The 133,146-nt window shown below is 47.5% G+C and overlaps 23 protein-coding genes and 3 pseudogenes across 29 annotated transcripts; 15 read left to right on the top strand and 11 right to left on the bottom strand.

Moving 5' to 3' along the window:
- Positions 1–18,832: 18,832 nt before the first annotated feature.
- LOC112895891 (protein OSB4, chloroplastic-like) lies at positions 18,833–23,086 on the bottom strand. Its single transcript, XM_025963891.1, has 8 exons — positions 22,575–23,086; positions 22,071–22,209; positions 21,684–21,837; positions 20,397–20,497; positions 20,173–20,317; positions 20,019–20,093; positions 19,366–19,427; positions 18,833–19,276 (listed from the first exon to the last, which is right to left on the bottom strand). Exons 1-8 carry the CDS (start codon positions 22,973–22,975, stop codon positions 19,121–19,123), a joined length of 1,233 nt encoding a protein of 410 aa, XP_025819676.1. The 5' UTR covers positions 22,976–23,086; the 3' UTR covers positions 18,833–19,120.
- A 6,291-nt stretch (positions 23,087–29,377) lies between these two features.
- Positions 29,378–30,452, top strand: LOC112895859 (probable calcium-binding protein CML35). Its single transcript, XM_025963856.1, has one exon. It carries the CDS (start codon positions 29,531–29,533, stop codon positions 30,101–30,103), a length of 573 nt encoding a protein of 190 aa, XP_025819641.1. The 5' UTR covers positions 29,378–29,530; the 3' UTR covers positions 30,104–30,452.
- A 2,612-nt stretch (positions 30,453–33,064) lies between these two features.
- On the bottom strand, positions 33,065–36,528 carry LOC112893571 (phytochromobilin:ferredoxin oxidoreductase, chloroplastic). Of its 3 annotated transcripts, none has more exons than XM_025960973.1 (9): positions 36,212–36,528; positions 35,462–35,581; positions 34,894–34,988; positions 34,692–34,785; positions 34,457–34,588; positions 34,272–34,376; positions 34,047–34,097; positions 33,764–33,951; positions 33,065–33,516 (listed from the first exon to the last, which is right to left on the bottom strand). In XM_025960973.1, exons 1-9 carry the CDS (start codon positions 36,326–36,328, stop codon positions 33,432–33,434), a joined length of 987 nt encoding a protein of 328 aa, XP_025816758.1. In that variant the 5' UTR covers positions 36,329–36,528; the 3' UTR covers positions 33,065–33,431. The 3 variants fall into 3 exon arrangements, with proteins under 3 accessions (XP_025816758.1, XP_025816760.1, XP_025816759.1); XM_025960975.1 differs by having other exon boundaries at positions 33,065–33,559; positions 36,212–36,526; XM_025960974.1 differs by having other exon boundaries at positions 33,065–33,524; positions 36,212–36,523.
- Positions 36,529–39,085: 2,557 nt separating this feature from the next.
- On the bottom strand, positions 39,086–40,064 carry LOC112893573 (probable calcium-binding protein CML10). Its single transcript, XM_025960976.1, has one exon. It carries the CDS (start codon positions 39,969–39,971, stop codon positions 39,405–39,407), a length of 567 nt encoding a protein of 188 aa, XP_025816761.1. The 5' UTR covers positions 39,972–40,064; the 3' UTR covers positions 39,086–39,404.
- A 15,938-nt stretch (positions 40,065–56,002) lies between these two features.
- On the top strand, positions 56,003–57,050 carry LOC112892225 (probable glutathione S-transferase). The gene is made up of 2 exons (XM_025959359.1): positions 56,003–56,364; positions 56,472–57,050. Exons 1-2 carry the CDS (start codon positions 56,047–56,049, stop codon positions 56,844–56,846), a joined length of 693 nt encoding a protein of 230 aa, XP_025815144.1. The 5' UTR covers positions 56,003–56,046; the 3' UTR covers positions 56,847–57,050.
- Positions 57,051–57,181: 131 nt separating this feature from the next.
- LOC112892226 (probable glutathione S-transferase) lies at positions 57,182–58,292 on the top strand. Its single transcript, XM_025959360.1, has 2 exons — positions 57,182–57,717; positions 57,808–58,292. Exons 1-2 carry the CDS (start codon positions 57,403–57,405, stop codon positions 58,180–58,182), a joined length of 690 nt encoding a protein of 229 aa, XP_025815145.1. The 5' UTR covers positions 57,182–57,402; the 3' UTR covers positions 58,183–58,292.
- On the bottom strand, positions 58,241–64,764 carry LOC112895756 (annotated as a pseudogene).
- Positions 59,769–60,916, top strand: LOC112892229 (probable glutathione S-transferase). Its single transcript, XM_025959362.1, has 2 exons — positions 59,769–60,350; positions 60,432–60,916. Exons 1-2 carry the CDS (start codon positions 60,039–60,041, stop codon positions 60,795–60,797), a joined length of 678 nt encoding a protein of 225 aa, XP_025815147.1. The 5' UTR covers positions 59,769–60,038; the 3' UTR covers positions 60,798–60,916.
- On the top strand, positions 61,194–63,451 carry LOC112892228 (glutathione transferase GST 23-like). Its single transcript, XM_025959361.1, has 3 exons — positions 61,194–61,356; positions 62,316–62,864; positions 62,937–63,451. The coding sequence occupies exons 2-3, from the start codon at positions 62,553–62,555 to the stop codon at positions 63,306–63,308; spliced, it is 684 nt and encodes a 227-aa protein (XP_025815146.1). The 5' UTR covers positions 61,194–61,356; positions 62,316–62,552; the 3' UTR covers positions 63,309–63,451.
- Positions 64,765–64,926: 162 nt separating the features above from the next.
- Positions 64,927–66,223, bottom strand: LOC112892224 (glutathione S-transferase U8-like). The gene is made up of 2 exons (XM_025959358.1): positions 65,663–66,223; positions 64,927–65,564 (listed from the first exon to the last, which is right to left on the bottom strand). The coding sequence occupies exons 1-2, from the start codon at positions 65,978–65,980 to the stop codon at positions 65,190–65,192; spliced, it is 693 nt and encodes a 230-aa protein (XP_025815143.1). The 5' UTR covers positions 65,981–66,223; the 3' UTR covers positions 64,927–65,189.
- Positions 66,224–66,769: 546 nt separating this feature from the next.
- LOC112892223 (probable glutathione S-transferase) lies at positions 66,770–67,994 on the top strand. The gene is made up of 2 exons (XM_025959357.1): positions 66,770–67,283; positions 67,388–67,994. The coding sequence occupies exons 1-2, from the start codon at positions 66,963–66,965 to the stop codon at positions 67,757–67,759; spliced, it is 693 nt and encodes a 230-aa protein (XP_025815142.1). The 5' UTR covers positions 66,770–66,962; the 3' UTR covers positions 67,760–67,994.
- Positions 67,995–69,669: 1,675 nt separating this feature from the next.
- On the top strand, positions 69,670–70,443 carry LOC112892230 (annotated as a pseudogene).
- Positions 70,444–71,801: 1,358 nt separating this feature from the next.
- LOC112895752 lies at positions 71,802–73,894 on the top strand (annotated as a pseudogene).
- Positions 73,895–74,072: 178 nt separating this feature from the next.
- Positions 74,073–75,222, top strand: LOC112893355 (probable glutathione S-transferase). The gene is made up of 2 exons (XM_025960636.1): positions 74,073–74,597; positions 74,674–75,222. Exons 1-2 carry the CDS (start codon positions 74,283–74,285, stop codon positions 75,043–75,045), a joined length of 687 nt encoding a protein of 228 aa, XP_025816421.1. The 5' UTR covers positions 74,073–74,282; the 3' UTR covers positions 75,046–75,222.
- A 2,383-nt stretch (positions 75,223–77,605) lies between these two features.
- Positions 77,606–79,672, top strand: LOC112893353 (calmodulin binding protein PICBP). 2 transcript variants are annotated; one of them, XM_025960634.1, is made up of 3 exons: positions 77,606–78,688; positions 78,791–79,274; positions 79,371–79,672. In XM_025960634.1, exons 1-2 carry the CDS (start codon positions 77,839–77,841, stop codon positions 79,261–79,263), a joined length of 1,323 nt encoding a protein of 440 aa, XP_025816419.1. In that variant the 5' UTR covers positions 77,606–77,838; the 3' UTR covers positions 79,264–79,274; positions 79,371–79,672. The 2 variants fall into 2 exon arrangements, with proteins under 2 accessions (XP_025816419.1, XP_025816418.1); XM_025960633.1 differs by having other exon boundaries at positions 77,606–79,274.
- A 1,313-nt stretch (positions 79,673–80,985) lies between these two features.
- LOC112893356 lies at positions 80,986–82,924 on the bottom strand. 4 transcript variants are annotated; one of them, XM_025960639.1, is made up of 6 exons: positions 82,648–82,924; positions 82,484–82,512; positions 82,162–82,274; positions 81,827–81,948; positions 81,596–81,717; positions 80,986–81,509 (listed from the first exon to the last, which is right to left on the bottom strand). In XM_025960639.1, exons 3-6 carry the CDS (start codon positions 82,271–82,273, stop codon positions 81,218–81,220), a joined length of 648 nt encoding a protein of 215 aa, XP_025816424.1. In that variant the 5' UTR covers position 82,274; positions 82,484–82,512; positions 82,648–82,924; the 3' UTR covers positions 80,986–81,217. The 4 variants fall into 4 exon arrangements, with proteins under 4 accessions (XP_025816424.1, XP_025816422.1, XP_025816425.1 ...); XM_025960637.1 differs by lacking the exon at positions 82,484–82,512 and having other exon boundaries at positions 82,648–82,922; XM_025960640.1 differs by lacking the exon at positions 82,484–82,512 and having other exon boundaries at positions 80,986–81,506; positions 82,648–82,914.
- Positions 82,925–83,074: 150 nt separating this feature from the next.
- Positions 83,075–85,370, bottom strand: LOC112893354 (pyridoxal phosphate homeostasis protein-like). The gene is made up of 7 exons (XM_025960635.1): positions 85,075–85,370; positions 84,914–84,980; positions 84,387–84,433; positions 84,097–84,184; positions 83,663–83,796; positions 83,473–83,571; positions 83,075–83,356 (listed from the first exon to the last, which is right to left on the bottom strand). Exons 1-7 carry the CDS (start codon positions 85,303–85,305, stop codon positions 83,276–83,278), a joined length of 747 nt encoding a protein of 248 aa, XP_025816420.1. The 5' UTR covers positions 85,306–85,370; the 3' UTR covers positions 83,075–83,275.
- A 214-nt stretch (positions 85,371–85,584) lies between these two features.
- Positions 85,585–89,630, top strand: LOC112895165 (CSC1-like protein At3g54510). The gene is made up of 10 exons (XM_025963071.1): positions 85,585–86,045; positions 86,192–86,335; positions 86,621–86,684; positions 86,792–87,001; positions 87,401–87,586; positions 87,690–87,988; positions 88,084–88,363; positions 88,475–88,747; positions 88,982–89,215; positions 89,355–89,630. Exons 1-10 carry the CDS (start codon positions 85,756–85,758, stop codon positions 89,490–89,492), a joined length of 2,118 nt encoding a protein of 705 aa, XP_025818856.1. The 5' UTR covers positions 85,585–85,755; the 3' UTR covers positions 89,493–89,630.
- Positions 89,631–90,034: 404 nt separating this feature from the next.
- LOC112894151 (flowering time control protein FY) lies at positions 90,035–96,300 on the bottom strand. The gene is made up of 18 exons (XM_025961773.1): positions 95,952–96,300; positions 95,621–95,712; positions 95,398–95,466; positions 94,918–95,022; positions 94,631–94,726; positions 94,469–94,551; positions 94,302–94,373; positions 94,124–94,221; positions 93,795–93,854; positions 93,664–93,724; positions 93,503–93,590; positions 93,221–93,284; positions 92,917–92,995; positions 92,660–92,749; positions 92,361–92,449; positions 91,687–92,135; positions 90,616–90,876; positions 90,035–90,482 (listed from the first exon to the last, which is right to left on the bottom strand). The coding sequence occupies exons 1-18, from the start codon at positions 96,148–96,150 to the stop codon at positions 90,405–90,407; spliced, it is 2,133 nt and encodes a 710-aa protein (XP_025817558.1). The 5' UTR covers positions 96,151–96,300; the 3' UTR covers positions 90,035–90,404.
- Positions 96,301–97,473: 1,173 nt separating this feature from the next.
- LOC112895743 (probable ADP-ribosylation factor GTPase-activating protein AGD11) lies at positions 97,474–101,511 on the top strand. Its single transcript, XM_025963736.1, has 9 exons — positions 97,474–97,532; positions 97,605–98,173; positions 98,251–98,344; positions 98,759–98,834; positions 99,853–100,016; positions 100,161–100,341; positions 100,432–100,554; positions 100,647–100,742; positions 100,857–101,511. The coding sequence occupies exons 1-9, from the start codon at positions 97,474–97,476 to the stop codon at positions 101,136–101,138; spliced, it is 1,644 nt and encodes a 547-aa protein (XP_025819521.1). The 3' UTR covers positions 101,139–101,511.
- Positions 101,512–102,181: 670 nt separating this feature from the next.
- Positions 102,182–105,802, top strand: LOC112895515 (uridine 5'-monophosphate synthase). The gene is made up of 6 exons (XM_025963467.1): positions 102,182–103,102; positions 103,606–103,689; positions 104,571–104,653; positions 104,728–104,815; positions 104,905–105,159; positions 105,520–105,802. The coding sequence occupies exons 1-6, from the start codon at positions 102,314–102,316 to the stop codon at positions 105,646–105,648; spliced, it is 1,428 nt and encodes a 475-aa protein (XP_025819252.1). The 5' UTR covers positions 102,182–102,313; the 3' UTR covers positions 105,649–105,802.
- Positions 105,803–107,008: 1,206 nt separating this feature from the next.
- Positions 107,009–110,440, top strand: LOC112895899 (uridine 5'-monophosphate synthase-like). Its single transcript, XM_025963899.1, has 6 exons — positions 107,009–107,838; positions 108,482–108,565; positions 108,675–108,757; positions 108,844–108,931; positions 109,053–109,307; positions 110,145–110,440. Exons 1-6 carry the CDS (start codon positions 107,038–107,040, stop codon positions 110,271–110,273), a joined length of 1,440 nt encoding a protein of 479 aa, XP_025819684.1. The 5' UTR covers positions 107,009–107,037; the 3' UTR covers positions 110,274–110,440.
- Positions 110,441–117,493: 7,053 nt separating this feature from the next.
- LOC112893492 (villin-2-like) lies at positions 117,494–127,045 on the top strand. The gene is made up of 24 exons (XM_025960858.1): positions 117,494–117,952; positions 119,899–120,010; positions 120,146–120,245; positions 120,341–120,409; positions 120,487–120,723; positions 120,800–120,977; positions 121,061–121,193; positions 121,892–122,051; positions 122,185–122,341; positions 122,415–122,518; positions 122,621–122,779; positions 123,098–123,166; positions 123,247–123,315; positions 123,458–123,595; positions 123,773–123,901; positions 124,062–124,212; positions 124,373–124,383; positions 124,468–124,608; positions 124,705–124,830; positions 124,981–125,037; positions 125,267–125,365; positions 125,480–125,723; positions 125,992–126,236; positions 126,540–127,045. Exons 2-24 carry the CDS (start codon positions 119,958–119,960, stop codon positions 126,651–126,653), a joined length of 2,943 nt encoding a protein of 980 aa, XP_025816643.1. The 5' UTR covers positions 117,494–117,952; positions 119,899–119,957; the 3' UTR covers positions 126,654–127,045.
- Positions 127,046–127,735: 690 nt separating this feature from the next.
- LOC112895731 lies at positions 127,736–128,584 on the bottom strand. Its single transcript, XM_025963727.1, has 2 exons — positions 128,232–128,584; positions 127,736–128,066 (listed from the first exon to the last, which is right to left on the bottom strand). Exons 1-2 carry the CDS (start codon positions 128,582–128,584, stop codon positions 127,736–127,738), a joined length of 684 nt encoding a protein of 227 aa, XP_025819512.1.
- A 637-nt stretch (positions 128,585–129,221) lies between these two features.
- Positions 129,222–130,523, bottom strand: LOC112895726. The gene has a single exon (XM_025963723.1). The coding sequence runs from the start codon at positions 130,521–130,523 to the stop codon at positions 129,222–129,224; it is 1,302 nt and encodes a 433-aa protein (XP_025819508.1).
- Positions 130,524–131,182: 659 nt separating this feature from the next.
- LOC112894531 (mitochondrial fission 1 protein A-like) lies at positions 131,183–132,522 on the bottom strand. The gene is made up of 5 exons (XM_025962281.1): positions 132,355–132,522; positions 132,037–132,166; positions 131,804–131,928; positions 131,485–131,548; positions 131,183–131,265 (listed from the first exon to the last, which is right to left on the bottom strand). The coding sequence occupies exons 1-5, from the start codon at positions 132,451–132,453 to the stop codon at positions 131,183–131,185; spliced, it is 501 nt and encodes a 166-aa protein (XP_025818066.1). The 5' UTR covers positions 132,454–132,522.
- Between the last annotated feature and the right edge of the window lie 624 nt (positions 132,523–133,146).

Genomic DNA, 133,146 nt, shown 5'->3' with positions numbered 1-133,146 from the left:
TGTGATCATGATTTTCAAAACTATACACATTAAGGGTAGGATAACCAAATTATTAGATTAACTAACATTACCCACCTAGGTCAGCTTAAAGTCTTAAATAGGTTCCGCCATTAGAGAGTAGTCTTGCTAGCCAGGCCCTATTTGTTACGTGTGATTCGTTTATTTGAAGTATTCCTGCTGTATTTGAACTGAATACTTCCTGTGAAAAATTCTTGCGTTTCAAAACCAAACAGGGCGGCCAGTGGAAAATAAAGACAGTGGCTCTCACCTAGGGTGCTGTGCATCAACGTCATCTCGACCTAATTATTCCCACTCAAACTGTCTTGTCAGATCACCAACTACTTGGAGAAGCATCCTGATGAATAATATAGGAAATGGCGCAAACTATTTGCACATGATTTATAGCTAATAAGCTCTGCCACAAATTAGTTGGAATTAATAATAATTAGATTGAATTAGTCAACCATGAAACTAGAAGGAACTGGCACCTAACAGTCCTAGGCTCCTAGCTAGCTACTCGAGGCGCCTTTGCTTGCAAAACCAAATGCAGCGCGGGGGAGGGGGGGAGGGGGGCAGGCACAGTACTGCACGCTGCGACAACTACAACGCAAGCGTGCGAGAGATGGGCGATGCTTGCACGCAAGAAAGATGACCTTCAACTGCAAGTGAGGCACTGGAGTCAACACAGCTTAGCAGAGCCAGCAAAAAAGGTTGTCTCCGTTCGCAGTTTCTTGTAGTCATCTCATCCGGGCCGGCCGGCCGGCCGCGCGCTGAACCAGCAAAAAGGTACTATGTAGTTTTGTTTTTATCTCCCTTCTTCATTAGACCAAAAAAAGTCATTCTACGTACGGGCGGGAAGCAGCATTCAGAATGAGAAAAGTCCCTTACCAGCCGTGCATGGATCAAAAAAGTCAATTCAAGTCATCTCAGATCGATGAGCCTGTTATGGACCGATCGAAAAAGTCTCCTGTATGTGCGTAACACAAATATACAGAAGATTTTGGTTTAACCTATACATTGGATATTTAATACGCACTCGTATTTCAGTCCATCACATATTTGTATACACCTGAGCATTTTGTGGGTCGGGCTAGGCTAACAAAACCTTCGCTTTATTTTGCACCTAAAATTAAAGTCTACTCCAATGTAACTCCTAAGGTCATAATTTTGTATTGTTTTTTACTATTAGCCTAGCAACCCGTGCTCCTGCATGGGCTAATTAGAATTAATATAAAAATAAGCCTTATAGCTAATAATTATAATTATATATCTCACGCGCTCTTTCATCTATTAAATATTCTAACATATACTCTAAATATATATTTATTATTATATAGTTCCAATAGACTTCATTTTGCATCACACCTTCACGGGTGTTTGATATATATTTAATTGAACCATTTGTTTGTGAATTGGTATTCTTATCTCTTCCATCATACATGAATACATGGTGACACATATCGTGGGTAGTATTTTTATATAAATAATAACATAAATAATATATAAATAATGATAGAAATAGTACTTTAGAATTTTATATTGGTGCACTTTAATATTTTGTTGTAATTATATAATTTAGATTCAAATTTAGGGGTTACTTTAATTTTTATAATGACATAATTGGATAATTTATATGCAAATTTAGGGGTTTGTTTGCATTATGTTTATAATGGCATGGGTGGGTAATTTACCCGATGATTAGAAGGTTACTTTAGATTTTTTATAATGGCAGAAGTGGGTAATTTAGATACATGTTTAGGGTGTTACTTTAGTCTATTTTCAGAGGTGAGTAATTTATTAGGAAAGATAATACATCCAGTGACTATTATAATTAGAGTTATTGGATTGATGGCTGGATGTTTCTAATTTTTATAAGAATTTTTAGGATTTCTCTATTTTTTAAGCATATCTAGGATTCTAGATGGCTTCACGCAGAGACTTCAGAATGAGCCTTCAATTAGTAATAGTAAGATATCAATAGAAACACGCACGGGTCATGCGATTTTGTTAAGGAAAATCATTCATGTGGATCGGGTTTGGATTGAAGCAAGGTAGCCACATAATAGCCTTACATCATATATATATAAGGCGTTGTGTGGTAGGAAAATTTTGGAAACAAGTTCTCTAACGTCCGTACCTCTAACTTTGGATCACTGATGTGTAGGTCCGGATCCGTGCGTCGGTGTCTATGGAGGACGCTAGAGAAGACTCGTCCGAGAAACTAGCACCACTTAACAGTAAGATTGCGAATTTAGCATGGCGCCGACCGTAAGTACGGTATATGGTCCAGAAAGCAACATTGTCCAACGCAACAAGCCAACGATGCTTACATTCCACTTTTTGAAGAAAAGAAAGGAAGACAGGGTCCTTAGAATTAACTCCTGGCACATGATGGACCTGCAGGCTAGCTAGCTCTCCATGCACGCACCGCCAGTAGGCACCAGCAGAAAACATTACGCGGGTACGTGACCATGATTAACGCAGTCAGATTCATTCGGTCCTGCACCGGCCTGTGAAGAACGAAAACCATTATTAATTACCCATTCCATATCTCTAGAAGTTATACTTTTTTTAATTTCGTCTAATCTAAAATTATGTATGTAAAAGGTCAAGTCGGTAAGAGGAGAGGGCGGTCGGTGGCTGATGGAGCAGGTCGTGTTTCCGTGCCAACAAGCTGCTTGGACCCTGACAACCGTGTGACGCGCGTGCAGGATCGACGAGAGAGTTGGCACCGTCACGTCGACACGACACGATCTCATCGGATCCGCGCGTATGTATCACCAGTTGAGTTCACCGCGCTGGCCCTTGGATCGACGATGGGTCCGGAAGGTGTGCGCATCGCCGCCTTTGGATGGATCCGATCGATCCGATCCTACGCGCCCGCGTGCACGGACCAAACATTTGATCGATTCCGACGCGGTCGGCGTCGTCCCCGGCCCCGCCGGCGAGCCGCTCCAAGCGCCCCAACAGTTGCATCGGTCGGGGCGGGCACATGTCGCTTGTCCCGTTGCCTTCCTCGCCGGCCGGGGACGCCGCGGCGTGGCCCGATTCAGACCGCTCGATCGACTGCATGCACCAATGGCCAGCCGGCCGGCCGGCGGGCGTCATCGTCGTCATCTACTCATCACCTTGGCTGTCAATCGATCTCTAACTCTAAGCAGGTTGCAAGCAAGCTTTGATTACTTTGGAGTATGCTGGCTTATGATCGGGTTACTAAACATGCAAATTAAATATGACCACTTAATTAGACAGATAGCTAAGATTCAAATTCTATAATTGCACTTTTTATAAGATTCTTTTAAACGCGAGGTTGCACTTTCTATGAAACAGAAGGAGGGCTGTCTGATTGCAAAGTATGCCGTGCCTTTGGTTGAAAATGATGGACGGATCAGGCGCGCGATTCTGGCGAGGACCACATGGGTCGCCTCGTCAAGTTGCGCGCCCTGCTCACTGATCGATCCCATCGGACACAGATACTAACAAGCAGCTTCTTCCACCTCCCAGAGCTCTCTATCTCTCTCTCGCACCACTACACAAGGTCGAAGAAGGCGATATATAGCAGCCAGCTAACTCCGACGCCCATGCTTGATCTACAGTACGATCCATCGCTCGATCTGTATAACGTACAAGTGCTGCCGATGATCGTTCGGATACTAATAGTAGCGTAGATGATGAGGCATGCAGGTATCCGGCGGCCGGGCTTCTCCATCTGAAAGCTTCATTCCGGCTTGCTTGTCTCCATCTGTCGCTGTCCATAGCATGGCCGCCTGTCCTGGCACTTGCGGTTGCAGCCAGCAGCGCCGCCATTAAGATACTTCGGTCCGGAGACATTAGGCACTGTGCGCAATTACTTGGCCCTAAATGAGCTGAGCAGGCAGTCAGATCCTGTAGACGCCACAGCTATGCCATGTTTATCCCGTGCAGCTACCTATCAGCTACCAGCTGCTATGAGCTGCTACTAGTAGGTCTGACAAGGTTCGCGGGCCGCGCCGGAGCCCGGAGGAGAGGAGAGACCTGCCCGGCCCCGGCCGGCACGCCCGTTCCCCCCGTGCGCGCGCTCCCCTTTCTTGCACGATTTCCATGGGAATGCTGCCGAGCTTTGATACGCGCGCCCACTCTACCATATACGGATCCATTATCATCCAGTATGGTCAGTCACTACCACACACCTGCTGGAGAGCATGGCGCCACTACTCAAGGTCATATGGTCCCATGCATGCATAGTCCGTCTGGCCAGCAGGTCTCCGACATGCGTTGTTCATTTTTGTCAAGCTAGCTAGCACAGCGCACAGCGTCGTCGATCGGATTGGTGTGGCCATGGAGGATGGGGTCGTCGGGCGCGGCGCGCGCCAGAAAAAGAAAAGGAGAAAAGGTTGTGGTCTTGTGGACGACGGAGGCATGCAGCATAAACATGATAATCTCCCACCGACTGCGAATGGATCCGCCGGCCAGCATCTGATGCGCAGCGTCTTGTCCGTGTCTTCACCGTCTGTCTGCCTGTCTGCCCGCCCGCCCGCCGGAGATCAGATCCGTCCATCCTCCAACCTTGACATGGGAACTTGCATCGATCTCGGGCCAGGGCATCAGACAAATGTTTGTTTGTTTGCTTGTAATGGTCACCCACCACCAGCACAAATAAAAAGCCATTGGTCAAACCAACTGTTTTAATTTCATTCCTGCAGCTTTATTTATTTCCGGCATCACCAACAACCGTGGATCAACAACCTTAGATAGGAGCGGTATGACGATTAAGCTAAGCAGGCGCGGTGGGACTGCAGCGAGGTGCGCTACATCCCCGGCCGGCCCGCCCAGAGACAGAGCCACCACATTTATGGGCGGCGAGATGCGATGGGCGATGGCAACGCGCGCGGGCATCCTCCGCGGCAGCAGCGCGCATGTGAGAGTTCCCCCGATTCACTCGCCATGTCCGCGCGCTCGCATCGCAACGTCCCTTTCCGGCCGCTCCGCCTCCTAGCAGCTAGCTAGCTAGCTGCAGCTGCGCGGATCCCCCTGCTTGACGGGTCTTGGCTGGCAAGCGACAGCGACTCCCAGCCGTGAGCCGTCTCCGCACCCGGCGCGCGCGAGGCCAGGCGAGCTCTCCTGAAAGTGAAAGCAGGGACGCCCCACACACACACATACACACCCCCCAGTGCCTCCTATCACGTTACAGTATCATCGGATCCGGCCTGGCAGATCGATCGAGCCCATTCGTGTGGCCGCCGTACTTGGTACTGCGTACGTACGTGTGCAGTATGCATGCATGTATGAGGGAATTGGAAATTAATGGAAGCGTAGCGACTGCATGCCTCGTCTACTATTTGAGCTTCAGCGAGCACAGTATAGTAATGGCGATATGTATGTATGTATGCAAGCATGCATGCATGCACAGGGGCCGAGCCAGGAATTAAACTTAAGGGGGGCTAAGCCAAACCAAGTCAAACTAATACGTAAAGTTATGACATTAGCACCCGTAAAAAGCTAAGTTATGACATATTTTTCTTAATAGATGTCTACATAGTGCTTAAGATGCGGGCTCCGAACATGAGAAGCTATGGAGCGCTTCCATGCACGCTCATGCAGAAAGCGCTGCCTCGTGACATGTTTCCAAATAGACCAAATAATAGTTACAGTAGAAGTATATATATAGTATGATAATATCTATCTGTATTTTATTATAGCATAAATAACTATATTTCACCGATGTCAATAGACGGTAAAAAATTAAATTGAGTATTTTTGCCATTTTGGCATAATGCTTATTCCCTCTATTCAAAATTACAGATCATTTTAGCTTATAAATACATAGAATTGATTAGAAAAGCTATAACTGTAGATCTGTTTTAGCTGAATGTATAATATGTCTAGTATCTAGCAAAAAATATATATCTAGAAAAGCCAAACAACCTTGAAAAGGAGATAATAGTTTATCCGTAGAAATAAGAACTTATGTGTACAGTAAATATGATATTTAGATCAACCAAACTCGATCTAAATGATGAGAAGTCCTGATCACTAGACAAATAAGACCTAAATGATCATTGATTAACTTAAATAACTAGTAATTAAGTAAATTAGATTCTATTTGTATGAATCATTAGGGGGCCATGGCCCCTACCAGCACCCCTTGCTCCGCCGGTGTGTATGCATTGCTGAATCCAGCTAAGTAAAAAGGGACTTATCTTCTCTTTTTCTTGCTTCCTTTTCTTCTTTTCATCATCTCTTCTTGTTCATTCTTTGTTCGCAAAAATAGAGAAGGACTAAGAAGGGTATCGATTGATCTTGGGAAGGTAGAGGGGCTCGATCCCCCTAACCCCTTAGATCTGCTCCTATACGTATGTACGTGTCGGAGGAAATCTCCAGCCAGGTGGCGGAATGCACCCGCCTAATCCTAGTTTAGAATGAGTTTAGGGGAGACCTAGGGACACTTGATCAAAGGGTCGATGAATACGGAAAAGACACAAGGATTTAGAGTGGTTCGGGCCGTCGGAGCGTAATACTCTACGTCCACCTGTGTGTTGTATTGCTTGAGAAAGCTTGGGAAATTGTTGGACCATGTGAACCTTATGGACTTGTTCACATGTGTTCTAACGAGCGCACTCTCCTTTTATAGACTAAGGGAGGTGCATACACTGAGCGGGACCCCGACAGGTGGGCCCGGCGACTAGAGCCTGTAATATGAGAGATATGTGATCTTCTTCTCCAGCTCGTTCCTGTAGTCCTCTCGATAGAAAAGTTGATATGATGTCACTGTTGGGTCAGTACCCTCTGACAGGCGAAGGGGTAGCGCTGACCCGCCGCGCCGTCGCCTCCGCGCACACTGTGGCAGCGCGCACCTCGACTCTTTTGTAGCAGATCATCATCACTCCTAGCTCACGCACACGACGCTATGAGGTGACTGTGCGGCGCCTGCCCGCGCACAGTGCACAGTGATGCGAGGCGCCGCCTTGGAAATAGGCGGGCTTACCGTGACGTCAGCATACCTGCCCAGTGTGACAGTGGACAGGCCATGCCCTGTCTTGGGCACGCGCAACCCACCTACCCGCATTTAAATATGGTAGTTGGGCTGGCGTCCCACGGAGGGCCTTCTGCCATAGGCACGTGGCAGGGTTGGCCCCGCGGTCGCCTCATTGATAGCTTAAGGCGGCACGTGGTGGCACCGGACTCCTTCCCGGGGGGAAAGGGAGGTCTGGGCCCCCACAGCCAGTCCGGATGGACCGGCCCGTAGGGGTCTGGCCCGCACACGTGGCGGCGCGGACCCCCCTGGGGGGTCCGGGCCCGTGGAGACCATACCGGAGCACCCTGCCCTTGTGGGTACGTGGAGACGCCGGGCCTATAAGGGTACGGATGGAGGTCCGAAGACCATGCTCCCAGCTATCAGGCCCGGCCCGTACGCCTTGTCTCCCAGAGGATAAGGGCATGGTCACGGATAACCTTGTGCCCATCAGGTTGGACACAACGTCAGACGACTTATTGACAGGCGAGGCCCGTGGAGAGGCAGATCTCCTCACAGTGGACTACTACGACCTTCTGGTCGTTGAGCGGCTCCTTGGCGATGATCGAGGAAAGGCGGCCGAGCATGTGGTGGTGCACGTCCACCACGATGCGCTTTCCGCACACGCCGGAGCCAGACACCATCGCGCCCTTACCAGTGAGGCGGCAACGGCGCTCAAAGGGTTTGGAGGTGGTAGAGGCGGATCGCGCGCCCATCACGATGCGCTTGGCGCACACGCCAGAGCTGGACACGCTAATAGGAGGTACCACTGTCCGTATGTACCGATCGGTAGGTATCTAAAGTGTCCACGCATATGGCGTGCGTGCGTGCATTCGGACGGACGCATGCAGGGGCTGTACGGTGACTCCGTCTACTGTGGTGCTGCTTCTGTATGCGGCCGGGGTACGGCATCCGTATTGCTGTACGACACGACGTGGGTGCAGGGGCAGGCATATGAATGCCCAAAATCCAGTCACTTTTGCACTGTGATATGAGTAGCATGGAAATCTTTAAAAGGTCACAGGGCACATACAGAGAGGCCGTGTAATGTAAGCAGTCGAACAACGTTTGGTCCACCGCACAATCGAACCAGCAGAACACAGATCGGGAAGAGCTGACGGCCGGGACACTCACACCTCCAATGATCGGTCATCGTGGACTGGCTAGCCAGCTGACAAATGTTCGTAGTTTTTTTTCTGCGAGATCCATGTTCGTAGTTTTATTCACCTTGTACGGCATCTCCACATGAGTGGTGTGTTTAACTAAACCCTTAGTTTGAGCAATGAAATTAATATTAAAATCGTTATTCTCATTGCCTACTGATTGATGGCCGGCTGTTTTTAATTTTTTGTGCGAAATTCTAAAAAGGATCTAAAGCATCTCGTCATGGAGGCTATACAAAAGGAGCCTCAGATTACTAACAGAAAAGTTATTATACATGAACGAAAGTACGTACACGTAGACCAGAGAGACAAGTCTAGGGCTCTGTATAATCCAAACAGATCCCTCAGCTAACTTTTACTATAGTATTTTATTAGCTGGTTGAACCCAGCTAATCCTAGCTAATTGTGTGTAAAGTCCTTTTTATCCCTCGTCCACTCTTGGCGCAAAAAAATATAGAGGTAGCGTGATCCATTCATGTTAAAAAATAGCAATTGCTTGTGGATCCAAACAAACCCAACTAATGATTAGCTAGCTATTTTTAGCTAACTGATAGTAGTTATTATCAGTTACCTAGCTAATTATTAGTTGGGAAGGATCCAGCTAATGCAAATGTTGCGAGGTGCAAGGTCGTCGTTGGTCCCCCACTGGACACCGAGCTAGAGAAACGACAGGCATTGTCGCGTTGGTTATGCCCAAATCGCTGGAGCCGCACCTGGCCATGCATGCGTCCGGCCGGGTAAGCAGAGCTGAAGAGCCTCATCGCTGCTCGTCTGCTCCAGACGGAGATCTCTCTCTGCGCTGCGCCGGGCAGGGCAGGCCAGAAGGCGGCCCAGGCAAAGGCATGCCCGCCTCGCTCCATTCCTGCACGTCACTGTGCGTGCGTACGTACGGGTAAGGCGCACGGTGGCTTCTGTTCCTCTGGCACGTACGAGCCAGGATCGCCGCGACGTCGAGCGCGCGCGGAGTGGAGGACGACGTGTGCTGGCTGGGTGCTCCGATCCCTGGGGAGTGGCGCCGCGCCGTGCGGGAAACGAACGGGGGTGGTGCGGGCGGCCCCGCGCACGCTGGCCTGCCCGCCGGGGAGCCGACCTGCTACCTAAAGGAAATTAAAGGCCCGGCGCGTGGCGGGGCCCCCGCCGCGGACACCCTGCATGCGCCCGCGTACTTTGCTGCCATCTCGACGCGCGCTGGTCGTCGCCGGGAGGATCCAAAGGGATCGCGTCGCGCCCTCTCGCCTGCTGCCGTTGCCTGCCCTGGTTCCTGCACGCGCGCCGGCCGGCCCACTGCTGCCGAGGTCGACTGATCTCCGTGTCCGCCTCGCCGATTCTTCGACGTCCATTTCAGCTTTGGCACGATGGTGATACGCAAGATCGGTGCCCATCCAGTAGCTCGACGCCACGGTCATGAGCAACAACAGGGTTGGTTTTGAAGAGGAAGGAGAAAAAAAAGAGGGTCTGAAAAGGTGGCGCAGGCGGACTGGCAGTGGTAGTTATTGGGGCATGACGACGGACGGACGGCCCGGCCGGTACTGCTCCCCGGACGTTGGGTGCAGTGCGGCGCAGCGCAGTGTGGTGGGCGCCACGGTAAAATTAATCCGAGGGCGCGGAATTTTAGGGCGCGGGGCCCGGCCCTGCACCGCACGGCGGCCAGTCACAAGACAATCGGCGAGGCGAGGCCCCTCCTGTGATGGAGTGCCGGTGGTGGTGACAGGATCACCAGTGTACGTCACTGTAGTTTGTGGCAACTCATGATTCGTACATCCAATCGATCGTGCCAGCCAACCAGCGCCCGGGTGGGGGTTAGAAACATAACCTGAACGGAGATTAATTAATTACACTGCTGCTGATGGCAAATGCATGCATGCTGCGCGTACCCCGGCCGGCGGCGTTTACGGGAACGCGCGCGGCGCTGACCACATTTCTTCTCCCTCGCGTGGCGGCATCATCCATGCACGGATCCACACGTACTAGCTTCACATCGAAAATTAGTGATCGCAAGGGCAGCCCTCACCCATCAGATTTATCTTTTAGATTAAGTTAGATCCGAGGCTTTGATTGTTGTGGGCTCCGATGAATCTGGATCTGATAGGATGCTGGCTCGTGGGTATAATAACGGGGTGGGGCCAAAATCCGCTGCACACATACAAGTCAACAATGGCAGCTGCACGCAGGGGCTATGTAGCTCAACAACTAACGATAGAGATTTGATGTTCCCGTGCCAACGACTGAAAACTTTATTAGTGGATCCACATACATGATGCGCAAGCAAATACCTACTTAGATCGTCTCCTACGTGAGTTCAAGTATACTCCCTCCGTTTCTTCCTAAGTATCGTCCGGGAAACGTGCATGTGCCTCACGGACACGCTTCCTAGTACTGAGGGAGTAGATGCTCAGATTGTTGTTTTTTTGAAGCACACATGTTGGACTATTCCTGAGGCTATTTGCTAGACAGCGATTGGAGTTTTTTTTCTTCTTTTTTTGCAGATTATTTCGCGTGAGCCCTCCCAAATGGTTTTGAATACTGCCTGGTTCTGAGCGAGCATTTCCCCGTGGAGTCGCAGGCGCCATCTCTGATCTCTGGGTGTGGCTGCCGGTCAGGACGAGGCGCATGCATGGTTCGTCCGGATGTTGTGCCCGGCCGGCCGGCGATCCATGCGAAAGTGGCGGATCCCACTGATTGACGCGTCACTGTCCGTCTTATGATTTGCGGCCGAGGATGTGACGCTTGACTGCTCCGCCGGGCCGGGGCCTCGCATCTCGATCCCTGACTGACAACCACCCTGCCGCGCTGCTGTTTCTTCTCGACACACGCAACGCAGCCTCATGCACACGCGCGCTAGCTAGCTAGCTCCCCAGCGCCAGAGACGCAGACGGAACCAGACGACCGACCCTGCCTGCTCTCTCTCGCTCATCTCACTGCTGCCGCGCGCACGCCTCCCGAATCCCGAACTCCGGCGCGGCCGCGGCCACGGCGTATCCCACACATCACGTCGATCGCTGGCTCCGGGCTCCCCGATCCATCACTCGCTATTGCTATCCATCGAGCTGCGCTTTTCCCCATGTCCTCGGCGGCCGTACGCCCACCACCCCTGTATGTCAGTACTACACTACTACGTGCGTGCGCACGTCGTGTACGTACAGAGCCATGAGCCATCAAGGATGACCGACCCTTCTTCCCTTGACACGGACGTAGCCGACCATTCCTTCCTTTTGCCACAAGGATGACCCCCCTCTCTCTCTCTCTCTCTCTCTCTCTGACTCCCTCTGGCGTCGACTGGAGCCAAACGTCTCGTCGTCGCCCCAATAATTGTTGCACGCAACGCAGGCACAATGTTTGTATAGATACTATACATATAAGTAAGGAAGGTTGTGAAGCACTCAAAACTTCAAATGTAATCAGACCCAATCACAAGGAGCGGCTATGATTGTCGCCAGGATCGGATTCAGGACCAATCATGGATGCATCAACAGGCAGCTAGAGTAGAAGAAATGAAAAAAAAAACACAGAGAGAGAGAGAGAGAGGCAGGAAGCACGGGAAGAAGCATGCAGGACGCCGGCCTGTGTGCCCCAGCTTTTTACGCGAGGAACATATAGTCACATGCGGCCAGGCCGGCGAGCACAGTCGGCACCGCACTGGGCGCGAAGTACAGTCGAACCAGAGGCTTGGGCAGAGGCAGTCTCCCCATCTTTTATGACACATCTCTTCCCCTTTCCTAGTTTCACGTCCTGTCAGCCTGTAGCACGGGAAAAGTTGTTGCCTGCCTGCCCTGCCAAGGACCCCCTCTTGCTCTTGGACTCTTCAACCAACCTCCTGCGTTGCGTTGCGTCTTGCCAAGGCCGACCGCTGCCTGCGCCACTGCCGCAGCCCATATGCCCGTGCTTGGGATGGTAGCAATCGTATTCTTCCAAGGCTCCGTACGTCCAATGCTTAGGCCGGACCAATGATCTTGCCCCGCATGTCAGGGACGGACGTGATGAACCGTCATGCTTCGTCGAGGCCGGCCGTCCGCTTGCACGCTGCAACAGTGACGGGGCGTCCAATGTGCACGGCTTGTAACCGGATGGCGCACACAGTGCCGGCCGGCAGCAGGTGTACGGGCATGAGCCGACGGGACACCAGGCCAGCCATCTCCGGCGACCGTACCCGCGGCGCCATGCCGGCCGAGCAGCTTTCCGGAGCCTTTGGCGTTGCGTGCTCGATCCGGGATCGGAGGTGCACTTGAAGGAGAGGATCGGAGGTGCCCAATCACCTATGGTGCAGCTGGCCGGGCTGGGCTGGTCGCTCATGTATGACGCCCGTTTGCTGGTGGGGCCTCCTGGCTCTCATTGTCAAGTCACTTGTGCTGACTTCCGGTCGAAGGCAGTCAGGCAGGCAGGCCTGTGGCTGGTGAGCTGCTGAGCTCCGACGATGCTCACTCCATTGTCCATTCCATCACCATCGCCGTGTCGAGCCCCGGCCGTGCGGCACTGCATGTGGGTGCGCCCGCTAATTCCGATCCATCTCCATCGAGGACAGCCACTACAGCTACTCGATCGGTAATGATTTGGCTACCAGCAGAAGCTAGTAGCTCCAAGTCAAGATTTGCATCATGATGGAGTTCAGGGATGCATGGCGCAAAAGGCTCTGATGGTAAGATAGGTTTAGAGCGGCGACTGTTACACCGTACCAAACATGCATCACCAAACCTCAGTATGTAATGTAATCGCAGGTGTACAACCACACACATCTTTGTCCACCGACCTCATCACATAATGATCCGATCCCCTCGAGATGGAATGATGGATCATGGAGCGGAGCACGAGTGCACGACAGGTAGGGCACGGGCATGATGGGGCCGCACATGCACACGGGGGAATCACATCCATCCCCAGTGCAGGGCAGGGCCGGTGACCAAGCTAGGTGCACGATGGACGACGTCACACTAGTCGTTCGTCTTCCGCCCCCAACAACATGGCAACAACCCACACCAATGCTACCTGGTACACGCAATGACGACGCGACATGAATGACTCCGCGTCAGTCGCACGCACGCGTACATAAATACCACGACGAGGACACGGACCTCTAGAAGGATATCGGCACTACACGCACGTACACACGAGATGACATTGACACGAGTGGTTGCTGCCAGCCAGCCGGTGAGCCGGTGGTGCGGTGTAAATACGCAGGGCCGGCGGCGTGTAGGAGGAAGGAGAGCAATGGAAAGGAAAGTGATGGGTCGATCTGTCGAGTTGACGGGGAAGTGGCCGGGGAGCAACAGTGCGGTGCGGTGGATAAGAGAGAACCAGGGTACCTCGCTCCTCCTGCAGCTACTGCCGCCATGTACGGAAGCACTACGCCAACAAGCAAGCTACTCCTATGCCATTGCCATTGCTATGTTGGAGCGCGACTGAGTGAGCGAGAGGCCGGGAAGGAAAAAGGAGCAGCCAATGGAGCAATGACAAGGCAGGCGCTCTCTGACACCGGCGACATGTCGGCGTCCGATGTTGCATTGCACGTGTCGACCGCACCATGCGCTCCCACGTGCGCGGGCGTACTGCACGCCCAGTGCCTACGAGTAGCAGCTAACTGCCAGTTCCAGCCGGGCCCATTCCCGCGCTCGTCCAAGAGCTTGCGTACGTACTCCGCCTGTGCTTGTGCTAGTATCTTTATTTCTCGTGCAAGGTAAAGCTGTTCATGTGAAACTAAGCTAAGCTTTCTCATGACTCTTTAGCATACCTAAACCCATTGGTTTCGGTTGCAGCCATGCCAATTAAGGTTTCCTTCGGAACCGAGGAAAAGCATATATAGGAATTTTGGGTGAATTAAATGCTTCCCAACAATTCCTTTGAAATTCCTATGGACGGAACTTTTCGAATTGAATTTTGGGAAAAATAAAACATGAGCTTCGATCCAACCTCATAGTCTGGGTTCCAACCGTTTCCCTGCGTTTCTTCTAAAGGTTTCTCTTTGAACGTAACATTCCAGCATTTTAGGGCATTTCAATTCTATTTTTGAGAATCCGGTGTTCCAATCGAGAGCCCTAATATATAACTGCTTTCAGATACGGCATAACAGCGCTATATGACAACATGCCCCTCCGAAAAAAGTGAATGGATAAAAGTCCTGTACTGTTCCAACAGTGCTCTGTTACTACTACTAGTACCTTGCTTGACCAGTCGTGACAATATTTTATGTCAACCACGCACTGTGCAGCTAGATTTTATGTTACCACTACAGTAGCAGGAGACAGAGCCATGCTGGAGAAATTCCCAGACTGTTGGCAACGTAGGACGTGCGTCTGGCGGCCCCCAGACGATAAGCACTAACAGCAACTGCTCATTTCTCCAGCCATTTGCAGGCAGAGAAAACAGAAATCCACGCACGGATATTATTATCTTTTTTTTCCTCTTAGAAAAGGATCGTCCCTGTACATGTTGTGTTTACTTGGGCAGGGCAGGTCGGTTCTGATGACAAGTCCCATCAAGTAGCGCCCATTCCACGCCCTGACGCGCGTTGCTGATGAATCGATTTCCTTTAGTTTGTCAGCGAGAGGAGGGGGCCCTCGCTTCTGCCCTGCATGTCTCCGCTCTCTCCCTCTCTAGCTAGCTGCTCACCGCTGTAGCTGCTGTTCAACCTTTTGGCTTTTGTTGCCTACTTGGCTTTATTTATTTGCGTTCCCTTGCTTTGCGCTTGCGCCTTTGCCGCTTCATCTCCAATAACATCTATGTCTATGATCAATCATGCATCTACCTCTTCCCCTAACGGCCAACAAGATGTACACATATACTAATTGGTATGGAATCTCCGTTGGTCCTTGGCCTGATCATGGATTATTAATTTGAGGCTTTGAAGAAAAGAGAACCATTTTCCCGTTATATATATATAGTCAAATATTAAATGAAGATATGGACGGTCTCTCTCACAAAGAAAGGGGGTTCTCTTTTGATCCCCGATGTGTGTTAGGTGCAAAAGGGACACCATCTTTAATTTACTTAATTTGCTCTAAATTCTACTTTGTCCAGCTTTGATTTGAGTCGTACTTTGGAACCGATCGGTAACAGTTTCGGTTGTTGCTAGGGGCTTTAAATCTCACCAATTAAATCTATTTCCTTACAAGTTTTCATGGATTAAATTATAGTGTAGAAAATATTAAGTACATGCAACTTTTAGTGTGCATTGACCTTCACGGGAAAGAGCACAGAGCCACAGAGGTGTAGCTTGTCAAAATAATCCTTGGTATTATGCTTCGGCGCACAGAATCCTAGAGCTCTTAGATCGCTGTGCTCACAGTGAGCGCAGCAAATGATTGCTTTGGCGCCACATAACTGTCTGCGTGGTTGCTGGAGAGACAGGTCGATCGAGATGCATGCAAGCTGGGATTAGCTAGAATAGATTAGCCTCCATTGATCACCTTTTCTTTATCGATAAGGTGATAGATTAAGCTGATGTAATCATGCGATAGCACTGTTTAGTAGGAGCTTAACTTTTGCCATTATATGTACAGAACCAGTTTGTTTCGATCCGCTAGTTTCCATTTCTGGAAATAAACCAGCTGCTGAGCTCTTGTCGTGTGTCGGCGGCGGCGGTGCTCGGGACGTTATTTATAGCACGTGCGACTAGCCGTTATATCATCGCACATATCCATTGCAGATAACAATATTTTATAATAAAATAAAATATTTAAGAATAAGATAGGAACATTTTGGACATTGTTATACCTAGTCTTTTATTTTATTCTAAAATATTATTATCTCCAGCGGAGGACATGTGCGATAATACGGCGGCTACTCGTAACTGCTACGAATAACAGTCCTCCGTCCGGCATGTTATAGTGTTTAGTGGATACTAGGATACTGTGATAGTTGCTGCGTGGACCATATATACCTAATGGAGCGGTCCATATTTTTTAGGAAAGGGAAATAGCTCCAATCATTGCACACTATTTTCTCTTCACATTTCACAGAGAACAACTCTAGCTAACCATAAATTCTCCCCTCCAAGAAAAAAAAAAGAGAACACACTGAGACAGACGATGACCAAGTGTGCGACAAAGAGGCGTAGATCGAGTTGAGGTTATAAGAGCTAGCTATATATCTGGCTAATAAGCTAGGGATTGAAAAGGATGGATCAGGTGTTGCACAAGGCATCCAGATCGATAATTTTATCAGTTTGTTCAGACGTTCCATCAAGGGTATGAACTCGTGAACTCGATCGGTGGCTGCCGCTGCGCCTTCTTTGGTGATCATGCCCCGGATCGGACCAGGACAACCGCCGCTTTATTATCTGTTTGTTTGAGAGATCTATGGATAGGTGACAACCTGGTTGTGTCCTTTCCAGGATATGGACTCGTATCCTCCAAACGCAAATTGATCGATCCAGCGTTGCTGTCACACACTGCAAGCTGCCAAGCTAGTGTGAGTAAAGCAGCTTAGCCCACGCACGCAGGAGCGAGCAGCTGGAGATCGAAATGCCGGCATGACGGTGACACGGCGCGGAGCAAAGATCCAAGGCGGTTTTTATGATGATTTGACACTGTCAGGCTTAGAGATGGTACGCCAGATCAATTGCAGCCGCACAGCTGGTTGTTGAGACGTATAGGTCATTCATCATCTCTACCTGCCATTAAGATGACACGGACGCCGGCCGCCTTCCTCTTCGATCTCTTCCGGGCCTTCATCGTCAGAGACTAGAAAATTCTTGCTTTTTTTTGATAGGAGAGACTAGAAAATTCACTTGCATGCTTCACAAAGCTCCAGAACTACTGGTAATACAAAGCTAGTGGTTGTCCGAGCAAGCAAACAGAAACAGCATGCGCCTAGCTAGTTTGTAGTCGAGGATTCACCGGCATGGGGCACTTTTGCTGGCGGGTAGCATGGCAAGCAAGTTGGCGCAAATGGAAGGCCCAAACTGGCAACGCCAAGATGAGCCCAACATGTCACACCGGGCATCACATCTATCCTTCACCGCCTTTCTTTCTCGTGGAAATAGTTTTACCCACATGATGGGCTCATTGACGGCGGCAGGGCTAGCCCCGGCACCTTGTTAGATATCAACTCCCTCGGTTGCGCAACCAGATCGATCGAGAAAATTAGGTCTCTTTCCCATACACGGAAAAGAAATAAAGACGACCTGATGGGATGGGTAGAAGAGACGCAAGAGATCGATGGATCCACGAGCCCCAATTCCAAAGATCACGAGTGCTTCTTCGTCCCCATCATCAATCCCTTCGTTCCCAAAAGGATGGCCGCCCAACCGGTATGCACCAACACAAAACCCACGCCACCAAAAATATTGTGCTTAATAAGCAGTCCTTCGGTCAAAATTAGAGTGGTGTTTGCTTAGTTAATTGTGCTTTTTTCCCATCACGGGGTATACATGATGATATTGAAATTTACCATTATGTGGGAAAAGGGAAGCAGAGAGGTTACAAATAGGGCCATCATGTGTGACACTTGTGAAATGGAGGTGCTTAATTATGTGCAAATAAAGCCAGCGCCAATGCTGCATCTTTTCCCATCAAAGAAGGCTATCCGTATATCCCTCACCAGATCAGAGAAACTGGAATCCTCGAAAAGGGAAGCAAGGAGAAGCAGGACCATGAGGTGAGGAAAGGCCATCTAAGGGATAATAAAATGGGGGCAAATAAAGATATCGCATTTGGAGGCCGCCGTCGTCTTTGGATTGATGAGATGAGAGATGGAGAGGTGCTCGATCGATGAACCGGCCGTGATGGGAGGAGAAAGACGGCTTTGGGTTGGGGGTCAACGGCGCGGCAGCACTGAGAGCAAGTGGGCGCGCATAGCTAGGGAGGGGCCGGGATGGCCTTGGAAAGCATTGGAGAGGGATGCATTTCTGGTCCGGTCTTTTCAGGATGCTCTCCTCAACTACTACTACTACTACTACTACTACTCATCTTTGGGCTGGGGTTCCTTGCTTCTCCTTGGTGTGCTAGCTAGCTTGTCCTGGGAATATTGCATCGGGTCATCTTCAGAGATAAGATTGTTGGCACACCAATAGGTGATGGTTGCGCTTGAAAGGTGCTTTGCTTTTGTCTCGGAAATTGACCTAGGGCCGGCGTAGAGGCGCACTGGTAGCTCCCTTTCCCGGACATCAGAATACGGCTCCAGGAACACGGTTATGATGACTCCCGAGTACAGTAGCATTTTCGAAGGCATCAGCACGAGCATCAAAGGATACACGAGATCTTTGGGAATCAAGAGTTAGGACGAACAATCATGGGAGTTGTCACCTAGTGCCCAATCATTACTCTGATGATAAGGTCATTGATAATTCGGAGCACCGACGCAACGTGAGCGGACAGATTGTCATGACTGACGAACAGTAAGTAACACAGGTTGAACAGGTGAAGAAAAGACAGTAATTCAGTATAACCCTATCAAACTATTGGTACACTCAGCATATAGTTTGACCTTAAGAAGCTCAGCATAACTCAATCAAAGATTTAAGCAAAATCAAAGAAAACAACTACTCCAAAAGGTTACCAACGTAGCTATGGCCATAAGGCCATATGGGCAGGCCCGGGATCACGTAACGTTCCTATGGGCCAAGGTTGGACCCACCCACCCAAACAGGCTCTTAATGGGCCTATAGGGCCATACCCATGAATCTCGCAGACTGCAGCGGGCCCCCAAAATACCCCAAGATAATTTTGCGGCAACAAACGTGAGCAAATAGCAAAGGGGTACAATATCCAAAACGGGGCCTTGAAAGGTATATGAATTAAGCCGACAGGATGAGACAGTAACAGCATCAGTTTGGAAACTATTTACATCCTGATCCTGACACGACAATGGCTCAACATGAATTTTGTTTAGTACTCTACCTGAATCAGGTGTTAGCATGTATAATTATAAGATAATTGCCACACGCCTTTACGCAAAGACAGCCCCAGTATTTAGTAATGGAGATGTGCATATAGCACAGGCAAGGGCTTACACCAAGGCCAAGCTCTTATATCCATCATGACAGCAAGGTCTCTTGCTTTCTTGCACCCTTGTTGCCTCCCTTAAATTTCAAGGGAGGAAGCGCATCTACAGCCCATTGAGGTGACCTGGTTCCTATCCACAGAGCTTTGCCTGAGTCCTTGTGCTTGAAATCAGGATAGTTTGGTGTGGGCTGCATGTCCAAACCAGACAACTCAATGTTTTGCACAGATCCGACCATGAAAATAAAATTGAAATGTGTTTTCTACCCTTTATGCACACCTTGTCTGTTCTGTTGTCCCACCAATTCGCTGGATTGTCCAGTAGGTCTCGCCACAACTCCTCTGAAAGCAAAATGATGTGACATCAGTGAAACAGGTTCAAACTAGCTATTTCTGTGCCAAGAAAAAGGGAATGTTTAGCTTAAGAAATTATCAGACGTTACTGGAGAAAGTGTAATTTATCAAGTTGGATGAATGGGGAAAAGAGATACTGCAGTTGTAAAAGTAAACCTACAGCTCTGATACCAGCTGTGGCAGAACCGTCTGAATTATTCCAGCTCAAGTGCGCTAGTCATCGTTATACAGCCGATACTAACTCAACGCACTTTAAACAGAACAACCTATTGTTGATGCCAGAAAGCAAGAGACCTTGCTGTCATGATGGATATAAGAGCTTGGCCTTGGTGTAAGCCCTTGCCTGTGCTATATGCACATCTCCATTCCTAAACCCTATAGCCATCAACATGCAATACAATCTATATGTGCAAACACATAGCAATGGAGAACATATCACTTGCCAAAAAAAAAGCACTATGCATGGTAAGGGAACCAAAAGAATACCCAGAGGCTCTCAAGATAGATTTTAAACAATTGAACATGCAGATATGCATTGTAAGGGATGTAATAGCAGGGAACAAAGAACAGATTTCATACCCTCTCCAGGTTTTAGTTTTGACACAGCAGAAGCATCTGGGCTCTTCCTAAATTTCGACCAGTTTGTACCGGTACCTGCAAACACAAAAAAAAAACACAGATAAACAAAGGAAGGTGAAAAAAGGGTTAAATTTTCCCTTTTGCGTGCCATTACGGTAAGGTTTATCTTCTTTGCTTGCAGCATAACCACTACCGAAGACCAAATCCTCCAGCTTTCCAAGCACTGCCGTTGGTGCACTGTCGAGCCAGAGTGCCTCTTTTGAAACCTTGTTCTTAAAATCAGGATATTTTGCACTTATCTGAGTTTATCAGAGTATTAGTAGCTTACAAACTGTATTTTTTTTTAAGGGAATGAACTTCTATAAGTAGTATGCTCACAGATCCATTCTTCTTTTGTGGCCGGTTATCAGTCCAATCTTGTGGTCTCGTTATAACATCATTCCAGAGCTTATTGAACTTATCCCGCATGCTTTTGTAACCTGAGAATCCAATATCATGTCATCATCAGAATTTGCAGAAGTTATCTATAATTTACAACTGAAATCACATTACAGGAACTAGTTATGAGAAAAAGAGAGAATATTTTCGGCATCTTTGGATGAGGTGAAACATTTGGAACTTTTTTACAAAAAATAATTTGAAATTGAACAAAATCCTTAAGATTCAAAATTCCTCTTATCCAAACAGTATCCTAATAAAGTTGCATACCCCTGTAATGTACTTTGCAAGTGCAACAAACATACACGATATCCTAAAAATATATGGCCTATATTGGCATATCAGTTATGTGTATTGCAATGATCCTAGGACAGCTAACTGCTTGCCCACCTTATATGTAGGTGTAAATGAAACCGTGCATCAGTAATCATGACCAATAAGTGCAGTGAAAGTGTACCGATAGATGCTTCCAGTGTTAGAGCATGAGCAATAGTAGAGTGGCTAACTTCTTTCCTTTCACCTCAATGTCACACAGAGGCTATCAGGCTAGTTTCTAAAATTAGCTCTAAAACATGGTCCCACTAACAATAATAAAAAAATTATTCTCTCCAACCATGTGACCCGCCCTCTCTCCGTCCTCTCTAGCTCTCGCCAGCATCTTCCTCTTTTATTCAAAAGGCTTACAGCAGGTGGGCCCATGGCAATAGAGCTTCAACTCGCTCCGACTCAAGGAAAATGTAGCTAGCATCTGATGCAGCTGGGGCCTGGACTCTAGTCCAAATGCCAAAAACATCTCTTACCTCCTCTTTCTTGTATTCATTCCACACACCCTTACATCATAGTAATTAGTTCAGGAATCAAGATGGCTCTGAGAGTCATAACCCATTAGCAAATCTCTTCCAGCAAAGGACATTGTAGATCAACAAAATAGTAATCACATTTAGACAAACAAATTCATCAATTAGAGACTAAAAGCAATGCACACGCCAACAGAAGTGCCAGAAAGGTATCTCATGTTATTAATGCCCATCATGGACAACCAACAAAGTGTCATGAAAAATATCGAAGATGCATAACCAACTGCTTGAATGGTTCAGTTTTATTGATTTCAGCTATTATTACAGGTGTGAAAATCCCTTAAGAGGATCTAAACAAAGTGAACCTATCATATTGGAGCAGGGCTCAGGGTGTACAGGTGGGTGTGGTTAAGATAAATATATATAGTACCTGAAACTGTGCCCGGTGGATATTTAGAGCTGACTCTTTTTTCTTCAACCTTCTTTTCAGCCTTGACGACTTCCATAAATCCTTCTTCCTCATTGATTACGACATCCGTTTCGACAACTTTACTATCAACAAATGACAGTAAGTGCGCTAAAACCTAGAGCAGATTACCATGTAGTCAGTTTTACTGTTGGCTCCATTCATTAATCACGGGGAGAGAGAGAGTTAAAATTGCTCAATTTTTCTTTATTGTGAAATGCAGAGCAGAGTATAATAGCTAAAATCCAACCATAGGTCCTAATATATGAGCAGAGCATCTGATTACTCCTTCATGCTATTTTACAAAGAACAGACTAACGTAAAAAAAGGTTGTGTGAAAGAAGTACATGCCTGAATGTTTGCTTGGCCATCATCAAGCTTGAGAGGTGGAACATCACAAGTTAATTGCCCAGACACATAGACAAGATCATTTTCTTTCAAGTGGGAAGCAGCTACTTGTGCCAAGTCGTCTTTGAAAACTATGGGAACCCTGAAGAAGAAAACAACTGTGACATCAGAATACATAAATGCAAAGGAAAATGAAAATCTATGCATAGGAATATTCTAGAAAATGAGACAATCGTACAGATAGAGCATCAATTCGTGATATTGTTGCAGTCAAACAGGTCGATTCACCTCGCAATTGTACAGATAAAGCATCAATCCATTTAGTTAAGTCATTTCCACACAATCAAAACCAAAACCTGTGATATGGGAGCACCCCAGGTGATGAAATGACTCTCACGTCGGAACATTTACGCCCTCCCTCCAGTTACAAGCACTACCTAACTGTACTAACCGATGACCGGCAGGCAGTACAGAAAAGCAACAAGGGAAGGGAAGCAATCGTCGCACCAGAAACTGGGGAAGTCGACGCGGCGGTCCTGCACGAGCACGGAGACCGCGGAGAAGCGGCCGTCGGCCGTCCGCTGCAAGTGCACCGGCGCGCCGACGGTGCCGACGAGGCGCACGGTGTTGGCCACTTTGGGCTGGAACGGGATGGTCGGCGGCCGCGGCAGCTCGCCCGGGAGCTTCTCCCTCTGCCACGCGGCCTTCGCCTCCGCCTCCGCCGCCGCTTCGGCTACAGGAGAGACGGCCGCCGCATCTTCCCCGGTGCTCGCCGGCGCGGGCTCCGCTGGCGGCGGCTTGGCCCGGCGTGCGTAGGTTTTCTTGGAGGACGTGGAGAAGGCCGCGGCGGAGGCGGCGGGGAGGAGGAGGAGGCGGTGCCTGAGGAGGCGCGACAGGTGGTGGTGCATGGTGGTCGCAAACCCCTAAACCCTAGCAGGTGGCCGGCAGGAGGGGAGGCGAGGAGGAAACGGAAATGGCACAGGGTGGGTGGAATGGGGGGAGGGAACACAGTGTCCAGGTGAAAGGGAGGGCGTGGAGCCGTGGACTGCTGCGAGAGGAGGCGGGTTTGATAGTGGGCCGGTGCAGTGGGCCCCGCTGGGCTCTTGGACGGTTGAACAACCTCGTCATCGGCGAGAGAGGATGTGATAAGCGACCATTTCTTTCTGAAATTCAAGAGAACTCTGCAACCAAAAGATCCCACCTACACAGGCAAGTTGTTCGTCTCCAACTCGCCCTTGGATCAGACAAAAAAGAGAGAAACTGGACTCTTGCATGGAAAACATTGACTTGCGTCTTGAGCAAAAAGGTGTCACAATTGGCGGACCAACATATTGGGCCGGGCCAGAACCTGAACTGATTTCGGGCCCAAAGCAAGACAGCCCGAGCGAACTTGAGTGTGGTGCAATCCATCCATGTTCGAGTAAGTAGGAGTCGTGGTGAGAAACAAAGAAAGCACGTGTTGGCTTGCGTGTTCTTGTAGTAGTAGTAGCAGTGCGTGGCGTGCGAGCTGCGACCTTTGCTCCGGCCGGACATTGTAGTCTGGATGGGAGCTCGCCGGCCTGAAGCACCAAGGAAGCGGCCGGGCAGACGGAGTAGAAGCGTGCTTTGTCGTGCTACCCACCTCATGAATCATGAGCTAGTAGCTAGCAAGTGGCGCCCAGCCCGCCGCCGCCGGCGACCGCGCGCGGACTCCCGGCTGCTGCTGCTGCTGGGCGCCGGCGATCCATTTGATGCGCGTGGCACACGACAGGCGACCTGCTACTACTAGCTGCTGCTTGCGAGTTGCGACAAGCGCATGAGTACAGCGGCTACGTCAGGGTTGAGTCGATGCGCGCACGCACGAACGCACGAGCCACCAATCCCCTATAGGAAATTGTTGCACGGCCCGGGCGGTTCCACAGCTGCGAGCGAGACAAATAAACATGCGCCGCGCTCGGGTGCACAGTTCGTCGCCCCGCGCTAACGGCGTATGCAAGCGACGTGGCCCCGTCAGTGTATGATTATAATTTTAGTGATGGTGTGGTAATACGGTTAATGGGATTAACGAGTTCGTGAGTTTAAATTTGTAGAATTTTTAGATTTTATAGATGGAGTTCAATCTATATATAAGATGGTCGAATTTGCTGTCAAAATATCCAAGGTATAGTCAAAATATCCAAATGATCGCAGCGACAAATCGGACAAATGCCAGCTAGAATCAGTCGACCGGTTAAACCGACGGCATGAACTTATATAAATCGGTGTTTCGGTGAGTTGATATGACGATCAAATGAAGAAATCAGAGTAACACCGATTGAACCGACGCTCTAAGAATGGAGGCGTCGTATAAGAAAAGAGGCGTCGGTGCAACGAGGAGATGACACGCCAAATAAGTGAAAAAATGACAGAGGTATTGGTTAAACCGACGGTGCGAAAGAAGGTGTCGGTGCAAGCGTGCTGTGGTTACTTAGTACGCATATTTTGGCCCCACAAGGATTCCCAAGCAAAGTCTTCACAACCAGTCGGTGAAATGACATCAGCAGATGATGCCAGTTGGAGTTCAACGGCCAGTAGTCAGGCTGAGTACCATCGGTTTAACCGACGCTTTATGCTTTTCTAGGTAAAAGCAATCAACGGCTATGAGCTGCCCTCTAATATATATAAAATCTCACCTCGGATAATTTGAGGTTGTTGGAATTTATGAGAAGTTACCCACACTCTGAAGAAATTCTCCAAGCCAACCAAATAGTTATGAGCTGCCCTCTAGTATATATAAAGTCTCACTTCGGATCATTTGAGATTGTTGGAGTTTGTGAGAAGTTATCCACAGAAGTTCTTCAAGCCAATCAAAGAGCTTATCGATCACATCTTTAGGTTTAACATAAGTTTTGAGAGTGTTAGTGCTAGGATTAGTTCTAGAGAGAGTGAGTGAGCAAGACGTTGCTGCCTTGTGTACTGGTTCTTAAGTGAAGCACAAGTTGTATCTCAGAGAGCCGGTCCCTTGGAGTCTTGGTGGCTCGCCGGCAAGTTCTTGACCCTCCGGCATGGTGTGGAGCGGCGCTGACGGCTTTGTGTGGAGGATGTGGAGACCCCATCCTTTATGAAGAAGCTCCTTAGTTGAAAGCGGCATCAAGGTGACTGCGACTTGACAGGAGTCTTGGTGGCTAAGCTCTCGTGGCAAGTCAAGAAGAGTTCTGGAACAAACTTGGTGATCGGGAAATAATACTCTTCAACAATATGGACTAGAGGTGGCTTTGTACCTACCGATACCAAAGGATAAATCACGCGTCAAGAGTTTGCTTCCTCTCGCCCCTTGACATTTCCGCGCTTCATATTGCAACTTGTGTGTCTTTACATTCTTAGCGTAGTATCTTGATAGGATTGGTTATAGATTGCAAAACTCTTTAGAATGAGATTTTCACACTAGTTGAACTGTAATTGCATATCGATTATATGTATTAGTTTATGTTTTATGTTAATAGTTTGAGCTATAGGTTAAGATTTTTAAAATTATCTAATTCACCCCTCCTCCTTGGGCTGCGAGCACCGGTTTCTTTCAGCTTAACGCCACAAAAACTTATAATTACTTGAACTCGACCAATCACCTTCTCGTTAGCTCGCATACTTGTCTAGTAATTTGGTGCCGCAAGCAACAGCGCGCACTCCTCCACTGCAATAAGCTGCGGCCATTTTGTTCAGAATTATTATTTCTGCACGGCCGGCCTACCAGGTGTGAGACGCTGCACCTGCACGGTAAATGTAAATTGGCAAAAAGAAGAAGAAAGAAATAGTTTCGTGGAGGCCTAGATCCGCGACGTTCAATGATGATCAGTGCTCTGTCTCGTTCATGATTGCAATCATAATGCATATGCTCGCACTGAACCACTGGTAGCTCGCACTGGCCACCCACCAAACCAGCTCTCCCTCCCAACGGCAGCTCACATGGGTGGGTGGCTAGCTTCATGTATCCAGTTAGTATCGATCCATCCATCCATCCATTTAATCTGTCTATATACTAGCGACACATGCTCCCAACAAAGCTGCTGCTGGTGCCTCTAATTAATTCCTTGTCCCGCACCGCGTCCTGTACACGCAGCTCCCGCAACCCTAGCTAGCTGCTGCAGTAGTATTATGCTGCTCAACATTTTCATAAGACCATCACCATACATGATCGAAAAGGTTGATGCTGCGCATATATTTCTTTCGAAGAAGAAAGGTTGCTGATGCGACATTTGTCGATCTATCGTCACCTGCTCGGTCACCTGACTGCATACTGTGTTCGTCAGAAAACTGGACCAGCAATCATTGATTCAAAATTTCAGAGACGAACAGCATATATATAGTTGGTACAGGATAATTTAGCTTTCTTTATGTAAAGAAAGAAAGAAAGAAGAAGAAAAAGGTTCTGTTGCAGTTGCTTGGAAATGCAACTGAGAAAGATAAGCAGTGCTTGGGCTGACCTGACTGCTATCTCATGTATATATGATCAATCCACCGCAGCCACGCCAATCGTGCCTGCCAAGGTACTAGTAATACACTGCTACCACACAAAACCACAGCTAATTGAGCAACTAATCAAGAAGGAAGGACGCGTAGGTGCAGAAGCTAGCGTGTAGTGCGCCTGAGCCAGATCATCACCGCGACCTCCACCAAGCAAGTCGGTTTCAGGTTTCAACACGGTTTTGGGAAGTGCGTGGTGGTGGAGGCCTACGACTAGCCGTGTCAAAACTCCCAGAGCCTGATCGAGCTGAACCAGCTGAGATAACCGCTCGATCTTCGCTGCCCTCCTGTCGTTTGCTGTACGTAGCTGTCTGTGCGCAGTGGCCAGGATTGCGCCAACCTTGCTTGTCGATCGTGTGGAGAATTGGAGATGATCGAGACGACCTCGATCGAGCATGAGGATCGTCGGAGGGCCAGACCATGACCGCCGCCGGAAGCTTCCTGGAAACTCCCTACCTCATCCAGCTCCGATCCTACTGCTGCATGCCGGCCAAACAAACCGAGCGGTAGTGCAACGACATGTGTATCTATCTCTATCTATACCAGGGGGCTCAATTTATTGCCCTGCAGCACACCATCTTCTTAACTACTCGGATCCACAGCAAAGACACACGACATAGAGATGCTTTGTACATACAAGTACACATGCATGTAATCCCTCCGTTTGAAATGTAGATCATTTTATTTTTTTCCAGATTCATAGATTTTGATATGCATCTGCACATATATTATATTTAGATACATAGTAAATAGAAAATGTTTTTTAAAAAAAACTAAAACGAACTATATTTTGAAATAGATGGAATCATATACAGATCGGGTATCTTTTTTTCATGAAGCATGAACAGTCGTGGTCTGCACATCAGCTGCTCCAAAATGAGATGATTCTCTCTTTTTTTCAAAGAAAAAGAGATGATCTAATGGCTAGTATATACATAATATTAAATTTTTAAGAAAATCTAGATACATAATATTAATTTTAAGAAAATAAGATAGATTCGTTTTGACAAATCTAAATACATAATATTAAATTTTTAATATGTATCGAGATATGGTGTATATCTAGATACATATTAAAATCTATATATATATTTGCTAAAATAACCTACAATTTGAATATACTTTAAAATGGAGGGAGTAGCCGAGATTCAGTAGTATCTGAAACTGGCCACTAATCTATTCCAAGTCGTCGGCTGTTGCTTCAAAATCTGAACTCCCTACCTTACCAACGTATAAAAGTCACCGCATGCACCGTCAGTTACCAACCAATCACAACCCTGATCACCCATGCTAATTGGGTCAACAACAAAATCATCAACTCTAGTAAACAAACGTACCTACTACTACCATGCATGCAAGTGTGTGTATGTATACACACACACTCCATAGAGAGAGAGGGGGAGGGAGGGAGAGAGTTATTTTATAGCATAAAAAAGATATATTTATAGAGATAGCAGTTTTTTTCATTTAGGGTGCAACCGATGTACGATGATGCGGTTAACAGTGCTTTTGAGCAAACCGGCTATCTTTCCCCTAGAGGTCTCTAAAAAAACTTTAGAGCGCTCGCTCCCTTTAAAGAATCGCGGTCTATAAAGGAAGGACACTCGCGTGATTAGAGGCCGAATTAGAGGTCGGTTCGGTGCCGAATCTCTAAACTTTAGATGTTTCGGGTTTTAGACCCGAAAATGAAGGGACCCTTAATCTGCACCTTTTGGTCCTAGCACCGCCAGCTATAAACCGGAACATCTTGAAGCTAAACAGGCTTCTCAGCGACAGCTAAAAACGAAAGGCCAGCAGAGTATCAGAATTTTATAAGGGCACAAGCTAAATTGAAACTAGCAAGACTTTTGTTCCTTTCATTTTTTATCCCCACCTTGACATGAATAAACAAACCAAACGCACAGGAGGGCAGGAGGCTATAGAATAAACGATGGTGGAGTGGGGCCCCACATACTCCTACGAGGACCTACCTTGTCCATCCCAAAATGATAGTCAAGATCCTCTGTGCCCACGACGCACGATACTGCAAGTTCCATTTTAGTAGTACTTGCTATCAGAAGATAAGTCCACAATAACACACACAAGAACTGCATGTAATATGAAAACTCGTTGTACGTAATATGACACTTTCATTCGAACCGTAGGATAAAAATCGTAACCTCTAGTCATGACTCATACAAGTAACAGTGAAATTTTGATAAAAAAAAGAATTGAAGAGATGAGTGTATCAACTTTACTTGAGATCGATCATATCAACAGTGAATTGGAAAAAAAATGGTCCACTCATACTTGTTCCAGGAAAGTTGGTTTTCCTTTAGCCGTGTAAAGACATATTTCTAGATTTTTTCTTTCTCACAACGCAACGCACGTGGAAATTAGAGAGTAAATGCTCATATTCTTTGTCAAAGCGAAGAGATTGCTACTCCTGTAGCCTCCTTAGACACTCTGTGGAACCACCGAACCACCGCTCCATGCCAGGTGTCGATGTTGAGACCGACTGGCGTCCCGATTTGTAGCGTTAGGCCTAACCTAATCCTTGCGCTCCATCTAAGATAGCACATGTACATCACGCCTCAGCTATTTTTGGCAACACCGTCACCATCTGCCCCTGCCAACTCGATGAACAAGGTGGCTGCCACCTCTCTTTTCGTTTTTAGCCCTAAAAAGGCAGAGGCCACAGGCGTTGCAACAGCCTCCAGCTCGCGCAGGCGATCCGGGTGGCGCGCAAACGAAGAAGATAAATCCGCCCGCAGCAGTCCCCAGGAGGGAGAGAATAGTAATAACTAACCGGAGCCGGAGGGGACGGGACGAAGCCGAAAAATCGGCGCCCCACGAAGCTTCCGCGAAGCTCACTCCCTCCCCTCCCGCCCCCGCCCCCGCCCCTGCCTTTTTATCTCCCACCTCTCGCTCGTCGTCCCTCCATTCCCACCACCACCGCCTCCCTCTCATCCCCACCGGCAGCGGCGAAGCAGCAGCGCAAGAAGATGAAGCTCTCCGTCCAGTCTCTGGCCAGGAAGCTCTCCCTCCCGTCCCCGAAGCGGTCGTGGAGCGGCAGCAGGAAGGACGGCAGCGGGAAGCGCTCCCTGTCGCGCAGCGAGGCGCCGTCGTTCGCGTCGGCGTCCTCGTCCTCCTCCGACGACACGCTGGCGCGGTCCTCCACGCCGCGGTCCGTGCTGTCGCTGTCCCCCGCGGAGATCCCGCGGCGGGAGCTGGAGGCCGTGCTGCGGCGCCTCGGCCACGGGGAGCCCTCCGACGACGAGCTGGACGCCGTGGCCGCCATGGCCGCGCAGCCGCCCGCACCCGGCGGGGAGGACGAGCTCATGGAGGCGTTCCGGGTGTTCGACGCCGACGGCGACGGCCGCATCACCGCCGAGGAGCTCCGCGCCGTCATGGAGGCCATCCTCGGCGGCGGCGCCGAGGGCTGCAGCCTCGACGACTGCCGCCGCATGATCGGCGGCGTCGACGCCGACGGCGACGGATTTGTCGGATTCCAGGACTTTGCGCGCATGATGATGAACGCCACCACCACGGCCGCCCCAACACCAACCTTCTTGTGATCCCCTCGCTCGTCACCTGACCAAACAAAAGATTGGGATGGCCCCGGCCCTGATGCGCGCACAGAGACGAAGCCGCTGGCGATGGCGAGATCATTTTCCTTTTGGGCGCGCAGGATGATAGGCTGCTGCTACCAACCACCTACTAGTAGGACGGAGCACTCCATTAAAAATTTAAAAGCGCTTGTTGGCTGGGCTGCTAATCCATGCGCGATTAGCGAAAGCCCCGTGCACGCAAATGCAAGCTCGTTGTAAAATTATTTGTCGCGAGAGAGTGAGTATAACGGCAAGGCGAATGCTTGGTTCTTTCAATTTTTTCTTTATATTTAAATCCTACTAATTCCTACCAGTAGCCGGAGGTGCATGTTCTACTGTATGTCGAGATTGTATTTGTTGCCAACGGCTTGCGGCGTCGAGATTTGGAGGAAATTCGGCTGTTTGCGTCGGATGAATGATTGGAGATTCGAATTTGCGTGCCACCACGTTCCACCCCGGGCTCCCCGCGGACGTGTGGTTCGGATGGCAACGTGGCGAGCCCGCGCCCGTGCTGCTGACTGGGCAAAGTGGTTTTGTCTGTTCCTCTCCATCATCTAGCTAGCATGTTACTTCTGGCCAGCTTCCTTATCATTTGCCAGCACTGTTCAGTTAGCTAGTTCAGATGTGATTTCTTGGATCATCAAGAATACAGTAGATGGTTGCCGTCTTTGTTTTCCCCCCCCTTCCCAGACAGAAAACTGTGTGCTCTAATCTTAAATCTAGCCCTGCCGTTTCTACTGCCGTTCAAAGGGGCCGTCAGCTTCCAGAAAGAGAATTGCAAGGCAAGTTTCCGTTCACAAGTTGCAGTCAGTATTATACTATTCTCCAAGCGTGCGGTGCCGCCTTTTCGTCTCTTTTTTGTGCTTGAAGCAAACATCTTATCAGTTGCAGCGAACCATCATCAGAGGAGAAGCAGGCATGCAGATGATAGCAAAGTTGCCCGGCAACTTTTCCATCCCTGAAGATTCACTTGTAAACTGCCTTGGAATTTCTTCGAAGAACCCCGAGGCGCTGACAGCATCTCCTTTGACCGGCTTAAGAGCATTCCAGCCTTCGGGTCCTACTTGCATTTGGGGCGGGGGAAATTGCACATCGATTGCGTGCATGTTGGTCCGGTGATGCATTGTTGCCGACATGCGAGCATTGTAGCTGGTGACATACAGCTGCTCTGAAACCTCTCAACTTTCTGGCTAATCCGTGCGCTCGCCCACCAGATCACTGCTATTTTACAGTGACACGTCCTTGGATGACTAGCACATGATGCATGGGGTCCGGTCAAAGCAGAGTAGCCTGCCAGTGGTGCAGTATTTGACCGAATAAACCCAAGGGAATATTTGTTCCATTCGTACCTACACGGGAGTGGCAGGTCCTTTGTACTGTATTATACCTTGGCATGGTCATTAGCGCAATGGTCGCGACTCCCCATGGGATTAGCCTGCAGCTTCCATTGTTTATGCTGTCCTTTTTCTGTTTCTCAGGAAACTCCCCCAGGTAATTTAAGTGAAGCTTCTTGCTGGTTTCCATGCAGCTTTTGCGGCCGGTTCCGTGGAGGCGATGACAGCAACAGCAGAGCTCGCAGCAGTCACATGCGAGGTGAGGTCCCCATCCGTCCTCGTGAGCCGTGAGGATGGTCCCAGCACTCACACCTACTGCTCCCCCTTGCGGTGTCGCGGAGCTGGAGCAGAGCTCTCACATGGTACATGGAGTGGAGATGGAGCTCGTAGCTAGCCAGCTGCTTTCTCTGGCTCTGGCCTGGTGAATCTCTGCAGCTCCAAGCAGATGGGGCCTGGCCTGCATGCCTGCATGTGTAGGGAGCTTGGCTGCTTGCCAATGCGCTAGAGACATGTTTAGTTTAGGGTTGGGCGTGGGGTGGTGGATTGGTCAGGAACTACAAACAAAGCAAGTGGGTTTAGGAAGAGCCCTCTCCAAATCTCAAGGAAAGCATGAGACCTCCTCCAATGATTACTGTTCAGCTAGCTCATAGAATATTTTTTTATATTTTAATAGAAGAGAGAAGAGCTGTCTTTTAATCTTAATCCAGAGATAATCTTATACATATACTTCAAGATTACGTGAGGATGACGTGTGGAACTATTTATATTACGGGCTATGTGCTAAGAGCCAGATTATTGGAAGGATTCTCTCCTACAGTGCTTAGAGCTATGTACTAGCTCATAGCTCATAGGCCTAATGGCTGGTTAGGCGCTGGTTTCACACCTAAGCCAAGTTTGTCTTGTTCACTTGCATTGCTGGGGTGTGCCTCTTTCAAGTTGTTGAATCACGGTGAATTGAACGGGAAGAGAGCAGCGAGAGACCTTTACTTAAGCACTTTTGCAGAGTACAATCGTCTTTTGCTGGTGCCTCTCCCTGTCCGCGGGTGCGCGTGCGCATGCACATGGATCTTCTTTCCTTTTGACAGGCGTCGCTGTGTAACCTGTGCTGACTGGTGGGGGGGGGGGGGGGGGGGGCGGTAAAAGGATTCGAGGCATGGTTTGTTCGGTTGTTTCAGGCTTTCAGCGAGGCCTAGGTTCGCATGGACATGGCAGCTTCCCGGTTGCTTCCGGCTCCGCAGCAAGCGTTGATGAGTGCACGACCATGGAGATGCCTCTCCTTGTATCGCCCTATGGGATGGGAATATGTGAACCTTGCCCAGTTGCCTCTAAGTAGACCTAGTTTCAACTCTACGAGGCCACGGAGAAGTGATTCTACGATTGAAAGTGATTATATTTTAATTCTCTAGCAAAAACTCTTAAAATTAGGATGGAGAATCACTTTATAGATCAGAAGAAGCTATTTTTTTCAGCTTCCAGTCTCTTTGATCATTTCATAGAATCACCTCGTAGAATCAGTAGAGAATCACGTCTTTCTAAAAAACTGTTTGACAAATCTCCTGCTGAAATCTCCCGCTAGATTCAACAGAGAATCACATCTCTCTAAAAAAATTATTTATCTTTGAAAAACTGTTTGACATGTCTCACGCTGAATTCAGTGGAGAATCAGTTCCACGCACCCTTATTAACGGTTGCGTGGGATTCTCCCGTTGGGCCGCGAACAAGGGCCACGGCCCACGAATGTACAACCGCTCCTGTACGAACCAATCCATTCTGCTTCCGCGTGGCCTCTTCTTCTCTGCTGTGCCGCTCGCCCGATCAACGTTCCAGACGCCGAGCGCCTCCATCAAAGGCCTGCTCACCACTACCCCGCCGGTAGGGCCCCTTGGTGCACTGCAGTTCATGCAGACGGCGTCCATGGCAAGAGTCGGTGGCGCTGTGCGTCCATTGCTGCGGTTAGGCGGTTAGGCCGACACGAGAGCCGTGAGCACTAGTTTCCTTAGCCTCCACGCGTTCCATCCCTGTCTCTCTTCCCAACGAAAGCTGTAGCTGCCAAACTACAACTACAAGTCATACGAGTGGAATTGCAGGTCTGTACAACACACAAGAATTAATCTTTTTTTTAAAATAAAAGAATTAATCTGGCATGCGACGAAAAAGCTTGGAGACGAAAATCAATGCGTACAGAAATGTGCATTTGTGCAGAAGCAAAACCGCTATCAAGAACAACAAGGAGAAATAAGCGCGGCTGTTGTAGCTAAATGAAGTAGAATAGCTTAGCTGCTATCCATCATACTCCGATGTTGTAGCATCGCCGATGAACCGTCCATGAGCATCCCAAGGCCGAGATTCAAATGACTTCCCAATCATACTCCGCTTCTTGTTTACCGTCCCATCTTTCTGTGCATATTCGGGGAAATACTGCAGGAATGGCTTTGTCCCAAGCGAATCGACTCCTTCAAACAGAAACTCTCTCACCAAATCCTGTATATGGAGGTAACAATAAACTCCAAAGAACGCCTTAAAAATAATAGAAAGTAACTACACTTATGCTGTCACGGTGAAGACAAGAAAGCAACCTTGGCAGCACATTCACCAATCAACTTTTTTAACAGTGGATAACCAGGATCCTGAAAATTAAACAGAACAACAGGGTGATGAGTGGTCGGTGTATTACATACAAGAAAGTTGGACACCAGCTAAGCTGCAGCGGTAGTTCAATACGGTTGATACTCTTAAGTATATAAACCCAATTGATACAATCTTTTATGAACATAATGGTTTCAGCGGACAATCAATCAAACCTTCTCAGCTCTCCATGTGAGATATTTATGTTGTGCTTCTCTATTTCTATCAATTTTTTCCACGCTTATTTCTTGAACTGCTTCATCCATTAATTCGAGCCACACCTGAATGCCCATAATAATGAGAACTACTGGCAGCACAAAGAAACCAAAGAAAACAGAAAACATAAACGCTGTGCGCGCACCTTGTAGTAATCCATGAAGGCTGAGTATAGAACTTGGTGGTTGGCCTCAGTTGGCTCAAGTATTGTCCAGATAACAATAGGAGAGAAGAATCTCAGAGACTCGCCTGTAATTTTGCCACCCCAGGGCAGAAGCTGCATTTCATCTATTAAAGACATCGAGCTACACATAAAGTAAATACACGAAGGCTTCGAGTTTCTGAAGTATTATGCTGGATGAAGGACAAGATCAAAATACCTCACTGTACTTGTGTATATGAGGCATCAAATTCCTGTAGTATTTTTCCCTGTAATCCTCGTGTTCAGTGGTGTCGTACAAAGGATTCAGATCCCTGAAAGTAGTCTAAATTATTCATTCAGGGTATACTTAAATTCATGCATAGGCACTGCATGATGAAAGGACAATTTTTCTTGCAATGGCAATCATTTCTGGCACTTACAAGACAATAATACTACGTGCAGGAGATGTAAAAGCATTGGCACAAAATATAGGAAGGTCATATTCAGGTTCTGAGAAGGCAGCAAAGTCAAGAACCTGCACCGGCATATATGCGCATCATAAGCACTCCAAGATGAGACCATCAACAGTAAGCAAAATGGTAAAATGAGAAACCGAGAAGTCTAAACATGGTGGGCTATCATTTGCTACATTGTTAAAATATATGTTCCAAGGAAGATTCAAGAAAAATGCTAATACACTAGAACCTGAAATTAGGATAGATTAACATAATTGGAGAAATGAAACTGCAACGTGAAGCAGTCAGAAGCACTTTTGGATTTCACAAATTAACAAACCCTTGTTAGGAAAAAAGCAGACATATATACCGGAGAAGCACAAAGGTAATTTCTTTTTTTTTTTTTGAAGAAGAAGAAGAAGAAGAAAGGAAAAAACACTTCTTGCAATAAGAAGATAGAACAGATGCCCAACTCTGAACTTGTATTTCAGTTATGTGTCACTTCACACAAACTTTCCAAATGGAGGATATCAACCCAGAAGAGACCGAATACCTGAACCGAGTTTTTCTGCTCAATTGCCAGGCTCCGAAGCAGTCTAATCTTGGGGGCGCTGAATGAGAGAGCATTCAAAACAGTGTTATCCTCATTGGTTTTTATGAACTTGAACTTTTCCTGGAAGCATGATGAGATAAAATGTCAAATTTCGCACGGTGAAGAGAATGACAAAACTGATTTACGCCAACTAATATTTTAGAACATATAATTTCTATGGTATTCAAGATTGATGATGCAGGAAGAACTGATTCTAGCTCAGTTGATCGAGGGCATGGACCAGCCAACTAGCCAAGTTCAAGTTCTCGTAGAGACGAATTTGGCTGCTTATTTTTTTTCTTGATTAAAAAGCCACCTAGTTCCTCGGTTCCTCCTAGGTTGGTCAAATTGTTTTTCAGATTAAAGATGCAGGATAGATATTTCTGCAGCCAGCTTGCTTCTTCAGCAAACACGAGCATTACGAGTGCGTGTGGCCTCACTAATTAATACCAAACGTATAGTCCAATGACAGCATCAAATCACAGATTGTAGGGCTCCATGTAGCCTACTGGTTCAGAGTTGGGATTGACGTTGACTAAGACCAGCATACACAAATTTTTTGACGGATATATAGTTGCCACGGTAGGTTGATACGGTTGTTAGAGTAGTGCAGCTATGGAGGCAAAATATAAGTAGCAAGAAGCAGAGTAGTACAGTAGAAGGAGCTCAAGAACGGGCATCCCAGGAGATGAGGCAGGGAAGCGAAAGAACCTGGGATGGGTGGGGGGCGAGGGCGGTGCGGAGGCGGGTCTGCTCCAGCGCGACGTGGACGAACTTCTGGTACGAGAAGCCGGCGCCCAATCCGCCTCCGCCGCCGCCGCCGCTCATTTCAGCTCCGAGGTGTTACGGTGGGAGATCTCGTACGGTGGGGTGGGGATGTGCGAGCAAGGAGATGGAGCTGGGACGGGAACGGAAGAGATGAGAGAGAAAGGGAAGAGTGGGGAAAAGGCGAAAAGCTTCACGCACACGGGGAAGGGACCTTTCCGTTTCCATCCTAGAAAATTCGCCCTGACGCCCCGGTTACATCACCTAGTATTTCCCCAAAACTACAAGCAAGGGGAAAAAAAAACTATTCTGCTTTTGCAGAGAGCAGCCCAACCCGGCCGGCGTTCTATTCTGCCGGCCCGTGGCTTTGGGCTCAGCGTGAACCTGACTAGCAGCGAACGCTCTGCCCTTGGCCGTTCCATTCCATTTACATCCAACTGAAGTCTCTTAGCAACCTATAAGCTGACTGGCTTTAAATAGAGCAATTAAATATAAGTTAATAATAAAACTAATTGCATAAAGAAAAAAATCTCCTCCTTTAATTTTGGGATGAATACGTGTTTCCTCTCTAGACAATAAAACTATCCGTCTGGACTCCTTACCTGCGATACTGGACATATGACCTTCCTGCTTGGTTTCTCTCGGTGATTTTACTCTTTTTATTTTATATTTATTTTAGTTGAATCTTTGAAAAATTATAGTAAATAAAAAAATAATAAAGTGAGGAATCCAATTTTATTGGACTCCACATAAGTAGATTTATACAGTAAAAATATGATATGTTGTTGTACTCTTAGATATATATATATAATTTTTACAATTAATTTATAGCTACAGTTTTGATGATCCAATTATGATGAAAGCTTATGGTGGACTAATCATTATATGATTGAGCTATAGTAAAAATTTCATACTCATTTGATCATATATGCTCGAGCAACTAAATTCCAAGCTATATCAAAGACTCTTCAGTTGCTCAAGCATACATGATCCAATGAGCATAAAATTTTTATTACAGCTCAATCATTATTAGCTCATAATAAATTGAATAACAAAACTGTAGCTATGAATTAATTATAAAAAAGTATATATCTAAAAATACCATAATTTTTTTACTAAATTATATCATATCATATGTTCACTTTATAGATCTACTTATGAGGAGTTCAATAAAATTGGATTTTTCATTTTGTTATTTTTTATGATTTACTATATTCAGCCAAAATAAACATATAACGAAAAGAGCAAAACTATTGAGAAAAACCAGCCAGAGAGATCATGTGTCCGGTATCGCGAGTCAAAAAATCCAAACGGATGGTTGTATTGTACGGGGGAGGAAACACGGACTCGTCCCAAAGTTCAGGGAGATAAAGATAATTTTTTTCCTTGTATAAATAGAGGTGATTTTATAGATGAATCTATTAAGTCTAATTAATTTATCATTACCACATAATTTCTGTAGCATAATATTAATTAGACTCAATAGATTCGTCTCGCAGATTAGACTCCATTTATACAATTAGTTTTGTAATTAGACTATATACTAATATCAATAATAAAACTAAAGTTTAGTGCCGACTAACCAACCAGCCCCAAATCCACCATGCTGCGATTTTTCTGAGCCACGATGAAGATGCGACGCAGCTCCGAGCCGAGGCATGCCAGCCACACCTTTCTTCTAGCAGTGATGACGCTGAAACTGACGAGCTCGGATGGACACTCGCACCCCAGGTGGCGCAGATTGGCACCGCGTAAACTGCACATGGCCACATCTTTCGTCTTGTGGGCGGACAGGGTGTCGGATATTCTTTCTGGTTCAGTAAGGCTCGCAATCTTTTACCTCACGACTACACGGGCTCGCACGTGAGGGCTCGTATTTTCTTTTCTTTCTTGTGGCCGACATAAGTAATCTGCTCCAGTTTCTAATCTTTGCAGACTAGTATAAACATCAGCAGCAACGGCCGTTTTAGTTACTTCTGACAGAGTTTCATATGACCGTGTGTGTGTGTGTGTCACTCGGTGCCGGCTGCAGTATACTCCAGCAGGTAGATCATGGACTGAATGTCTGGAACCAGATCTTATCGTCTGTTGTATTCAGGATCAGAGGATAAACAAATGGAGATCGATTCGCACTTCCATTCCATCTTGCCATGATGCCAATGATAGCTACGCAACAACAATCCCTCAGTTCCGTCCACCTTCGCAAGAATATTCCCAGCTCTCCTCCTCACTTCGTGGTCACTGGCCAGTCCATGTTCCATTTTCTGATAGTACAATCTTGAAGTATTTTTCTGCTCCCCGAAATTAACAAATGTTGACAAGGTATATATGTTGGTGATTAGTAGGTACAAACCTACCACTGCCCTGTCCTGCCTAAGGTTAGTAATCATTCAGAAATACTATACTTTGGAAACACCTGGGGAAGTTTTGGTTTCCCCCAGCCCCAGAGATTCCAGATTTCTGACTGAACTGCAAGTCAATTTGCCCTGCATCACAACACTGCTTATTTATCAATCAGTTCGTCTGAATTAGTACGCAACTAGGTCGACTTATACTCCAGTCAGCTATACTTGCCTCCATATGCAGGAATTCTAAGCAAAAAGTTTGCAAACTAAGATGATCAGAAGATAACTTAGCTAAATCCAGATAAGCAAAATTGAGGGTTCCATTTTCCTCATCGAATATCCAGCTAACCAAAAGTGCACATCTTCTGTGATTCACATTGGATCCAACCAATATCAAACAAGAACTCTGCAGAATGCAGCACCTGACGAAACAGTCTTTAGATGAAGTTGAGGATATGGAGCAGATTCCGAACAATGGAAGGAAACACGAATTTGATAGATATCCATAGGTTCCAATCATCCGCTCTTCATAAACTGAAGGAACAATAAGCGGATCAGAGACATGAAGAGAAATTACTAGCTCTGAACCACTGCTTTGCAGCCTCCAACTCCCAACCAATATAGGCACTAGAAATTCGCGATTCCCAATTATTATTAGTAGAGAAAAGAATCTAACGCTAGTAATAATCGTTGCTTCTATATACACTTAATTAACCCGCACACGGCACGCTCGGATAGTCAAGGGGGGAACAAAAAAAAGGGGAAGAACCGGCTGAGCGGATTCGACGGAGAACCTATGCGATCTTGGCGAAGCATCCGCCCCCGGCCATCATGACCTTGAACTCCTCGAAGGAGATGAGGCCGTCGCCGTTCTGGTCGACGCCCTCGATCATGCGCCTGCACTGGGCGACGGAGGCGGACTCGCCGAGCCCCCGGAGCACGCGCGCGAGCTCCGCGGCGGAGATGGTGCCGTTCCCGTCGGCGTCGAAGACGCGGAAGGCGTGGCGCAGGTCCTCCTCGACGGCGGCCGCGTCGCCCGCGACGGTGGCGTTGAGGGCGGCGAACTCGTCGAGGCTGATGAAGCCGTCGCCGTCGGCGTCCGCCTCGGCCATCATGCGCGCGAGCTCGTCGTCGGAGGCGGCGTGGCCCAGGCTCTCGAACAGGGCGGCGAGCTCGGACCGCGAGATCCGGCCGTCGCCGTTGGCGTCGAACTTGCGGAACACCCGCGCCATCTCCTCCTCCGCCGTCCGCGGCGGGGACCCGGCCGCGGGCGCCGGCTCGGCCTGGGCCTGCTGCGGCGGCGACTTGGAGCGGCGGCCGAGGCGGAACAGGGAGGGCACGGGCATCCTCATCTTGCCCATGGGTTGCTGGTGGCGTGCGAGTGGTAATCCGCCACGGGCTTTGGCTGGTTCCGTCGCCGCGGTGGTGGCTGCGGGATCGCTTCAGAGGGAGACGGCGTATTTATAGACAGAGTCGGGGGCGGAAGGAGGCCGGGCGTTTTCCGTTAACGGACACGGAGCCGTGCAAGCCAGGGAGGCGACCGAGCCCAGGAGGAGGAAGCCGCGCTCCTGCGGGGCCTCGTACGGTAGTAGGTTTCCACTTGGATTTTGAGGTCCGTCTCGGGCACGAAAAAGGAAAGAGGAAGGATTGCTTTGCTTGCCCCCACAAAACACCCGGAATCGTAGCATGGTGCCACATGCAAAACTAGTATTCATTTTGGAGGATAATATCATTTGAGGAAAAAGAGACCAGCTAATACCAGTGGTCAACGATCATCTGGGCATACAACCAATCATTTGAGCCTTTGACACAAGGGCCTACGGTATGATCCTGGAAAACAACGTGTGATCTTCTTGGTGAATGGAATGGATGGTCGCAGTAGTGATGAAGAGACGGGCCGTGGCGGTACAACATAAACAGAGCATCGACAGTTGAATGGAGCCCAGTGGAGAGCCAGGCAGGCGCCAAATCAGCAGCATACCGTGAAGTCTAGGAAACTTGTACGTGCAAATGCAATGCGCTGCCGTCGTCCAGATTCGTGGAATTCCGGTGGAAACCGCGGTCGGGGACGGGTCAGTCACAGCACCATCTCCGGGCGGCCGGCGTGCCCCGCACGACGCGGGCGATTGCCAGCCGCCGTTGGCCTGGCCGGCGTTCCTAGCACACGGCACGTACAGCTAATGGTGACGGTGAGAAATGGCGCCGCCGCGTTGAGCTGGCTCGAACCGGAACGGGAAACCGTTACTGGGGCCCACCACCTTGCCCTTCTCCGTGATCGCGGGGGAGGAGGGGGGTGGCCGGCGCTCGAACGGCTACCAGAAGAAAAGAGAAAGAGAAAGAGAAAGCGAGAAACCGCGTGAGGAAAAGAGGGCCTCCTCCGCCATGTTCGGCTCGCTGCTGCTGGTGGCTGCCTCATGCAGCGGGCCCCGCACGTATCTGTCTGCGGGGCCGGTGGGGCCCGCGCCACCCGGGCTGCCGTACCAGCCAGCAGCATAATCTTTGCCGCGCCAGCGGCTAGAGGAGAGGGTCTCTCAGTGCACAAAAATTGTGGAATTGGGGAGGGATTTGCTTGACAGTTTGGTGCAGGGTCAGCGTGCTGTCTTGTCTGGCCCACACCGGCGGATGGAGCCGAGCCAATGCCGCGGCGCCTGGTATGCTGGGCAATGCGACGGCACACGGGCATGGCCCCTGCTCCCTCGTTTAGTTTGTTGTCTCCGATGTGGGGTGAGCGAGCTCACCTCAGCACCTCACCATGGACATGGAGCACGGGGAGAGGTGGTAGTGCACTGTTGGCCGGGTTGGCACGTCCTGTTCGCCCGCACGGCCCACAGCAGCAATTCAATGCATCCGGAGCGTAAGAGCACAGGGACCCAGCGATGGAGATCCAAATCGGATTCACGCGGCCGCGCTCTCCACCGCACGCTCTCGTCGTCGTCCTTTTCCCACCAGATACGAATACGATAGCGCCAGGAATCGTGACGGCCGGGCGGCGCGCGTCGCTTGGTTTGTTTGCTTCGCCCCCGCCGGCCGGCCGGGCAGCCCGTGGAAATTGGAATGGCCCCGGGAAAGAGGCGTGTGCCCCTGCCCACCGCCGCCACGCAGGTGGCCTCCCAACGTTCCCCGGCCGCTGGCACCCAGCCAGTTGTATGATTGAACTGAATGCTTGCGATGGAGACATTGACGGCTGCTCGCTACGTGTAATGCCTGGTTTTGGTTGGGCTAGGACCTGCCTTTCCTCTACTTGTTTGTTTGTTGTTCCAACTTGGGGTAGAGATGTTTTATAAACCGAGACCAGGAAGCGGGACACGCGTCATGAGGCACGGGTGCGCTAGCTGATACCGACATCTCGCGGCAGCATCCGCTGATTGAAATACGTTGTTGTTTCTGGAGGCGAGCTCTGACATGGGACATCTTATTGATGCATCGTGTTGTCCGAGTCATGATGGAAGCACGCAACTGCTACAAATCCGTCATTGCAATAAGCACCAGCAGCAGCATTTGATAATGAGCTGCTAATGTGATTAGCCTGCGGTCAAAGCTTCGGTCCTCGGTAGACTAGATATGCACCTTCTTCAGACACGGGACAAGCAGGCGCATGCAGCAGCAGCAACCAGCAAAAATACACGAGATAACGCAAGGTTTCTCAGCGTGAACACACTCTTTCTGTTTGCGACAAGGCCCGTGAGAGGTTAGTTTACCTTCTCCGATGGAGCACGACGTACGTGTTGTACGTGGAGCTCCATGCAGCGAGCAATTTTACGCCACGCTATGCCATGCCAAGGAGATCGAGCAAGGCGTGCATGCCAGAGCAAGTCGGGAAGGGCTGACCGAACGCGCTTGTCGCGTGGTTGCAACGGTCATGTGCGGACGACTGGGCGACCGGCGGCCGTCTTTAATTGTTTACCGGTGGAATCGGTGCTCGTAATTTAAGAGGAGGAGAGGTTAATTAGATCAATTTAAAATTTTAACCTATATATTCAACTAGTTTGCATAAAATATAAATATAAACTAGATCATTCTATCTACATATATAATTAGAGTTCATTTAGTGATTTAGTGTGAAACTCTCGTCTCAAAATAAATTTTGCGACGTGACGCAAACCCTCGTCTAGTTTGGACGCCCATGCATGTCCACCGCCTCGCATTGCGGTCCCGTGACCGCCAACGTCTCCCGGCCGCTGACACGGATTGAAATGAAATCTCTGACAGTAGTGTGTTGGAGCAGGCATGATGAGGAGGCAGGATCGAAGCGCGTCCGGCCGAGTAGAGTCGATTCCGACTATTTTTTAGGCGAGACGAGCGGTCGAAATAGTCGCCAGCGTATCGCCGAGTATTCTTCACGGAATTGAGTAGTAGCCAACTGTTGGTGATGATCCTAACTAGTCGGAATCAAATCTAACTAATTGTAGTCAAGCGATCAGTATGCCGACAGCGAGAGCAGAGTCGCTCCGAGTAGTCGACGTAGTAGGCGACGCAAGCTGAAATTTTACTGAGTAGTCGTTGTAGTCGGCGACGTGTAGCCGAGAGTTCTCGCGAAGTCGGAGTAGTCGTTGGTGATTGTTGATGAAGCCAACTAGTCAGAGTTGAATCCGACTTGCCCAGCAGTATGGTCGAGATCAGGTCCCCTGCAAGATAAACATAAAGTATATTGTAACTGATATACATGATATCATGCTGGAGTAAATCCTAGCATTATAAAATGCATGTAAAAAGTTTTACATTTTGCTCTTGCTGGGTCACATAATTTTTCCGAGTAAGTAGCCTATTACAGGCACCGATAGCCGTAGACCGTGGCGCAAAGAGCGTGGCCACATGCACGCGTAGGAGCATAGACGTACAGAAGAGTCGAGATTTCACGGATTAAAGCGTGTGCTACCCAGGTACTGTAGCAACCGTTAAGAGAAAACTAGAGCAGACGGCGCTACGCAAAAAAGGAGAACGCTCGTGGAGCGCACTTATAAGGTGTAACCCGACCGCCCGTGCTGCAGGGCGGATCGTGTAGGCAGGAACAGGCATGACATGGCTTGGTGAAGAAAATGCACATTGCGCAAAAAGATACAAGTGACTTAGCTTGATTCGTGAAAGATTGTTGATGAAGCCGCAGCGGTCGTCGATGTAGCCGCGACGGTTTATTGATAACGCTGACTAGTTGGAGTCGATTCCAACAAGTTGTTGATGGTGTGAAACCCACTCCCGACTTGTCAAAGTAGTCGTCAGCCGGTTGGCGTTGCCGATTTGTCAAAGTAGTCGTAGCTTTGCTTCTTTTGTGGAGATCGAGAAATAGGCTTGTCTCCTGATTGTACATTCGCTTCATAATTGTCGTTTTGGACTCGAACTCGGGCAATCGGCCTTGCGCAAAAATAACACGGAATTCCATAGGACCCGCCAGAGGGCCCATAGCAGATGAATACTTCTCTGCTTCGGATTGTGACTCGAAATTGCCTTGGACTCGACAGAGGACCTTATTGGGATGCCGTTCGATTTTGATTATGACATTGCGCCGAATAGATTGATTTTGATGACGAGATATTTCAAGCTCGCAGGTGGATCTTCGTTGATCACCCCTACCAGGCGTGCCAGCTGTCGGTGTTTAATCACCACGTCCATCGAGGCATACCCTCAAGGTGGTGAGTTTGTAGGTAGGGTGTCACCGAGATCAAAAACTCGAAGGTGCAAGGAACACAAAGTTTAGACAGACTCAGACCGCCGAGAGCGTAATACCTTACGTTCTCTGTGGTTTGTATTGACTTAGGTGGTGATCAAGTGATCTTTTGGGTGATCTGATGTTTGGAGGGGATCCCTGCCCGCATTTATATAATCTGGCGGGATAGGATTACATAAAAGTTCTAATCAGATATGAGTCTACGAGTCCTACCCGAATATTTTTCGGGTAGTTTCCTACTGTCTCCAAGTAGTTTTACTATTGTATGATTAGTTCTACTAAGCTACGAGTAGTTACAACTGGTATAGGACGTAATCCATATCTCACCCCTTATCGTGTAAGATGTAGCCCGTGTGTAAGGATCGATGGACCAAGAGGGGGGTGAATTGGGCCTTTTTCAGTTTCTAAAACAAAGTAAAGCAACCTTAACCTATACAATGCTAGTAAGGCACCAATTCACCAACCGGATAACTAAGCTACCTACACAAGCTAAGAGAGATAAAAAGAGAAGTAAAGCCTAGCAAGGTAAAGCAAAGTTATGATCTCTAAGTCAAGCACATGAATAAATTGCATGAAAGAAAATGCTTGAATAAAGAGAGTGGACAAGAGACGACCGGATTTTTTTTTCGTGGTATTGATGTGTTGGCACACACCCCTAATCCATGTTGTGACACTCACAAAGAGTCTTGTCACCTCCCAAGTCACCGAGACGAGGGCGCTCACTAAGAGTCTCCGTTCACTATCCCGGCGTGGTGGAGATCAAGCCACGTACAATCTTCTTCTCCGGGCTCCCACAATCCTTGACAAGCTCCGCGAGAAACACCTCGATCACCAAGATCGCCTAGGTGATGCCAATCACCAAGAGTAACAAGCTAAGGCCTTCACTTGAGCAAGAACCGATCACCAAGAACGGATGCACACAAGTTTCTCTCTACTCAAGTTCTAAATCTTACTTCTTGATTGATTGAATGAACAAGTATGTGAAATGATGAAGCTCAAGGTGGCTCTTGACTATAGTATGAGTGTTTGGATGTTGCCTGGTGTCAAAAGTAGCAAAATGACCCATTGGAGGGGTATATATAGGCAGCTCACACGAATAGAGCCGTTGGAGAAAAGCTGCCAGAAAACTGCGTAGCGCCGGTTAACCCGACATACCTCCAATAGTCATCGTCGGTTTAACCGATGAATGTAAACTGCCCCTTCTGAAAACTAGCCGTTACAACTTGGGCAGATTAACCGACGTATCATCGGTTTAATCGGTGAGTGTAATTGTCCACTGATCAATTGAAAAACCAAGTCTCTGGACAACTGCACCGACGTTAACTCAAACCTGTCGTCGGTTTAACCGGTGAGTACAACTTCTGAAATCCTTGGAAAAACCATCTTACTGGTCAATTGCACCGACGTCCCATTTCAAACATCGTCGGTTTAACCGGTGTATAGAGCTTGACATACCCTGGAAAAACCAACTCTGGACTAATGCACCGATGTTAAATTCAAACACGTCAGTTTAACCGGTGTATTGACTTGTCCAGACTCTGCTGACTTCGTTTAACCGACGTATAGAAAATTGAGAGCGTCGGTTAAACCGGTGTTAAAGATTTTTTCTGATTTTACCTTTTCTGATTTGAGTCTTAAATGAAATCCAAATATTCTTGAGATATAAGTTGAGAACCACTTATTTGAACTTCTAGAAATCTGAGTGACCATCGTGTGCATCCATTTTCAAATGACCATGTCCATGCTCAAGTTACTTAGCCTTAACCCCTCTTAATAGTGCGATCACTAGAGAACTATAAAACCTATACTAACCTAAGTGTCCTTCTCAACCTTATGACACTTAGGACTAGAAAGATCCTTAGTCTTGACACATAATTGAGTTGAATGCCGATATCGCTTTTTTTGAATAACAAAAATTAGGAGCCTCTTTTAACATATGACCAAATGAGCGATAATGATCTATTAAGCTGCACAAACTCATTAGTCACAATAATGGTTGTCATTAATCACCGAAACATACCTTGAGGGACTAGATGCTTATAATCTCCCCCTTTTTGGTGATTGATGACAACACAAACATAAATAACGGAAGAGCGAGAAAGATAAAGTAAGAATAAACACAAGCAAAATCGAAAAAAAAGAACCAAAGAGCTCAACGGCTCAAGCGAAATCCATAGATATATCTCAAACCATAGCATACTCAAGCGAAAAATGGACATATCCATGAACTAACACCAAATGTGATACAAAACATCAAAGTCCTGATAACTATGAGCTCTCTCTAACTCTACCCTCCCCCTGACTCCAACTCCCTCTCCCCCTTTGGCATCAAAGCACCAAAAGAGGCGAGCTACTGATCCGGCTGTCGCGGTACGGCGAGGAAACAGTCCGGGTCATCGTCATCGTCGTCGGACGGTGTATCCTCGGTGACGGACGGGAGGTGCTGGTCAGAACTGCCTGTTGGATCTGAACTGACTGGGGGTGTAGCTGTCGTCGAGGCTCTCGTGCTGGCACTGCCTGGAAGAGGGTCCGTGGAAGTAGTAACCGGCTCAGCAGAAGATGTGTCAACATCTGAAGTAGTAAGTGCTGAAGCTGCCGGCTGTGTCGACTGCTGAAGTAAGGAACCCTCTCCACCTCCCCATGAAGGTAGTGCCTGTGGTACGACAGGGAGGGCGACTGACTGCACTGCAGAAGGAGACTCCTGGAAGAGTGAAGTCGCTGGCAGTGGTGAGAAGAGTGGACGACCCGCAGACCTAAGTAGTGCGGACATCGAGAACGTGGTCTCCGGTGTCGCTGAGGTAGCTGGAGCTGCAGTAGGGGCTGGAGCTGGTGTAACGGCAAGCTGAGGTGCTCCAACACCCTGAAGGCCTGGCTGTCCTGGCTGCTGCGGGGCGAGTTCGGTGTGAGAGTAAAGCTGTGAGATCATTCCGACTATCGCCATCATGCCCTGCAGCATCTGCTGGAACTGAGCGTCTGTCCTCTGAGAGACTCTATCAATAAGCCCGACAAAACGCTCCTCGGTCGCAGCCCGCTCTCGGGCGGCCTCCCTCTGTATAGCAGCAAGTTGAGCCTCATGGGCTCTCCTGGCCTCCTCCTGTGCAAGCCGGTCCTCTCTCTGCTGAGTCACGAGCTGCTGCAGAAGTGCGGTGAGCTCAGACGGCTGAGACACCTGGGACTCAGAGACTGTAGCAGCAACGGCTGACTCTGGGGCTGGCTCTCTAGACCCCCCTGCCTCGTGGTCGTGACTAGCTGGGGCTGCTGCAGGGAAGTACTCCACGTCCTCGGAGGAGTGTGACTCAGGCTCAGACCAGTGTATCTCATCCTCTCCTCCGGGAAGCTGTGCCTCGGCGGCTAGCAGTGCCTCGTCCTCCTATGCCACACGAGCTTGTGCCTCTGGTGACAACTGTGCCATGGCAGCTCTATCGGCCTGTCTGCCTCTCCTCCGGTCCTGTGGTTCTGTCGGACGGTAAACTGGGAACCGGGGAGCCTCGTCTTGACGGTAGACTGCACTGACGGGTGACTCAGCTGGCACGATCATAGAACAGATATAGCTGATCCAGTGAGCATATGGAAACTGACGCACAACACCCATCTCGTCAGTGATAACATCCTCGATCTCAGCCAAGATGAAGTCAACTATGTCAAACGGCTCGTGAGTGAGGATGTGTAGAAGCAGGAGCTGCTGCAGTCCTGTAAACCCTTCTGGGTAGCCACTCCTCGGTAGCAAAGTCCTCCGGAGTGCCATGTGTACTGCGTATGCCTCTGGGGTCAGCAAGCTGGGAACTCTGGCGTAGGAGGCAGGGAACGGCTGGCGGAAACACTGAGAGATTGCCTCGTGAGAAGGTGCAATCCTGCCAATCATGGCTCTGCGCGGTGGATCTGCATCTCCGTAAACCATCTCGTGCAGGGAGACGTCGACCAAGTCAACTCCGAGAATCCCTGCTAAAGTTGCCCTGGACAGACCAAAGACGTGGCCTCCAAACACAAAGTGTACTGCTCTGCGCTCTGGGGCTATCCAGGCTCTAGCATAGAAAACTCTAACCCAGTCCTCGATGTATCTGTTCTGCTCAATCTGGAGTAACCTGGGCAGGCCCCTGAAGTGAGCGAAGTGCTCTCTGACGTCTGCTCCCCCTGCGGCTGTCCTCAGAGAAACCCAGTCAAACACTCTGTGCGGGAAGATCCTATGGCCCCGCCTCTGGTAGGTCTCGTAGAAACTGGACTGAAGAAGCGTCCAGAACCTACGGTCGACCCTGCTGTCACGGGTCACGGGGAACCAGTCCTCCTCCTGAACACTCCACCTGAGCCTCTTGACCTTCGCCGCATTGGCCTTGGTCAAGTTCTGGAGCAGCACACCTAGCTCTAGACGCACAACAGTGTCCACGTGGAATACTGCGTGCTCGGCCTCTAGGGCCTCGGCTCTACAAGCTGCTGCTGCTGCTGCGGACCTGCGAGGCTCCTGTGGCTGGTGACCTCCTCGTGTCCTCGGTCCAGTGCGACGCTCGGTCGCTGGCGAAGTGTCTCCTGTTGGGGACGTCTGCCGAGTGCGGCCAGAACGTCGTAGAGTCGGTGACTCCGGTGTGCCCTGCCCCTGCGACTGCTCAGACTGCTCTGCCTCTGTATCTGCATCTGACTCTGCAGCTGAAAGTGAACGATCTGACTCTGCTGCTGCTGCCTCAGTCGTGGCTCTGATGGCCCTGGCACCTCTGACTCTGCCCGTACCTCGACCTCTGCCCCTGCCCCTGGCTGGCGGATCCCTGATCGCGAACGGGCGAGCACGGCCTGATGCCTACTCCTCGGCAGCCTTGGCCACCATCTTGACCCTCTCGGCCTCTCTCTCTGCACGAGTCCGCTTGTGAGCGGGCTTCTCGACCACAACCTCCTTCCCCTTCCTCTTCTCACGACCCATCTCGACAACTGGGAGTGACAAGGACGCGGCGCTGCGAGCTAGGGCGAGCGCGTGGTTCGAGCAAAACACCGAACACTTGGCGTGCGAGGCGTGGATGCGCGAGAAGGGTTTCGCGTGCGGCGAACTTGCGCTGTGTGGGCGATGTGGCTTGATTTGCTTGGCTTGGGTACGGAGAGGTGGAGCTGCGCGTTGGTGACGGCAATGGCGGGGCGCAGGCGGCAGCGGCGCGGTGGCGGTTGTGTGCGGTGGCGGTTGTGCGCGCGGGGCGGCGCAGAAGGCGCGCGGGCGGCACAGGGCGGCGGCGCGGTGGCGGTTGTGCGCGCGGGGCGGCGCAGAAGGCGCACGGGTGGCACAAGGCGGCGGCGCGGTGGCGGTTGCGCGCGGGCGGCACAAGGCGGCGGCGCGGGGGCAAGAGAGATATATGACAGGTGGACCCCGCGGATTTTCTTATCGCCGGTTGATCCGACGCTTAGGGTTCGAACCCGGTTGATTGCGTCGGTGTAGTTTACCCGAGACTCCACCAGATCAGCATTTAAACACCGGTTGAACCGATGCTCCGATAAATGAACTCGCCGGTTGAACGACACAAACGCCGGTTGATTACTAGGTCAGATCTGTGATACGTTCACCGGTTGATCCGATGCTCTGTAATTTGTATACACCGGTTGAACTCCTGGATTGACGGAGCTGAAGCTGAAACTTAGTAACGCCGGTTAAACCGATGGGTAAAGATCCATTGAGCGTCGGTTTAACCGGTGAAGCCAAAAACCCTCACTCAGCTCACTCTTCTATGCTAAGTCCAATAAACTTATAAAATTCAAATAAACTCAAGTTAATGGACTTGCATAGGCGACTTTACCCCTCAAAGCAAATAGGATAGCTCACTAGCTTAGATAATTTTTCTTTTCAAACACTAGGAAAAGCCGCAAGAGAGACAAAGGCCAAATAAAATGTATGAGCCATGTCATAGGAATATTGAAGAAGGAAAGCTTCAAACTCATCATGACATTGCTCACTAGGCAATAGCGCACCTAACACTTTACTCTTTTCATTTTTCATGAAATAAGATCTTGTATATGAAACAAGTCTCATTTTCATCAAGTGATCTCCTTTGTGACCCTTACGCATGCAATGATAATGCAAGCTACAACCACATGCGAAAGTAAGGTAAACATGAAGTGCACATCTATATGACAAGAAATGCATAGCAAGAATTTAAATTCTACTTGTCAAGTTTGAACCCACGGGAAGCTTCTTCATGATGAGCCTTTCTACAAGCCTAGAGGAAAACAAGTGGACCACCACCTCTAGCTACACCCTTGCTCATCACTATCTTACCATGGTTAGACAAGTGTCCTATATGTATGCATTTTTCTATATGACATGGCAACTTACATGACGTTTGCCGCATCTAACACATTAAGCTCATTCCTTAGCCTAACAAAAGTACTCTCGTCTAAAGGTTTTGTGAAAATATCCGCCAATTGCTCCTCGGATCTCACACCTTGAAGGGAATGTCCCCCTTGGCTTCGTGATCATGCAAGAAGTGATGGCGAATATCAATGTGCTTTGTGCGAGAGTGTTGAACCGGATTCTTGGCAATTTTTACGGCACTTTCATTGTCACAAAGGAGTGGTATCCTATCTAGTTTCACACGGTGTGATTCCTTTGGGTTAGCTTGAAAGCGGGCACACAAGCACACACTAAACATTATATCGGGCATAGATGCGGTAAGGTAAAGCAAAGACCCTATCATAGAACGATAGAGGGATTGATTTACCGTCCACATCCAAGTCGAGATGCCTATTGGTTGCTATGGGTGTCTTGATTGGCTTGCACTCATCCATCTTGAACTTCTTCAAGATATCTTTAGTATACTTTTCTTGATGGATGAATGTCCCTTCTTTCATTTGTTTGACTTGAAAACCAAGGAAGAAGGTCAATTCGCCAATCATGGACATCTCGAATTACCTAGACATCATGGTAGCAAACTCATGGCTTAGTAAATCATTAGTTGAGCCAAAGATAATATCGTCAACATAAATTTGACAAATGAAAAGATCCCCGTTGACGTCTTTTGTGAACAAAGTGGTGTCCACCCTCCCGATCTTGAAGCCTTGCATGATTAAGAAGTCACGAAGCCTCGCATACCAAGCCCTTGGAGCTTGTTTGAGCCCATAGAGTGCCTTGTGCAACCTATAAACATGGTTAGGATTCCTCGGATCTTCAAACCCGGGAGGTTGCTCAACATAAACAAGTTCGTTAATAACGCCATTTAAGAATGCACTTTTCGCATCCATTTGATATAACTTAATGTTATGATGTGAAGAGTAAGCAAGAAGGATACGGATAGCTTCAAGTCTTGCGACCGGAGCAAAAGTTTCACCAAAATCCAAACCTTCGACTTGAAAAATCCTAAAGCTCAAAGGGAGTACAACTTCCCAGAAAAGTAATTGTGAAGAATTTCTAAAGCTCAAAGGGAGTACAACTCCCCAATAGTGATTCCCAGAAAAGTAATTAGACGGTTTGGATTAATTCAAATGGACTTTTTGAATTAATTAGACGGTTGGATCGTTATAAAATTCAACAGTGTAAATTCCTCTCTTTTTTAGATTAATGTGAGAATTTCTAACCTCTCCCAGCGAATGTGGTGGCTTCTTTTAACGAGAATTTCTAACCTCTCCCAGCGAATGTGGTGGCTTCTTTTAACACTCCCTTATTGATATAATAGATAGATTTTCTTATATTTTTAAGTTCAAATTTGTCTATTTGCTAATAGTAAAAATTTTTGTCCAGTGCTAATTTTCTTATTTTTATAATCCCTAATTTAGCTATTTATTAATCGTATGACATGGACTCTTTGGTTAAGTCCTATTTTTTATTTTTCTAATTTTAGATTTATCTATTTACTAATAGTATTCGGCATGGACTCTTAGGTAAAATTAGCTATTTATTAATCATATTTGATATGGACTCTCTAGATTAATGTAGACCGTTAGATCTTCATAAAATCTAATGGTGTAAATCTAGATTTTCTTATATTTTTAAGTTCGAATTTATCTATTTGCTAATAGTAAAAAATTTTGTGAGTGCTAATTTTCTTATTTTTAAGATCCCTAATTTATCATTTACTAATAGTATCACGAGGACTCTTTGGTTAAGTCCAATTTTTTATTTTCCTAATTTCGGATATATCTATTAGTAAACTAATAGTATTCGGCATGGACTCTTAAGTTATATCCTAATTTTTCTTAATTTTTTAATTTCAAAATTAGCTATTTATTAATCATATTTGATATGGACTCTTTGTATTAATTTAGTCCGTTAGATCTTCATAAAATCTAACAGTGTAAATCTTCTCTTTTTTAGATTAACGTGGGAATTTCTAACTCCTCTCGGCCAACGTAGTGGCTTCTTTTAACATCCCCTTATTAATATAATAGATAAGTTTTCCTTTAGTATTCAAATTTTATCTCAAAAAAATATTCTTTTATATTTTTATATTATAATAAGATTCATCTAATTAAAGCAAGGTCAAATGCCAATAAAGAATTGTATAGAGACGCCTATAGAGCCAATTAAATAATTAAATAAATAGTATATATTTATTGAGAATCTAGTGTCTGAAATTTTCTAAACTGAGGCGAGGAGGAGGGAGTAACGTTCAACCGTAGTAGAGTAAACCGCACATTCAGTGAACGCCTGCGCGTCATCCGTTAAATTTGCTACCGACTATGCTGCTTTAATTTTCCCGAACTGCTTCGCCCGTCTACGGTTTAGCCAAGCTTTCATGCTTTAATTTCTCTATGGTTGTACATAGGGCTAAAGCTAAACATCTTCAAGCCATGAAAGCTTGGCTAGAGGCATTTGTATAATTCGTACTTGTAACACACACACGCATATATATATATAAAACTTATCCAGGAGGGGATCCTTCCTCTCCTGTTCCATAAGAAAACTCCAAACGGTGGGCAGCCACGAGCCAAAGGCAGAGCATCCGCGACGGAGACGACCGGGGGCGGTGATGATTCTAGACTGGACGATACACACGGCATCGTGTTGTTTATATACCGTCTCATCCACTCAACCCAGTAGATAGGCCTGGCAGTGGTGTGGGTTGGAATGAGTTTCATGGAGTGAGTTTAGACGTGGAATGTGTTTGGATGGATCAAAATAGGTTGTATTACATATAAATTTAGACGTGGAATGTGTTTGGATGGATCAAAGCCGGTTCTATGTAAAGGCGCGTTGGGGCAGGTTAGCATAAAACTAATATGGATTCCGCGTTGAGAGCCGGACTCTCAAATTAAAAACCATGCGTTCATACCATAAGATTTTATTGAAATTGATTGAGATTTGTTGGAGATGACTCAGTATGACTAGCAACTGCTCGCTACAAAGCAGTGTAGCTAGACGTACACATGGACCCCACCTGGACCCTCGAATTAAAACCTCACGTTCACACTATAAAATTTAATCAAAATTGACTGAAATTTGTTGGAGACGACTTAGTATGAGTGGTAGCTACCTCCTCTGTTTCTATTTACATATCATATTAGGTTTGTTCTAAATCAAATTTGGCCAACTTTAACTAAATTTATGAAAAGAATAGTAACATTTACAGTACCAAATTTATTTTATTGGATCCATCATAAAATATATATTGATAGTGTATAGGTTGGGTAGTATAGTTGTTGCTAATTTTTTAATAGATTTGGTCAAAATTAACCAAGTTTGACTTAGAACAAATTTAATACGATACGTAAATAAAAACGGATGGAGTATTCTGTATAAAGCGGTGTGGCTAGACCCTGCACGTGGATCCCATGTCAAGAGCGGAGCCACTAAACTTGTATTTATATATAGTTAAATATGGGTTGGATGGGTTTAATTAGTAGCTCTAGCTATACCTATAGGTTTAAGCATCAAAGGGCGGGACGGGATGTGTTATTTAGTTGTGCTTTTGAGGTTGCCATTTGATTTCTATATTAATCGGGGTGGGGTAGGTTTAGGCCCATTAGCAGGCCTACCAGTCGGAGAGAGCTCTAGAACCATCCATCTGTAGCAGTAGCCATCTTCAGCACTCTGCCTACGAGTACTGCTATTGGAGTTGGACCCCCTTAGCAGAGATGGCATGGTCGACGCATACTTTCTGTTCTCTCCCTCATCTGTATCACCATCTGCTGTGAAAGCTGTGAGGTTTGTGTGGACACCCCGTGACTACACCCGTGAAAAAATAAAGCCAATGCTGTGAAAGCTCTGTTGTTTGTGAGCATTTTGCAGCTCTGACGTCGTCGATCGCTACTGCTGCTCTCACACCACCCATTCACACAATTCGCTGCTGCAACCACTACGGCAACGAACTGTGGCTAGATAGTGCTCCTCTCGATCGTAGCTGAACAGATGGGAGTCGCCGGTCAGCGACGCATATATATGTTGCCAGTTACATCTCTCATCCTCATATAGATGTTGGTCGGGTTCGGGCCCTAGCTAGTGACAGAAAAAGATGGAGACTCTTCCACTGTATGCTTTTAATAATTTCCCGATCGATCGTGCACCATGGAGATTCTTCATTCGACACCCGCGCTGGCCTGGCCTCTGGTCCGGTCAATCTACCACGCACCTCGACCACTACATTCCACTACTACCAGCTGAGATGATCACTCGTGCAGTGGTCCTGGACTGCAGCAGCCTCCAGTTCCAAAGAGAAGCAAGCAAGCAAGCAGATGGAGACGGAGGCGCCCCGTGTCCCCATTTGGTTCACATCAGGAATGATTGATTAGCAACCACGATGCGAATCTTGCTGCTTGCACCTCACAAACAAACTTGTACTGCCGTAGTCCACTACTGTAAATTAACAATATGCATGCCCGACCGGCTTCATTCTCTGAACCTAGCTAACACAGGTCGGCACGATTGATCATAACCTCAACAGTTATATATGCATGTGAACTTACTTATTGACTACTACTACTACTCTTTATTTGCCCGGCCTATTGATCGACTTTCGGCTGCTTCTAATTACTCTATCTTAAGATTACTATATACTGTGTTAAGAGACATCGCGCGTTTGTCCCAGCACTTCAATTATAGAGTGTGGACAAAAACAAAAAAGAATGTCTCTGCAGTCTGTTGATCGACCGTTTGTCAAAAGATGAGGGCGAAACTACATGCTAGGCCGGTTTATAGGGCGTCGAAAGGTTAACAGGAAAGACAGCCGCAAATTAAATCCCTTTCTCTGTATTGACCGGCCTCGAGGACCAGCAGGGGAGCTCGTGAAAGATTTTCCATCAGGACGGCGTGTTCACAAGCAAGCATATGCTTCTAGTTCTAGGGCGTCCTTTTCGTCGTTGTAGAAGAGATGGGTTGTGGCCTTCCCGCTAAAAAGTAGCACATCAACCCACCAAAGAAAGTACCGACCTGTTGTAGTTGAGCCCACTCAGCTCAGCTGTAGCCCATTTAATTTGCTGCAGGGAGCGGGGTATGGGAACATGGGCCTCCATGGAGGATTCTAGGATCCAACCCACGGCCAGAAGTTCCTTCCTCTGTCTATTTTCAGTGGTTTTGATCTTTGGCTCTCTCTCTATATACAGAGTTTGTGAGGGTTTGGGCAAAGAGAGTCAGTGTTTCCTGGCAGTTTCGTCCCTCCCTCCCACGTCCATTGGTCAAATTGGGTGTCCTTTGTATCAGTATTCTACTAGTACAAGCATCAGATTGCACTTTGGACCATCAGATTGCGTCATTGACTAAAATTCCATTGACCAAATCGGATGATCCCTACTTATTACTATTGGGCAGGCAGGCACCCAACCAGACTTCCTAAGTGGCCAGGACAATCCCCGATCGAGCGACTAGCACGGAGGCGGAGATGACGACCGAACCACCGGTCCAGCTCATCGGCGCTTTCGGCAGCCCGTTCGTCCACCGCGCCGAGGTGGCCCTGCGCCTCAAAGGAGTCCCCTACGAGCTCATCCTCGAGGACATGAGCAGCAAGAGTGACCTGCTGCTCAAGCACAACCCCGTGCACAAGAAGGTCCCCGTGCTCCTCCACGGCGACAGGGCCGTCTCCGAGTCGCTCGTCATCGTCCATTACGTCGACGAGGCCTTCGACGGCCCGCCGCTGCTGCCGGCGGACCCCTACGAGAGGGCGCTGGCTCGCTTCTGGGCTCACTTCCTGGAGGAAAAGGTAATTAATCCATCCTACTTACTGCGCCTTCAGCCTTCTATCGGTTGCAACATCGTGCTAGTAGCTATCCGCATCTAATCCTGTCGGGAAAATCAAATTCACATCAGTGCCTCGAGCCGCTGCGGGTGGCACTGTTCGCGGACGGCGAGGCGCAGAAGGCCGCCATGAAGGAGGCGAGGGAGAGCCTGGCGCTCGTGGAGGAGCAGCTCAGGGAGAAGAGGTTCCTGGGAGGTGACGACATCGGCCTCGCGGACATAGCCGCCGGCGGCCTGCTGGCGCACTGGCTCGGTGTGCTCGAGGAGGTCGCCGGAGTGCGCGTCCTGAGCGACGACGAGCACCCAGCTCTGCGCCGGTGGGCGGTGGAGTACAGCTGCAGTGAAGCTGTGAAGGAGTGCCTGCCGGACAGGGGCCGCCTTCTCTCCTACTTCGCCGGGATCAGGGACAAGTGCGTCTCGGTGGCCAACTCAATGCTGCCCAAATGAACATTGACCTCATCATCATCTAGGAACGCAGATGCATTAGCATGTTCGGTCGCCCGTCACTGTCTTCATCATCGCACTCGCCACCTAGGGCTGCACATCATTAGGACCCGCCAGAACTGCGATCATCTAATGGCTGGCTTTTCACAAACTTGTTTTTTTAGGGGGTTTTCACAAACTTGTTAATCAGCAATGACGTTTGTGGTTCGCATCGACTGATTGATTTTTGAGCCCATTGACGAATTGAGATGGTTTAGGAAGATGGGCCGAAGAAATGCCTTGGCGTTGCAAGCCCAGGGTGACTTCGGCACAAATGGGCCCACACGAGGTCGACCTGTCGCGCACCGCAAAGAAAGAAAAGAAAAAAAAAGATAAAGAAGTGAAATGTCTACTTTTCTGGGAATCACTAAACAAATGTTTAAGACTGACGGATGCATCCAAAAAGTCCTAAACAAAAGAAGACAAATTGATCAAGTTAAATAAACCCGCAGGCCTTCTGAGTGCAGATGAGAGCAATTAACATAGCTAGTGGTCTCGCGTTTAGAAGCTGCCGGCCAAGATGTCGTCGGAGACGGTGAGGCTCATCGGCGCTTTCGGCAGCCCGTTCGTCCACCGCGCCGAGGTGGCCCTGCGCCTCAAAGGGGTGCCCTACGAGCTCATCCTGGAGGACCTGAGCAACAAGAGCGACCTGCTGCTCACGCACAACCCCGTGCACAAGCTCGTGCCCGTGCTCCTCCACGGCGACCGCTCCGTCGCCGAGTCGCTCGTCATCGTCGAGTACGTCGACGAGGCCTTCGATGGGCCGACGCAGCTGCCGGCCGACCCCTACGAGAGGGCGGTGGCGCGTTTCTGGGCCCAATTCATTGACCAAAAGGTAACATAACAATCCATGGCTCCCCATCTCCACACACAGAATATATAGGTGATCGATCCATCGAACGATGTCTTTCTTGTGCTCCTGCAGTTTGCAAGGCCGTTCTGGATGTCATTCTGGACGGGCGACGGCGAGCACAGGGGGGCCTTCGTGAAGGAGGCCAAGGAGAACCTGGCGCTCCTGGAAGCGCAGCTCAAGGGGAGGAGGTTCTTCGGAGGCGGCTCCATCGGCTTCCTCGACATCGCCGCGTGTGGGTTGGCCCACTGGATCGGAGTGATCGAGGAGGTCAGCGGGGTGACCTTGGTAAACGACGAGGAGCTCCCTGCGTTCTGCGAGTGGGCCAACGGCTATGTCGACGACGAGACAGTGAAGCAGTGCCTGAGGAGCAGAGATGACCTCGTCGCCTATTTCTCGGCGAGGAAGGAGATGTACATGGCGCGAGCCAGGGCTACTCTGCACAAGTGATTCATACTTCCCAGTGCCATTAATTTCCTTGCTGGCGTTTGTGTGTTCTTGCTTGCAATAAGTGTAACAATCTGTCCATTTTTATTGAAGCAAACCACACACGGTGTACATGATCCGATCCATACATTATCCCACTCACAAGAGAAATTAAGCTGTACAAATTCTTGAACCAAATTGCCGCTGCAAAGCCTGCAACGTGCATCATATTGCCTTCACCATCAGTCTGTACTTGTCGCTGTTTGCAACGTAGTGGGCGAGAAGTCGGTCCCTGTCCGGCAGGCACCGCTTGATAGCTTCGTCGGAGGCGTACTCTTCCGCCCACCGGCGCAGAGCAGGGAACTCGTCTTCGCTCATCAGACTCACTCCAGCCGACTCCTCGAGCACGCTCAGCCAGTGAGCTACCCCGCACGCGGCGATGTCGAGGTAGCCGATGGAGTCGCCTCCGAAGAACCTCTTCCCCTTGAGCTGCTCCTCAAGGAGCGCCAGGTTCTCCTTCGACTCCTTCGCGGACTTCTCCTGCGTCTCTCCCTCCGACCACACCGACAACATGAACGGCTTGGCGCACTGTACGATTGCCAGAGTTCAGTAAAAAAAAATCAGAACGAAATATTACTTTGGATTATTCGCAAGAAACGGCTGTAAATACCACAGTACCTTGTGATCCATGAAGTGAGCCCAGAAACGAGCCATGGCGCGGTCGTAGGGGTCGGCCGGCAGGAGCGGCGGCCCGTCGTAGGCCTCGTCGACGTACTCGAGGATGACGAGGGACTCGCAGACCGTGCGGTCGCCGTGGAGGAGCACGGGGACCTTCTTGTGGATGGGGTTGCGCGTGAGCAGCAGCTCGCTCTTGTTCTCCAGGTCCTCGAGGATGAGCTCGTAAGGCACGCCCTTGAGCCGCAGGGCCGCCTCGGCACGGTGGACGGCTGGGCTGCCGAAGGCGCCGATGAGCTTGACCGGTGGCGACATCTCTGCTCAATCCTAGCTACCAGTTGATTCCCTCTTGCTGCTGTCTTGGCGAAACTAAGAAAAACGTTTGTATTTATAGGGATAAACAATTAAGAATGCTCTTGCCTTAGCTTCTTGGTGCCCCTTCTAGATTTTTGGATGGTCAATTGTGGTGTGCTGCTGCTTCTCCGAGAATCGAAGAAGAAGCAGGGGGGTGTTTAGATCGCAAATATTTATAACATTTGGAACTTTTTGCTACTGTAGCGTTTTCGTTTGTATTTGACAAATTTTATCTAATCATAGTCTAACTAGGCTTAAAAGATTCGTCTCGTGATGTACAATTAAACTGTGCAATTAGTTATTTTTTTTACATACATTTACTGCTCCATGCATGTGTCCTAAAATTGATGTGATGGAGAGAGAGTGTAAAAATTTGGAACTTTGAAGTGATCTAAACGGGGCCCAGCTCTTACTTTTGTTTCCTATTCTTTAACTTCGTTTAGTCAATTGTCTGACATGTGATAAACTTCGTTGAAAATCAGCGGGAGGGAAACTATACAGGATGCCAGAGAGTCCCACACAGCTAAACGAATCTCTTTGCTGTGGAAGGAAGCAGCTGACGAGTTTTGAGTGTCTCTCTCACTCATACACAACGACAACAGAGTTGACCATCATTTAATGTTCCTCTCTGGAGAACAAAAAAAACAATTATTTGAGCATCTGAATACAGTGATGAGAAGCTCAATCTTCCACGACAAGCAGCGAGCAGCAACAAAATCCTAAAAGTTAAACCTACAAAATTAAACCCTTAATCACAGTGCACCGACTGCCCATCTATAGAACAAGTACTACCATCGGACGTGCCATTAGCAGTCAACAGTTTCCCTAGCCCTAGGATAGATCAAGCAAAGATGGGTGAGATGGTGAAGGTGATCGGCGCTTTCGGCAGCGGGTTCAGCCACCGCGCCGAGGTGGCCCTGCGCCTCAAGGGAGTGCCCTACGAGCTCATCCTGGAAGACCTGGGCAACAAGAGCGAGCTGCTGCTGCAGCACAACCCCGTCCACAAGCTCGTGCCCGTGCTCCTCCACGGCGACCGAGCAGTCTGCGAGTCCCTCATCATCATCGAGTACATCGACGAGGCCTTCGACGGGCCGGCCCTCCTGCCGGCCGACCCGTACGAGAGGGCCGTCGCACGCTTCTGGGCACAGTTCATCGATCAGAAGGTGATTTAATTTCCTGAGCTTTTTGTTGGTTCGAGAATTTGGCCGTGCCGAGGAGACGACTTGCTGAACATGACACTGCAGTTCCCAAGGCCGTTCTGGATGTCCTTCTTCTCGACGAACGGCGAGTCGCGGCAGCGCTTCCTGACGGAGGCGAAGCAGAACCTGTCGCTCCTGGAGGCGCAGCTCAAGGGGAGGCGCTTCTTCGGGGGCGACTCCATCGGCCTCCTCGACATCGCCGCCAGCGCGCTCGCTCACTGGCTCGGGGCCGTGGAGGAGGTCGGCGGGGCGGCGCCCCTGCTCACGGACGAGGAGTACCCCGCGCTGTGCCAGTGGGCGAAGCGCTACGTCGCCGACGAGACCGTGAAGCAGTGCCTGCCCAAGAGGGAGGAGCTCGTTGCCCTGTTCTCTGCGTTCAAGGAGATGCTTCAGGCAACGTCGCAAAAGTGAGGCATGTTTCCGTGCCAAAAATAATCGGTGTGCTGTGGACATGTTTAGTAACGATCTGTGGATCACGATTGTCCTTGGATTGGAATAAGATGCTCTCTGCCTCTGCGCAATGGATCTTCTCTGCTCTCTCCAGTACAGAGATGAAATTTAGGAACGGTCAGCGCTGGTGTTTTGACCTTGCATGCTTCTTCCCCACCGTCCGATCTTCCTATGCTGTAATCATGCCCGTTCCTTTCTTTGACCAGTCATCCGCGCCCGCCAAAGCGTTCTTCACTTCTTCCCCGTTCGCTCGCACATCGCAGACTCTCGCGGTCGCCGTCTCGCCTCACGCCCTCACCTCGTCGATGCGAATCAGATCTCGCCGCCGATCTGATGGATAACACTCTCGCATTCTTCCTTGCCTGCCTCGCCCTTTACCTTCCACCTTGCTGTTGCCGGCGCCGAATCGCGCCCGTAATAGCCCTAGCCACCGATTGAAACCCTAGCCGCGCCGCCGCCCGCCGTCGAGGCGTCGACTGTCGAGACGTTACTTCTAGGCTTCTAGCTGGGGTTTTGAGGTGTAAGTTCTCATTCTTCAATCTGTGAAGGTCGACTTCAATTTGAATGCTCGCGCACGCCTGATGGCTGTAATGTTCCGTAGGAGCAAGTTGGTTAAAACTGTTTTTTTTTCGCCCCACATTACTATGCAATGCACGGACCTGGAAACGGATATGCTCTTTGTTTGGATCGAAATTGGAGCTAGGGTAGCATTTGATGCCCTTTGCATCCTAAACAGATCAATTTGGAAGTTCAAATGCCGACTCTTTGCCCCCTATTTTAAATCCAGAGTTCAATCTATCAAAGCTGAAATGCCTTCTTCACATTTACGGTTGTGAGACATCTTCATATTTCGAATTGAGAGTTCGAAGACCAAACAAAACGAAGTCTCAACATCTGAATTGGATGTTTTTGTAACCGAAAGTGAAAGATGAAAACCTGAACTTTTGTACTTACGGTTCTTAGAAATCTTCTTATTTTAGTTCCAAACTTTAATCTTTCAAAGCTGAAATGCATTCTTCATATTTACGCTTGTTAGACATCGTCATATTTCGAATTGAAAGTTCGAAGACCAAACAAATTAACCAAGTCTCAACTCTCAATATCTGAATTGGATGTTTTCATAACCCAAATTGAAAGATCAAAACCTGAACTTTGGTACTAGTTCAGAGTGACGTTCCATCTTCAGACTGTACAAAGTGAAAGTTCTAAATAAGAATTCCCCTGGTCCTATCTGAAACTTGCTGAGCTATGTTAGCTAGAAAAATGCCCGCAGATTTATTATTTATATGCTGAGGTCACTGCTTATGCCAGCTATACGGTTCATTACATCCCCTGTCCAGCTTGCGCTATGACTGTATATATTAACAATATGTGCCTGATCTGCTCATGTATTGATTCTATATTTTAGGCAAATCAAATCTCTTTGACTTCAGCTGCATCAATCCTAGTGACCATTTTGACTTACGGCTCCACCTGTAGGTTTGCATTCAACGATGTTTGTCGGGCCAAGGGACAGATGAGTATTTTTTTATTGTTGTTTTGTGGGCTGAAGCAACCAAGAAATTCCCGATCAGATGATCATCTAAAGAAAAGAAAAGGAAAGAAACAAGAAGAGCTTGATCTTCTTGGAGAAGAAGCTGCATTCTTGATTATCGCTCCTATAAATAACGGGAATGGTTTAGTAAGATAGCAGCGAGTCGGAAAGATAGCAGAAAGATGTCTCCACCAGTTAAAGTCATCGGTGCCTTGGGCAGCACATTCTCACACCGCGTCGAGGCCGCTCTGTGTCTCAAGGGCGTGCCTTACGAGCTGATCCAAGAAGATCTGAACAACAAGAGTGAGCTGCTGCTCACGCACAATCCCGTCAAAAAGAAGGTGCCTGTGCTCCTCCATGGCGACCAGGCCATCTGCGAGTCCCTCGTCATCATTGAGTATGTCGATGAAGCCTTTGAGGGGCCGCCCCTCCTGCCGATCGACCCCTACGACCGTGCCGTGGCCCGCTTCTGGGCTGACTTCATGGATAATAAGGTACTCTCATCTTTAGAAGCCGGTTCCTATGAAATATAAACATCTGCTAGTTGTGCTAACACTGTTCAACAGCTTCTCAAGCCGTTCTGGCTGGCACACTGGACAGAGGGCGAGGTGCAGAAGGGATTTGCGAAAGAGGCCATGGAGAACCTGGCGCTTCTAGAGGTGCAGCTTAGGGGGAAGAGGTTCTTTGGGGGTGACACCGTCGGCTACATCGACATAGTCTTTTGTTGTTTAGCTCCTTGGCTGAGTGTGATTGAGGAGGTGACTGGAATGACTGTGGTAGATGAAAGCGAGTACCCTGCTTTACGCCAGTGGGAAAAGGAGTACAATTCCTATGAAGCTTTGAAGCCGTGCTTGCCAGGCAGAGACCAACTCGTCGCCTACTTCACTGAAAACAAGGAGAAGTACAAAATGTACGCCAATGCATGGGCGCAGCAGTGATATATTTCCTTTGCTGGAATAACATAGGCGTGCCTAAATAAACATGCCCATGTCTCAGGCTGATGGATTTTGTGTGAATTCATATGCTTATTGCGTGATTCGATGTACTCCCTGCTTTAAAAATGCAAGATATATTTTGCTGATGGGTATACAGAGAACCGAGAGCTCTTGGCACCTATCGTCATAGTTCGAAGTCCAAGGTCCAAATGGGTTGCTTCATGATCGAGCACTCTTTTCTTTTCAATGCACTGTCAGGATAATGACTTTGTATGACAGTTCTCTACATTAGTAGCAGTTATGAAAACCTGAGTCAAAATTCCTTGGCGAGCAAGCTGAAGGAAAAGAAAAACAACTGCGGCATAACCTGTCCAGTTTTCTTATCATTTTGAGGTATGGATCAGAACACACGAAACACGTAACCCTTTCAATAGGGTCACACACTATTACAAACGACTTCATCACAGATAGTTTGGAAATTGGAACTCCTATTCAGTACAATAACATTTTATTCACACAACACCACGAACGCTTTGGCATGTATATTGTCACATACTCACCCCGGCAATATACTTTTACCCAGTGGTATTACTGCTGCTGCACCATTGCCTTGGCCATCAGCTTGAAGCTGTCCTTTGCTGTGATATAGCCTGCGATACGCTCTCTGTTCGGCAGGCAAAGATTCACAGCTTCGTCGGAGGTGTAGTCATTTGCCCTGCGGGTGCGGCGCAGAGCAGGGTACTCGTCACCCAGCAGGCTCACACTAGCCACCTCCTCGAACACGCCAACCCAATGGGCCAACGCACTGAGGACTATGTCCAGGTAGCCAACGGAGTCCCCTCCGAAGAACTTGTTGCCATCGAGCTGCGCCTCCAGGAGCACCAGGTTCTCCTTCGTCTCCTTCACAAAGCCCTTCTGCAGATCGCCCTCTGTCCACAACGCCAGCCATAGCGGCTTCCAACACTGCATGCTCAACAAGACATGTTCAGTAAGTGCACGCACATAGATGCCGAACGAACTGCCGATTTTTACCTTCTGATCCATGAAGTGAGCCCAGAAGCGAGCGGCGGCGCGGTCGTTGGGGGTCGCTAGGGAGGAGAGGCGGCCCGTCGATGGACTCATCGATGTACTCGATGATGACGAGGGACTCGCAGACGGCGCGGTCGTCACCGTGCAGGAGGACGGGAACCTTCTTGTGGATGGGGTTGTGCTTCAGCAGCAGCTCGCTCTTGTTTGCAAGGTCTTCATGGATGAACTCATACGGTACGCCCTTGAGCCGGAGGGCCACCTCTGCGCGGTGGACGGCTGGGCTGCCGAAGGCGCCGATGAGCTTGACCGGCGGAGACATCGTTGGTTTTGCTTTTTAGCTAGCTCTTAGCCTGCTTGCTTGCTGTAATCTTGCGCATAAACTGTCCCTTTTTACAGGGAGGATTTATGACTAAGCGTTGATTGTTATTAGTACTGCGGAACGCTACTGCTTCTCCAAGGTGAGAAGGACCGAATTACATATATTGTTTCCTTTGGATAGTTGTCTTATCTGTTGGAGATCGGCAGATAGACAGGTAGCTTCAGGCTAAATGTTCAGATATTTTTTGTACTCAACAGGACCGGAAGAAAGTTGTTGAAACAAGAGTAATGTAGTCATTGGACTACATCAAAATAAAGTTTAGCAGAACTAATTAAAATCCTCGCAAAAAAAGTAATTAAAATCCATTTATGTGAGACATGGACATATTTATTCGCAGAAAAAAAGGCATGCACATATTTCACTGGGCATATGTGATCCAGGCGCAGAGGCGTGTTCTTCTTCTTCTTTTTTTTAGAGGGAGGCGTGTTCTTCTTGCCCTTGATTGCATCACTGTTTTCTTTGAAGGACTGATTATATCACTGTTGCTGCAACATTGTGTTGACGGCAGTTTTGTACCTCTCCAGGTTCTCAGTGAAGTAGGCGAGGAGTTTCTCTCTGTCCGGAATGCACGGCTTGAGAGCTTCGTGGGAGCTGTAATCCTTGGCCCACTGGACGATGGCGGGGTGCCCGTCCTCCTTCACCACGGTCACCCCCATCACCTCCTGAATCGCGCTGCTCCAGGGACCTAGTGCGGAAGCGGCGATGTCGAGGTAGCCGGGCCGGTCGCCGCCGAAGAACTTCTTCCCCTTGAGCTGCGCCTCCAGAAGCGACAGCAGCTCCAAGCCCTCTTTCTCGAACCTCTCCCGCGCCCCGCCCTCGACCCAGTGCGCCATGAAGAACGGCTTCGTCAGCTGTTAATCCGTTCGGCAGCGTTCGATCAGCGAAGCTGGTAGCACATAATATTCAGAGAGCAGAGCTTCTGGTCGGTGAACTCAGCAAGTCAGCATACCTTGTTTTCGATGAAGTCCGCCCAGAAACGGGCCATGGCGCGGTCGTATGGGTCGGTGGGCAGGAGGGGCGGCCCGTCGAAGGCCTCGTCGATGTACTCGGCGATGACGAGGGACTCGCTGATGGCCCGGCCGCCATGGAGGAGCACGGGCACCTTCTTGTGCACGGGGTTGAGCTTGAGTAGCAGGTCGCTCTTGGTCCCGAACAGGTCTTCGAGGAGGAGCTCATAAGGCACGCCCTTGAGGCACAGGGCCGCCTGGGCGCGGAACGCGTACGGGCTGCCGAAGAAGCCGATGAGTTTCACCGGCGGAGACGACATCTTTCTGCTTCCCGGCTATTATCTTATCTTGGCCAAACAATACTAACCATTCCTACTGCTTATAGTATAGTCAAAGGTGCGTGACGCTGCATCTTCCTAGAGAAGATGCTGGGTGAATTGCTCCAGCAGTCTACAACTATACACATGATAAAGTGCATGCAGCTCAAGATCAGATATATTCAGAGATACTATCAGATAATATGTGGTTCACTACACCTAGAAACCAGTAGAGTTACTACATGCCCACATGGGCAGATCTGAAAAATAATCTAGTGTATGAAGTCGCAGAGCAGAGCACACTGTATGCCTGGCATAAGCAATGACCTCAGCATAGATCTGAGGGCATTTTTCGCTTCCATTTTATTTAGCCAGTTTCAGTTTCATGATCCAATAAAAAAAAAGTTTTCTGTTTGGGCAGCAGCTGGCCACCCGGTCGCACGCCGTTCCGTCGCTTTTGGTAGACTCTCCAATGGTGGCTAAAAGCAGCTTCAGACATTTCTTGGCATTCACGTTGCCTGACGAGGACCCAAGACGCATCCAAAACTTCTGCCGTCGTCGGCGTAAAAAAAAAACTTTTGCCATCGTCTTCCTCCGTACGCCGACTTCCTCTCCCTATCTACACAGAACGTATTAAATTATCTGCACATGTGCCATGTATTGGTTGTCGGAATCGGTGAACCAAGTAATTTCTTTGATCTTCAGCTGCATCGATCAGTCCCTTACCTGCACCACGTGTAATGTTGGCGTCCACCATCCGGTGATGTTTATCAGAAAAGGGAGACGGCTGGGAGAGTCTCTTCTGTTTCGTTTTGTGAACCGATAGAATGGAAGCAGCCCAGCAGCTTCTCTGGAGTGGGATGACGAAACAGTTGACCAAGGATTCAAGGAAGAAGAGAAGCAGCATCAGATCCACACCTTTGACTGTACTATAAATAGCAAGGTATGGTTTAATATTGTTCGGCCAAGATAACAGCAAGTGGAGATGTCGTCATCCCCGGCAGTGAAGCTCATCGCCTTCTTCGGCAGCCCGTACGCGCACCGCGCCGAGGCGGCCCTGTGCCTCAAGGGCGTGCCTTACGAGCTCCTCCTGGAAGACCTGCTGAGAACCAAGAGCGACCTGCTGCTCCAGCACAACCCCGTGCACAAGAAGGTGCCCGTACTCCTCCATGGCGACCGCACCGTCTGCGAGTCCCTCGTCATCGCCGAGTACGTCGACGAGGCCTTCGACGGGCCGCCGCTCCTGCCCACCGACCCCTACGACCGCGCCGTGGCCCGTTTCTGGGCGGACTTCATCGAAAACAAGGTATCATGCTGACCGAATTCAGTGTCCAGAAGCTCTGCTCTCTGAATATTAGTATTTGGTAGTACCAGTTTTACTGAATCGAACGCTGCTGAACGATTTAACAGCTGACCAAGCCGTTCTTCATGGCGCACTGGGTCGAGGGCGAGGCGCGGGAGGGGTTCGAGAAAGAGGGCTTGGAGCTGCTGGCGCTTCTGGAGGCGCAGCTCAAGGGGAACAAGTTCTTCGGCGGCGACAGGCCCGGCTACCTCGACATAGCGGCTTCCATGCTGGGTCCCTGGCGCAGCGTCGTTGAGGAGGTGACCGGAGTGACCGTGGCGAAGGAGGAAGAGCACCCTTCTCTCTGCCAGTGGGCCAGGGATTACAGTTCCAACGAAGCTCTGAGGCCCTGCATTCCGGACAGAGACAGGCTCCTCGCCTACTTCACGAAGAACAAGGAGATGTACAGAGCTGGGGTCAGAGCAATGCTGCAGCAGTGATTGGGTTTTCTGCGCAAATGGGATCAGCATCAGCTATGGATCAGATTATTGGGCGAATGGCAGAATAACATGAATTAGCGCATTTAGCTTAGAAGGATGCATTGTGCTATTTTGAAGAGCACAAGAATTCTGAACTCATCTATATGCTGGTGAGTTACTCAAGTCAGATTGTAATGACGTTGTTAATTATAATTAATAAAAGCTCCACCCTTTGCCTGAAAAAGGCCCAGAGATATGCCCGTGGCTCACAAGGATGGATTTTGATTCTGCGAATCAACCTGTAATATTTATCTTAACCAATACTATCTTGTTTAAAAAAAATTATGATCTTTGGCCTGAAGCAACCTATCTAGCTGCTGATCTCAGGCAGGTAAGACGACTGCCTGAATGAGATAATAAAGTTCAGTTCTTCTTGGAGAAGAAGCAGCAGAAAAATATTCAGCAATATATGCAGACTATTTTTGGCTATCCTTATATAGAGATGCAAGGGACATGACCCGGTTAGACCATTGTAATTTTGGTGATTGTACCATAACATAGTCAATGGGACTTGTAAGTTCAAGGTTGTAGGATTTTCAGGTCGTATGGATGGGGTCCAATCCAGATGGTCCAATTCGTTGTCAAGATGTCCAAATGATCGCAGCGACGAATTGGACAAGTGCCCACCGAGATCAGTCGATCGAATGGATCGATTGAACCGACGGTCCCAGAATATAACGTGTCGGTGCATTGTTAGTTGAAATAACGATCAAGTACAAAAGAACCCAGTTGCATCGATTGAACCGATGCTACAAGAATGGAGGCGTCAGTGCAATGAGGAGATGACATGACGATCAAATGGAGAAATGACAGAGGCATCGGTTAAACCGACGGTGCAAAAGAAGACGTCGGTGCAAGCGTGCTGTAGTTACTCAGTACGCATGTTTTGGTTCCAGAAGTATTTCCAAGCAAAATCTTAAGCACCGGTTAAACCGACAGTCGTCGGTGCATTGCGTCGGTGCAATGATGTCGATATAGGATGGCAATTGGAGTTCAACAGCCAGTAGGCAGGCTGAATGACCGGTTAAATCAAAAGTGGCGACCGATTTAACCGACGCTTTATGCTTTTTAGGATAAAAGCATGTAAAAGTTAGGAGTGAATCTCTAACCTATATAAGGCCTCACCCTTAGTTGAGGCTGCTAGAGTTCGTGAGAAACTACCCACACTCTGAAAAAGTTCTCCAAACCACCCAAGAGCTCATTGATCACATCCTTAGGTTTAGCACAAGCTTTGAGAGTGTTAGTGTTAGTGCTAGGATTAGATCTAGAGAGAGTGAGAGAGCAATGCGTTGCTGCCTTGTGTGCTGGTTGTTGAGTAAACCACAAGTTGTATCTCGGTGTGCCGGTCCTTTGGAGTCTCGGTGGCTCGCCGGCAAGTCATCGACCCTCCGGCTTGGTGTGGAGCAGCGATGACTTTGTGCGGGGACATGGAGACCCCCTTTCGTAGTGGATCGGTATCGAGGTGACTGCGGAGTTGGCGAGTGCTTTGGTGGATAAGCCTTGGTGCGAATTAAAAAGAGTCCCGGAAAAGACTCGGTGACCGGGAAGCAATACTTTTAGCGAGTATTTCAACAATATGGACTAGAGATGACCTTGTGACTACCGATACCACGGGATAGATCTTCGTGTCGAGAGTTTGCTTTTCCTCGTCCCCTTCTAAACTTCCGCATTTCTTATTACAATGTTGCGTACCTTTACAGTGTAGTATCGTACTAACATTAGTTATAAGTTGCAAAATTCTTTACTTTAGTTAAACTCTAATTGTACGTCTAGATAATATATTTTAATTTATATTTTTTACTAACTAATTTGAGCTAGGTTAAAATTTTAGAATTGCTTGATTCGCTCCTTTCTCTCTTGCCCTAGGAGCGCCGATTTCTTTCGAGACAGTTTTTGGCCGAGATAACAACCAAGGGAGAACAACCCAGAAAGCAAAGGAAAAGATGTCTGCGCCGGTTAAGCTCAGCCCATTCGTGCACCGCGCCGAGGCGGCCCTGCGGCTCAAGGGCGTGCCTTACGAGATCATCCAAGAGGACATGGGAAAACAAGAGCCAGCTGCTGCTCCGGCACTGAACTTGTTACTGAACTTGCCTTCTGGAGCAGTTTCGGGGGCCGTTGTGGCTGTCGTTCTGGACGGAGGGCGACGTGCAGAAAGGGCTAATCAAGGAGACGAAGGAGAACCTGAAGCTCCTGGAGGCGCAGCTTGATGGCAAGAGGTTCTTCGGAGGCGACTCGGCCGGCTACCTGGACATAGCCCTCAGTGGATTGTCCCACTGGATGGGCGTGTGTGAGGAGGTGGCCGGCGTGAGCTTGATGGGGGAGGACGAGTACCCTGCTCTGCACCGCTAGGCGAAGGAGTACACTTCCGACGAAGCTGTGAAGCAGCGCATGCCGGACAGAGAGCGCCTCAAAGGCCACTTCACTGCAAAGAGAGACAAGATGAAAATGGTGGCCATGGCGATGCTGCAGCAGTAATCCGGTGTCGTGTTTTGGCTGTTGGTAAAGGTGATGCCTGTAGAAAATGTCGGTCGTTTAAGTGGTGCCTGGTCTTCTTGTAGATGGCAGTTCAGACTTCAGAGCCACTGCTTGCAGAGACGCAGCAGTTCCATCCTCCTGTGTCTGCTGGTCCTCATCTTTCCATAGAGGTGCCTGTTACTGACATTTGCATACATGCATGATAATCTGGGTGTTGTGAATTGGCTTTTTTTTCTCGAGTAAAACTGAAATGTGATCCGGACTTCATTCATATGAGCAAGCCTAACAGAATGCTAATCTGAACTTGTAAAATGAAGCTGAAAGCCCCCGTCCAACATAGATCAAGCAATTGTGAATGCATACCTTGATAGATCACCACCTCTTGCACCGTGTTAGGCGGTTCGAATCCATCTTAATCAGCTCTTGCCCAGCTTCTGTGGACTAAAAAACCACAATTAAATGACTATGGAATGAAAAGCTGCCTAATTCAGATCTAGAATCAGGTAACATAGAGATAGAGCCCTGTGTTGAAGACAGGATTTAAAGGAAAGATAGGTGCAGAGGAGTTGATTTCACCAAATTTACCAGACGCTTTTTTTTCTTGTGCTGACAATATATGCTGGATTTGTAATTCAACTCTTAGCACCTCCCCGGAAGCGCGACGCAATCGGAGGCCCTAATGCCCAATATCAATCTGCACGGCCCCATCAACCGATCGAAGGAGGACGGCGGATCGGCGGCGGCGGCGCGTACATCGGAGACGGCAAATCATCGCGCGCTTCCGGCCCTTGTCGCTGGAGCCGGAGAACCTCCTCTGAATCGGAAGAGAATAATATGGTTCTAGGGTTTGATATTGGACCGGAAATTGCGCTCGAACTGGATGGGACGTCCGGCGGCCGGCGGCGGATGCGGATGGTCGGGAGGAGAGGGGAGAACAGAAGCCAAATGACCTGCCATTAGGAGAGGGTTCATTTGTAATCTATAGGGTCCTTTCTGCAAATAGTCGGATCGCGATTAATAATCGCGATCCGAACTATGGGCTTTTATGTAAATACTGATTCCAATAATTTACATAAAACACCCTATTTCGAATCGCGATCCAAACTGGGGGTATTTCGTAAACTGTTGTGTCGCGATTAGGGGGGATTTGCAAATATAGACATGCGGCCTGGAAGGCCGCGCCACCACCGGCGACCGCCGTCATCTGCCGTCCGAGCCCAGCTCCGGCACCGGAAGCGGAAGTGAGCCCTAAGCGCGCCGCCGCCTCTTGAACTGCACGATCTGTCGCTGAGCCACCATCGCGGTCGCCTAGCCGCAAGAATGCTAGCCGCCGACCGGTGGCTGTCGGGCGGTAGCGCTGCTGCTCCCAGGAGATGCGGAGAAAATCGACGACGAGTTGCCAGAAAGCAGTGCGTGCAGGGACACGTTTCCGGCGAGCAGGTCGATGAAGCTGCAGAAGGGATCCATCCCAGGAACGCCAGCTCGTCGTCGGTCCGCCGCGTCGCCGGCTCCGCGTAGTAGTTGCGCCATGGCTCTGAACTTCCCGTTGTTCGATTCAGGTCAGCAGCACGCACGCACAGATTCAGAGACTGATAACTGATGCACTTCGATGAATTTCTCTGAAATTTCAGTAACTTGTTGGGGTTGGCGGAGGCTGCTGCACGGCTACGGGTTTGCATTTGCAAAGCAGGGTGTTGCCGGTGATCAGCAACAGGTTCAGCCTCTTGATGTTCTTGTCCTCTCTGAACTGGGGCTACACAGGCCTGAAGGAGAAGGATCTCTTCCATGTGACCATGTCAATGTGCCCACTAGAGCTTCCATGTCACCAGCTTCTCCACTTGCACTGACGCCAACACCTGACAATGAAGGTGAGCACCAAGAGTTTAGCTGACTGATCAGTGAAACCGAAAGAGTTTATCATGTGTTTCTGCCAAATTTTAAGAACAAGCACTTGATAAGACAAGCATATATATAGTGGCGATTGAGAAAGGAAGTTGGTGGTTTAAGATCAAAGGCAACTTGTACCGATCTAAAAATAAATTTAGCAGACTAGTAACCAACTCTTCAGATTCCCTTTCCACTATCCTTTGCAAAATTATCTTTGATGAGAACTACTCCAAAATGTTAGTATACAACACGAAGTTTAGAGGATTTTTTATTTTTCAAAATGTATCAATTACTTGGAGACTCCATTATGTTCGTATAACACATGAAGTTTAGAGGGTTTTTTAATTTTTCAAAATGTATCGATTACTTGGGGTAATCATACGATTGATCAATGCTCTGTACATAGATTGGAACTGCGAATTGTCCAATGTTCTTATCTAATAGCCCAAAACTTTATTTAATATTTTCGGCCTTCTATACCGCTCCGAAGCGGACAGCGGCGGCTATCTGGGTGGAGTATTTTATAGTTGTAGACCTAGTCCTCTTGGGACGCTTTTCAAAGGTGATCGACCATTGAGGGACAGAGAGATAATCATTATTCCTAGCCTGTTCTTCGGACTAAACCAATTCCCCCTTGTGCTCTTTCTCGGACAGATGAGAGGATTGAAAAGAACGAATAGAAAAGAGGAGGAGCTGCACCAACAACTCCATGATCGCCATCTATAAATTCCATGATCCTATGTTTTCCTTTCAAGGCAAAATCAAAAGATTAGAAAGAAGCAATCCGATTCTGAACCTTCCGGAGCTGATGCAGCAGTCAAGCTTATCAGCGCATTCGGCAGCCCGTTCGCGCACCGCGCCGAGGCGGCTCTGAGGCTCAAGGGCGTGCCCTACGAGCTCATCCCGGAGGACCTGCGCAGCAAGAGCGAGCTGCTGCTCAAGCACAACCCGTGCACAAGCTCGTCCCCGTTCTCCTCCACGGCGACCGGGCAGTCTGCGAGTCCCTCGTCATCGTCCAGTACATCGACGAGGCCTTCCACGGGCCGCCACTCCTGCCTGCGGATCCCTACGGCAGGGCCCAGGCGCGTTTCTGGGCGAGCTTCATCGATGGCAAGGTGACTGAACCTTCCTTGAGTTTGTACGAAATCTGGTTAAAATTTGCATTAGTTTATCCGAGTAATTTAAACACACTGCAGTTCTCGAGGCCGTTCCTGCTGTCGTTCTGGATGGAGGACGGCCCGCGGAAGCAGGAGTTCGTGAAGGAAGCCAAGGGGAACCTGGCGCTCCTGGAGGGGCAGCTCCAGGGGAAGAGCTTCTTCGGGGGCGACGCTGTTGGCCTCGTCGACATTGCCGCCAGCGGACTCGCCCTCTGGGTCGGCGTCTTCGAGGAGGTCGCCGGGGTGAGGGTGCTGAGCAGCGAGGAGCACCCTGCCCTGTGCCGGTGGGCCGAGCGCTACGTGAACCATGCCTCTGTGAAGGAGTGCTTGCCGAGCAGGGACGAGCTCGTCTCCATGTTCTCGGCGAGCCAGGAGGCGTACAAGCTGCTGGCCAAGGCAAAGCTGCCGAATTGATAAGGATCGTATATGTACCATACGTGTGTCTTGACGGCTCTTGGCTCATGTCATGAGCCTGGTTTCTCACGGACGATAAACTCTGAGACTGCCGTGTCAGTATGTCAGGGTCCCAAGGGTCTTTTCCATTTCTTTCGACAATGCAAGTGTGTGATTTCCTTTCTTTTGATGGATTGTAAAAACGGTCGTCTGATCATTAACCCATGAGAAAACCAGCAGTTCCATCCAAATTAAACAGTCTACTCGCTGTAGCAAACTATAATCTACTCCCAAATTACGACAAGGGATTAGATGGAGGCACACATAAACAGAGTCAAAGCTGACGAACGAAACAGTCGAGAAGCTTCGGGCACATAAACATACACGCCTGGTTTGACGAACAAAAAGAAAAAAAAATGATTCTTCCTGGAGAAGTTTCATTACGTACCGACTCAACTAATAAATTAGTCTTCCTGGAGAAGAACCAGGCGCTACAAATACCAAGAGAAGAACCAGGCAGAACTGCCTGAGATCAGACTGAGACACCTCCACGATCAACGAAGCAAGCGAACATGAGCGGCACGACGGTGAAGGTGATCGGCGCTTTCAGCAGCCCGTTCAGCCACCGCGCCGAGGTGGCCCTGCGCCTCAAGGGCGTGCCCTACGAGCTCATGCATGAGGACCTGCACAACAAGAGCGAGCTGCTGCTCAAGAGCAACCCCATCCACAAGAAGGTGCCCGTGCTCCTCCACGGCGACCGCGCCGTCCCCGAGTCGCTCGTCATCATCGAGTACGTCGACGAGGCGTTCGAGGGCCCGCCGCTCCTGCCCGCCGACCCCTTCGACCGCGCCACCGCCCGCTTCTGGGCCCGCTTCCTCGACGACAAGGTAGTAACACACCCTATCAAGTTGTGGTCGAACACTTGGAAGTTTTTACTGTATGTTCATTCCTTGGTCCGAGCAGTGCTCTACGCCGTTCTGGCTGTCGCTGTGGACGGAGGGCGAGGTGCAGAAGGGGTTCGTGAAGGAGATCAAGGAGAACCTGAAGCTCCTGGAGGGGCAGGTGAAGGGGAAGCGCTTCTTCGGGGGCGACGCCGTGGGCTACCTCGACATCGCCGCCAGCGGGTTCGCGCACTGGCTGTCCGTGTTCGAGGAGGTCGCTGGCGTGAGCCTGGTCACCGAGGAGGAGTACCCGGACCTGTGCCGGTGGGCCAAGGAGTACGTCTCCCACGAGGCGGTGAAGCGGTGCCTGCCGGACAGGGAGAAGTTGCTCGCCCATTGCACCGCGAGGAAGGACTTCTTCGTGTCCACGGTGAAGTCAATGGCGCCCAAGTAATCTATCACGCGTACGCTAGCTTGAACCAAAAGTATAATATAATCTGCCGATGGATGTTGAATTTGCGTTCATGGATAACGTATTGTAGCAAGCGGTCACGTATGGCTGTGCGCGTGTGCGTTCATGGATAACCAAAAGTATAATAAGAGTAACTCCAGCAACAATTTCTAATTCTAATTTCTAAAGTATTAAGGGCTGTGATTTTTACCCTCAACTCCAGCAACACTCCTCACACTTCAGCTCATATGTCTCGCTATAAGTATATTAAGGGCTATGACTAATTAAATAGTCAGATTTAATTTGCATATTAAAATTAACCGTACATGGCAAATAAACGAGAGTCTTTTCACGACACCAGCGCTGATCTATCTTGAAAAAAATAGAATTGCACTTCTCGTCGTACGGAGCACGGAGGGAGTAATATACTTATAGCGAGATGTTATTAATCTCAAGATTTGCTGGTATAGACGTCAAATTGACGTTTATTGAGCGCGACGACAGCGGGGGCAAAAAGGCCCGTTCGGAACTTTAATGTCCAGGCCATGTTGGGCCTGGGTTATGTAACTTGGGCTGGAGCGACGCCACAGGAGGAGGTAACCACCAATGCCCAAATTAATTAAATAAGCGTGGCCCGCAGCGTCCCTTTGTTTTTTCTTTCCGTCCCTGTTTGCTTGTTCTCCAGCGACACCAAAGGGGATGAAGCAACTTGCAAGCGCGCCGCACGGTATGCTCATGGTACAGGGGACTCAGCACATGTGCCGTCTGGGCAATGCCTCCAAGCGTCCATCCAATCCCTTCACTTTCACCGCAGAGGAGAGGAGACCGTCCAGGCACGCAGCGCAGTAGATCCACACACAGGTTTCGGCAGCTGCTGAGGTGAAATGCAGATCTTGCTAACAGCTGGTTATAGCTCCGATTAACAAACAGATCGATGCTAATTTATTTATTCTATATATTGCCGGCGAACAACTGATGAACAGGTCATTGGAATCATCGAGGAGTACGCCACCCTCGTGGCCATCGTCGTCCATATGGCCAGACCTCGAACAGCTGCGGCACGCTTCGTGTTCTTCTCGCCGTCGCCGATCTGCAACTTTACATTTTTACCCGCGGAATCACGGACGATATGCTTCTCTGCTGAACTTTCACCACCTTTTCTTTCTCTTGTGCAGGACGACGGCCGGCGCATCAATGCATAATTGCTAATTTGTTTTCGTATCCTGAGACTAGCTGTTGACTAACTCATGTGTTTTTTCTTTTACTTTTTATTACCACCTTGTTTGACCCAACCCGATTCATTTGACCAACTGCCTTCTGCCTCGTTGTGGATCCACGACGAGCAGGCCTAGCTCTACTGTTTCTTCTCCATGGCCTGGAAGAGGGCATTCTCAACACCGCGCAGTGTTCTTTTTTTCTCCCCCTTCCCTCCCGTCAGAGCATCAACAACTAACTGTCACATAACAAAACCTGATCTCTCTGCAGCTGTGCAACCGACACACAGTTCATGTCTCCATTCCCGTGCTGCCCCCACCTGTCTGGTGACTGCTGGTGTCAAGAAAATTTAGCCGGTACAGTACAGAAACGGAAAGGGGGAAAGAAAACAGAAAAAATCAGGGAAAGGGTTTAAGAGATTTTACACATCTGGCGTTCTGTTCTCGTTTCATCCGAAAAACAACATTTGGCTGCAGTCCCAAGTGTTACGAATGAGCTCTTTCTTGCTTTACTAGTACGAGAATTCCACTGTGACTGCTGCTTCAGTATTACTGCTGCTCAAATGGAAGTAACGGTGCTGCTCTGGGCCGTCTTTTGCTGTCGCCTACTCCTCGCTGCGGCACTCGCACCACTTTTCTAGACGAGGTTCGATCCAACACGCGGGGCGCCTCGTTCCTGGCGCCGGCGTCTCCACAAGGAGTCGGGGTCTCGTGGATGATGGATCTGTCTGTTATGGATAGAAACGGTCTCGGAGTCTGGAGCCGGCGAGAGTTGCGTCCTCACGTGTGATGCGTGGCTTTCCGTGGGCTGCTGCACCCACCCCAGGCGCAAATGCATTCATGCCTGTGGCTCAGTGGCTATTGGTGCTGGCAACTTGCATTTCAAAACAAACATGAGCTTACTGCAAAAGAGAATATAATGATTCTAGTTCATGTACAATGATTTTCCGAACACCAAGAACGTGCATGACATTTCTTTTCTACACATGTTATTGATTAATAGTGCCATTCATAATCCTAGCATGAAAACCTTCTTAATACAGCTTTACCGATCAAATAGATCTTGAAGGATACGCGGAGAATCTAAAAGAGGTACTCCCATCTAATAGTTTAACAATGTTATATGTATGCAATTTACTACAAACAATTAGTGTGATACATAACTGAGGCTAACAGAATTCAGCAGGCCAACAGAGTACTACTAGTACCAGCGAGAGGCAGCCACAAAACCGGGTGCACAGGATCCTCGCCCACAGAAGATCCGGCGAGCATTCAAAATTCCGCCCCCTCCGAATCCGATCGCCCCCTCCTCGACGATTCCAAAAGCGTCGATCCACCCCGAAGCCAAGCCGCCCGCCGCCGCCGCCGCCGCCCTCCGAATCCAACGGAAGGAAGCCCAACGAACCCATCCAAATCCCGCAAGGATCACCACCTTCCCTGCTCGCGATTACCCCACCCCACCCCCGCCCGCCGTCCAGCTCCGGCAAAACCTTCCCCTTCTCGCCCCGTCACCTCCCTTGCCTTACCCCTCGCCGCCTTCGCCTCGGAGAAGCAAGCGGAGGGCTCCAAGGAACCCGCCGCCATGGTGCAGAGGAAGCAGGCGCGCAAGAAGCCCAAAGATCCCGGCGCCGTTCTCGAGGGGGACGCCGTGCCGCCGAAGGGTAATCCCGGGAGCAGGGGAGGCGGCATGGCCCGGGCGCCGCTCCCCGGCTACATGAGGGCGACGAGCTGCTCCGACGCGAAGGCCGGCACCGGCGGCCGGGCAGCGACCCCCGCCGCGCCGCCTCCCAAGAGGGAGCCGGTGAGGGAGAAGGTGGTGTTCACGGCGGCGCCGCCGCGCGTGGGCCGGGCCACGTGCTCCTCCACCATGAAGGGACCCGGCGCCGGCGAGGCGCACGCCTGCCCGTACGGCTACTGCTCCCTCAAGGGCCACGTCCACGCGTCCGTGGCCCCCCTCAGCAGCTTCGTGGCGTCGCGGAGGCGGCTGATCAAGACCCAGCAGAGCATGAAGCTCAAGGGCGCCTCCCCGTTCCGCAAGCCCAACAGCGGCGGGGGCGATGGCTTCTTCGTCGAGATTCGCGCCGGCGCCGGGGCTGCCGCGCCGCCGGCTGGCTCGGACGTAACCTGCAGCGATCTCTCCACGGAGGAGGTGGACGCGATGGTGAGGCGGATGGAGTACGTCATGTTTGATCAACTGAGTCGTGGGGATGATGCGGAGGGCAGGGCAAAAGGTTCGGGTGCTTCGGTGGACGGTTCTTGCGGATCCAGTGATGTGATTTCAGATGGTTCGGTCGAGCTGTTGGGGGCGTCCAAGCATCGCCGCCGCGGAGAGGAGGCTGCTTTGGTGGATCTTGAAGACGGAGACTTTGGTGCCTGCAAGTCGGACATTTCCGAGGAGCTGGATGCCAAACATGAAACAAACATCCCTGAAGGTGGAATTTCTGACAATGTCTGCTTCAATCCTATTGCTCATATACATTTTGGAATAGAGAAGCAATTGTTGATGCATGGTGAACGATGTGCCAATTCTGCAGATAGTGTCGGCAATACTCCAAAGGAATCATCAGTTGATAGCATTTCCAGCGCGCTCAGTGGGATAAGCTTCGAAGATGTTAGTTCTGATTGTGCTGATGCAGCATCCTCTCAGAGGAGCAAGCTGAGTATTGCCAGGAGGAGGAAAACATCTGAAGAGGGTGGAGAGCAAATGCGTCCTTTCAAACCCAAGCCCCCAAATTTTCTTCCAGCAGAAACTGGTCCAGAGGCAGAGAAGGTTGATCTCAGGCATCATATGGTGGACGATCGGAGGACCGCTGAGGAGTGGATGGTTGATTATGCTCTTCGGAAGGCAGTGAAGAAATTAGCTCGTGCTCAGAAGAGGAAAGTGGAGATGCTTGTGCAGGCCTTTGAAACTGTTCTACCCACAGATGCCAATGAGAAGAAACAGCTACAGCAAGACGGTGACAAGGCAAGCTTCACTCTTACTAGGCCATCTCAAGCATGCAGCTGAGGGTTTTAAAGGTAAGGAACAGTAGAGGAAATTCTTCTGGAATACTACAATTGCCTTGGTATCAAATTGTTGGTTCAACTTCTGATGCTATTTTATCGACCTTGCAGTTTGTTGGTTAGCTGGACTAATCATTATCTGAAGGTTCTCAGTGGTCACTGCAATATTAATGCCAGAGACCTGCTCAACTAATAGGGAGCAGAGAGCTGCTTACTGTCACTGTTTTCTCATCGGGTAGTTGAGCTGCTAGAAGCTCACTGAGTTGGGTTAGTGCAAGACCTAGTGCATGTACATACTTATGTCTCTTATGCTCAGTTTAGTGATGAGAAATGAGTGTAGGAGACTTGCAAACTGGCAAGAATGTTGAGATGTACTATTCCTTAGACAGATCAATAAAGCTCTTATTGGCTGACATTTGTTTCCACTCAGATGGTGCGCGGTGGCCGTATAAGAATGTTTACTGCGAACTATGTCAGTCTAATTCATGTAAGTACGCTACTGATTTTCTTGTGAACTTCTTGTGCGTCTCCTATTATCATGCCCCTTTTCCAACATCTCAGTAAGATGGACGAGCTGCAATCCAATTTGAGTAAGTGTCTCTTTATGAATATCTGAATACTTCTGGGGTTTTTGATAAGGTGGCGCGTCTGAAAACTAGTATAGATGAATAACTGCAGCTAATTATTTACTGTTCGACACACTAGAACAACTCTACTTTGGTTCTGGACTGAGACTGTAGAACAGGCTATACCTATACAGCATCACAAATTGCGGTGTCAGCAGTCTGCTTGTGCTGATACAAACAGATGCAGCCAGTGAACAGGAAATTCACTTCTGTAGTTCTGTTCATATGTTAAGATGCTTCTCGATGCTTAATTATACGCAGCTTCTAAGTTCTGAAATCTTCAATTGTCCGGGTTGCTTATGATAATAAATATTATTCAAACCAATTCATACGGCCGGTGTTTTCAGATCAGGAGAAACCAATCAATAGGGCAGATGAGAGATTCATCGCCAAGAATGAATGGCATTGATGGAAAAGCGTACCAAGAAGTGCTTCCAACGGATAAACGACCATGGTAGATCAAGCATCGCATTATCACGGATAAGTGGCACAAGTACGGAAAACGCAAGTCACATCGGATTCAAGAATTGATGCTCCCACCAACCATAACGAACTGAGAGAGCGTCTCTCATCTTGATGATCTAACCACCAATCTTTTTTGAAAGAAGACCAACCACTACCAATCCTCTGTGAAACTTGTAAAAGAAGAAGGCCAACACTGACATGCTGTGCTGTCAAACTATCATGGACCATTCAGGATGTCAGCGCAAAACGTTAAAGTAGTCCATGGCAACTTCACGGATTGGATGAGTAGTTTCGTTGTTCGGCAAAATTGAGTATGCTTTGGTAAAGCAAACTTCACGGATGAGAAGTTTCGTAGAAATTACAAGGTCAATACAGTTATACTCACTAGTGAGTTTTGGCTACATACAACATGGAAAAAGGGTGCGTAAATTCTTCTCATGAAAGGGGGCAAGATAATGAATTGCTTCAACATCTGCTTCCTTAACTATGCAGCCTTACTGATTACTGCTTAGAATTTAGAATAAACCATGAGACATTTAGACACGCCATGATGCTTTCAGGCTTCTGCCTTCAGCCAAAATTTCCTGCGCTGAGACTAACCATTATCACAGATTCTGTACGTCACCAGGTATATGTGATTAGAAATATTCAGAAACAAAACAACGCTACTGTATTCAAACAACGCGTATGATTGACATATAAAACTTGAGTGCCACATCAGAGGTTCAAGCTTTTTGAGTATCAGCTCTATTCATTCACATATAGCGCTGGCAGGCATTCAGTAATCTCAGAATTCTGTGCCGGTGTTTCTGCCAGACTTGGTTGACTCCTGGCTGTTGCAATTCGAGGCCTACTTGTTCACTAGTCTCATGCCAACTCTTCAGTTACCTTAATATCTGGGCATTCATGCAACAATAGCACAAGATCATTTGATAGGCTTTTGATCATATTAGATTCTGTAGCTCCATCTGCAGTTGATGTTACATGCGAGTCATCTGAAGGATGATCACTCTGACAGATGTTCTCAAGGAACATCTGGAGTGCGTCATCTGCAGACATTTCTTGCACAGATGTGTGCACATCCAGAAATTTTCTTCTACACTGGGCATCAGGCACAAGTTTTTCCTTCAAGTTGTCAGGAAGGCTAGCTATTGCGCTGCTTGAAGGACAACAAACGAACAAGAAAGTTAAAACCATGTTAGAAAAGGATGGCAGTACAAGAAATATATTCTTAACACGATATACCTGGTAACACCACGAACAAGGCCCCACTTGTAGCCAACGTTTACAGATTGCCTAAACCCAACATTGAAGCCCTCCTGGGCAGAGTCTTTCTGCCCTTCTGTTATACCATCCCTATAGCCCATCTAGAGTAAAATCAGAAGCAAAGGATTTTAATCATGCCTGCTATCAACAAAAACTGCAGAAGAACAATTAGAATTACCAACTGTGTCCCGTATAAACTCTAGGGTATACCTTATGAAACTGGTTCTGCCTGTGGATCCATTCTCTGTCTAAGTTAGAAGCATGCCCAGGAGAATCTGAAGCATCATCCCATATGTCATCATCTTCGGCAGCAGCAACATCACCACCATTAGCTGTGACAAAATTGAAGAAATTATTTCTCTCTATCTCTTTTTTTTCTGCAGAAATCAACTAATCATAATGAGAGATAATACTAGTGCAAGCGGCACTTCTATTTAAGTAACAACTAGTGGTACGAAGAATTATCAATCGGGCCTTAGTTATCACTGATTTAACAAAACATGGGTTGCCCTGATTGAGTGATTGCCCTTGTCAGGGACACGCACCATGCTGGGCGATTTCAGTCCTACTTGATGAAGGTGCTGCTTCTACGCTTAGCTCCCCCATGGAGGCGGTCACGCCCTCTGCATTCCCGGGGCCGGCCATTCGCAAACTCATCCTGCAGTCGGAGCGTGAGTTGATCCCCTTATTAGCAGCAAAATTTGGGGGAGAAAGGGCAAAATTCGGTATAATCCAGTACACAATACGGTATACAAAGTACAAAATATGCATACAAACATAAATTGACTAAAACCGCGGTACACATAGCACAACTATTTTTAGAAACTTGCATACATTACAATAAATAGTTCTAAGATAAGGTCTTACCGTTCTTCATGCTCTCTCAAGTCCCAACACTAGCAGTAACAGATAACATCCAATTTACATATCACGCAAAAATGCAAAAATTGGATTGGGCAAAATTTGAAAAGAGAGGTGAAATTAGAGCTCAAAACTGAATGAGATGAGAGAGACGAAGACGGCGAACCGACCGGCGCCCTGGCCGCAGCGATTTTTGGCCGAAACCCTAGCTCCGGCCCGTCCGGCGGCTGCTTGGCACTCCGAGGCAAGGCCACGAGGGAGAGCAGGGAGCAGGGCAGCAGCGATCGGCGCGGGCGGAGGAGGTGCAGCAGGCCAGCAGGAAGGGGCCGCGGAGGTGCGGAGGCCGGCCGCTGGGCGCGGGCGGGCGGCGCTTCAGGGCCTGGGAAGAGGAGGCGCGATGGGCAGGTCGCGAACTCGCGACGCGCCTCTCGGTCAGGTCAAGGGGAGCAGATGTATTTTGGGCCATTGGTGGGCTATTTGCTCATTCTTGAGTTTGGGCCATACAATTAATATTTTTTGGGCCAAATCCAGGGTAGTCCTGGGCCTACCAGCGAGATTAGACAAGTAAGACGAGCATATGAGCAGCAAAAGTAAAAATTCTAGAATCTGCAGGCGAGCACCAGTGGAGCATAAAAATTTACTTTACAGTGTTGTATATGGAGTTGTACATCTGCATTTACATATTCACATGTGCATTTACAAAGCGTCATGCTTCCAAAGGCAAAATGTCAGTAAGAGGTAGATGGACCAGACTTGTGAGGATTGCGTATTGAATTGATGATTATGCGTTGAATCTCACTACTTCTGCTTTTTATTTGGATACTCCCTTGGTCCAAAAATGGTCGATCCAATCCTCACATTCGTGCTGCCCATCTCTATCTGCATAAAGTTAACAGTAGTTAATGGAGTTCCAGGAATACTATAGTGTTTAAACCCGAATATTGTGGATTTGATTTAATATTCCTATGTAAACATTAAATGTTAACATTGCATACCGCTTGCTCAAAATCACCAGACATTCCCATGGAGAGTTCAAACTGTTCTGTAGGTATCTCAAGGGCCTTGCAAACTTCAAGCTTACAAGCCACCAGTGCCTGTTTTCAAATCACACATAACAAAAGGTAACGAAAGCCAACACAGAATCAAAGATTGCTTGTTTGTGATAATCTGAGACTGGATAGGCACCTTAAAATTTTCTGGTGTTGATGAGTAGTCTTTCATCCCTATTGTCATCAGACCTGAAAATATCAGGTGTGGGCATGCTAGTTTCACATGCTTAGCAAGCTCGACGCATCTGGAGGGATCAATACCTGATTTTGCTGAATAAATGAAAATTTTTCATTAATCAAAACGTTTTTCAGAGGAATTTGGTTATAATCACATGAAAGATGGATGTAAACGTGTAGCAAGATAGTTCATTGAATTTGACATAAGTTTAGCTATGCTTCTGAAGTAATGATCTGACTGTGGAAAAAGTAAAGGTTTTAAAGATTGCATAGTAAATGCAATGAAAAGAAAAGTACCAGATCAAGGAAAACAAGACAATAAAATGCATAATCCCTTAAAAGAAGGGAATTTGGCAAAGACATGAGAGTTCTGAATATTGTTTCTTTACTCACATTCTTCTCCACTAGTGTTCACTTGAACAAGTACTTTCAAAGGCTCCCTTCCCAGGCTATTGACAGCACGGTCAAGGTGATTAGCAACCTGAAAAAAAGTGGACATTACGTATCAGTACAGATATCCATAATTATAAGTAGCCCATATAAGAATCCAATTCTGTATAACAAGCACAAGAGATTAGCTTCGCCTTTTCCTTCTCTGCAGACATTAGATCTGCATAAGAAGGAACACAGCATAGAAGCATTCAGGTCATAGAAGGAACACGTGTTTATTTTTTGTTGCTTACCTTTTCATTATCTACACCCTCAACCATGTCAAGATTTGGAACAGCAGCTGAAAAAGGAGAAGAGGTACTAAGAACAAGCACTTTAGTGTCTGAAACTTTAAGTGGTTTAGTGCTGGCGAAAAAATATGTGTTTCTCAGTTGACGATGTGCTGGTAACACGATAAAAGAGCTCGAGAAAAAACTATGTAATAGTTGTGTTTATATGTACAACATTTTTTAAGCAAACCCAGTTGTATTGCTATGTACTATGTCATTTTCATATATTGTACACTGCTTATTAATTACTACTAAATAGCCAAGGTGGTACTTGTCAATCACATCAGCGACGCCAAGAAACAATTTTCCACTTTCCAGTACTAATTTTTCATCACAGGGTAAAGCAAATAAGCTATCATTGTGCCATTACTGAGGAGTCTTAAATAATTCAAACTTGAATTCGTAACTTGTAAGTTGTAACGAATAAATCAGCTAGTGAATAGTTGAGGGATGTACTGTGTCTCAATTGTGATGGAAACAAATATGCATACCTAACAGTGGTTTCACTTTGTTGCTCTGCAAGTGCCCAATGAAATGCCACCGGATATCTTCCGGAAGCTGCAACACAGCAGACGCAGTCATTTCATTTCTACATACAAGACGGATGGGCTGTGACCTGCAAAGCTGAAGAACAATCCGACCAAATTCGAACCTGGGGGGCCTTGGTGACGATCTCCTGCACGTAATTCTCGCCGAAGCAGCGATGTCCGGCGTCGTAGAGCTGCCGCAGCATCGAGACGGGCTTGGTCTTCCCCACCGCCACAACCCGCGCCGCTTCCGCCGCGCGCCCCGACCGCTCCGCCGCTCTCCCTGCCCGCGCCAGCACGGCCCGCAGAGCCACCGCGGCCGACGCCGCCGCCCCCTCCGCCACAGGCGCTGCCATCCCAACACCACCTCTCCTTTCTCCTCCTCCTGCCTCGGTGGTTGTCGCCTCTGCCCCCACACAAATTGGCCGGCGTGTCGTCGCCTCCCGCGCCTCATCTCTCAAGATGAGCCGGGCCGGGCCCGGTTGTCTAGCCCAGCTCACAGTGAGAAGGCCCATTAAAGAAAACTCAGTGGGCCTCCCTAGTTGGCAAGCCGACGGAAGACTAAAGTCCCTGTGGCCAGCCCATGCGGTTGCAGTCTTGCAGAGGTAGAGGAATGGGCGTTTGCGGCGCGAAGCAAACGCGTCCTGCTCTGGCCAGGCCACGTCTCGCTCGAGGCTCCTCCGGCCACCACGTCGCTGCCCGCCTCCGGCCACCACACCAATCACATTCCACCGGCGGGAAGCTGATCCTGCGGCGCAACTATTAGCGCAGCGCTGCTGTAGTGTCGGAGCAGCTGTATAGTCTGTATGGGAATGGACGCGGAGGGGTTGCTGGCGTCGGCGGCGATCAACCTGGGGCTGGCTCTGGTGGCGCTCTCGCTCTTCTCCATGCTCAAGAAGCAGCCGGGGAACGCGCCCGTTTACCGGTCCCGGCGGATGGCGGCCGGCGATGGTGGTGCTGGCTTGCTGCCGCTCGGCCACGGGCGGCTAACCCCGTCGTTCCGGTGGATCGGCGCGGCGTTCCGGCTCTCTGAAGAAGACGTGCTGCGCCGCCACGGCCTAGATGCGCTCGTCGTCATCCGCCTCTTCAAGTTTGGGTACGCGACCCGTGGTGACCTGAATGTAATAATATATGCTTGCAGAATTCGTGAACGTAGAAGAGTTGTTAACATGCATTCACCAACTGATCTTCTCTTGTTATGTCACTGCTGATCTGGTTGGTATCTTATCGTTCAATGTGTAGGATCAGGTGCTTCACTGTTTGCTCAATCGTGGGAGTGCTGGTCCTTGCTCCAACAAATTATACTAGTGAAGGTCGAGCTGGCATCAGAAGATCGAATTCCATGGAACTATTCACGGTTACCAATGTGACACGGGGATCTAATAGGTTAGCTCTAGTCTGCATTTTTCGCTTTCACATTCGGGGCATTCCTTATAATATTCAATTCGAGTAGTGTTTCAGTTCATAAATTAATTGAGCACATCAGTGTAAATTGCTCTCTGATCATGTGAAATGATGTTTTACATTATCCTGATCTTGTATACGAGTTTTTATATGTAGTTAGAGACTGTTAGAGTAAGCTGGTGAAATCAGAGTTTGAAAGCTACTGTCTGTCAAGTGAAAATGGTACTGATCTTGTAATGGATATTGTTCTATGTTTTTGCATGACAGGCTTTGGGTCCATTTTTCATGCCTTTGCTTTATATCCTTTCATGTGGTATATTTGCTTCATAAGGTGAGTGATTGTGAAACCTTTCAATTAATTTCTTGAAGCTACAATGTTGAAGCATGGATAACCCAGATGGTATATTGTCACTGAAATCTTCAATTTTATTGAAGCAGGAATACAAAGAAATTACTAGGAGAAGAATTGAACACTTAAAGCATCACTGCAATAGACCTGACCAATACACCATTTTGGTTCGAGGAATTCCTTCATGCCCAGATCATGGAACTTATGGGTGTTATGTTGATCACTTCTTCTCAAAGCACTATCAGACTTACCAATCATACCAAATTGTACATGACATAGGCAACATTGAGGTACTGCAGGTGAGTAGATTTCTGATTGGTGCAGTGATTCTAATTTATGACTGACTAGCAGGTTATCAAAACATGAAAATCTGATCATATTTTCTGAACACTGCATTAGTGAAATTCTAAGCATCGAAGTTACGCTGTTACAGTGCTGCTGTTTGTCATATACTTTATTCTTATACTAGTGGAACAACCCCAGGGTGTGTGATCCAAAAAAAAAGAGTTGAAGCTACTCGTTGTTCTAAAAGTAGAGGTAGCCAAGTCCATGTCTAATGACTGCATTCTTTCTAGCATTGCAGAGAAGCAGCTGACATTTGGTTCAGCATTTATACAACAGTTTACTTTTCCCTTGTTCAGCCAAAATAAGTTTAGCATAATAGATTTTATTGGCTAACCATCTAATCATCATTTCAGAAGTTGGCATCCTCCATTGATAAACAGATAAAGAGGAAAAGAGAGACCAGAAAATGTAATATTTGGCAGAGGATTTGGTTCAAGTTTACATCAGAAGCAATAAATATTCAAAGACAAGAAGAAAAACTGAAAGATGTACAACAGGCTATCCGCCTCCTACAGTGTGAAAATATGCTTAAACAAAAGGTAGTAATTGTGTATTACTTACTTGTATCAAGGGTATCCCTTAATAGTTTGTATTGCCCAACGGCTATTTCCAAATAAATTTTAATGTTAATTTCAACTGTAGGAGGTACCTGTAGCTTTTGTCACATTCAAATCCCGGTTGGATGCTGCCCATGCTGCGGAAACGCAACAACTTGTCAATCCACTTTCATTAGTTACAACTTATGCTCCTGAACCGAATGATACGATATGGAAAAATTTGGCCATTCCGTTTTGGCGCATGGCTATGTACAAAATCGGAGTCTTCGTTGCTGCATTTCTGCTAATAGTGTTCTTCACCATCCCTGTGACAGCCGTGCAGGGGATAGTGCAATTTGAGAAGATTAAAAGGTGGTTTCCACCAGCGAGAGCTGTGCAGCTTATGTAAGTGTCAGAAACTTCGAATTAATATTATGATTCAGTTGGCACTTAAAGGTTATCACAATAATGCAACAGGTGATTTTTCGGTTATCTTGCAGACCAGGTTTGAATTCTATTGTAACTGGATATCTTCCGAGCATGATCTTAAATGGCTTTATATACTTGGTTCCCTTTGCGATGCTTGGTATGGCATCATTTGAAGGATGTATTGCCAACAGCCAAAAGGAAATTAAGGCCTGCAACATGGTGTTCTACTTCTTGCTCGGAAATGTTTTCTTCCTTAGCATTCTGTCAGGTTCTCTACTCGATCAGCTAGGAGAATCTTTCACGCACCCAAAGGACATCCCTAGCCGTCTTGCTAGTGCTGTCTCTGCACAGGTAATGCGAAAACATGTGCCATTGCTTGTAAAGCTTTCCGCCAGAAACATTTAATGTGAAGTTCAGAACACAAGAAGCATTTTACATTATGTCAACTTGTTTATGTTGCAGTCAGATTTCTTCATCACATACATTTTGACAAATGGCATGTCAGGATTTTCTTTGGAAGTTCTTCAGTTTGGTTTGCTAACATGGCAATTCTTAAAGGCGCATTGGCTTGGGCATAGCAAGGAGCCATATCTTTATGGCTTCCCTTACTACAGAGTTGTGCCCATCGTTTCCCTTGCAATATTGATTGGAGTGGTCTATGCTGTAGTTGCACCCCTTCTTCTTCCGATCCTTTTGATTTACTTTCTGCTCGGTTATGCAGTGTACATCAACCAGGTAGTTTGTTTACTTTGTTCAGCTCACAAGATCTATTTCTGTACGGATCTCCCTTTCTACATATCTATTGCAAATCATTTTTGGGTTTGTTATTTGGTGTGTTCTTCCATTTTTTTTTTAAAAAAAGTACTTTTCGCAACTTCAGATTAGTCATCCTTATCTGTAACTTTAGTTTTGCCTATGTTCTCTTATACTGTATAATTGAACAGTGATTGGTGACTAATGTCTATACAGATGGAAGATGTATATGAGATCACATATGATACTTGTGGACAATATTGGCCGAAAATTCACCACTACATATTCCTATCTGTCACACTTATGCAAATCACAATGATCGGGTTGTTTGGGCTGAAGTCAAAGCCTGGAGCTTCCTTCGCCACAATTCCCTTGCTTGTGTTCAACATTCTTTTCAATGAATACTGCAAGGTCCGGTTTCTCCCAACTTTCCACCATCGACCCGTCCAGGTACATTTGCTCCTGCTAGCATATTAGCCTTGTACAGTTCTTGCATCGTTCTTCCCTTCTTAAGTTTGGTGCGTCTATCAAACATGAAGTACAGATTGTCATAACTAATCTTGCGATCTCTTTTGGATATCGTCATAAGGTTGCCAAGCAGAGTGATGAGCTTGATGAGGCTGAAGGAACAACAGGCAATTTGGACGATGCAAGAAGCGCTTATAAGCCACCGTGGATGCGTCCGACGAACCTGGAATCTAGTTCTGCACAACCTTTGAATGTTTGATCCGTTTTACATGATAACAGCAGCCATGCTGGTGCTGATGTCACTTTTGCTGTTTAATAAACACCAAGGCCCTATTTGATACCTTCATTTTGAGGAATTGGAATCTACAATAGACTATGTATTTTGGAATGTAGTATTCCAGAACTTTCCAAAGTATATATAAGCTTATCCTAAATTCATGGGGTGGAAAATGAAAATTGATTCTACAGATCCTCATGTTATATTTTTAATGTACAACTTATTGCATACTCTTCGACTCGCTCGTAGAAGTGCAGTATATAAGTATCTTTCCTATATGGCTACAACAATATACAAATATATTCCATGTATAACTATATTAGCTTAATTAATTTATATTTAAATTATTAGAATGGAATTCAATTCCAAGGATCCAAACGGGGCCTAATGGAATTGTTCAACATCCTGTGACAAAAGAAAGCACATATACAACAGATCACATATCGAATGTTTGCATGTATCGCCATCGCCCGTCAACTTATCAAGTACGCACAAGCATGGGCAGATTTCTCTGGAGACTCAGCTGACACAAGGACAGTTAATGTTTCTCCTCAAAACTGCATGACAACTCTCTCTTTGTTCCACATTTAAGCAGCCGACAAGTAATAACACACTACAAAATAAGTAATAACACCCTACAAAATACGGTATAAATACAAGACACCAGACAGGTCATTAGGCGAACATGTCCAGAAGGCCTCCCAAGCTGTAAATCACAGCACGAATAGCAACCAAGCTGTAAATCACAGCACGAATAGCAAACATCCTAGCTGCCAGAGCAAAATTCGTTTGAATTTGCAGGAGGTCCTAGACATACTGATATTGCTCGAGGTTTTACAAATTCAGGTGTCGCGGAAAACTCTAGGCTCAGTATCAGCATTGTTTTGCTCCAGGTCACTGTGGTGTCGAACCTCGAGGCGGCGGGTGCTGTGTTGGTGGCGGGGGTGGTGTAAGGCCAACATTGCCCATTCCCTGCAGCAATCAGCAGCACCATCTTTACTTAATATAACAAATTTACAGCAACATAGCTACATAATGCAGAAATGTTTGGCCAGCCCTAGTATCTCTAGGTATGGCAAAATCAAGAGGCAACACTGAGTCTTACCTGATAAGAGCTTAGACCTGGAATGGATGTCATTTGTCCTTGTGGAGCCATTTGTCCCTGAGGCCGGTTGTAGATGCCACCCATAGGAAAATTCTGTATGCCAGACGAACCTGATGCTCCTTGGATGTTTCCCATCCCACTTGGGAACCCACCCATTGGAGGTACATTGCCAGGAGGAACAGAACCAGGATGCATCTGATTTAGGCCCATCATGTGCTGTGGCATTTGGGGCATCATCTGGCTCTGTGAACCTTGCATCGCCTGGAAATATTAGAATTGTTAAATCCGCACTGTCACCATAGTAGTAATTTACCAAGGAGCGCAAAGGATCCAAATATATTTTAATCTGGTTCCTTTGATGTAACATCAAGTTGACCGGTGAATTCACATGAACATAGAATCATGCACAAGCAGTGTTGTGCAAGATAACAACACTGACTCAGGGTTTAGAAAACTTAACATATCAGTTACTACATGTTTTCAGCCAAACCAGTCCCTACTGTTCTTTTTGCTTCTTAAGAAAAGGATTCAAGGTAATGCAGTTTATTTATTCGTTATTGGCCATGTAGCAAGCGAATCAGATAACCAAAACTAGAAGGACAAAATCAATCTTTTGCAAGAGCCAGAAAAATGGTATTTCCAAAACCAGGAGGATGCCATGGAATTGGTCTGCTTGTGGTTTTGATCATGGTTTTAAAATCCTTGCAGCAAATAAGTCTGCCTTGGTGATACAGTGTTTTCAAATGTATTCATGCTTCATGTCAAACTCAGATGTATTTGTGCTTTTATCTATAGCAGATATGCAAATTATTTAGGAGGTCTAATGGGAGCTCATTTGAGAAAAATTAAGTTCATTTAGAACATCCTCCTGATGAAAAATTTACAATGGTTTGCGTTTCGGCATTTGGTTTTTCAGTGGCAGCTAAGATAAATAGAGATAGAACATAGAATATGTTATGTTATTGTTAAGTCAAGTAAAGATAAATATAGATAAAACATAGAATATGTTACGTTATTGTTAAGTTTAGTAAACAGTTATGCCTCAGCCATAAAGGTATCAGTGAACAGTACCGTTGGGTGAGGCATTGGTGGAAGTGGTGGATTCACTGGTGATGGCATTGATGGTCCACCCATCGGTGGAAGCTGGGGCAGTGTAGGTCGAGATCCTTGTGAATGTGAAAGCATATGAGCTGGTGGCTGCAATTGGGGCATATTTGGAGGTGGTGGCCGATGAAACTGGGTATGTTGCTGCTGAGGCATCTGTTGGTATTGTTGCTGCTGCCCAAGAAGTGATGGATGAGGACCTGGTGGCAGCGGAGGTTGCCCAGGTGGAAGACCCGGAATAGATGGCCTCTGCTCTCCTTGATCAGATCCATCCAAGGTCATTGCAACCCCAATGCCAGGGATTGTGCCTTCATTACGTGACAATCCAGGAGCAAACGGTCCAGGAGTTGGAGGTTCAGGCATCTGGAATCCACCCATAGCACGAGCACCAAAAGTAGAATGTTGGTCACCATAACCTGAAAAAGGTAATAATTTCACATTAAGAATTTCTCTGAAACAAAAAGGTCACAAGCCAGCATAAAACACCATTAGGCACCTGGGTGAAGCAAGAGTAGTAGACAACCATAATTCTTTTATCAAACTAAATAGTAACATTGGAAGGCATGTGTATGCTCACGTGAAAGCTCAAGCGCATTCGTTAAAGTTTTATGACCAAAACAGCAAAATGAACTAAATTCAACCTTGTGTCTGGCCACTGCTGTATCTATCGCGGGTAAGATCACCAGGCCTGTTTCTACACCAGAACTTTGTAGCATGATCATTGCCCCCACTGCCAAAAGAATAGTAAACAATTTTTAATGAGTTCATATACAACTACATAAAATGAATAAGGCCATACAATAGACAAGATTGTACTCAATTCAGATTCATGTTGCATAAAAGTACAATCTACTAAAAAACTATATGTAAAAGAGAACAAAGCAAGCAATAATCAGAAAGAGTGTTTAATTGCAAAAATTGAAAGTAAACTGCAACGTACCTGCAAAGTAGGTAGCCTACAGGATGCCAGGCAAGATCCCACACACTATTGTCATGTGCATTGCTAATTTCGACCTGTGGAGCTTCATGACTGCCAAATAAATAAAATAGCTTGTCCATCAAGTTGAGACATTATTTTCAGGCAACAAAAGATGCAAAAAGTTGTCCATCAAATTTGAGTGGGAGGGGGTAGGGGACTGAATAACTTAGCACGCAATAGTAAAGATTATTATTTCGGTGATGCTATAGCTATCTTACCCAACCAACCAATGAAATATTGCTCCATCAAAGCTCCCACTAACAAAATATTCTTCATGAAATGGATGCCATGCCAAAGCTGTAAAGATGAAGGAATTGAGTAACTGACTCATTCAATACAACCTCGGAAAACTAGAGCAGGCACAGTACTTTCCTTAAAAAAATTGAGCCGACATTCTAACATTCATAGAATGTGTGCATGCAGTGAGCAAATGAACTTCTAGATCTAAAACTTGTGTCAGTATTCAAATCTTAAATTGCATGAAGGAACATAACAATTTCAATATTGTAACAGCAATCTAACCAGTTACGTCCTTGGTGTGCCCGCGAAAGGATTCAAGCTCTTTCATGGATCTAATATCATACAGCTGCATGAATGAATTAGCAATACAGAGTGAGCAAATGTGCGAAAAAATATTAATTTACTGGCATCATAAAAAAGGTACTAATTACCAGGATGGATTGTAACCATCTACATAGCCAGTGTTAGAATGTTGGGTACAAAAGCGTATGCTACTATCTTAAAAGTGTGCTTTGGAGAATGAATGGAAAAACAGAACAAGGTACAAAAGCACAAGTCACGGACCTTAATGATCTGATCCTTTGAGGCCGTCAGTACCCAGTTCCCATTCTGATTCCACTTTACACAATGTACAATATTTTTGTGACCATGGCTGCAGATACAGACCATATTGTAACACAGAACTTCAAGAGAAAACAAAATAAAGAAGTGAAAAGAATACCGACAATGAATTTAGCTCTCTACCACTTCTTGCATCCCAAAGTTTCACGAGATAGTCTTTACCACCTATGGAGCACAGAATTTAAATGAGAACTGCACGAATGAACTAATGAAACAAGCACAAACATATACTAACCTGAAACCAATAAAGACTTTGTAGGATGCCAATCGACACTTTTAACATCCCAACCGTGGCCTGGCTGAGTCAAAGGCAAATTCAGGTTATTTGACGAAAAAAGCAAACAAAGTAATATTACACAATAACTTCACATCATCAACTATCAATCAGATTGAGAATTGGCTAGGTTCCTTTATGTAACATGTTTGCTGTTCTTTTTCCCTCTTCTTTTGCTTCTTTTCATCAAACTCCTTTTTTATTATACATATTAATCAGTGGACGCGCACCTCCTGTTCTTCCAAAAAAATATCAGATTAACATCCATAAGAAAAGTTTAGCAACATTACCAGTTAATGATTTTTCCTCTTGGCATCTCGCAAAATCCCAAACCTTAACGGTTCTGTCATCGGAGCAGGAGCAGAACTTCAAGTCTGTTCTAGAAAAGCTGTTTGAAGAACATGTCAGCGCACAATGAACATGAACTAGGTATGAAAAACTAACAGAAGTGCATTAGATAGCCATCACCTTAAACCACGAACCGATTCTCTGTGAGCTGTTTTATTCACTTTGACGTTGTTCATGTTACTTTGCCAATATCTGCAAATGAATCCAAAACACTCCGCTAACAGGTTAAACAATGTAAAGTTCAAAATGGCAGTTTGGTGGAAGGTACAAAATGAACGACGGCATACTTGATTGCGCCACCATCATCACCCGTAACCATCCAATTTTCATTGTTACTCCAAACCATGGATCTCACAGGTTGATCATGAGCCTAATTGTCAGGTTACTCCAAAAAGTAAGTTAAAAGTACCAACATGTTAGTAAGTCCAACAGTCAGTAATGTGGAATACCTGAAGTATCATTTCAAAGTTAAAAGATTGACCATTCCATAGCGTAAATTCACCGCTTTGTGATCCAGTGATAAGCCGACGGCCTGTAGGGGTCCACTTTATCCACAAATAAATTCGCATTATACTCCAAGTGGATGAAAATAAGAAAACAAATGTCTACTGAAGTGATGATTATATGACACATAATTGACAAAAGTCAACACATTATAATAGCCAAAAGTAATAAGAAAAATACAGTTTCTTGACAAAATTTAAATAAGCAGTTAAATAGGTATCCCAAAACTTACCAAGACACGATTGATAGAGCACCGGTTCTTATTGATTGAAGAATGTACAAATTTGGCAGCAAAACTTGTGGAGGGATTGTCCGGATAAGCAACAGATGGTAACATCTGCAACAGTCAGTTCTCAGAATATTATATATAACAAGAAATAGTCATCAAATTCTATGAATATCTTTGATTACTTATAGAACTAACTGGATTTTGCGCATAACCTACAGCATCACCATCACTCATATGAACTGCTTTATTGAACTTATAGTACTATATAGTTCAGAATAGCCTTGTACCTATCATTCTATTGTATGCTAAATGCACATTTAACACTGGATTTCAAATGGCATCTGATTGTTCATGGTTTCATACACATAAAGCTATTTATCACAGCATAGTTACTATCTTCTAAAGCTTAGACCAATCAGTATTTCTAGCGCAACTACCGATCCATCTTTTGAATATATAATTGTTGCAAGTCAGGGCAAGTACATCTAGGACAGCAGCTGGAGTTGGCTGCAATGTGAATCTGTCCCTCGCGTCCCGCTGCCACATGCGAGCCTGCATTCATGCACATAGTGGAAGTGAGCACTACTGGTGGGAAGAAAGCTGTAGGTACCAAATGATAAGCATTGCAAATTCAGAATCAAAATTTCGAAGCCCTTCCAAATAAACTTTGTATCATTGTGCATCTCCAAAGAAAAGTCCATATTACTTGAACATAACGGACAACACTGCTTGTGTAGTCCACTGTTCGTCGCTGGACAGGCTTCCGCATCCTTTTAGCACCAAAATTATCACCATAAGCTGCAGAGAGTAAAAAAATAAAATGTTATCTGTGCAATTATGATGTGATAATGAGGACCTAGGAGTCTACAGCAAATCACAAGAAACTCCCGGTATGTTTTTGTTGCAGCTCGCTTGCACTATTTAAGGCAAACTAACAGTAAGGCAATACCTGCATTTTAATCTAGGCATCTAGCTGCTCTTATCCAAACCCTAAAATGGAACAGTGACTACTAACGAGTATGGTACTTAGAAATTACCATCGTAGGGCGGCTGATGCTGCTGCGGCGGCGGGGGACCCGGGTGCGCCGCGTACTCAGGGGTGAGGTTGGTCGAGGACGCCGCCGATAGCTGCCGCATCGGCGGTCCGCGGTAGAACTCCCCGCCGCCGCCGCCCTGGGGCGGCTGGTGCTGCGGCGGAGGTGGCAGCTGCTGCTGCTGCTGCTGTTGCTGCATCATCTCCGCCGCCTCGGCCGGAGGGGGATAGGCACCAAGGCGGAGCTAGGGTTTTGGATCCGGGCGGCGGGAAAGTGGTCGGGCTCTGGGCTCGGCGGCGCGCCGGGAGATTGAGCGCAGTGAGGCGACGGGTTCGGCTGCCAATGAGCCGGGATCGAGCGAGCCTACGTGCCCAGGCTCGAGGTCCGCCAACAAATCGAGCCGATCTGGCGGCGTTTTCGTTAGGCTTATTACCTGCAATGTGATGTGATGGCTAAGCTCGATTATAGCTCGGCTCGAGTTGCCATAGGCTCGCAAGCCTCACGAGCTCGAGGCTTCAGTCAACGAACAAGCCCATCTGCGATGAATAAAGCCCAATAACATCATGTATTGGGCTCCAGTTCGCAAGCAATTTGAATTAGGGATTAATACCTTCCGTACGATGAAGTACTCGCCAAAGTAAGTTCTTTTCACATATATATATATGCTAGTGCATTTTGTAAAAAAGAGTTCCAAAAAACAGTTAAATTTTCCTCATCACATCACATTGCAGGTAGAGACGTACATGTAGCTTTGTTGCAGTGCACTAGGAATGGCCGTTCCAGTGTCATGTCTACAATTGGATCAAATCCAGATGCAGCTCATCAACAATCTCCTCTGAAAATACTCGCCTAACTTGCACCCAATTCATCGCTTCTCGGCGTCAATCCATGATCCTGCATTTAGGCCCAAGCTCTGCCGCTGCCACTTTTCTGCGATTCCTACCTGTTTAGCTGCACGTCGATGCCTTTTGCGGTGATGATCCCCACGTTCCCGTCTTATTCCCTGATGATGGATGCCCACATTCTCGTGCTACCCTGCCAGATGGCAATTTGACCTTCAGAATTCATCAGACGGTATTACGCCATCGACGAGAAGGCCAAGCTTGTAGTTGCAGGCACGACCCACACCCTGTGGCCATCTATTCTATTCGATTCCATATTCCAACCCAATTCCGATTCCAACGACCACCGCTCCTTCCTCCCCCAGCCTAGCCTGCAGGCCCTCCGCCGCCCTCCGCGCACGTCCAGGTATCCTTCGTCGATCGCAACCGCGCCTCTCTTCCTTCGTCCTCGTCGTCTCTGGCAGGGACTGGTGATCCATCTATCGATATCTTCCTTGTGTTCTGCAGGATCTCGGCATTGCCGTGAGCCCTGAAATCCAAATATTTTCTTCCTCGGATGGACACACTTGTGCATCCGGTTTGTCTCGGATTGGCTCGCTGAACGCCCACGTACGTTCAGCCCGCCCCTGGGGACGAGGACGATGTAGAGGAGCACAAGAGCAGGAGGCGGCGTTGGGAACAAAATGGATGGGCGCAATTCCTCGCAGAGATTTGCTGATAGCCCAAAGCCATGTAACAGAAGGTATGCATGTTCTTTGCTGCATCCCCAATTTCGGATTACAATCTGATCGATACACTCATTTCCCTCTTCTAGGAACGTGTCTGGAAAGCCTACGAGGCTGGATTCTAATGACCATGGACATCGCCAAGGATCGAAAGCCTGCGGAATGCCGGCCAGGATGTATTCTAATGACCACGGCGATCGCCAGGGCTTGAAAGCCTGTGAATTGGCAGCCAAGATGGATGCTGATGACTATGGCGATCGTCAAGGCTCGAAAGCCTGCGGAGGCGATCGTCAAGGCTCGAAAGCCTGCGGATTGGGGACCAGGGAGGACACTAAGGACCATGGCGATTGCCAAGGCTTGAAAGCCTGTGGATTGGGAACCAGGACTGATGCGAATGACCATGGCGATGGTCAAGCCCTGAAAGCCTGTGGATTGGGAACCAGGATGGATGCTGATGACCATGGTAATCGCCAAGGCTTGAACGCCTGTGGAGTTTCAACCACGATGGATGATGCTAATGAATATGGCGCTCGGCAAGGCCTGAAAGCGTGTGGAACGGCAACCAAGACGGATGCTAACGACCACGGTGATCACCGAAGCTTCAAAGTCTGTGGAATGATAGCCAAGCCAGATGCCAATGACCATGGCAGTCACCAAGGTTTGTTACTACCTCCTCTTTGCTATATTGCTTCTTTTGTAAATTGTAATACTGAGTGATTTCATGATTGTTATCAGGTCCGGTTAAGCCAGCTGAGAGATTAGATCACCTTCTCAACCATCCAGCAAACAGATGTTGTGCTGACTGCGGTGCTCCAGATCCAAAATGGGTGTAAGTATCCATCAATTCTACTAATATTTTTTTTCGTTGCAGCATTTTATTTTCAATTATGCATCATTTTGAAAAACATCACAAATCGGTTCACTTGACAGAAGCATTGAATTGCATGTTCCTATTTCTGCTTTACTAAATCTGAGCTGGAAAGCTAAAAAATGCAAAAAATCTAAGTGGGCCATAGGTCATAGGTGAGCAGCCTTGTATCAACCTGCTTCCACCAGGTCAATTCCTAAATCTTGCTTGGATGCCAATCTCCTCCTGGCCGTTTTGTTATTCACATAGGCCAATGTGACAATTCTTTGTGTTACTGTTCTTTTCACGCTAGAAATTTCTTTTTTGCTTATTGCCACAGTGAACAGCCTGAGCAATGCATATTACTAACTCCTCAAATGGTTTTGATGTTCGCAGATCAATGACTTTTGGTGTTTTCATTTGCATCAAGTGTTCAGGAGCTCATAGAAGTCTTGGAGTACACATATCCAAGGTAAGCCATGATCCTATAGCATTCTATCATGTCACTCTAGAAATTTGTTTTGTTCTTCTATTTTTCAGATTCATTTCTCGTTAGATATGATCTTATGAATGGGGATGCATTAACTCTAAACAGATTATGAACTTTCCAGGCATTTAGCCTCTTGATGAGTTTCGATAGGTGTGCATTGCCAATGCGCAAGTGCTCAAAAGCTCCATTTTGAAAATCAGTAATATCACCTTGAGATTTTGTCACTAAATGTATTCAAGGAAAAAGCTAAACTAAACATTGTGACTAACTCTGTCACTCGGGGAAAGTTAAATGTATTGCATGCTAAACTTGAGAGAGAAAACAAATCGCTTCATATCATAGCAGAGAAAGGGAGAGAGACCATTTGGAAATCTGCACTCTCAAAGCAGGAAGAATATATTTTTTTTGAGGGGTAGGAAGAATATGATACCTGTAAGAATTATAGTCTTGTCCAGTCATTGCGGTGGTTCCAGTCCCCACCAGCAAATGTCAAACAGCAGAGCATATGTAACTTCACCTTGTGTATTGTCTGACTTATGGAGGTAACACCTTTAGATTTGTCTCAGAAAGTACTTTGATAATTTATAATTTGTAATTCTGGCGGGTTTTTGAAAATTATGAAAATAATAATTTTTCTATGTCCAAAATGTCACATACATTGCGAGAGGAGGATGCCATCTTTCAGGCTATATAATTTGATTAAGGTAGCCATCGTAGTTATGATTTCAGAAACACATCCAAATCACCACAGAGATGTTTTTGCACAAATAATTTTACATAACCAAGTGGATGAATGATTTTTTAAGGGAAAAAGGGTAGATATTGGCTAGGCAAAACAACAGGAAGATGCTAATACTCCTTCTATAAGAAGTTATTTCCAGCATGGTTTTCACCATGAAGTGCATGAGTTCACTGAGAGCAACAACACATTGGAATCTACCTTAATGATTTGAATATTCATTGCTGGGGATGGGGATTGACCTGAAATATGTCTATTCAGGTGGTTTCAGTGAAGCTAGATGAGTGGACAGACGAACACGTTGATCTTCTGGCAGATTCAGGTGGGAATGCTGCAGTAAACATGAGATACGAGGCATTTGTGCCTGAAAACTACACGAAGCCAAGGCAAGATTGTTCATCAGAGGAGCGCAGCGATTTTATTAGGTCTATATTAGCCTATCAACTACTTTTCATTCTTTTGATGTCTTATTATGCGACCCCTTTGCATTACAGATTTCTTTATTTATATATATATACACATTTGCCGGGGATACATGATCTTTCGCCTTCACATCCGCATACGTGCAGGCGAAAATACGAGGTTCAACAATTTTTGTCTAACCCGCAGCTGTCATGCCCTCCACGACGCAACGACAAACATAGTCACCAGCAGCAACATAGTGGTTCAAGTCGACATGGTTTAGGCCATTCTTTCAAGAACAGCTGGAGGAGAAAAGCAGAACACGAGCAGAAAGCAGTAAAGAAAACAGTACGATCGAATTGCTCCCATTATTCATGGTTAACTCTAGCCTACTTTAGGTGTTAGTTGAGAACTATCTGACTCTTTGCTGTCTTGTAGATGGAGTTGGGTATGGTAGAATTCATTGGGTTGATGAAGGTCGATGTCATCAGAGGCACAAATCTAGCTATTCGTGATGTGATGTCAAGCGATCCTTATGTTATTATTAACCTAGGACACCAGGTAAGCAACGAACTCCGTTCGCCAGGATCGCATGCTAGGTAGTATGCAGAGTTGTTTGTTTCATGATCCCCAGCTCCTTTTCGTCCTTGCAGTCCATGAAAACGAAGGTGATAAAGAGCAGCTTGAATCCTGTGTGGAATGAGAGGCTTTTGCTATCGATACCTGACCCAATACCGCTGCTTAAGCTGGTAAGTAATGTTTGCTTTATTTTTCTTCAGGGACCTAGATAGAACCTCAACGGGGCATGCATGCTGCTTTTACCTTTGTCACCAGAATAATACGTGCTTGAAACCTCCTGGCAGCAAGTCTTGGACAAGGACACGTTCACCACCGACGACCGGATGGGGGAGGCTGAGATCAACATCGAGCCGCTGGTTGCTGCAGCCAGAGCCTATGAGGCCGCCACTATCACAGATACTGCGCAGCTTAACAAATGGATGGCAAAAGATGGCATCTGGATCCCGAGGGACAGCGCCATCTCCATCGTCAACGGCAAGGTGAAGCAGGCGGTCACTGTCCGGCTTCAGAATGTTGAGCGCGGGCACCTTGAGATGGAGCTCGAGTGCGTCCCTCTCACTCAATAGCTGTCTGCAGAAAAAAAAAACGGGTCTCGCAGCATTCTGCTACACAACATACATAGGCACACGAACAGGAATTCAACCATACGCTCGAGGCTTCCATGTATTGATTATTATACCTGTAAAGTTGGGAAGGAACATAGGATGTAAGTTGCGACTTGTCCTGGGGAATGAGTGAAAGGCCATTTTAGCGCGGCCTTGCTTGGTTTCAGGCTTGTTTGGCAGAAGTCCAGCTTCGCTTGATTTGTGTTCACGAGCCTCTGTTTATTTGTAACAACCATCAAAACTGCTGCAAATACTTTAGAACACATGGGGGAAGAATGGCGATTCTGCGCTGTATATGTGTGGACAACAAAACAAGATAAAGAGAACCACCCCCATTCCTGTTGAAGTGCGACTCCAGTATTAATTATTTGGTGCCTATCCTAGAATCAGGCATCTATATTTTACAGCATTGCCAATAATCCGCGGGAGCTTTTGCTTTCCATTTGATAACGCACCCGTTGGACTTCAGCCATACAATTCAGCGTCAGCATAGCAAGCGACTGCCTGACTGGTGTGTCATTTTCTGACGTGCAGTCATATTGAACGTTGTTTCTCAAGAAGCTCTCATCCAACAAAGAGCTCACAAAGTGCTTATTTATAGAACTGCATGCTACTTAACCGGACCTGTTAAAAAAAACTATGCAAAGTTCGTCGAGAAAGAAGCCAGAACTCGATCGTCGAATTCGCATATTCTTCTTTTTTCCTCTAGATGTGAAATGCCAAAGGTGGAAAAGCAAACAACTTACACTGCTTACATAAAAACAGTGTTCAAATGAGCAATAAAAAGGGGGTTTGTTCAAACGCATTTGCATCTTTCACAATAGAGAAACGCATTTGCATTTTTCACAACTGAGAAACGCGTTTGCATTCATACGGGCACATTTTTCTTTTCTCCGCAACGTCTCTGGGACATATTATTCTCTCATCCTGTCCGTCCATCCAAAGATCCGGGGCCACCCCTAGCCGCCGGCAACGGCATCAATCAATTGCTCCCCTCTTTTGCGTTTGGCGTTGTGCAGGGCGCAGCAATAAAAGCCACCACCTCCTCTCGCTTCACCGCCGCCGCCGCCGCCGCCGCCGCCGTCTGTCTCGGTTTCCTTTCGCCCCAAACCCCCGCCGCCGCAAAAACCCTAGCCATGGACGCCGCGGCGCTCGAATCCCTCATCCTGGACCTCCACGCCATCGAGGCCGTCAAGCTGGGCTCCTTCGTGCTCAAGTCCGGCATCACCTCGCCCATCTACCTCGACCTCCGCGCGCTCGTCTCCCACCCGCGCCTCCTCTCCGCCATCGCCTCGCTCCTGCACGCCCTCCCCGCCACGCGCCCCTACGGCCTCGTCTGCGGCGTCCCCTACACCGCGCTCCCCATCGCCGCCGTCCTCTCCGTCGACCGCAACATCCCCATGCTCATGCGCCGCAAGGAGGTCAAGGCGCACGGCACCGCCAAGTCCATCGAGGGATCGTTCCGCGCCGGCGACACCGTCCTCATCATCGAGGACCTCGTCACCAGCGGCGCGTCCGTGCTGGAGACCGCAGCCCCGCTCCGCGCCGAGGGGCTTGTGGTCGCGGATGCCGTCGTTGTCGTCGACCGCGAGCAGGGAGGCAGGGAGAATCTCGCCGCCAACGGGATCACGCTGCACTCGCTCATGACGCTCACGGAGGTGCTCGCCGTGCTGCTCAAGCACGGGAAGGTGACCCAGGAGAAGGCGGAGGAGGTGAGGCAGTTCCTCGACGCAAACAGGAAGGTGGCGGTGCCGGGGGTGCCTGCTAAACCCAGGGTGTTTAGGAAGCCATTTGAGGAGAGGGCGAAATCAGCCACCAACCCTGTGGCGAGGAGGCTCTTTGAGGTGATGGTGGCCAAGCAGAGCAACCTGTGCGTAGCTGCAGATGTTGGGACAGCAAAGGAGCTCCTTGAGCTGGCCGAGCAGGTATAAAAAATACTTTATTGGGTGATCCTAGTAGTTTTGGACTTTATTGGTGAACATGGAACGTAATAAAGCACTTCAATGTGAATAAGACATGAACAGAACCAACTCATACTATTGGAAACACATAATTGGCTAATTTTTCATCATGTAATTGAGATAAAATTTCGATAGGCGAAACACGAATTGAGGCCTTGTGGGCACATCATTTTGCAATAGGCACTCATTTCAGATCATGAACTGTTGATTGAATTAGGTTTAGGTATGTGAAAGTACTTGAAGTGACTGTGCTACAATATGTCCTTAAACATTTGGCATTGTGAATGGAGTGTTCTAATTCAATCATTATGTCACAGAATTCTGTTCTGTCAGTTTACATGTCTTTTGAACGTGCTAAAAATAGTAAAACCAGCTTTAGAAGTAAAAATCTTTGTGTCCTGCCTGTTCTCACATTTTCTTTTGGAACAATGACTGTTTTCAAGTCCCTCATTCTATCTGTTATGCAGATTGGTTCCCAGATTTGCATGTTGAAAACCCATGTGGATATATTATCTGATTTTACACCAGATTTTGGCTCCAAGCTTCGCTCGGTATGTGCTCTTATGATGCAATCTTGGTTTCATTCATTCATTTTTGTGTTTTACTATTTACTACTACTATGATATGGTACATGATAGTCCCGATCCATATCTTAAGTTGGGTGTTTTTTATAGATCATATGTAGGGTCTTTTATGTCTAGCATAATCATAGCTGTGATGGTGTCACCTATCTGTCATCAACACATCCAAACACATCCAGGAGTAGACACTATGCCTTTTCCCCTAGATTGGGAACATGTGGCAGACCTTCTTCTGCTGGATGTTGATTGCTTTGCCTCACCCTACTCCCATTTGCAATTTATGCATCTTGAAGGAGGATCTGGTGGTGGTGGGGATTGTGGAGACATTATAGGGGGGAGGTGGAGAGGATGAGGAGCCAAGGCAGTGCTGGTGGCTGGTGTTATTAGGGCACAAGAGGGAGTGTATGACTTAGATGCGCTATTAGGCTTTTGGTATAGTGGCCCAATTAAGGGTGTTATATGTGCCCTATTTATGTGAATTAGGTTGGCACTCATCTGTCTCTGCACCACCCTAGGTCACTGACTGGCCGGAATGAAAATGCAAATATCGGCGGGACTGTCTTTATTCATACTGTTCTGTTAGGTTGTATGTTTATTTTTTGGCAGTGATAAGATGTTTCCTTGACCCATTCAATGCCCTCACTGTCATGGTTTCCATATTCCTTCCCCTTTGGGAACAGTCTACCTATGTCAAGATAATCTCACAGTTTCTTAGACCAGATTTTGGTTGATAAACCACCAGAGTTGTTTTCCACCATAACAAAGATGTTTGCCTTTTATGATGCTGTTATACTGGCTTGGCTTTTACATGTCTCCTCTTTATTTAATTGATTTTCAACATTGTTTTGAAGATTGCTGATAAGTACAACTTTTTGATCTTCGAAGACCGCAAGTTTGCTGACATCGGAAATACAGTAACCATGCAATATGAAGGGTAAGAAAACAAGATCAGTTTTTTTTATATCTATGCAATATTATAATTTTTACCTTTTTTTCACTTTGGTTCAGAGGAATATTCCGCATATTGGACTGGGCTGATATTGTTAATGCGCATATAGTACCTGGACCTGGAATTGTAGATGGCTTGAAGCTGAAGGTATCTTATGCTTTATATATACTGCTTGCATGACAACTATTAATATTGACTTAAAAAGGAATAATTTGTGCTGTGTTCTGTCATTGAAGGGTTTGCCTAAAGGAAGAGGGCTACTTCTGCTCGCTGAAATGAGCTCTGCTGGCAACCTTGCTCAGGGAGATTACACTGCTGCAGCTGTAAAGATTGCGGAGCAGCATCCTGACTTTGTGATTGGGTTTATATCAGTAAATCCTGCATCTTGGTCAGTAGCACCATCAAACCCAGCACTTATCCATGCGACTCCTGGAGTTCAGCTGGTTGCTGGAGGAGATGCTCTTGGGCAACAATACAACACTCCTCAAGCTGTAAGTACAATTGTGCCTATACAATTAGTTTGGGTGCCTATTGGTCTATTGACATGTCTTGAATTGATAATTTTTAAGAAGTTTTTCAGAGTTACAACCTTCATTTCAGTGTGACAAAGCATCACAATTTTTTTAATCTTTAAAACATACCGTTATAGAAGACCATTAGAGTAATATGTTCTATTTGTGCAACACTGCGTAGCTTGAAATACACTATAATCTTGATAATGATGTTGAATGGACTTAGCTATATAAACATTAGTTTTGCTTTCCTTCAGTGGTTTATGAAAAATTGAGGCTGTTTCCCTGTAACACGAGTAAGAGCTGATATGTTACTTGCACTTGGGGTTTGCAATCCAGGTTATAAACGTCAGAGGCAGTGACATCATTATAGTCGGACGTGGGATTATCAAAGCGAGCGATCCTGCTAAGACGGCATTGGAGTATCGCCTCCAGGGGTGGCAATCCTACCGCACCAGCTTGTTGTGAGCGTGTTTAAGCATCCGAGTATAAGGGTGTAATGCAACTGATGTGTAATAAGAGCATGGTCCCGTCGTGGCTGCGCTCCGTGTCCAGTAAATGGACACACATTGTCTGCTACTCTGCTAGTTGCTACAATAATAATTTCCTTAATGTTCGTTCCGTTCTTGTTGCTTGGGTTTGGTGTTGTTAATGCCTTTGCTGGGTCAAACAGTCACTCTAGCTGAGACTCCTGAGCAATTTCACGCCACCTGTGCTGTGCAGAAAAATTGCATGAATCCACCTGGTTAACTTCCGCTTCAGCCTCGTTCGTTTGTTACGGATTGAAATAGGTCCAGAAATTATTCCGGGACAGGAATGACTGAACCCAAGGTGTTCACTTGATCCGGTTGTTTCCGTTCCTGACCTTAAGAGGTGGGGAACAAATTCGGGTCTCGGAGCATAAGAAATGAGTCGGATTCAAACCAGACCAGATCAATCCGTCCGGAACCAAGCCTCAACCGAACGGCCATTTTGCTATGGGCCGGATTCAAAACCGGGTGAGATCAATCCGTCCGGAACGGACCTCGTTCCGGGCCATTCCGGAGGAAACGAACGGGGCCTCATGCTTGTTCGCTTCCACGTGCTTATCTGGTGGGAGCTATGGTCATGTCTGCTTGTAGTGGCCGCGGACTGCGCTGCCGTCGCGATTGCTTGCGTCTTCTGCGCTATGCAACCGAGCGTGCGTTCGTTTTGTAAGGCTCAAGTTTAGAGATGTCGTATAAAAAGAATCTTAGAAGTATTAAATAAAATCTAATTACAAAACTAATTGCAGAACCTCAGGTCTAATTCGCGAGACGAATCTAATGAGGTATATTAGTCCATAATTAGCGGATGATTACTGTAGCATCACTGTGACAAATTATGGATTAATTAGGCTCATTAAATTTGTCTCGTGAATTAGCACCCATCTGTGCAAAAAGTTTTATAAACAGATTTTATTTAATACTTCTAAATAGTAAGATTCTCTTTAATGTGACGGGTCCGAACTTTAGATGGGAGGAAGCGAACACACCCCGAGGCCAGCAATCTTCTCCGGGACGCTTTGACTAGAGAGCGACTCAAACATCGCGATCGCGCCGGTGGACAGCGGCAGCTCTCCTTGTCGGCTTGCACCGAAACACCTGCTCATGATCCGTCGAATCAGATTGAATTTTACAAATATTAAATAAAATCTGTGTGCGAAAGATAAATTTAATCAGTTTATGATTCGTCCAACCATTCCCTAATTATAAATTAATATATTTTATTAGATTCATCTAACGAATCGGTGCAGAAGTTTTTATAGTTAAATTTGAGATTTAGATGTGATAGGATTTGTATAGCGCTCGGGAACCAACCAGCTACACCCGAGTGCAAATGCACAGACCCCTCCTGCCCAAGGACCAAGCCACCATGGACGCCGGCGCCAAGGAGGCCCTGATCCTCGACCTCCACGCCGTCGAGGCCGTCAAGCTGGGCTCCTTCGTGCTCAAGTCGGGGATCACCTCCCCCATCTACCTCGACCTCCGCGTGCTCGTCTCCCACCCGCGCCTCCTCGCCTCCGTCGCCTCCCTCCTCCGCACCCTCCCGCCCACGCGCCCCTACGACCTCCTCTGCGGCGTCCCCTACACCGCGCTCCCCTTCGCGGCCGTCCTCTCCGTCGCCGCCTCCGTCCCGATGCTCCTCAGCCGCTACGATGACAAGTCCATCGAAGGCACCTTCACCGCCGGCCAGGCGGTGCTCATCGTCGAGGACCTCGTCACCAGCGGCGCATCCGTGCTCGAGACCGTGGGGCCGCTCCGCGGCGAGGGGCTCGTGGTCGCCGACGCCGTCGTCGTCATCGACCGCGAGCAGGGCGGGAGGGAGAACCTCGCCGCCAGCGGGGTCACGCTGCACTCGCTCATGACCCTCACGGAGATGCTCGCCGTGCTGCTCAGGCACGGGAAGGTGAGCGAGGAGAAGGCGGGGGAGGTGAGTCGGTTCCTCGACGCCAACAGGAAGGTGGCGGTGCCTGTCAAGCACAAGGTGGCCAGGAAGTCCTTTGCTGAGAGGGCGGGATTAGCCATCATCAACCCCATGGGGAGGAAGCTCTTCGAGACGATGGAAGCGAAACAGAGCAATTTGTGTGTTGCGGCGGATGTTGGGACAGCTAAGGAGCTCCTTGAGCTTGCTGACAAGGTATACATTCTGGGAACTATTTTGTATTTGTTTGTGTTGGTTGGCACTTGGTAGAGGAATTTGTTAGAATCTAGCACTGCAGTTTAGTATTAGATTCTACCCTTGAGGCCGAGATGAGAATCCTGCAATATAGGTGCACCTGAATGTGGTTTCTCCAAACTTAATCCATGCGGTCTTGAGTGTCTAACAGGCAAAATTGGGGGCTGTGTGAATACCTCTATATGCTCTAGTCCTCTGGGCAGTTGGCACCCTTTCTTTCTTATGAACCGATTGAACTGGTGTGAGTGATAGACTGGTAGTGCAGTACTGTTATTTCTTCTGCAGACTAGTTTGTCGAGTCCTGTATTATTTTTGCCATCACAGCTTTCCCATTTTCTTACGATGTTTTATGTGTTTGGTTGCAGTTATTTCCTTTCATGTATCATGTTGCGAGGTGTTGCAGTTTCTTCATTGAGCTGGCCTAGATTGTAAAATTACTTTGCAGAATCATGTGCTGTTCATTTACACTGCCTTTCTATATGCTAACAGTAAATTCACTTGCTCAATGCTTTTGATTATGTTATGCTTCTTTTGGTGCTCATTTTTGGATGTTTCATTCCTGTTTAGACCTCAATTTTTATTTTTTTCTCCGATTCTTATGTAGGTTGGTCCGGAGATTTGTATGCTTAAAACTCATGTTGATATCTTGTCTGATTTTACACCAGATTTTGGGGTCAAGCTTCGCATGGTATGTTCTCTTAAAACAAGACTTTTCTATTCTTCTCTTATGTTATATTACTGAGAGTTTCGCAGCGCAGCTTATTCTTTGCTTCATTGATTCTTAACATTTACTGAAGATTGCTGAGAAGCATAGCTTTTTGATCTTTGAAGACCGCAAGTTTGCTGACATCGGAAACACAGTAACTATGCAATCTGAAGGGTGAGAAAAAAGGATTGTAAAATATTTCTTTCTTTCCCTTTTGAGCATTTGTGTGACATAATTAGTGATTTCTTACTTTGGCTCAGAGGAATATTTCGCATATTAGACTGGGCAGATATTGTTAATGCTCATATAGTTCCTGGACCTGGGATTGTAGATGGCTTGAAGCTGAAGGTACCTTATGACTCTCACACTACAGGCCTTGCAACTAATGAATTACAGAAACAAACGAGTTAAAGATAATAAGTAAATGTTTCTGGCATTTTTTTTGATAAACATGTTTCTGGCATTGAAGGGTTTGCCTAAAGGAAGGGGACTACTTTTGGTTGCTGAAATGAGCTCAGCTGGCAACCTTGCCTATGGAGAGTACACTGCTGCAGCTGTAAAGATTGCTGAGCAACATTCCGACTTTGTAATAGGATTTATCTCAGTGAATCCTGCATCATGGTCAGCGGCACCATCAAGCCCAGCGTTTATCCATGCCACTCCTGGAGTTCAGATGGCATCTGGAGGAGATGCTTTTGGGCAGCAATACAACACTCCTTATTCTGTGAGTCTGCTTGTGTCATTGCAATTTGTTCGTGTGACTGCTGGAGTGTTTTTTTCAAACATCCTATCTTTAATCCTTCACAAATTTTCACTTAGTAGATTAGTTATATAGTGGTACCAATTTTCGAAAATTTAGAGAAAGTAGTGGCACCACTTCAAATCCCGGTACCAGTTTGACCATATGAAAGTACATCATATTATACTGGCTATATGCATTATAATATATACTTCAATTGCTGAGTACTGCTAGATTAAGGATGGAAGCTGTGCAGTACTGTAAACAAACATCAAGATATTGTTTGTTAGTATATATATCCCTTTTTAGCTTGCAGCCTGAAAAATAGTATGTTTCCTCTTTATCAATATTACAAGAGACTGGCTAAAGACTTTATTAGTAATATCATAAGAGTAGCTTAGTTGTTCTTGTTAATCGAGTGATACGATCCTCTGAGATGAGACTGGTGTTATTAAAAAAATAAAAAATAAAGAGTAAATTTCTTAGCTTGCTGCATTTAACTGTAAACTGTACCGCATATCCGGACACTTGCATATTCTTTTTCCTCTACACAAACTCTTGGCCTTGCCATATGATGCACTTGTGCGCTTGAAAGATGAATCATCGGGGCCCATTCTCATGTGTGCATGATCTTTCTTTGGTCCCTGCATCATAATCTTTTGTTCATTTTCAATCCTGGTAATGGTACTTGTTAATTTAAGTGTAAATACTTCGGACGGAATTCCAATTATCTTTGCTTGGGCCTGAAAGCTTCAGGCCTTTTCTTTTCATGGAATTCACCTTTCTACATGCATTCCTGACTTGAAATACTGTGTGATACAGGTCATTAACGATAGAGGCAGTGATATAATCATAGTCGGGCGAGGAATTATCAAGGCCAGTAACCCTGCAGAGACCGCGAGGGAATATCGCATCCAAGGGTGGCAGGCATACCAATGCAGCTTATCTTGAGGATATGTATGTAAGCAACCCTCCAAATGTAACCAAAGGGCATTCAGATGCTTCATCTGCCCCTCATTGCCATGTTTCTGACTGATTTTCAGTGATGTTTCTGAGTGTACCATGCATGATCTGAAATAAGGGCATGCTGAATGTTCCATATATATGCCTCTCGTCGACGTGCAGTGGTATTTGTGTGGATTGGAATTCCGTTCATCAATTTCATATCACATATTTCGCAAAAAAAAAGAAAAACATATCACATATCAACTCGGCCTGGAATGCTGTCCACGCCGATGCTTGAAAAGGTGTAATTCACAGGAATTTCTGGAAGAAGTTCATCAGGTTTTCTGTGTTCTGGCTCGACTGGCCATTGGAACGTGTTTCTCGTTATTCAAGGCTTACTAGACCCTGATGCCTCTGATTGGATGGAGTTTTCCTGTCACGGTCAGCTGGGCAGCTTCTGCCGGCCCGCGTCGCGCGTCGCGCCTCCCAACCCAGTATCTTCCCAACCGTTTTCGGCCACCTACATAATTGTCCGGTTGTGAATGCCTCAAGATCCGCGCCGGTCAACTCGTCTCCACCCTCGCGCGCTGCTTCCTGCTTTGTACCAAGTGCCCCAGGAAACGCAACAGTGGGAGTCAACCTGTCATTGGAATGCAGTCACCCCGCGCACGAATTGAAAATTGGCAGCACCATACCGGATGAGCTTCCAAGCATTAGTCACTTGATTTCTGATCTTTAAGTGATCATAGTTCTTGTTTTGGCATGGTGACAAACCAATCGTCTTCTTTCTATCCTTATTTTGGCAATGATCTGGTTTGGCCAGAGACAAATTTTGGCTCGGCACACCAAGGGCACCAGCCTAACAGCCCCCTATTTTCAGAAATGATTCACAGTAATAATCAAAAGCAAAATGTACTTTTGTATTTTTGGAAGTTTACATGTCTTTTGTATTTTTAGAGGTTTACATGTCTTCTGCATCAAAATTGCTCCAAATTATACTAGATATTAAACAAATTTTGAGATCTACTACTTGTTATTACCAAAGGATCGGACCATGTATTTATTACTTAGGGCTGTTTGGAGAGTTGCCTAAGCCGCCACCGCCTAAGGTTAGGCAACCGCCACAGGTGCGGCGTGCCTAAGCAGCCATGCTTAGGCATGTGTTTGGTGTACTACCGTGCCTAAGCTTAGGCATGCTGAAGAAAAGTATGGTAAGTGTTTGATGTCCTGCCACGCCTAATGTTAGGCACAAAGCATGGCATGATCAAGACGCTTAGGTGATCCTTTCAGCTAGTTATGAACATTCCTGATTCATCAATCAAACGAAATGTGCCTGTTTCCAGAATTCCAGTCGATGTTGCGGCCAAGGTAAATTCAATTACACTATCTTCTGGGGAGAAAACGCTGTGACAAGAGCATCAACAACTCCATGGAAACTGCTGAACCTGGCGCTCACGACGTCCACCTCGACGCCGAGCCTCCTGGCGCCGTCGGCGGTGACCGGCCCGTGCGCAGCCACGACCATGCCAGGCCAGCGCGCCCTCAGCCGCGCCCAGCTCCATCCCGCGGCGTCCAGCCCCTTGAGCAGCCCCTCCACCTCGGCCACCCAACCGGCCACCTCGAGCCCCGCGAGGAAGTCCGGCACGACGGGGGGCTCGCGCAGGCCGACGACGTCCGGGACCAGGCAGAGCACGCGGCGAAGCTTCCGCGGGGGGGGGGGGGGGGGGGGGCGGGGACCGGGGGCGGCGTGGGGGGGGCAGAGGCGGAGCTCCCGCGGGCAGCCTCCGCGGGGGAGGGGGGTGGGGCAGGGACCGGGCAGGAGGCGGCGGACCGGGGGTGGGGGCGGGCGGCGCAGGCGGCGGGAGGACAGTACCTGGGCGGCGCGGACGGAGGAGGGAGGAGACCGAGCTGCGGCGCGAAGGTTGTGGCGGCCAAATCGAGCGCCGCAGGTGTGGCGTTCTTTTGCGTGGCGAGCGAGCTGTGGCGCGCCTCAGATTGTGTGGCGCGCTAACGTTAGTACAGGATCCAAACACACACCTAACATTGCGTGGCACGCTTAGGGTTAGGCGGTGGCGGCTTAGGCAGGGCTCCAAACAGGCCCTAGTACTTATCTACAAGTTAGTATATGGCATTTGTGTACCAAGTTATCCAAAACCACAGCACAGAAGGCAGTGTAGCGATAAAAGAGTAGGAGCGACATCCCCAGTATGCTGAATGCTTGCATTACCCATGCACGAAGGTCGAAGGGATCAAAATCTCTGCGGCCAGTCAGTAAATAACTACCCCGCACCGCACACAGTGTCTACAGGGTATGAAAGGTAAGTAGTGCAGTCACATCAATGGACGGTATTAGCTGCACAAACTACCCTGTCGTCGCTGCGTGAAGCGGGCTAACATTTTGTCAGTGTAGGTCTAATTGATAGTCCCCATGCACCTCAAAACATTTTGCAACTATATATGTTGAATAGTTAAGGTAGATGAGCAAGGTAAGAAGCGTAAAAGGAAAGTCAAGCTTGCCATGATTGGATTGAAGAGAAGACCAGATGGAAAATATGTGGTTGCTCGGTTTGTAAAAAGCACACACACATGAACTTGCTTCTCCAGGAAAGACCCATCCGCATAGGTCAAATAGAGAAGTGAGTGATGAGGTGAGGAGCAAACTATTTGCATGTCACAAGGCAATGATCGGAACCTTTGCAGCATTTCGACTTTCACATAGGATGCACAGAACTACGATAGATTACCCCTTTCACAGGAGTCAACCATCATAAGTCATGTGTTACTTTTGGTGCTGCATTTATACCAAATGAAAAGATTGAGTCGTATGCATGGGTATTCCAAACTTTCTTAAAGGCAATGGGAGGGGTTGCGCCTAGACTTATTATAACTGATGAGGATCTTAGCATGAGGGCTGCTATTAAATATGTTTTTTCCAGACACCAGGCATAGACTGTGCATGCGGCATATCCTGAACAAACCTCCGGAAAGAGTTGGACGAGCTTTAATTGAAGATGATGATTTCCTCTCCGAGTTTATGTCATGTGTGTGGGGTTCAGAGACTCCAGATGAATTTGAGGCAAGATGGCTCTCAATAAATTTCAAGTATGGTCTAGAGAACAATTCATAGCTGGGTGACAAATATAAGATGTGCCAATCATGGATCCCTGCTTACTTCATGGATTTGTCTCTTGGTGGAATACTTAGGACCACTTCAAGGTCTGAGAGTGAGAATGCATTTTTCAGGCATTTTTTGAACCCACGACTCCGATTGCTTGAGTTTTGGATCAGATTTGAGACTGCTTTGGAGGAACAACGACAGTTGAAACTATTGAACGATAATGCCACACTTCATTCACTGCCCATGCTAGAAACACCACGGGGCATTGAGCCATGCTAGGGATGTCTACACACACACACACAATATTTAGCATTTTCCAAGATGAGGTGATTTGTGCTAGGGATAAGTGTGATATACAAAGCATGGTTCAGGTTGGTGATGAACGGATAACGAGAATTAGGGATGGCGGTGCCAAAATTAGAGAGGTTACCTATAATACCTGCACAAGGGTGGCACAATGTTCCTGCAAGTTGTTTGAATCCATTGGCATTCTCTGTTGTCATATCATTCTTGTCCTAAAGGGTGCAGGCTACAATGAAATCGCTGAGCATTATTTGCTACGTAGATGGACTAAAACAGCCACGAAAATGTTGTTTTTGATGCAAACGGGAATGTAATTGAAGGATCGTGTACATCCCTTCCTCCGGACATGAGGAGGTTGTGTTCCGAGACATGGTCCAAGTTTAAATCAGGAATACAGGCTGCTAAACAATGTGAGGAGAAAATGAAATATCTTCATAAGTGTATGAGTGATGCCGTCGAACATATGTCAAACATGGGCCCAAATAGCAGTAAAAGAAAGGTTTCAGAGTTTGAATCCTTTGTTGGAACACAATTTCCAGTAGAAATTAGTATTCACCCACCTGAAGTGGTGCACACGAAGGGAAACGGGAGGAGGTTTAAGCGGGTTCAGAGCAGTCATCAACCAACCAAAGGAAAATGAGGTTCTGACAATGATACTTAGAACCTTGAGATTTGGGTACGCTCCATACTAATTAATGCACTTTTGTATTCCTGCAGGTCAAGAAGCACCAAGAAGGTTGGAGACAATTAGGTGGTGTGAATTTTGTACCTTCTGAATATGGTCAGTACTTATGTTTTATACGCATTTCTGGAGCTACCTCGACAAACATTCTAATAATCTAGAATTGTATGCCCCCGGGTCCCTGTAGGGCAAGGCGCTTTTGCAATCACTATGTGCTGCTCTACACCAAAAACTTGAAGGACAAATTGGTGCATCAAGTATCAGGCTATCAGCATGGCCATCTTCAGAGGATCCTATATTTGGTGTATTTTGTAAATATATCACCAGCAACTGCTGTAGGTTAATTAGGATCTGATGCCGGCTTGTTGCACATGTGTTAACTACAGATGTAAATATATTCTACTGAATATTGCTGTAAACTTGATGATTCCTTGCATCGTGCATGGGTACCAGATGCAGCAAGACACTAAGATCTAAGAATGGTCCTACTAATGCTCTTCGTGAGGAAGATAAATGATACTCCACATCTAAAATAGCACAATATGTTCCATGTCTGTCAGAAAATAGACAATATGTTCCTTTACAGATAAATGATATGGAACTGAAAGGGAAGTTGCAGTAACACTCGTGTCTGCCCTTGACGTAGTTGGGGAAATTGGCGCGCAGGAAGTGGTCAACGACTCCAGGGCCGTTGTCGAGGCCGAGCGCGCCGCGCACCTCGATGGTGGATGCTGGGGCGGCGGCGAGGAGGCGGTGGAAGTTGCGGATGAGGGGCACAAAGTTGCCGAGGACGGGGTACGGGTAGGGGCCGGAGGCGCTGACGGAGAAGGACGGCGACGGCGAGGAGGAGGAGCGGCACGACAGCGGCGTCCATGGCGTGAGCACGAGGTTGTGTCTTGTGTGGCCGTCAGTGGCCTGCTGGCTGCTCGTCGTGTCAATCCATTTGCAAAGCTTCGCTGTTCACGGTGACGTGCCGATGTTGACTTCTTGAGACGGACTTGCGATATGAATCTCCATGGTTGGTGGCAGGCAGCCACGGGTGTTTTGTCGATGAGCAGCTAGGAGGGTATGGCTTGGCCGCAGGTGACCGCCGCAGCTCCGGACTCCGGAGACCACGCGTCGTCTCCATCTCGGGCCACCTAGACGGATGCGGGCCCCGCGACCGTGACCGAGGCTCGAGGGATCAAAATCATTAAGGGTCTATACGAAAAAAAAATGCCGCGACCAAATTCACCCACCACCTCGATCTGGGCCGCACAAAACGATCTATAACAGTCAACGAAGGCCTAGGATTGGATCCAATCTAGGGGTGTCGTAAAGCGAAACTATATACAGAGGGTTATTCATAAAATTCCCTCGCGACCTTTCCTCCAGCTCCCGGCCGCGACTCCGCCTCCCCGAGCCAAGCGGTCAAGCCCCAACGCCATGGCCGCCGCCGTTCGCCGTGGCTCCCGAAGGCATCTCGTCTCGTTCCTTGTCCTCGATCCCCTTTAACTCGGGCATGAGCTGTGTGTGTCTCCGGGGAGGAGAAGGTGCCCGAGGAAGAAGCTGCCGCGTCGGTCAACGCTTTCGCGCAGCGGATCGGTGAACTGAGCAACGATCATGGCGGAGCCCTGTTCGCCGGCGGTACAGATGCGGAAAAATTCTAGAAATGTGCAAAGCATTAATACATGACCGTATCCTTCTATACTAGCTAGAACACTTCAAGTTCAAACATTCAACGGAAAAGCCTACAAAGTTCTGCCAGGCGAGTTGATACAAATCCTTCCAGCTCTCTCGTCGCTCGATTTGAAAGCCTTTACTACAACTAGCGATGATTTCTGATCTCATTTTGCTGCCCGGCCTTCAGCTCTCAACATTGCCTCCCCTCCACATTGTCCTTGCAATGCACAAATGTGCTGAGCGCACAGCGCTGAACTAATGACAGCCATGACGGCCGATCGATGCCCACATTGGTTGGCGCCGACCACCGGGGCGTGCCTTGACGTGTTCATACTCGGCCCAGAACCCACTGTCCCACTCTGTCTGGGAACGGCTGGGCGGCTGATGGTCCATCCGTCCATGGAATTGGAATGCAGGGCAGCCACTGAATTCTGGTGTCGCCCTGCAGCCTGTGTACCAAACCACTGCACTTTTACAGTCACACAGCAGCAGCAGCCAGCAGGCCTACCAATGTTCAGAGGACCAGCGCGGCAGCTATGCAGAGAAAACGCTGCTCCGGCGAACCGGCGATTCGAGAATTTCGTTTTGGAGTAACTAACCATGGGAATGAATTCGACATTGATCGTGGGCAGCAGAAGCATCGTGTGGAAACGAATCCTGAAGGAAACAAGAACACGTGAGCCGGGATGGATGGATGATACGCCCTCCTCCAATCCAATCATATCATGGACACTTCTTCTTCTCTACTAGTCTACCAGTGTACTCGCTCGCTCACTCGCATGAATGATAGCATCAAAATCTCCCAAGTCCCAACCAACGGCCCCGAACCGTGCGCCCCCATCATCAGGCCCTTTTCTGGTTAGGCAGGCGCAGCCGCGCAGGCTGTCACTTTGCCAGTCGAGCGAGGCGCAAGAGTGTCGCGACGCGCGCGGCCGGGCAGCGGCAGGGGCAGGCGGCCGTGCCCCGGACCGGCGCCCTGGCCTCCTCGCGTACCCCTCCTGCTGCCGACCCGATTCGCAGCCGTGGCGGCACATGGCGTGCCGGCGCCCAGGCCCCGGCCCGCTCCTAAAAGCTTCGAGGCTTCGAGCGAGCGGCGGGCGGGGCAGCGTGTGTGTCCTCAATCACTCGCTCGCCCCCGCCGCTCGCCGGCCATCCCATTGCTGCTGATGGCGCGGCTGGCTGGGGCGTGGGGTCCGGCCGGAATGAGAGGGCGTGATCAATGAGCTGGTGGGCTGGATGAATCAGATCGATGATCGGATGCGTGCATGAGCCCGGCCATTATTGCGCCGTGTGGTAGCGGCATGGCTAAATCAGTCTCACCCGCGTGAAAAGGAGGAGGTCCGGCCGCCTCTGATTTGGTGATCCCTGTTTCTTTAATTTCTTGCCAAGACAGACAGAGGAGGTTTTGAACGTGAGCTCATGTAACGAGTAGCGTGGACCAAATATGTGGCGAATATGCTCTGGGCCATGGATGAGGTGGAGTGGGTCGGTGAAATTTGAAAAAGCAAGCTAGCCGGCCTCCTCCTGGTCGGTGGGCGGTGGGCGGTGGCGCTGCGACCCACCAGGCCAGCAGGCGGCGTATCGTGGTGTTACGATTACGTAGGCGAGGGGAGAAGGAAGAGGAGAGAAGAGAGCCGAGCGAGCCAGCCAGCAGTGCCTGCCTGCCTGCCGTCCCGTTCATCATCATCGCCGCTCCCTTTCCCTATTTACGCTCGCCACTCTGTTCCAGGTGGCTCCTCCTCCCCCTCTCGCTTTCCGGCCTCCCCTTCCGTCTCTGATCCACTGATCACTCCCCGCGTTCCGCTCTCCCTGATCCGGCGATCGGCGGGGCGCCTCCTCTCCCGGCGCGCAGATCCGGCGACGACGCACGCCCTCCGCCGCCGCCCCGCGCCGGCAGAACGCGAGCCGATCTAGATCCAGGTAACGCTTCTCTCTCTCTCTCTCAATTGCGCGTCTATGTCTTGTCCCGCAGTGGAGGAGATCCACCCGTCCCGGGTCTCGTTGATTTTCTCCTCTAGCTCATTAGGAATTAGGATGGCCCAGCTCCCCTGGGCGAATTGTTCGTTTTCATCTTCTCCGGGGTAGCCTCGCCTGCTTGCTTTGAGCCCTGAAATCCATTCCGTACTGGATTCACGCATTCTGTTGCGATTTGATTTCATGTGCTTCATGGCCGAGTGCTGCTATCGGTTTCCATGATTTTGGGGGCTTCAACTGAGCAGTGACCACCCCTACCTGCTGCAAGCGGTCCATCGGTCTTCACGCTGTCTTGCTGGAAGCAATTCGCATGATCTGGCAGCCGCAACGATCTCTTGCACCCGCGAGCAAGGCAAAACAGCATGATCGGCATCAACATTTGACCCAACCCATTGCTGCTTGCGGCTGCTATCTTCTACCATGGACTGGAGAAATTATGAAGTGCATACACATATAGCGCGGCTGGACTTGTTGCTGCCCCAGCGAGATATTTGGTTTCTGAAGGCTGGAAAGGCTACCAAAGGAAAAGAGTGACAAATGCCCCAGTATTGGTATCCGGTCAAGCATAACACACCAGTTATGAACACGGGGACAAGAACAACACAGATATGCCAAGGATGATGGATGCCTATTTTGCCAGGAGTTGGAGGGAAAGTGCAAAGCTACAAGATAGCATAGTGCTTACTAACCTGAACTATGAGCAGCTATACATAGTAAATTTACTGTTTAGGTAAAGGGATTCGAAGCATCGCCTACATTCCAATAGCATGCATTTGGATCAGTCAACTACTCACTATTCACTTGCTACTTCTTTTTCCTGGGCAATAGTAAAAACAATTCAATGCTGATTACCATTCACACAAAGTTTCTTTTACCATTTTATTTTCTGCCTATTAGCAATAACTTGAACCCATATTTGAGGAAGGATCAAGAAGCCACTTAACGTAGACAATTAAATGCAAAATGAGCTTGTAACTTCATTAATTCAATGTGATATCCTACTCCAATCACACTGTTGGCACGCTCGGTATGAATATTTCTCAGCCCAATCCGTTGAATTCTAGCAAAGCAATACCAACTTCATGGTTATGGGACAGGGTGAGCAATGGAGATAAAACCAGGACTCACAACCTGAGACTGAAGACCAAACTGACTAAAGTGGTAAGTGTTTGATCGAGCCAAGCGATAAGTACCTATAAAGGATCTGATGGAAGTAGATAGAAATGAGTTGGCATGAAAAGGAAACTAGTGAATAGATAAGTGAAGGAATTAAAATGGATACCTTAATAGTAGCTGAGGTGACAAGCGGAGGAATTTCTCATAACAGTCAGCGTAGTGCCACTTTGAGAAATGATTTATTATACTGTTATGGCAACACAAGTGGCCTGAAATGAATGCACATAAGCGCAGTAAATGGCAGAGCAGTGCGCCGATATGCTTGGGTAAGACACAGTAAGGCAGTACAGCTCAAGCAACATAATACTTGGTTTTGCGGCAGTGAACCAGTGTTCTGAAAAGCTACTCGATCAGGCACACCTTCTCTTTATCAATTATACAGCCTATACTGTATGTAAACTGAGAGGTTGTCCATTCTTTCTTGGCTGATTGTCAGGCCTAATCAGCTGACTTTTACAAGAGTTAACATTAGAGCTCTATCTAGCTAAAGCTACAATTTCGAATCACGATAATTTTCCATACCTTGTGCATTGATATCCATATTTTCTGGTTCAGAACTTCTTTACCTGCCTTGTTTGTCATGGGTATTTTGGTTTTAATATTTTTGCTTTTTATTGCTGTCTTGATTAAACACACTGTCATATTTTTTATTGTTAATTGTTTTTCCATTTTCAGCATATGGTGTGTCTCTAATATTCAGCACACTTGTTGTGCAGTGAAACCATCTGCTATCATCTTGTTTTCTTCAAAGTAATCCCAGAAAAGTTGCTTCCAGATGTCAACTGCAAAAGTGCTAGATCCAGCTTTCCAAGGAGTTGGCCAAAAAGTGTATCCTTTCATATGTTTGTCAGTCTATTCTGGTTACATTTTGAGGAACTGGCTTCGGTTGATTTTTTCTTCTTCTGTTATTCAAGCTTGCAAATCTAGAACTTGTTTATTAATGCATCCCTTAGCATCATCCAGTGGGACAGAAATATGGCGGATTGAAGATTTTAAACCAGTTGCGTTGCCAAAATCTGATTATGGTAAATTCTATTGTGGAGATTCATACATAGTTCTGCAGGTGCTGCTTATGCTTTATTCTCATATCCCTTACGAAGGTCTTCCTATTTTTCCATAAGACAAAAAAATATTAACTATTTCTGTATTTTTTTATAGACGTCCTGTGCCAAAGGCGGCGTGTATCTGTATGATATCCACTTCTGGATTGGGAAAGATTCAAGTCAAGTATGCACTTTGAACTTAAATTCTGCATTATTAGTACTGGTGCTAGCTTTCCTTGTGACTATTTGTTTGTATTGCAGGATGAAGCTGGGACTGCGGCCATCAAGACAGTTGAACTTGATGCCGTCCTTGGAGGTCGTGCAATCCAACATAGGGAACTCCAAGGTTATGAATCTGACAAATTCTTGTCATACTTCAAGCCTTGCATTATACCTTTGGAGGGTGGTTTCGCCTCTGGGTTCAAAAAGCCTGAAGAGGAGAAGTTTGAAACACGGCTGTATATTTGCCGAGGGAAGAGAGCTATACGAGTTAAAGAGGTATGGAAGATTCACTTGCTGCGTGTCCTTTTCAATTTTCTGCTCAATAATTCTGGATGCTGCCTTACTTGTTCAGGTTCCCTTCGCCCGGTCATCGTTAAACCATGATGACGTGTTTGTCTTAGATACTGAAAATAAGATATACCAATTTAATGGTGCTAACTCCAATATCCAAGAAAGGGCCAAAGCATTGGAAGTGATCCAATATTTAAAGGAGAAATACCATGGTGGTGTATGTGATGTTGCAATCGTCGGTGAGGGACATATCAACTTTAGATTGTCAAATTTGTTGGCCATCTTTTGCTATACTTATGGTTTAGTTTATTTTTTATATCAGATGATGGGAAGTTACAAGCAGAGTCGGACTCTGGTGAATTCTGGGTCCTTTTTGGAGGTTTTGCACCAATAGGAAAAAAACTTGTGAGTGATGACGATGTTGTACTTGAAACTACGGCACCAAAGCTCTACAGGTATTTCCTGTGTCAATCATTGTTATGAAAATTGAAAATCATGCGGTTGGTGGTTGATCCATAAAAATAGTCGAATTAATGGTTCTCTTTTAGTAGCGTAAAGGTAAAGGTTACTGCAATGAAAGAATTACATTCTTTTAAATCTTGGTCAATTTCTGTAAGTCATATCAATGATTCTGTTGTTTCCCATGCAATTGTACCTCCTAGATATAAATGGGCTTCTATTGCTCTTTAAGATCGATTATTGTATCTAAGGTACCTAGATGTATTCTGACTTGGCAGCTTGGCGTTGCTTTGGTTTAATCTGCACTTTTGTCTTACTACTTTTGAGATATTACCTACTTTAAGAGCAGTATTATCTTTTGGATCCATAAAAACAAAACTTTAATATAAATAACTAAATGTTTTCATCTAATTGCAAAGTTTCATGGTTTCCATCTAATAGCAAAGTTTCAATGTCGACCAATCTAAGCAATATCATATATAAAAAATTGTTTAATGAATCCATGCCATGGCTCAGTTGGTGCCATAACTATGTTTCTTTGTGCCCTTAGAGATTCTATCATGTTTTAAGTTCTTTATGCCCAATTGTGCCTTCTGTATTTTACCGGTCCCTTCTTGATTGTAATGCCGTGAGGGGGCGGTTCTTCCTCCAATGGTCAAGTTTTTGTTTTTATTATGAAATGTTCTCCATGCAGCATCAATGATGGTCAATTGAAGCTGGAAGAGGCAGCTCTTACAAAAGCTATGCTTGAAAATACCAAATGTTTCTTACTTGATTGTGGAGCTGAAATATATGTATGGGTTGGCCGGGTAACTCAAATGGAGGATAGAAAATCCGCCACTAAAGCGGTTGAGGTAAATTCTCGATCTGTTTTTCTTTCCTCAGAGGACGACCCCCCCCCCCCCCCCACCCACCCACACACACGACACACGCACACACCACTTTCATTTCTTGTAGGTAACACTTTCATGATTGTGTCTTGTGCAGGAATTCCTTATTAATCAAAAGCGTCCAAAGACAACAAGAGTTACACAAGTCATTCAAGGTTATGAGAGTCATGCTTTCAAGTCCAAGTTTGAATCATGGCCAGTAGGCAATGCTGCTGGGAGCCCTGGTGTAGAGGAAGGGAGGGGAAAAGTTGCAGGTATGTCATTCAATTATGAGGATAATGAAATTTCCCTCTAGATTACCGCTGATAATATTTTTTTATTTTTCAGCGTTATTGAAACAAAAAGGTGTTGATGTAAAGGGAGCTGCAAAAAACACTGCTCCAGTAAATGAGGAAGTTCCTCCTTTGCTTGAAGGCGGTGGAAAGCTCGAGGTTGCATTGATCAATATTCCTTTTTATGAGCTGTGTTGTTTAAAACAAGTAAACTGAAAAGACATTTAATGGACATGTCCTTACCATAACAAATTGTAACAGGTATGGTGTGTTGATGGCAATGCTAAGACTGCCCTGCCGAAAGAGGACATTGGAAAGTTTTACAGTGGAGACTGTTATATCATTCTCTATGCATATAATTCAGGCGACAAGAAAGAAGAATACTATCTCAGCTACTGGATTGGGAAGGATAGTTTGGCGGTAATATACTTTGCATGCTGCCAGACTTACGTTGTTGTCTTAAACTGTTCTTGCATCCTTTCTGACTTTCTACTTTTGTGCTTAGAATTTCATTGTCGGCAATGTTTCTTTTTGCTGGTAGAATGTTGGCTGATGAAATTTAATGTTTTTAGTTAAAACATTTTTTTAGACTTATAACCAAACAGTTTCTGCCCATCTGCGAAGCTGGTGGCATAAATTCTTTTGAAGCTCATTTGCACTTGTTCTTTTCCTTTTGCAGAGTTAACATCTGACTTTTACAAGTGATCTGGATCTAACTTTTTGTCATTTGCTTTGCAGGATGATCAAGCGATGGCATCTCAATTAGCTAATACAATGTGGAATTCATTGAAAGGACGGCCTGTTCTGGTGCTGCATTTTATTTCAGATATGCCTGAGCTATTTGTTCAAAAGAGGCGACTTTTGAGTTATTGATAGTTTTTTTGTAGGGTCGCATATATCAAGGGAAGGAGCCACCACAATTCGTTGCTCTTTTCCAGCCCATGGTTATCTTGAAGGTATACATGTTAAGCCTACCAAATATAATTGGTTGCATCCCTTTTATGTTATTTTTCAGTAATGGTTGTCTAGTTTGACTCTGTGCCTATCTAAGTAATATATATGGATAATATGTTTCTGGCAAATCAATAAATTATGTAGGGTGGAATTGGATCCGGGTACAAGAAGCTCGTCGAAGAGAAGGGTGTGACTGGTGAGACTTATTCTTCCGAAGGCATAGCTCTATTTCGAGTATCTGGGACATCGATCCACAACAATAAGATTCTTCAAGTTGATGCGGTACTACCTACCTCTTTCTACTAGATGAGGATGGATCTTTCTATTGGAGCTTTTTGATAATGTGTAAATTGTGTAATGTGGTCTTATAGAATAATATTGACTCGACAAATACCTCAACAAAGAGCTTTAATGAAATTCAGTTGCTTATCTTTTAGCTGACCAGTAATCATTTTATAGGTGGCAACATCTTTAAGCTCAACGGAGTGTTTCGTATTGCAATCTGGAAATGCTATGTTTACGTGGCTTGGCAATTCTAGCACATATGAGCAACAGCAGTGGGCAGCAAAAGTTGCTGAATTTTTGAAGGTATGAGAGCACCTTTGAATAGATTGAACCCAATCTATTAAAATTTCTATCACTCTTTTAAGTCCTATAAATCAAATGAGAACTTCCAAAACTTTCTGAAGCTCTGTTTTCTCTCTCATTCAATATCTATTGCTAACCTTTGATATTTCCAATCTTACAGCCTGGTGTTGCAGTGAAGCATTGCAAGGAGGGGACAGAGAGTTCTGCTTTCTGGTTTGCTCTTGGTGGAAAACAGAGTTATACAAACAGGAATGCTACTCAGGATATTATTGCTAGAGAGCCTCACTTGTATGCATTCTCATTCAAGAATGGTCAGTTGTTGTAAATTTCATACTTTCATCCAGTTTTGTATCCATGCGAAGTTTCTATTTCCTTTCATTCATTTGAAATATCTACATTATACAAGTTTCTGGCCTAATCATCATTTGGTTGCTTGGGTTTGTTTGTACTACAATCTTCGTCATTGACCAGGGAGACTGGAGGTTAGTCCTCTTGCACTTGCTCTCCTTAGATCTATTCCTTCATATTGCACAGTTCTGGGTATGTGATTTTATGAGCTTCTTCAGGTTACTGAGATCTTCAACTTCTCCCAAGATGATTTGTTAACTGAAGACATGATGATACTGGACACACATGGTGAGGTCTTCATTTGGATTGGTCAATGTGTGGAATCAAAAGAGAAGCAGAAGGCATTTGATATTGGTCAGGTATCGACTGAAGCGGTGACCTTATTCAGTATTGGTCAGTTCCAGTTTGCTGCTGTGGTACCTTTATTCAATATGTAATGATTACTTTTTCCCCAGAAATACATAGAGCATGCAAATTCTATTGAAGATCTTTCTTCTTATGTACCACTATATAAAGTTATGGAAGGGAATGAACCATGCTTCTTCAAGACGTACTTCTCTTGGGACAACACAAAATCTGTGGTAAGCTCTTGGAAACATTATATTTTATCTTGCATTTTCTGTTCTATCTGATATTAATCATACAAGAGATATTAATTGATTCCTGCTGAAAGGTTAAGGTTTTGTTACAAACTACACCATATTAAAAAATAAGTTTCATACTTCATACAGGTTCATGGGAATTCATTCCAGAAGAAACTCACACTACTTTTTGGATTGCGTTCTGAGGTAAGCCTGAGATTTTAAGTTGAAGATACAAAGTTGCATTCAGCTTGGTTTTCTTGAACAAGTTTCTTGGATGCTAACCATTCAGCTTCAAAGTTCCTTTTACGCGATAGACTTAATATTTGCATGAATAACCATTTCTTGAACTGTATAAAGGTTCCATTGAACCAATACTCGGAAATGCAAATAAATATCCAACAAGTACAATCTTTACATCATAGTTCTTTTGTAGGGTGCACCTAGGAGCTCTGGTAATGGTGGACCCACTCAGAGAGCATCTGCATTAGCAGCTCTATCATCTGCATTCAATCCATCATCCCAACAAAAGCTGGTAAACTTCAAATAGTTGATTTGGTTCCTCACAAAATGTATACATTTTGGCTAAAAGAATTATACATTCTTTATGAAAACTTCAATGTAACTAGCTTCTTGATCTTTTTGTCAGTCTAATGAGAGGCCTAAAAGCACAGGCGATGGACCCACTCAACGTGCCTCTGCACTTGCTGCCTTATCAAATGCATTTAATCCATCCTCAAAACCCAAAACTCCCACCCCACCTCCATCTCGTTCAGGTCAAGGATCTCAAAGAGCAGCTGCTGTAGCTGCATTGTCCTCTGTGCTGACTGCTGAGCAATCTGGATCTTCAGAAAATCTACGAGCCAAGGCTAGCAGCACAGCAGATAAGACAGGTAGAGCTACATGTTCTTTTCCAATACCATTATTCAAGGAATCACTTGTTAGGCGTTTTGAGTTCTCTGATTTGCTTTCCTCGTTTCTTCAAAATGTTTCCTTTAAAGGCTCGTCTCTTTTGTTTTGCGAGTGTAGCCTTGGAACACTAGTCATGTGTATTTGATTTTGTTGGTACACTTGACGAATGGAATGAATCATAGATGAAGGCCATTACCTCCTTGCTGGCATATTTATCACTTCAATGTTTGACACCCTTTTTCAATGCAGATGTCGACAGGGTTGTAATAACTCAATCTGGTGCATCTTCTCCTCAGTCTGAAGCTGGGGAGTCCTCTGCGTTTCACCAAGAAAAGGATGTTGTAGAAGGGGCACCATCTGAGGCTGATGGAGCAGAGGCTGAGGTCCCAGAGGAAGAAACAACAGAGAATGTGGGTGAAGCAACCTTTAGCTATGACCGCTTGATATCCAAGTCTACCGATCCTGTTCGTGGGATAGATTACAAACGCAGAGAGGTTTGTCTCTGCCCTCATCCTTGAATAGATATTGAGTTGTTTCTTGGTTCCATGCATCAATAAGTAACTTTACTTTGGCTTTTGGCGGAAGCTAAATTGCTTGCTTCTGTTATATGATGCATTTGGTTCTCTTTCGACAACTCCTTTTCGCCTTTCTATAATCATACGTACATATATTCTATTGTTGCTCATCCAACCAATTCTGTTAATATTTGAGTTTGCTTGAAGTGAGCTTTACATTTAAAGGAAAGCACGTCAGGACATCAGTTCAATTTTAATTGAACTACTCTATTGATTTTGCAGGCATACTTGTCAGATAGTGAGTTTCAAACTGTTTTTGGCATGACTAAGGATGCATTCTACCAACAGCCAAATTGGAAGCAAGAGCTACAGAAGCGAAAAGCTGATCTCTTCTGAAGAGAACAAGCTTCATATCTCGTGTCTGCTATAAAATTTGATCTTCTTATCGTGAATGGTGGTCCCATGGGAGTAAGTCTTATCATATATTGTCGATCATTTCGGAGGACAGGCTACTGGTGGCTTTGCTCAATTGGTTTTTTGCAACCAATTTTATAGGTCAATTCTTTTATTTGTACATGGCCTGAGTTGTGCTGCTTGCGAGGTCCTTATATACTCTAGCTTGCTTTGTGACTGTCCATATGTGTATATCTTTTTTCTTTTATTGGTTTGTTACGTATGGGCATTTCCTGGTAGGTCATCATTGTATTGTCATTCAGATGTATCGCACACGAAATATTTGTGCCTGTTGATGGTTGACGATTGTTGGGGATTGAACGCCTGGTTGAATTTGTCCGCCCGTACAAATAAGTAGCGGCCATCTGGCCCTACCTATTATCTTGAGAACTCCGGCGGTGGATACCAAGGGCGAGGCAGCAGTGCCTCCAGATTGTAATCTTGGACTGATTTGTTTCAGTTTGTAACAAGGCCTTAATTCCGGATAATCCACAATGTACAAGGCCAATCAAACAAGGTCTAAAGCTCATTACCATCATGTTCCTCGTAAATCAGCAAACAATGATAAAAGACGAACGATATTTCTAGCATATAAACTCGATCAGCACTCGTGCCGATTTATCTACCCTGATAATGCCTCTAACGAGTACAGAGGAACGTACGGTAAAAAGGGGTGCTGCCGTGACGCTTCCGCGAGGGGGTGGATGTCGCGCACGGTCCTGCGATCCATGTCATACGCCATCAACATTCCCCTGCATCCATCGAAGAGGAAGATCACATTGCCGTCCGGATGAACCGCGACGACGCCATAGTGGTGCTTGAACAGTGTCCGCCCGAACTGATCCAGCGCGCTGGTATAGTGCCTCAGCGTCCATCGCTCGGCGCCCCGGCGGGTCTCGAGAGCGTAGACCGACACGGAGGCAGCATACGAGCCCTTGTGCACGTAGAGCAGCCGCCCCCGTGACCGGCCGATGAAGCCGGCGCCGGCGGAGCTTTCTTGGATCACTGGAACCACACGGGTGACCCTACCACGCCTCGCCCTTGGTATCCACCGACATGACCGCGCCGTCGTCGAGGGCGAAGTGCAGGGAGCCGTCGTGGTAGGTCCCCTGCTGGCCGGTGCATGTGACCTGGAAGCCCAACCTCCACTCACTGCAGTCGCAGACCACCCAGCTCTTGGTTTCCGATGAGTAGATCTCCACCGCCTCGACGACGAAGCGGTTCTGGGACAGCAATGGGAAGCTGAAGCAATCCTTCTCCACCAGCTGGAGCACGTGGAAGCGCGTGGAGGAGACGGCCGGGTCGAAGGCCAGCGCGGCCAGGCGGGTCTGCCGCTTCCCTTGGAGGTAATCGGAGCTGAGGCCGAAGGTGCCCTCGGCATAGATCGGCTCCGGCACCTCGACCCACTTCCCGGTGGCGGGGTTGCACACGGCGTACGAGGACGGAGCCGGCTTCGGCTGCAGGGAGAGGGACGACGACGACGACGCGCGGCAGCAGCGCAGGAGGAGGAGCCCGTTGCACGAGTCCAGCAGCTCCGTGTCGGTCGTCGCGTAGCTCGTCGATGGCAGGAACGCGAAGGCGTGATCGACGGCGGCCGGAGGCGGCGAGCCCTGCGGATGAGGAGGAGGTGACGAGGCGGTGAAGCGCCAGTAGGGTACTATGGGCGGGCAGGAGGCGTCGACGTGGAGATGGTAGAAGAAGCCCGAGACGGTCTGCGCGAGCCTGCGGCGGTGGTGGGAGTGGGAGATGAGGTCGCGCCACGCGCGGCTGACGCACTTGCAACGGCGGAGCGGCCGCACCGGCAGGCGCGACAGGATCTCCACGACGAGGTCGTCCGGGAGGTTGGTCGCCGCCGAAAGCTTGCCGTCGTCCATCCCGGCCGGAGGACGCGTGAAACAGATCGGCTATTCGGCAACTGCTCGCGAGTCGAGCGGTAGGCTTGGCCGCTTGGGTAGATTAGATGGTTGGATTGGGATGAATTAAGGGTTTAAATTGGTGATCCTTAGATACCTCCAACCCTCTTTAATTCAAATATTTATGCTAATTTTTCAAATTAAAATTCCATTTTGAAAAAGTAGTACTGATTCTCGGGAACTCAATTTCGTTAGTTTTGCATGTCGCGCGCGGACTCTCAGTTCAACCAAAATAACGGACATGCATTGTGATCCTAAAAAAACAGTTTTTGCATCTCCATTCATCTACATCTATCCAAGCAAATCTGCAACGTCAAATAATATGCCATCTGAAACAACAAATTGTTCAGGCATCTGAAATATAGATGTAATTATTTTCCATGACACATGAGTTCTGAAACAGTTTCATCATTCGTGACCAAATTAGAGGGAAATATTATGAACAGATCAATATAATTGATGTTGTTGTAACATCCGTTCGTTGTTCAAATTAAGCAGTCTGCATGCATACTCATTCTTCAGACGACTTAACCATACACTCGATCTTCTACATTCATCAACGTTACAATGCCACGCATGCAGGCAACCTTGATAATGCTTATTGCAAGTACAATGGTACGTACGGGAAAAAGTGGTAGTTGCTCGTTGCATCCGTGAAACTGTGGACAACACGTGTAGTCCCATGATCCATATCGTAGGCAATCAGGCTCCGCCGTCGGCTATCAAAGAGGAAAATCACATTGCAACCCGGATGGATCGCAACCACGCTCTGCCCCCCAGACGGATCCAGCGACCTGGCACGGTGCTTCAGGATCCACCTCTCGGCGCCGCCGCCGCCGCCGCAGTCCTCGAGAGCGTAGACCGACAGGTCACGAGCGTAGGCCGCCGAGCTGGCGTCCACGTAGAGCAGGCGGCGCTGCGACTGGCCGGTGACGCCGGGGGCGCCGAGTGTTGCCGGGGGCTCCGGGCACACGCGGGTGGCCCTCCACGTCTGGCCCTTGGTGTCCACCGACGCGACCACCACCATGCCTTTCTCGGTGTCGGTGGTGGTGAGGTGCAGGGAGCCGTTGAGGTAGGCGTGCTTGCCGGCGTAAGCGAGGCGGTAGCTCCACTCGCCGCCGTTGAAGTAGGCGTTCTCGCCGGCGTAAGCGATGCGGTAGCTCCACTCGCTGTTCCTGAGAACCCACTCGCCGGTCTCGGACGAGTAGATCCGCACCGCCTTGACGGCGGCGCCGCCGTACCGAGAGCTGGGCCGCCCGTCGTCCTCCACCAGCTCGAAGACGTGGAAGTGCGGGGAGACGGCCGGGTCGAAGGCCAGAGCGGCAGGGCGGGTGCTCTCTCTCCTCTGTTGACGTTCCCGGCGACGCCGACTAATCTCTGATCCGAGCTCAAACGGGTTTCGGGCACGACTCGGCTCCGGCAAGGGCACGGGCAGCTCGACCGCCCAGCCCTGGGTGGCGGGGTTGCAGACGATGTAGTGCGGAGCGGCCAGCTCGTCGCCGGAGGGGCGGTGGCAGCGTAGGAGGAGGAGCCCGTTGCACGAGTCCAGCAGCTCCGTCCGGGTCCTCGTGCTCGAAGAAGGCAGGAACGGGAAGGCTTGATCGAGGAACGCAGGCGGCGAGCCTCCGCCTCCATCGGGAGGGCATAGGGCGGTGAAGTTCAAGTCCGTCGTCACCGGCGCCCGGTAGCCATCGCCGTGGACATGGTAGAAGAAGCCCGACGCGGCGTCAGTGTGCGCAAGCCTCCGGCGGTGGACAGGGCCGGAGATGAGATCGCGCCATGACCGGGAGACACACTTGAAGCGGCCCAGCGGCCTCGGCGGCAGCCGCACGAGGATCTCGATCAAGAGGTCGTCGCTGAGGTACGACGCGGGGTTCCGCTGCCGCTTCCGCCCGGCCATCATTCCGAGGCACGGCACGTGAAATCGATCGCCGATGATGCGCAAGAGCTCCCGAGGCAAGAATGAGATTCGTTCTTGATACGACTCGTCGATTCCGCCGTACGCACTTGCTTAAATAAAATAAAGGAGATGGAAACTGGTTCCGACTCGAAGTCGGTGAGACACTCTGGGCCGGACCTGATCCAATTTAACAGATTATTAATTTGAAGAGAAAATACTGTAGTATTACTATTTTTTTTCCAATGGCTAACAGATTTTTAAATATAGTTATTACCTTTAATTTTCCTACAGTTTTGGCAAACTGCCAACAACATATACAATCCCCCACAACCTCATTGACCACAGTAATTTTGTGGTTAATTAACCAACCTCATTGGCCACTTGTGACAAGAAGTCTATGGGAAATTGTAGTGAAAAATAGTTACAGTATTCATACGTATTCAGTCACCGAACCCTTGTTAATCCTAGCTAGCTCGTGGATGATTGCTGGGTTACCTTTTCTTTTGTTGAAAAGAAGCAGGAGCACAATTATATCACTGATGAACAAGGAAGCGTGCAGAGTTTTACATAAGAAGACCAAAATGAACTCAGTAAACTCGATCGGTGGAGTGAGGATCGAGAACATAGTATTCTAGAATAGTTATGAAAATAAAACCATCTCAGTTTTTTCGAGCAACAGCAGCTGCGATCCCAATGAGCACACCAATGGCAGTTGTAGCTATTCCAATACCGATAACACCATCTGCATCAACGAATGTTTGTTAGTAACTGAATTTCTTTACGAAATTTAACAATTTGGGATCCTCTGTCTTCAGTCTTGACTGTATATCAGTTCAATATAGACAACCATAAAATCCAAAGACAGGATTGGTGCGCATTGCTGATGGAACTAGACATCGAGACATGACTGATGGAACTAGAACATTTGCATTGCTGGTAATTGGTCTAACTTTTACCTCACCTTTAGCGATTTTATCTTCCGCTATCTTCTTCAGAGCCAGGGCCTGTCTACAATCAGGTTGGATCTATATCAAACCACGAAATAAACTGATTAAATTAATTCAGATATTGAGAAAAATCTCCAAGAATTGCAAGTTGTTATAGTTCTTGGCCGTCCATACAGTAAATGAGGCTAGTCGGCCATGCTAAGACTACCAATTTCCATCAAATAACTCTGGTTGCCCGGATCTCTGTTTCTGAATTAGATGAGGATCGGAGCAGTGCCCTCCATTATTATGCCTACAGCAAGAAAAGGAGATGTTATGGATGAAGCGAACAACCTCGAGGCACTGGTCCAGGAACTGCCGGCTCCTGGGGTAGTCGCCGTTCCTGTAGTGCCCCACGGCCAGCAGGTAGAGCTTCTCCCTCGCCTGCAAAGGGCTGGTGGTCGCGCCAAGCAGAGATGCTGGATGTACAGCGGCAGACAAATGTGGTGACCATTCGAAGAGGCAGATCGGAGGCGGATTGCAACCGAACAGCATGAACTCCATTCAGCAGGGCCGGCGCAGCGTACCTTGGAGCATGCCGATCCCGCGGAGCACGTCGTCCTGGTTCGTCGAGTGCACGAGCGCCCAGGACAGCCTCATGATGCTCTGCTTCTCGTGCTCCTCGGTCGCGGCCTCGGCGACCTCCCTCTCGCATCCCTAGATAATTTTAGGAGGATCGGAGAGCAGATTGACGGATCCATTTATCAGACCTCGATCGAGATGTTCATGCATGTAATCAAGCACATGGATGCATTTTGTTTGAACCAACAGAACTGAGCGAGAACTAGGCGACAGAGGGTGAGGAGGACGGGGGCCGGTTGAGAGTGAATCGATTCGGCACGTACGGCAATGACGTCGCGGTCGCACCAAGGGATGCTCTCGCCGCCGGAGAAGAAGGAGCCCACGGCATCGAAGAACCTGCCGATCTTGGCGTCCATGGCCATCGCCGATCTGCGATACCTACGGTCAGTTCGTTCCTCTCGGTTGGGGACCTAGCCTGATCGATCGAGCAATGTGGGCTCTTGAGGTTGGGCCCATCTTGGTACCAATTCTCTTTGGAAAATGTATATTGTCCTGACTAATGTGAGTAGGTATGTGTCTAACCTCGCTCAGCAATTAGCAAGTGTACTGTGTAATCTTGGCAATTGGCTTGTCATCATATCATAAGGTCGTTAATTATTAGGTAGTCGATTTTGTTCCTTACTTTTCGGTGCAAAAATGTGAATGCAGCATCACGTCATGATCCCGTGCAAGCAACTATATTTAGGAGCTACCTGTATATAGTTATTACGCTTTCGTTTGCTTTCAGTTGCAGAAGTATAATTTGAAGGTTCCCGTGCACGCAACCTTAGCCGTCGTTGCCTAATTAAACCCCTTTGGCAAGCTAAATACCTCATATATGGTTTGATTTCTTGTGGTAGAATCTATTCACTTGGCTTCAAAAATCCTATGCTTCAACGGTAGACATCTCTATGATGTGCGCGTTCGTAGAGATGCATGAGTGCAGACGTAGACACATGCATGCATGCATCTCCATTGTGTTTTGAAATCCCTCGAAACAATCTTAATTAGTAAATACATATATGTGGTGCCTTGATGCGTAAAAGGTTATACTCTAATATAATAATCGACCATGC

Source organism: Panicum hallii, chromosome 5 (assembly GCF_002211085.1).
Source record: "Panicum hallii strain FIL2 chromosome 5, PHallii_v3.1, whole genome shotgun sequence".
Taxonomy (NCBI): Eukaryota; Viridiplantae; Streptophyta; class Magnoliopsida; order Poales; family Poaceae; genus Panicum; species Panicum hallii.
The sequence above is the reverse complement of the archived record's forward strand: the minus strand, read 5'-3'. Positions and strand labels throughout refer to the sequence as shown.

Excerpts from the sequence above, each read along its gene's own strand:
- LOC112893492 (XM_025960858.1), top strand. The coding sequence starts at position 119,958 with ATGTCAACTGCAAAAGTGCTAGATCCAGCTTTCCAAGGAGTTGGCCAA. Across the intron at positions 122,052-122,184 it reads CCGCCACTAAAGCGGTTGAG|GAATTCCTTATTAATCAAAA; the intron begins GTAAATTCTCGA and ends TGTCTTGTGCAG. Across the intron at positions 125,366-125,479 it reads CATCATCCCAACAAAAGCTG|TCTAATGAGAGGCCTAAAAG; the intron begins GTAAACTTCAAA and ends TCTTTTTGTCAG.
- LOC112892224 (XM_025959358.1), bottom strand. The coding sequence starts at position 65,980 with ATGTCGTCTCCGCCGGTGAAACTCATCGGCTTCTTCGGCAGCCCGTAC. Across the intron at positions 65,565-65,662 it reads CGGACTTCATCGAAAACAAG|CTGACGAAGCCGTTCTTCAT; the intron begins GTATGCTGACTT and ends ACGGATTAACAG.
- LOC112893573 (XM_025960976.1), bottom strand. The coding sequence starts at position 39,971 with ATGGGCAAGATGAGGATGCCCGTGCCCTCCCTGTTCCGCCTCGGCCGC.
- LOC112895859 (XM_025963856.1), top strand. The coding sequence starts at position 29,531 with ATGAAGCTCTCCGTCCAGTCTCTGGCCAGGAAGCTCTCCCTCCCGTCC.
- LOC112892226 (XM_025959360.1), top strand. The coding sequence starts at position 57,403 with ATGTCGTCGGAGACGGTGAGGCTCATCGGCGCTTTCGGCAGCCCGTTC. Across the intron at positions 57,718-57,807 it reads CCCAATTCATTGACCAAAAG|TTTGCAAGGCCGTTCTGGAT; the intron begins GTAACATAACAA and ends GTGCTCCTGCAG.
- LOC112895515 (XM_025963467.1), top strand. The coding sequence starts at position 102,314 with ATGGACGCCGCGGCGCTCGAATCCCTCATCCTGGACCTCCACGCCATC. Across the intron at positions 103,690-104,570 it reads TTGGCTCCAAGCTTCGCTCG|ATTGCTGATAAGTACAACTT; the intron begins GTATGTGCTCTT and ends ATTGTTTTGAAG. Across the intron at positions 105,160-105,519 it reads AATACAACACTCCTCAAGCT|GTTATAAACGTCAGAGGCAG; the intron begins GTAAGTACAATT and ends TTTGCAATCCAG.
- LOC112893355 (XM_025960636.1), top strand. The coding sequence starts at position 74,283 with ATGAGCGGCACGACGGTGAAGGTGATCGGCGCTTTCAGCAGCCCGTTC. Across the intron at positions 74,598-74,673 it reads CCCGCTTCCTCGACGACAAG|TGCTCTACGCCGTTCTGGCT; the intron begins GTAGTAACACAC and ends TGGTCCGAGCAG.
- LOC112895731 (XM_025963727.1), bottom strand. The coding sequence starts at position 128,584 with ATGGACGACGGCAAGCTTTCGGCGGCGACCAACCTCCCGGACGACCTC. Across the intron at positions 128,067-128,231 it reads GACACGGAGCTGCTGGACTC|CTCCGATTACCTCCAAGGGA; the intron begins GTGCAACGGGCT and ends CTTCGGCCTCAG.
- LOC112892225 (XM_025959359.1), top strand. The coding sequence starts at position 56,047 with ATGACGACCGAACCACCGGTCCAGCTCATCGGCGCTTTCGGCAGCCCG. Across the intron at positions 56,365-56,471 it reads CTCACTTCCTGGAGGAAAAG|TGCCTCGAGCCGCTGCGGGT; the intron begins GTAATTAATCCA and ends AATTCACATCAG.
- LOC112895899 (XM_025963899.1), top strand. The coding sequence starts at position 107,038 with ATGCACAGACCCCTCCTGCCCAAGGACCAAGCCACCATGGACGCCGGC. Across the intron at positions 108,566-108,674 it reads TTGGGGTCAAGCTTCGCATG|ATTGCTGAGAAGCATAGCTT; the intron begins GTATGTTCTCTT and ends CATTTACTGAAG. Across the intron at positions 108,758-108,843 it reads GTAACTATGCAATCTGAAGG|AGGAATATTTCGCATATTAG; the intron begins GTGAGAAAAAAG and ends ACTTTGGCTCAG.
- LOC112893356 (XM_025960639.1), bottom strand. The coding sequence starts at position 82,273 with ATGAGTTTGCGAATGGCCGGCCCCGGGAATGCAGAGGGCGTGACCGCC. Across the intron at positions 81,949-82,161 it reads GACTGAAATCGCCCAGCATG|CTAATGGTGGTGATGTTGCT; the intron begins GTGCGTGTCCCT and ends ATTTTGTCACAG. Across the intron at positions 81,718-81,826 it reads GGCAGAACCAGTTTCATAAG|ATGGGCTATAGGGATGGTAT; the intron begins GTATACCCTAGA and ends ATTTTACTCTAG.
- LOC112893571 (XM_025960973.1), bottom strand. The coding sequence starts at position 36,328 with ATGAGCGGCGGCGGCGGCGGAGGCGGATTGGGCGCCGGCTTCTCGTAC. Across the intron at positions 35,582-36,211 it reads TCGCCCCCCACCCATCCCAG|GAAAAGTTCAAGTTCATAAA; the intron begins GTTCTTTCGCTT and ends TCATGCTTCCAG. Across the intron at positions 34,589-34,691 it reads ATATACACAAGTACAGTGAG|CTTCTGCCCTGGGGTGGCAA; the intron begins GTATTTTGATCT and ends GATGAAATGCAG.
- LOC112895743 (XM_025963736.1), top strand. The coding sequence starts at position 97,474 with ATGGATGGGCGCAATTCCTCGCAGAGATTTGCTGATAGCCCAAAGCCA. Across the intron at positions 98,174-98,250 it reads TGACCATGGCAGTCACCAAG|GTCCGGTTAAGCCAGCTGAG; the intron begins GTTTGTTACTAC and ends GATTGTTATCAG. Across the intron at positions 100,555-100,646 it reads TTATTAACCTAGGACACCAG|TCCATGAAAACGAAGGTGAT; the intron begins GTAAGCAACGAA and ends TCGTCCTTGCAG.
- LOC112895165 (XM_025963071.1), top strand. The coding sequence starts at position 85,756 with ATGGGAATGGACGCGGAGGGGTTGCTGGCGTCGGCGGCGATCAACCTG. Across the intron at positions 86,685-86,791 it reads TGGTATATTTGCTTCATAAG|GAATACAAAGAAATTACTAG; the intron begins GTGAGTGATTGT and ends TTATTGAAGCAG. Across the intron at positions 87,002-87,400 it reads GCAACATTGAGGTACTGCAG|AAGTTGGCATCCTCCATTGA; the intron begins GTGAGTAGATTT and ends TCATCATTTCAG.
- LOC112895891 (XM_025963891.1), bottom strand. The coding sequence starts at position 22,975 with ATGCACCACCACCTGTCGCGCCTCCTCAGGCACCGCCTCCTCCTCCTC. Across the intron at positions 20,498-21,683 it reads TCCACCGGGCACAGTTTCAG|GTTACAAAAGCATGCGGGAT; the intron begins GTACTATATATA and ends TTGGATTCTCAG. Across the intron at positions 20,318-20,396 it reads CACAAAAGAAGAATGGATCT|ATAAGTGCAAAATATCCTGA; the intron begins GTGAGCATACTA and ends TGATAAACTCAG.
- LOC112893353 (XM_025960633.1), top strand. The coding sequence starts at position 77,839 with ATGGTGCAGAGGAAGCAGGCGCGCAAGAAGCCCAAAGATCCCGGCGCC.
- LOC112895726 (XM_025963723.1), bottom strand. The coding sequence starts at position 130,523 with ATGGCCGGGCGGAAGCGGCAGCGGAACCCCGCGTCGTACCTCAGCGAC.
- LOC112894531 (XM_025962281.1), bottom strand. The coding sequence starts at position 132,453 with ATGGCCATGGACGCCAAGATCGGCAGGTTCTTCGATGCCGTGGGCTCC. Across the intron at positions 131,549-131,803 it reads TCCTGGACCAGTGCCTCGAG|ATCCAACCTGATTGTAGACA; the intron begins GTTGTTCGCTTC and ends GGTTTGATATAG. Across the intron at positions 131,266-131,484 it reads GGAAGATAAAATCGCTAAAG|ATGGTGTTATCGGTATTGGA; the intron begins GTGAGGTAAAAG and ends TCGTTGATGCAG.
- LOC112894151 (XM_025961773.1), bottom strand. The coding sequence starts at position 96,150 with ATGATGCAGCAACAGCAGCAGCAGCAGCAGCTGCCACCTCCGCCGCAG. Across the intron at positions 94,727-94,917 it reads GCTCTATCAATCGTGTCTTG|TGGACCCCTACAGGCCGTCG; the intron begins GTAAGTTTTGGG and ends TTGTGGATAAAG. Across the intron at positions 94,374-94,468 it reads GATGATGGTGGCGCAATCAA|ATATTGGCAAAGTAACATGA; the intron begins GTATGCCGTCGT and ends ATTCATTTGCAG.
- LOC112892229 (XM_025959362.1), top strand. The coding sequence starts at position 60,039 with ATGGGTGAGATGGTGAAGGTGATCGGCGCTTTCGGCAGCGGGTTCAGC. Across the intron at positions 60,351-60,431 it reads CACAGTTCATCGATCAGAAG|TTCCCAAGGCCGTTCTGGAT; the intron begins GTGATTTAATTT and ends ATGACACTGCAG.
- LOC112892228 (XM_025959361.1), top strand. The coding sequence starts at position 62,553 with ATGTCTCCACCAGTTAAAGTCATCGGTGCCTTGGGCAGCACATTCTCA. Across the intron at positions 62,865-62,936 it reads CTGACTTCATGGATAATAAG|CTTCTCAAGCCGTTCTGGCT; the intron begins GTACTCTCATCT and ends ACTGTTCAACAG.
- LOC112893354 (XM_025960635.1), bottom strand. The coding sequence starts at position 85,305 with ATGGCAGCGCCTGTGGCGGAGGGGGCGGCGGCGTCGGCCGCGGTGGCT. Across the intron at positions 84,185-84,386 it reads AGGGTGTAGATAATGAAAAG|GTTGCTAATCACCTTGACCG; the intron begins GTAAGCAACAAA and ends ACTTTTTTTCAG. Across the intron at positions 83,797-84,096 it reads GAACACTAGTGGAGAAGAAT|CAAAATCAGGTATTGATCCC; the intron begins GTGAGTAAAGAA and ends TCATTTATTCAG.
- LOC112892223 (XM_025959357.1), top strand. The coding sequence starts at position 66,963 with ATGTCGTCATCCCCGGCAGTGAAGCTCATCGCCTTCTTCGGCAGCCCG. Across the intron at positions 67,284-67,387 it reads CGGACTTCATCGAAAACAAG|CTGACCAAGCCGTTCTTCAT; the intron begins GTATCATGCTGA and ends ACGATTTAACAG.